Below are 144,179 nucleotides of genomic sequence, written 5' to 3'. Positions count from 1 at the left end.
GGTATCAGCTGTAAAATTCTCCAATGTTTGATTGAATGGCAAATGTTATTATCCTCCCAAAAGGTTTTAATTAAGATGTTTGGAGGCCAAACAGCTGTGCATGGAAATGCTTACTTCAGCTGAAAAAATCAAACTTTGGAACCCATAGTTTCAAATACTTAATTTATATGCCTTATCTTCTGCTTATTATAGAAATCTAAATTAATGGAACTAGTGGAAATTGCAGACACACTTCTGCTGGTACAAACTGGGGAGCTGGGAATGAAAATGAGCACAGGATTCATCTCTTTGTATTTGCAGAACATCTGATTGCTACACCTTGGCACAAGCATCTCTACCAGAGAGGACTGAGCCTGGGGTGGGGGGGGATAAGGCTGAAAAATCAGGAAGATTTGAACTAGTGCATGACTCTGAGAGTTTCTCTAAATTAAAGATAGAAAATTCCTAGAAAATCAGTCTTAAATCCACATTTTCAAAGTGTAGGGCATCTAGTGATCTCTTATGCTAAAATTTTGGAATGTGGATAGTTTTTTTGTAAGGGTTGTGTCTGTCCCTCACTCAGTTTTTGTTTATGACTGAAGTTGATGGGGGTATGGGTATCATGCTTCAAGAACTTATTTGTTTCTGGAGGGGCAGGAGTGAACATTGTTTCTGTGGGATTTTTTTCTGTGGTGTTTGTTGTTTGTTTGGTTATTTTAAAATCTCAGCAAATTCTACTGCCTTCCTCAAAAATGCACTGCACAATGTGCATGTTATGGGGCTCTATTTTGTTTAGAATTCAAGTTTTCTGGGGGGTTTATGGATTTTTTTTTTTTTTTTTTTGCAAAAACTCCCTAGTATATAATTCTTGCAGCATAAAAAAACTGGACTATAAAAATTTTCAAAGCAAAACAATCTTCTGCCTGCACTATAAATCAAAGCAGATGGGGGGGCTCCTAGAAGCATAGCAACTGGGCTTCTATTTCAATTGGACAAAATTACTTTAACTTTTTCTACTTTGGTGATTGGATGGGTTTGAAAATTGGAAGTAACCTTGAAGACCAAGCAGAGAAATTCAGTATTCTGTGCCCACTAAAGGAGACAGTGATGTTCAAGGGCCAGGGATTGAGCTGCCTTTTAGCAGATGCCTTGTTATACAGGCAGACCCTTGTCGTAGATCCTGCTAGGGTGTGACAGTGAAAGTAGATACTGAAACAGTCATGAGCACCCTTTCCCTGTGCTTTCATCCTCTCTGTTCCTGTCTCACCTCTTTCCAGAAACGAATTAACAGAAGAACTGTGTATGCTACCTCTGTAAATTAAAAAAATAATAGCTGGGCCATTTTAAGAGCCTCTTTCCTGGCAGGCACATCTCGCCTGCCACAGGAACCAATTCAGAGGCACAGTAGGTTTCCAGCTATTAGCAGATGTTGTAGGTTACATTCCATTCACCACCCTTGGAAAAAGTACCCAGCACGTATTCTAACAAAGGAGAACTGTGCCTCTTGGGAAGAGGCTTGCCATGCTATAGAACTCCTGCTTTAAAATGTTTTCCAAAAAGGAAGAGATGCAAGAAACCTTCGTATAGTGGGAGGGCAAGAAAGCAAATGTTCACACCATGTTCACTTTCCAATATGCAAGAGCAACTTCCCAAAGTAAAAGGAAAATGAAATCAGGGCAGAACTACAGTGTCAATAAAATACTGTCTTTTTTGTGCCAGTGTCTTTCAACTGAATTTCAGGGTATGCTTGCTTTCTTCCCTGCTGTGCTCCCCTGCAACTCATACAGCACTGGCTCTTATCTTGGAGATAGAACAGAAATCAAATTCATGGGGATATTCTCTCCTCATCTTTCTCTCTCCTGTCTCCTGTAGTGCTGATGTGATCCCTAGGAGATGGAGGAAAGGATCTCCCCTTCAGTTTCTGTGAGTTCAGGCAGTAGTGATGGCACTTAGTGCCATGTTCAAAAGCCAGCTAAATGGCAATACCCAGGAGTGTGAGGGCACACTGGCAGGCAAGAGAAGTGTCAGTCCTGCTCTTGTGCAGCGTGTAGCTGAGGGCAGAAGTGACCAGGTATCCCAGTCACTGGTGACACCAGGGAGGGGACTGCACTGTGGCAAGAGAGCAGCTCTGCTCTCCCTCCCCAAGTGTGAGCAAGCCCCAAGTAAAGCTGCTCTCCCTTGCAGCATAGGGCTGAGGGTACAGTTGTTGTTTAGTACCAAGAAAAGAAGGCTCAGGGGAGACCTTATTCCTCTCTACAACTACCTGAAAGCTTGTGGCAAGGTGGGGGTTGGTCTTTTCTCTCAGGAAACCAGTGGCAGGACAAGAGGAAATGGCCTCAAGTTGTACCAGGGGATGTTCAGCTTAGATATTAGGAAAAAATTATTCAGTAAGAGAGTGAAGAATTGGAATGGGCTGCCCAGGAAAGTGGAGTACACATCCCTGGAAGTGTTTAAAGAAACCAGCAGCAGTGGCACTTGACAATATGGTTTAGTGGGCATGGTGGCATTTAGTTGAAGGCTGATGATCTTGGAGGTCTTTTCCAACCTCAATGATTCTGTTTTTCTGTAACTCCTTTCAATTGGAGCTGCCAGGTCCCTCTGCACCACTGGACCGATTTCAGGCACACAGAGGTGAGGTGAGAATAAAACCCTGCAGTCTGTAGGATCTGTAGCTCTGGGAAGCTGCTGGGAATTGCTGGAGGGCACGCTGTACTGTTGGGGATCCCAGAGGAGCCTCACTAAGGTATCAGACCCCATTATATGGCAGCTATATTTCCAAACACTTGCAGTAGAAATCTCAATGTGGCAATCACTGGGAATTATGACCCTCGGGGTGGGAAGCAAACTGTTCTGTTGTTATGGGAGGAGGTAATGGATGTTGTCGCAGTTTCTGTGCTCGGTGGTGCAGCTCTTCTGCCTGGATCACCACAGTGCAGAGGAGCAGGGAGCCCCTGTGCTGATGGTGCTCCCACTGAAAGGGACAGCAGGGTCTGGCCCTGCTGCCCTTGGCAGCTCAGGCATGAGGTTTGTGGAGCACCTGGCAGCAGAGCGCTGGGGTGCCCGATGGTCATTCTCTGTCTCTGCCCTGTCTTGTGCTCTTTTGGTAGCTCTGCAGATTTAACAGTCTGGGCTTGATCTTAAGACTTCACAGTGATGTGAAGAGTGATTAGAAAATTGTGTTTGTGCAAAGTTATATGATCTGCTTTGGTAGTGTTATAGTTACCACACAATATTCAGCTAAAGATTATGCAATAAGGCACTTAACAGAAGAGATTGAATGATCAGATATCCAGGTTTATAAAGGCTTATTGATCAGCCAAGATAATGCAGCTAAAGTACTTGAAATTAAAAATCAAGCTCATATTTTCTTACATTAGCAAAAGTCAAAGTGTAAATCAAAAATACACTTACAAAAAAGTAGCATTTTTAAACCCAGAGAAAGCCATTTCAATAAGACTCATTCTCATCTTGATTGTCTGGCAGAGTGAATAGGAACTGCAAATTATTCTTTTCTGAAAGAGGTGGGACAAAGCTATTGGAATAAACTTTTCATTGTCCTCAAGTTTGTATGTGTGACTGCACTGAACTACTCTTCCAACAAAGATAAAGGCTGTTCATTTCTCCAAGGTGGTCATTTGATTAAAAAAAAAACAAAAAAAACAATTAACCAAAATACCATAATTTACAATGAATGTGACTGTGTAGTGTCCAGTGAGCAGATCATGGCAGAGCAATTTAAGCCACAGATAGCAGGTTAATTAATACGTGTGGTATTCAGCTTTCTTTCCAATTCCCAAATTTGAAACCAATGTATGTAGATGAAAATCATAGGAGACCAAAATGTCTTTTTTTGCTCCCTTTTTCAATGAAAATCAATTTACAATATCCAAAATCAGCTGCACATATTACGTATGGATGATTTCAGTTTTCCTACAGAATTAATGGGTTTTGTTTTATGAATGTTTGTTTTCTGAGGTTATTCAGAAGCAAAGACCTATTTTTGGGTGGGTAAAAACTTCTGCTAAACATGGGAAATATCTTTCCTGCTCTCCATTTTATCTACAGGAGAGTACTATGTTACTATGGCAGTGGCCCAATTTAAGCAATAAGACATTTTGAGGCAGTCTGTATTTGGGATCATATAAAGTTTAAAATTAGAGCTTAGACAGTATCCAAGGGTTTTTTTAAGGTACATTTTTAAGAAGAAATCTCAAATATAGAATATCTTAAGGGCTAATTTTGTACAATGGCCTTTGTTACCTAGTTAGGGTTATGTCCCCAGTAAGATGAAGTGGGCAAATATCCTGTATCTTACAGGAATGTGTCCCTTCTAGTTATACAGTTTCAGTCTCACCTCTAGTTATTCACTGCTTCCCCTAAGGCCTATTCACTGATAGCCCTACCCTTTGTGGTTTCATCTGCAGTGCTCTTAGAAAGAAAGAATCTTCATAATGTGAGAGAAACTTGAACTGGTGACAGGCAGGAGGTAGTGGGGGCAGGGGGTGAGTGCTGGGGTCCCTGCAGAGCCTCAGGGCACAGAGGGGTTGGGAATGCTGGGCACAGCCAGGAGGTCCCTTCCGAGTGAGCCCCTTTCACTTGTGCCTCTGTGAAAGGGCTAAAACCTGCACTTGCAACACCTTCGTGCTTCAGTACCAGCACGTGGACCTCTTTGGGTATAGCAGAGGGGACACTTGCTGGTTTTGTGGTGTGGTTCCTGTTCAAGCCCTTGCAATAAGAGATCTAAAGGAAATTGGCATGGAAGCAGCAGGAACTGAGATTTAGCTTAGCCTGCCCAACCTGTAATAATCATCATCCTATGTCTGTTAAGAAATGTTATGCACAATTCTTCTTAAAAAGCAATAATGTCTGTTCCTGATAATGTCCACTTTTATTAGAAAATGTGAAGACATGCAACATGCTTGATTTGCTGAATAGCATCTTACTAATTTATTGCAATTTAAGATATAGCATATTCAGAGGGTATGCTCCTATTATTAGTTGCAGTATGAGATATATTCTTGATGCAGTTAGTATAAGGATGACCATTCCTTACTGTTGTGAGTATTTGCCCTCAGAATGTAACTGCTGCTGTTCCTCCTTGATGTGACATTCCTCTCGATGGGCAGGATGCTGCTGTGGATACTAAAATAGCTCATAGCCAGACAAGAGCCTACAGGTTTAATAAGGAAAACACACTTTGAAAGCTGAAGCACTGGGACAAGTGCTGCCAGGTGCAAGTGCTTCCATGCTCATGTATTCTTAAGGCTAAACAAACCCATATTGTGTGCTTTGGATCCCTGATCATCTTGACTGTGCTGCACTCATTCCATTGTGTCAATGTCTGACAAGCTCAGCTCTGGACAAAATATTCCAGCTGAAGTCTCACAAGTGCCAAACAGGAGGTAAAACCCCTCAATGTATCAGCCACTACTCCCATTTCTGTATCATCTGCAAGCTGGTGTTCCCTTGCTCACCGTGCAGGTTGTTAATAAAATAATTGAGAAATATTAGAACTGGTATTGAAGTGCCAGTCCCTGAGAGGTCCCACCAGTAACTGGCCACCAGATGGACTTTGGCTTTTCACCATCACTTTTCTTGTTTCTCTTCTTGTGATTAGAAATGCCTTTGAGGAAGATTTGCTGCATAATTTTTCCACAGATTTATGTTTCCTATAATTTCCTCCTTGCTCTTAAAAATGGGTTTTATGCCTTTCTCCAGTCATAGGGAAGTCCCTGAGCACCACATCCTAGGAAAGTCTTCTTCCTTGGGACCTTCAGCTGCACCCCCTCTGTTTGCATGGATTTGTGTACTGTTCAGCCCTGCCAATGGCCTTCTTCTTCACAGGAAACACAGGATTTACAGTGTGATGGAAATGCAGTGATCCAAAACATTGTTAAAGCTTCTGATGCTGCAAATAGGATTTTTTTAAATCACTTTTGTTGCATCAGCTTGTGCTTCGACAGATGGTTAAGCATCCAATAAGACTAAAATAGAATATTGGGAATATGTCTTTATCGATACCAAAGTCTAGTAAACAACCTTCTGTTCCCCACATCCTCTGGAAAATGTCAGGCTTAGTTTACTTATATCTTGTAATGCTGTTGCTGATAGAAATGTGTGAATGACTGCTCCTGTTAATGGATAAGATAAATAAGAATTACTGTGTGGCTAACTGACAGACATGAGAAAACTAGCTCTGATGAATCCTTGCTCAATGCTTTTTCATAGGAAATATTTTCTGCTTGTTTTGAACAAAAGTTTGGCTGGCCCAGGGAGCTGGTAATGTTATTTCACATCTTTTCCTTAAATCACTACTAACAGGCCAAGCTGGCAAAGCAGTAACCGTGAGGTTTTGCTCTCTAAAGAGTGATTGATGGCCTGTGTGAAATAAGTTTGTTCTCTCAGTATAGTTACAATGGAAGAGATTCATGTCATAAAAACCAGCACCACAGTGTATTGTCTCTGTGTAAATTTGACAAGAAAGTGAGGACTGATAGAGCTTGGAAAATAATTCCCTTTCTGCTCTAGAGGGTCTTCTCTCAAAACATGAAATGGCAAAAAGGCACCAGTGAGATACAGGACAGAAGCACAGAAAGGAAATCAAAGAAAACCACACCAGTGATCATCTTTGTATTTATATCAGAGTAAGTATCAGAATATTTTTTACTATTTCTTCTGTTCCTTAAAACTATGCTAGCAATGATAAATTCATCCGCATTTCAATATCAAAGGGAGAAGATTGTGCCAGATGAAAAGGAAGTTAATGAACAAATGCCTCTATTCATTGCATGTGTTATTTTTAGAGCTGAGTGGAATGGATGGTTGGGGGGTATTTGTTTGTTTCAGGGGATTTTTTTCCCCATTATTCCTATTGTCATCAGTAGACAGAAAATTAGATAAAGACAAGAGATGCATTATCCCTGTAGCACTGCCCAATGCCCAAACTGTGTCCCAAACAGCTGCACCAGGGCAGACAGACTCCCAGCCCTTCCATGACTCCTGCAGCTGGTTCCAGATGGAATGTCTGCATTCAAGTCCATTGTCCTGCACTGATGACAGGTCCATGTTGCACTGCTGTTCAAAGAGTGTGTGATTCATTGCTGTGCCTTCAGATATTACAAATGTGCTGCTATTATCTCACCTATAAAGTTGAGATAATCCTGAATTTTCCCTCTCTGCTGCAAGCCCTAGTGCACCATATGCTGAAGGATACTGCATTTTAAGTTAATATGAGATGCAGCATAATAAGGTCAAAGCAGCGATGATCAAACTGAACATATGCTGTGACATATTCCTACGAAATGAAGACCTCCAACTTTTGATGTTACCAAGGCAGAATATTTTTTTCCAGGACATATTCCTGATATACTCTAAGAAAATCTGACATACGGGCTCCAAAAAGTGGGTATCAAATGATCTGTAGATGCCTTCAGTATTAGTTAATATTTTCATCAATAAATTGGAAAAGAGGTATAACAGCAGCCTAATGGAGTTCAATGACCTGTTGAGACATTTATAAATATTTCTGGGAAACAATGCAACTTAATGGGGAAATGGGTAACATAAAAAGAAATCCAGGAGAAAAAAAAGAGAGAAGTATGCCAAGAACTTACTGGTGGAGAGACCAGATTTCCCCCCTATTTTAATTAGGACAGAATACAGCATTTCTTCTTTGACCAGTGGCATCCATGCATTCAGGGGGTAAGTGCAAGAAGAAGCAAAATGGAAATTTTACCCAACAGCATGATGTCAACTGTATTTAGTTGTTTGAAGGCCCATCATATTACAGCAAAGCCCTGCTATTAAAAAGCCACCACGAACATTTCAGAACAGTTTGGCTCCATCAGTGCTATTTGATAGGGATACAGCGTGGAGAGAAGCCCTCTTCACAGAGCAGATTCAGGCAAGACTTCCCTCTTGCTGCATGTGTTCAGTCAGGTGTTCTTTCACCAGATGTTTCTAATTTTATTCACGCTAGTGCATTAAATACAAAGCTTTCCCTGTAACCTCTTCAGTGAGAGCACAGACTATCACAGAGGACTACATAAAAGCAAGAAAAGATAATGTTGACTTATAGCTAAATTAATTATATTTCCTATATAAGTAAAACTTGCTCCTCATCTGGGATTCTCTAATTAAAGTGTTGAAAGACCGGGCAGTTACATTCCCTTTTAAATGCAATGGAACATTCCCTTTTAAATGCATTTTATTTTCACTAGAAGTGATATTAATACATGTCAGTTGGCACTATTTTTTAATATATATATATATATATATATACTTATTTCCTTTAAGTCAGAGTCAACATTTGCAGTCAGGTTCCTTTTAGTTATCCAAAGTATCTGTCACTAAATACATTGCTTTAAATTTGAGGTTATTATATGGTGGTAGGTAGGTGTAAAAGATAAACTTAACTGCAAATTTCTGAAGTCCAGCACATGGCCTGGAACTGGTTCTTCTCACATGTGCTCACGTACATTTGCATTCTCCCAAAATGCCAAGTGAGATTCCACAGTTTGTAGTCTCAGACACCTCAGGATAAGAAGTGCCTTTTGGGCAGAGCTGCTTTCTCACACTGTTTGCCCAAACACAGTTTTGTGAATTGCCATGTTTGGCTGTGCTGTGCTGCTCTGTGTCAGGGCTGTGGGGCAGCAGAGCTGGTGGATGATGAACAGCCCTGCTGTCCTGGGAGTGCCATTAGTGTGCTGAGTGATTAGCCAGTACCTGCACAAAAGAGGTTCCCACAGAGGGGTTTTCTTTGATTTCCTTGCTGTGTTTCTGTCCTGTATCTCAGTCTGGGATTTAAGAGATAATTCCCATTCTGTCTGCATATACTGCTTTAGACATTGTCTTATTCAAGCAATTTTAGAGCAGTGCATAAAGTGGTGCAACCAAAAACATGAATGTGCGCATGGACAAGTGATTGTATTGGAAAATTAATATTCATTAGCTTGAGCCACAGCTGTTTCACTGTTTTCATCTCTTGCCAATTTCAAAATAAAACATCAAGATGGAAAATATATGTTTCTGCCAGTTTTAAAGGCCCAGATGCTTAAAAAGTGAACTAAGACATGAGTACTCAATGGCTTTTAGTTGTCTCTGTATCACACTCAACATATATCTGCTGTTTTTCTCACATCATCCAGGGCAAGGGGGAATTCATGCACCTGCCTATTCCTGCTGTTAAAAACAAAATGTTTCTAGGAAGTTTTCTAATGTTTGCTACACTTGATTTTCCCCATGATGGGGGGAAAAGCAACTTTTGTCTTATCTCTGTCTAATCTTGTTGCAACATGAATATCAGACATTCTTGGAAAATATGTCCTACAACCATTAGCTGGTAGTTTCATTTTTAAATTCTCCACACGTGTTTGAATGCAGCAGATGGTTTGAACTGTGGCACACACTATGCAACAAGAACCTAATTGCAAGTCTGTTTTCATTTCAGTGCATTGATTGATATAGTTTCATCAGGTTAATAGGGCAACACAATACCTTGTCTCTGCCTGATGTAAATAGGAATGTTACAGGCAGATTTCCTAACTTTTCTGAAACCATAGGCAGAGCAAGAGCCAAAGTGATGGTATCTTTCACTTTGAGCTGTCTACTGGTTTTGTCTGCAAATATAAATAGAAGTTTACTGCTTCCTCCCCTCTGGGAAAATGGTCTCCAAAGCCAGCAGATGCTGATGCTCTTTGTTGATGAACTTTCCATGCAATTAGGGCAGAAGCAGGAGGACTTGCTGACTCAGCTTTCATAGCTCATCTCAGGGCACCTATCAGAGATCATTGCCCCTGAGAGACCTCATGTTCCATTTGTATTGAGCGGATGGGTCCGTGAAGATAAGACTGAACTTTGTAATTTCTTCATATATGCTTGCCTTTCAAAAACTGGAAAGGAAAAAAAAAATCAAATCATACACCCCAAAAAGTATTAATGGGCAAATTTAAAAAAAAAAAATAAATCTAAGATTCAAAGCACTTATGTGCAAAATAGAAATAGGCTACAAAACTCTGAATTCAATTATAAATCATATTTGGCTACTCCTAGATATTTTAATGAAGAATGACAATAAGCTTTACCCATCACAGCTGAGACTAAACTGTTACTGATGCATTGAAGGTGGACTGTACTAATCTTTTCAATGTTTACCCTCATATGTGGGAAACTAGGTGTGGGAGCTGTTGACTCCTGTAATCATATTAGGGCAGCCCTTTGTGAGTTTGATCATATTCCTTCCCAAACATGTCTGAGCTGCCACCACTTGCAGCATAGAACAGGAAGATATCTGAAATAAATTCTGATTTTACTTGATGTCCTCAGCTATAAATTCTGCCATTCAGCAGCTGCTTTACAGCAAGGATGGGGAGGGAATCTGAAAGAAAAGAAGAGTTCAAAAGGTACTAAAGGCAGAAGCTGCCACAGGTATTCAAAGGTATTTCCATGAAACAGAGCCTGTGCTACAGCAGTGCTGAGACAGCATTCAACACCACTGGGAATCCTGTCCTCCCAATTCCCTGCAACAACCTGAATGCTCTGTCTGACCTGCAGCAACTGCTGCGTGCCTCGGATTCTTTGAAAGCATTATCTTTGACAACACCTGTGTCACACTTGCAGAATACATCGTGGTTCTTGAGGAATCCATTCAGTGGAGATGGCTGGGGAGCCACTGGGAGGGGCTGAGGAAGGAGGCTGTGAACTGCCACCCTTTGCTGAGCAAGGGGCACCTGTGGCTCAGCCAGGTGAGGGACACCCAGAGACACGCCAGGTGCTGAGCACCACAGATTTCCTGGAGTTAGGAGTGAGGGGATAAAAACCCAGGAACTCCAAGTCCCTCCTCAGAGGCACCAGATCAAGCTTATTGCGCCAGAATTAAATTAATTGAAAAACCTGGACATCTCAGACTCTGTTACAGGAAACCTGATCTGGCTGTGAGTGTGGGGTGTGCGGGGAGCCAAGTGGGGACTTGTCAGGTCACTGGAGGTGCCTCTGTGGAGGGGCTTTGGTCCCAGCAGTGACAGGCTGGGGTGATGTGAGTGTGGCTGCCAGAGTGGCTCCTGGGTGGTTGCACAGGGTGCCCTGAACAGTGATACTGCACTGTGTCCAAGAACCCATGAAATGTGAGGTAAGGAGTGCTTCATATGACATACTTTGCCATAACTGAGACAAATTATGACCTTTTGTATAAATGTAGAGAATGTTCTTACTCATTATCTGTGTCTGAATGCAAAATTAAAGCCATTGCCTTTTTTATACAAGTCAATCACATTTGAGACTTGCTCAATGGTTCCAGATGTTGAGGGGTTTTTGTTTGTTTCCTTCTCCTCCTCCTTCCCTCTCTCATTAATGAAAAATAACTTCTGTTGCTTAACACTTTGTACATTACAGTTGAAAATAACAGCCTTGAATTTTATATATTTGTATATGTATGTATATATATATATACACACATCTTTTTTTATGAAGAAACAAGACTTTGAAAGCAAAGGTCAACAATGTAGAAGTATATCCCTGAAACATAGCATCAGCAGCAATTTGAGAGATAAGTGACCTTCAATTTAACTTCTATTGACATCAAATTCTTCTTCTAGAGAACAAGGACAGTACATGGCTTTGTAAATATTAGTCTCAAATAAATTCACCTTTGCTGCACGTTTTTATATACTAACACTCAGAGTAAATAAGTGCTATTGCTTTGAGGCTTACAAGACTTTAGAAAGGTGTATTTGATAAAGTGTGCAGGGAAAAAATAAAAAATACTGGATTTCTTTTTCCTTTTTGCTTTCTTGTTTTCTTGGTGACAAATTATGAAAGAAGGATTTCATATAGTTGTATTTCAATAATTGTATTTGATCTTGATATATTTACTTTATTCCAGAAAAAATTACTGGTGCCTCGCTTTGTTCTAGGTACACATTTAAAATAGTTCCATGTGAATTGTTGCCTGTTTATATGTTTAAATATAATTACATTTTCTCTTTGCTTCCTCAGTGGAAGTAATAAAATTCTAGCTTTGCTTTTCAATATAAGGATACAAAATTGCTGCTTTCAAGTATAGGAGAGATTATGAAGTAGGAAGCTGTGTTATTACTGAACACTGGTTTTGATAATTTGATGAGATGGAGTTCTAACAGACTCTTGAACTTTTTAATCCATGTGTTTCTGAAGTTGCAGTGATGGTCAGAGATGGGGGGATGCAGTCCTTCACCCGCTGTAGAAAAACACATATAGCTGGGGAAAAACTCCTGTCTGAATCACTGTTTTTTCCTTTACTAGGCTTACTACTTTTTATAGGACTAAAGCACAAATACCAGATGGAGCCCATCTTGATTTTGAAGTGCCCAAGAAAGAATTTACAGCTTTTACTAGAAGACAGTTTCAAATTTGAAGGCACAGCCCATTAGAACTTTTTCTACTAATCCAACTTCAATTTATGGAGATTCAACTTCCAAATCTCACTTCTGGATTTACTGTTTTCCAAATTCAATCTACATTGCATGGATTGCCTTCCTTTTTTTCCACTTGTATACCATTCCATCTAGCCAAATTAAAATGGTCACAGCCTAACCACTGATCCAAGCTGATTTTTGCAACTCGTTTGTTCTTATTCTTTATCACTCTGCTACCTTCAAAGACCTTAAATAGCACAAAAGAGATGTGGGTCACTCCCAGAACCCTAATGTACCCATCCTCAATCCCTGCTGCTTTTAGGTAACTTATTCTGCTCTTTCAGTTCATTAAGTGAATTTGAAATTCAATAGACACTATGCACCAACACCAAAACAAAAAAAATTGTGTAAATATTCAATCTGTGGGAACAACAAGCACCTGGGATAAAATCTGCTATTTTATTTTTTATCAGAGGCACAGGATTTAGCGCTTTTCTTGCTGAGCATCCATTGCTTGAGATTCAAGAGGCTAAGACAACCTTGAAAAAGCATCCAGGTTTGTTTTTTGGAAAGCTGTAAAACAGACACCTACACCTGAGCCACATGGATAGCTCTTTAGGGGATTTTTACTCCTCTGTGCACAGTACTTTCAGTCCTTTATGCAGCTCTGCAATGGGCCACTCTGCTCCCTTGTGGTTTTCAGAGAACAGACTGGAACTAGAGAAGTTCTTGGCCCAGCTCAGGTATTTCCATCCTTTGGAGACTCTACCAAACTACTTCAGCTTAGGTTAAGGAGTCAAGCACATCCATCAGAGAGAGGACATGGCCTCAGATTGTGGCAGGACGTGATTAGGCTGCATATTAGGGAAAACATCTTCATTGCAACAACTCTCAAACCTTGCATATGCTGGCCAGGGAAGCGGTTGAGTCACCATCTCTGGAAATACTGAAATAACAAGTGGATGTGGCATCTGGGGACGTGGTTTAGTAGTAGCACTTGGTTAATGGTTGAACTCAATGTTCTTGAAGGGACTATTCAAACAGAAATTATTCTATTTCTAAATTTATTCTGATTTCTACCTGGTCTGGAAAAGTATTTCATTTGAATATGCTGAAGGAGATGTTCCTTCCTGGGCTATCAGCAGAGATTTCTGTGATTCTTAATTAACTTCAGCATTTAAGTGGTAGGTTTTAATTTAAATGAAGTGTTTTAATACTTCCAAAACTTATATTTATTACTAACCTTACTTCTAAATGTAATTCATATAAACTTAGTAAAATCTTCATGAGAGACTGAAGCTATTTCAGGGTTCATAGACAGGACAACATTTAGCAGAATTTTCTTGCCTCAGCATTTGCTATATGAATACCAATGAGAAAAGGACAATATTTTGCTTTCTCCTTGAACTCTGACTGCTGTCTAGATGTTGATTATTTTGATACCAGGATCTTCCTTTTTTAATGCATACATATGTATGGGGAGTGTGTGAAAATAATAATAAAAAAATGACTATGTTATCCTGATCCATGGTCATGTCTCCTGGCATTTCATCATTCAGTAGTTGCGGAATAAATTATCTGCAGTGAACTGACTTACTTGCTGAAAAATGTGACTTACTTGCTTAAGAATGTGTAGGAGGGGGGAGAAATTAGCATGTATTGTTACTTTATACAGTGCTACGCCTGAATTTCAAATAGATGATAATGTATTAATTTTTTTTTCTAAATTGATATTCATGCTAGACAGCAATGCCATTGTTTGTAAATGATGCCTGAATTTCAAATAGATGATAGTGCATTAATTTTTTTTTTCTAAATTGATATTCATGCTAGACAGCAATGCCATTGTTTGTAAATGATGTCACCTAACAAATCATGTGGGTGCTTCATTCAGTAAAAGAGCAGTCTAGGAACCATGGACACATTATTAGGATGGGTTTAAATGCTTAGCATATAGTTATTGCCAGGAGAATATACAGAGATGAGCATGGTGCTGATGAGATGATTAGTCATGTTTTTCAGACCAGATATTTTTATAGCTAAATCACTGCCTGTTCAAAGAAGTTGATTTTTGTTTTCTTTTTAATACCAGAAGCAGCACCAGTAAAAGTTGGTGTTTAGAATAAATGTTGTCTTTCCTACATGAATTCATTTATCTGTCCTTCTTTATTTCTTTCCTCAGCCACTGTTTTACAGTTTAATTTGTCTTGTTCTGTTATTTGCACCTCATTGAGGCAGAGATGCAATGAAAACATGATTTATTGCTGAAGATAAACATGAGCTAAGAAAAGCTTTTAGGCCATCATGAAAGAGAAAACTTGGAGATAAAAAGGTTGAGGTGCCACTGCCATTATTCATGTTTGGGCAGTAGCTCAGCATAGATGGGCCTTTTGCAATATCGTGGGGTTTTTAAAGCAAAGTAAGAGATAATCCCCTTTCTGAAGAACTTTTTCTTTAATTGAAATAAGAATGGGTGAGAAAATGGCATAGCCCCCTTTCACTGATAAGGAACTGAGAACAAAGAGAAATCAGTGCTTGATTCAACGTCTACATGTGTATGTGTTTGCTTTCAGACTGACTAGCTCCATTTCAATTCACCAGTGTATTCACAGTGGTTTTTTACCAGCTGGCGATCCAGCCCAAGTTCTCCTTGTATCAGTTTGTCTAGTCCATGAAGAATAGCATCCTCCTTCAGCTGCTTTTTTGCTATGCTAATGAAATACTGTAGATTTTAAACATAGAACTGGGTTTTTATCAGTCTGCCATATGTTTTCCATAGATAACTACATGGTCTAATTGGTTTGATTCAAACTACTGACATCAATATGCAAATCTGGTTGAATGGAATGTGTTTATACTGCAGCTTCCTTCTGAACCATTGATTGAAATATGAGTGCTTAAAATAGATCTGTGGGGAATATTTAAGTAGTTTGCAACTGTACACATTCTGTCTTGCCCGTGCTGAGTCCTGTGAAACAAACAAGGAAAAAGTCCTGGTCAATTGCTCTTCCCTAACCTAGCCCAATATGTTTTAGAGCATCTTCATGCTTGCAAGATTTTTAAAATTGCGTTAGAGCAGAAGTGGCATATTTAGAAAGGTATGTATATATGCTTATGTGAGGCTAACACTACATTGTGCTGGCTCTGCAGAGATATTACTGGAACACAGACCTTTCTGACACTTTCAAAGTGTTGGTTACTTTTCCTTTTAATATTGCATGGTTATGGGCTGTAATGGATGTCTCTGTCTGGTTTCCTCTCTGTACTCTTTGGCTCTTCCAGTCCTTCCCCAGTCTGCTAAGGCCAGATACCAGGTGGGCCATGCCATCATGCCAATTCTTTCCATTGGAAGCACTGCCAGTACGATCTTTTACTGTTCATTTTTCATTACCACAAAGCATCATATTTCTGTGCAGGAGTCAAAAAATGTTTATGCTTGCATCTCTGAATTGCTACAGAAATATGCAGTATGTAATCATAAGTGACTACAGAATTTCCAGTCTTACTGGAAGGTGAATTTAAACAAAATCATTTTTAGGGAAGCAAAAATACTCACATGCTAAGCAAAATTTGGAATACGTTAACTCAATTTTTAGAAGTTGCCCTGGCAGGTTTGTGTGATTTGGAAACAAAACAGCTGCTCACTGATTTCTGACTGGTCTTTATTCAACCAACAGCCATTATAAACAAGTACAAGAATTTCTTGCATGCAATAAAATATAGATTTTATTTATCACCTTTAGTATTTCACATCATATAGCCATGTTTTCTGATAGCAATTCAGTATCATTATTTTAAATGGATTTTTACTAGTATGAATCATGTATTGATTTCTTGACTTGGTTCTTTTTATTAAGTGATGAAGCCCATGCCTTCAAGAGCCCCATTATGGCAATAATAAGTATCTTTCATATCCTGACCAGGTTACACATTGACAATGCACAAAGTAGTGAGTACAATTTTAGCTATTTCAAGCCCCTTAAAAGCTGCTGGTATTTTTAAGGACAATTTTTAAAAATAAGCTTTTGAAGGAGAATTTCAGCTGCTCTTTCAAGAAAAGGAAAGGGTCTTGAACAGTGAAAAAGACTTGCAAAACAAAATTCCTAAAGTCAAATCATAGATAATACAGTCAAGTAAATGGCCAGCAAATAGGATTTTATTACCCCGCCTAAATACTCTTTTATGGGGATGTCTTCTGCTTGGAGCCTTGATTAAGCATTCTTTTTCACAACTGCCAGAGACAGGAGGATAGATAATCTTCCTAAATTGTAAAAAATCATTTGATATCGAGTTATGTCTTTTTTTTTTGCAGGTTTGCAATGTTTGTTTTGTTATGCTAATCATGAAAATAGGAAAAAAATAAAAGGCCATGGCCTCATGGCATTCCCTGAGAATACAACCAGTCCTTTCCAAGGGGACAGGATTTTATTCCTGCAACTTTCACTCTTTCTTCATGTTCCTTTTATTCAGACTGAGTGCCTGGTGAAGAGCAGGTCCCATGAGAAGGGGCACTGAGGCACTGGGACTTGGTCTGGATAAACTCACCAGCATGGGTGCTCTAGAGGGCAGAAGTCTCTGACGAAAACAGCAAACTCCTTCTTCCATCTGGCTTTCACTGCCAGCTTCAGGGTGAATTCCAGGAGCTGAGTTGCTTTCCCAGTGGGAATACTCAGTTATCTTCATTCAGCAAGACCCACATGCTCTTAACTTTTAAACTGCAACTAGTACTGTGCATCTGGTTTACTCCTTCACTTCCTCTGAATGCACCAATGGAAAAAGAAAATTAGCTTGAAAATTCCATGCAACTATGCCAGAAATTATGTTAAGAAGTGATAGAAAATAAAAATTAATGGCAAATACCTTATCAGACCTTGCTGTGCTTCAGACAAGGCAAAGCTACTTCCTGAATTTGCTAGAAAGTCGGAATTATTTGCTTATGCAGCTGCTTCTCTCTGGGTGGATCCATTGCTGAGTCACTTAACTGGGGTCAGCTTCTAAGATTATTGTTCAGAGAAAGTTCTCTGAAATCTGAGGGGAAATGAGGATGATTTTACAGGAAATAGCGTAGCAAAATATTGAATTTTAGAAAAACTTCATAGGCCTACTACAAAACACTTTTTGGCTGAAAGACTTCATAATAAGATTAACATTTACAATTCTCCTCCAGACTCTTTCTGAATGATAATGTGCAGCTGTGGTTCAAGATGTTTACAGAAATAAGCACCATTTTCATGGGTACAAATATGTAGTAATATTATTCACGTAGGGAAAAAATTAGACTTAAACATACAAATATGCAGAAAGTTGTATCAATACCAAATTTCTATGGAATTTTTGGCCCCCAGTGCAAAAATTAGTAGAACTTAATCTTGTGAGCATGTATTCAGTTGCTTAGATTTGTTCCTTTGAGTGACTGTATTGGATTTGCATGTGTTGTCTTAAACTGCAGCTTTCTCTGATGACAACATCCTGGCTTTAAAAGGATAAAAACCCTATTGACCACTTATAGCAATCAGTGGAAAAGAGCAATATTATGAGACCTATGATAAGGATTTCAGCACCAAAAGTAGCTGTTTGTAAATTTTTTTAAATTGAAATTAGGAGGAATAAATTGACCTGTGTGATAGTGGACAAAAATCTTCAAGATTAATTCTCTGGAGGAAAGTTCATACAGCTTTATATCTGTGCTTTGAACTCCTAATTTCAGGATGCTGTAAGCTGCTGATTACTGTCCTACTCCTGCAGTTAGATCTATTTTCACTGGGAAATGGTAAATGTGCAGGCTTGTTGGAGGATCTCAGTGTGGATATAAGACAAAATACAAACATCTATAAGAAAAATTGGCCTCCTCATGTTATTTTCCAGAGCTCTGTAGAACACCCAGAAATCTCCTTTAAAGTTAGATTTGTTTTTATGAAGTTTGGAATCTGGCTCTCAGCAATAATTGTGCATTAATTAGTAACCTTACTGAGGAAATGTGCTCCAACTCATGCAATGAGAAAGTTTTTAAATTGAAATCACAGCATATTTGCAGGTAGATTATAAATTTGAGAATGGTTCTTGGATTGAGAATTAACATTGTAAGGTTACATGCAAAGTAATTCTTCAGATAACATCTAAAATTGCTACATAACTAGCATATCAAAGCTAATGTGTTTTCTTCATCGCTGTATATCCCTTGTCATAAGTTTCTGCATGTTAAGAATTCAGTTCTGAAGAGAAATATTGGTTTGCTTTAATTTGCACTTATAAAAATATCTGTATGTGTATACGGATATATGTAAAATCACTTCCTGCATTGCCTCTTTGTAAATATCCATGCTCACGCTTCCACATAAGGACCAGTGCTCTGAGCTGGCTCACAAGGCTGATTAAGCAGTGAAAGCAGCTAACTTTGCAAAACTGTTCTCACAAACCTAGATTTGCAGGCTGAGCTGCTGTGTTACAGTTGATTGCAACACGTCCTTATAAATGTTTGTATAAAATTCTGACAGTGTATGTTTTCTGGATAAAAATAGTTGTCTGTGTTCTCTAACTGATCCATGAGGGTCAGCAGTGAGATAGAAAGTTGAAAAAAAAAAGATGATATGAGGGACTGAAAATGAAATTGGAATAATGTTGTCTTTGGTGGGGAGACCCTGCTGGGAGGCTGTGCAGATTTCTGGAGTAGATTTTAAGAGCCTGCTTGGGGAAACACTTGCAGTCAGTTTTGTTTCTGAGTGCATGTGTCTCTCATATACTGCACTCAGAATTGGGAACAAGCATCTGGGTGAAATCTGGTTATTCATCTACCCCAGCATTTCTGAGCACAATATTTATTAAAAAAGGCAAAACAAAATACATAAATTAGGGTCTTGAGAAGCAGTATAAATAGAGATACAAAGAGACTTTTGAGCATACTCAAATTCCTGGCATGACTCCGATAAGAAGCAAACCATTAGGGACCAGAATTGTAATTTAACGAGTTTTTGTAGCACGGCCAAAACACTGCATAACCATCCTTACAGATTTTACAACAAAGTCCTGTTCAATGAGCTAATGGTGCTCTAAAAACTAAAACAAAGTAAATTAATAACTGTATTTTGCCTGTCTAGTACAGATGGACACAGAGCATCAGTATAATGATATTAAGTGGGCCCAAAGATGGGAAATTTTGTTAAAAGTTCTTGATATGCTTTGACCAGATTGACCACTGGAAGAAGCACTGAGAGGGTACGCTAAGTCTCACATGATAAACCAAATAAAGGAAGACTTATTTGTGTTGTCAGGATATTTTTTCATCTGAGAAAAAATTTTTATTTCACTTCTGCATAACATAAATATTTATTTAGAAATAAATAATATATATAACATGTATGTAATATTATACATAATATATATTATGTTTTATTATATTATTCATATTCTAGAAAAATATTAAAATAATGTTTATATTTATTTATTTATAAACAAATAAATATTTATTTTATATATTTTTAAAAAATATTGTGGGAGAACTTATACCAGTTGCATTTCACATAAAAATATTTCATTAGTGTCATTTACCACAGGTGCTGGCATATTATCAAAATTTTTCATATCAAGCTATCAAATGGATTGAATTACTCTGTATGCACTCAGGTGATTTTTAACCTACTGTTGACTCAAAACATTGCTGGACCTGGCCTATGTACTTTTTTTTTGCTTTTTTTGTGGGAGTTAATATAACTTTAGCACTTCAGATTACCTAAACATAGTTCATACTTTTTTCCAAAAAGTCCTCTTTATATTTTTCCATGCTTTTAGACTACTGCTTCATACATGGGAAGAGGAATGGAAATGACACTGCAGCTGTTCTTAGAGGCATTATTAGAGAAAACTCTTGTCTGATGGGTAAGTGCTGTGTGTGCCTTGGCTCTCTGATACAATCATAGGCAGAACTGTTCACTTGAGTAGAAAGAGGAGGAGGAAACAGTGATTTGGATCTTTTTGTGACCCAGAGTTTTGGTTCTGTGCTAAACTGTAATGTATTCCCCCTACATTCGCTGTTGTGGAGATCAGATTCAGCTGCAGCTGTTACAGCTGACAAACACTTCACTTGGACTTCCATGGTGCTGCTTTTGAGTTTTTCTGCCTGCATCGGAACATGATAAACAAGCAGTTCTTAGGGTGCCACGTAGCTATGTCTAGGAACAGAGTAACATTTTAAAACCAAAGTTAATCTGAACATGAAAATGTGAAATTTAATGTAATTTAATTTGTAAACGTAACTGGCTTCCAAACATTTAATTAAAGAGATCCGATGTTCATTACCAGATCACGGATAAATAAAGGTGAAAACACTGCCACCTGTTAGCCACACTGTCAGTAAAAATGCCTCTTCAAAGCAGTGCTTTGTGTGCTGCTGTGTCCCTGACAAACACATTTTTGTGAGCCTGATCACATTCACAAAAAAATGAACTGGTTTTCAGGTAAAATGTCTATATTTACCATTGTACGTTCAGTTTTTCAATATTTTGCTAGTAACAATAAGAATTAATTTCTTGAACTGCTCTGTAATTATCATGATTCCTGACCTGGGAAGAATGCTGAAAAATATTGACATCAGTTATTCAGTGAACAGTAAGTGGTTTTAATTTATGATGATATTCTTACCACCTCTGAAGCTAAGTAAGGAGAAAAAATTAGTCCTTTAGCATGAGGCTTCCTTCAGAATTGTCAATATACCTCTTTATGTAGTACTATCAGTTCAAAATAATTATTTGAAGTAAATTTGTTTCACACCTTTTGTGAAAGCACAAAAGAAAAAAAAAATACCAAGAAATTGACAAAGCCATGATACATTTTCTCCCTGCTATCCACAGGCCTGCAAACTTCAGAGGAAATATTATTCATTTAAATTTCTTTTTCCTGGTATAATTACACTGAATTCTGTGATCCTGCACTGATTTTTCTGAGTGATTTTTTCTGTCATTTCTTTACTTTTTTTGAAATTTGTAATAATGATACACTGTTCTCCCTGCCAACAAATTATAATTTCCATTTGGAAAGGCAATTTTTCATTTCCTTAGCACCAATTTTCTGGACACAGAGTTATGGCTTTCTAGGAACTGGAAATGTCTTCATAAAATCTTATGTTTTCCTGGCCCTTCTTCCAAAACCGAAACACTGAATTTCCTGGCTGATCTGACTTCAGAATTAGTGTTCTTAAGCAGAATTTCACAAGGGTTATAAAAGTGAGATTAAACGGGGAATAAACTAAAAACTCTTTTGTGCCAATAATGAAAGCAGAATGGGGTTTTTTTGTTAGTTTGCTCATTCTCATCACTGCTGCATAAACATGAATCTTGAGTCAAAAAGTTTTAGGGCTGTGTATTTCTTTGTGTGTGTGTGTTAGAAAATGAGAATTTAATAAGATTGTCTGTGGAAGCGTTCTAGGGTTCTCTTTGGAAGAAACAGGATGGGATGGATGAGGAAGGAGACATTGACCACCATGCACAGGAAGGAGACATTGACCACCAACACACAAAACCAAAAACCCCAAACAGCTTTTATGATAATAGTAAATTTCCAATGAACTGCAAATCCTTTCATATCAATACATGGCATTGTGCAAATCAGCTTCCTCTTCTTTGAGCAGCTAACGTAGTCTGCTCTGCTGGGAAAGGCTGAAAAGAATCCCAAGGCAGTGGTAAACATCACTGGAATTATATTACGAATGATCTAGGACTTAAAATTGTGTCTTCTGTGCTGCTGTGAAATGTTAGCTCTGACTGTGCTTCAAGCCAGAGCTGCATTAAAGATGCAACAGGGAGATGCAGCAGGCTCCAATGAATTCTGCAAGGAAAGAGAATGGGGAACAGGGTTGTCACATACTGTAATTTAACCGGTTGCCTCTAAAATTTTCAGACAGGAGATACTTCTTTACATAACTCTTAACTTTCATATGGAAAGCATTGCCATGGGAAGCCTTAGAAGCCAAAATTACAATTTCAAAGCAAGAGATGAGACGGATGAGAGGAGAAACTACAAATTAAGTTAGTCCAGGTACAACCTCCAGTAGCAGATGTCCCTAAAATTTGTCAGCTGAGACATCATCTGAAATTAAGGACAACTTTACTCATGCATCTTTTGAGTTTCCCTGAACTGACATTGTTAGCCACAAAACTGAAGTAAAATTTTCGTCTTCCAGCACAGTTGTGCTCATAAGTGTATATATTTCCATGCTGTTTCTATACTATTTATAGACTCATAGACTTGAAAAAGTTTAAGTTGAAAAAGGCCTTTGAGTTCATCAAGTCCAGCCTCTAACCCAGCACTGCCAGGTCCACCACTAGACCATGTCACCAAGCATCATTTTTTTAAATGCTGAGAAAGTCAAATTATTGGGGTGCTATAATACATTTCATTCAAAAATATGTAGTTAAATTAAGGCAAGTAATTGAATATTTGTGTTGGATATCAAAGTGAGGCAGCACTTTAGAAGTATAGTTATATCACAAATCAAAATATAAATCAATCTTTATTGCAGTGCCTAGAAGTTTTTCCAAATATTGCCTTATGTACTTCAGATGTAAGTTTTCAAGCCTGGCATGACCTGTTGTGTACATTATGCAGTTCACTTTACTGTTTCAGAGCAAATTCTGTACTGGCTGCAGTTGCTATTAGGTATGTAATCACCTTTCTCTGTTATTTCATTGCTTTGACTGAGATACTCAGTCAAAAATACTCAGACAGGGGTTTCCTGTCTCCCCAGATGTTTTGAAGACTAATTAGTGTTTGCAAAGCTATTTAAAAATAAGAAGTGCCATTTGCACAGTAGTATATGGTCATGTAATGTTTGTGTTGCATTTATTTTGCAATTTTTGAATTAGGGGTAAGACGTATCATTGGTCAGTATCACAATGAGTTGTGGCTTTCAGTTTTGAGAATCTATCCTGACTTCTTGCACTTTACTATTCCAGCCTTTGTGCTTTTTAATTTCTTCATTATTTTAATGTCAAATAACTTCATACAAATTTTAATTTTGACCAAGAATGAAATAGTAATTAACTTGGAAAGGAAATATTAACTGAGTCAGAGCTGAAATTAGCATTTTTCTTTAGGGCCACTAACCCTCTGAACCTTTGTCTAGTGATACAGCAAGTAAGAACACTAACTGCAATCACACTGTAATCATCATAGGAGATACTAACAGATTCTGCCTGCTAATGTCAATAGAGATTGTGATTTTCTGTTAGGAAGCACAAATCCAGAGTTTGAATCCCTAGGGTGGGAAGGTGCAGGAGAAGGAGGAGTAAGAAAAGGAAGCCTTTTTCCTGATTCTGCACATGCCCAAATAGCGAAGGCACAGCCTAGTTGCAATAAAGAGAAATAGGTATGTTTTAATTTCAACACTTGGTTACAATGCTGCAGCTGTAATTGCATCAGTAGTATGAAAAGAGCATTAATTGACATGCGCTTTTCCAAAATCATCTAAAGTACAAAGAACCTGGTCTGTCATCTGCCAGTCTCAGTGTGAATCTAGTTTGTAATGATAGACCATACCCATCCCCACTCACTATGTCATTTTTTAAATTGCTGTCTTTGTTCAGTCTCAGCATTTGGCTGTCACATCTTTAAGAAAAATGGTCCAACTGTTTTGCCACTTGCTCTAAGAAATAAGTTACTCTCAGCATATGGAGGCTTTCACAAACAATATGCTTTCAGTTTTCTGAGCTTTGGATTTCTCCACAAAAAATTGGTAAAGCTAGTGTGAGATTAACTAAAAATGCTGCTGTCCATACCAGCAGAGCCCACAAAAGCTCCTTCTGCACAGGAGCTTGCTAAGGAGGTGGATTTAATGTGCATCCTGCTTCAGCTGAATTTCCTGTAGTGAAACAGCACAGAAAAAACTGCACTGAAAGGCAGCACTGGCTAATGAAGAGATGCCACCCCCAGGCCTGCCCAGTCCCTCTGGGTGTCACCCCTTCCCTGCCCTGTGGCACTGCCCCACACAGCTTGGTGGTGTTGGCAGACGAGCCCTGGATCCCACTGCCCACAGCGCCAGCAAAGGTGGCAAACACTGCCAAAGTCATGGTCACTGCTGCCAAGGCTGTATCCAAAATATTCTGAAGAGTTTCTAAGAGTCTGTAAATTAATCTCTTCCTGTTACACAAAGCTCCACACTGACTTCACCCAATGCACTTTAGCACTTGTGTTAGCAGTGCCAGTAAATTTTTTATCTCTGTAAACTTGTACTTGAACATTTTTCAAGTTGTTCCTCCTGCAGGGGAAAAAAAATTGAAGAAGGGAAAACAAGAACAATTAATTTTTAGATGTTTAGGTTCATGTTGCAATCTAATCACTGACCTATTTCCATCAAAGTAATTCAAAATATTATTTAGTAGTAATTGCTTTGATTTTAACTGGTCTTTCTTGATATATGACATTCTTCAGTGTGATGTGCTGCTTTGCTTGAAAAACATTGGTAGCACTATTGATTCTCCAAGATGGCAGGTTTTCTTCATAAATATCAGCTCTGCTGTTTTCATGTTATGTAATTTATCATTCTTTAATTTCCTTTGGTTTGGCAAATTTTTTTTGTAACTTTTTGCTGTATAATTCTATATATAATTATGTTCAAATACTATTTTCTGGCAAAAATGATAGTATAAAATAAGTCTGTGTATGCTTCACACAGTCCAATTTTTTTATAACCTAAATTTAACATTTTGCAATTCTAAGCAAACATTAATTTTTATATAGCAGGGTTTAGAAGTTTATTTTACACAGCCATCAGAAATTTCATTTTCATTTCTAACAAGCCAGAAAAAGAATAGCCTGGAAAACAGATATAGTTCTTATACAGCATTCCTCTTACAGAGTTTTATCTTAAGCAATAAGTCTGACATTTCAAGGCATAGTATGACAGTTTTCATATAAGTTTAGGAGTAAATGGCCATGATTTGCTACCCTTCTGTTGCTTTTTCATTCAACCTTATTAATTTCAAAGGGACATTTCTTGACTATGTTTCAACCAAAAAATGGCTAATACGGAAGGCTGAAAATGATGACAAAATGGAGATATAGGCAAATATATTATTTGAAGAAGGTTCATTTCTTGTCAATTCAATATTCAGTGAATATATTCTTGTTCCTCCAGAAATTCATAAAAGCTGAATCAAAGTGGATCCCATCTGAGAGGAACTCATCAGTAAATTAGATAAAAATAATAACCAGAGTTCACACCAAATCTCATGTTTCTATGTTTAAATCAGTCCATATGTGGCAGGGAACAGAACTTTCTGAGAATGGATGTTTCCCATGTTTTCCTGTGCTGTGGTTCTGGTACCTTCTTTTGACATATTTATTTCCAATCCATATGAAATAAAATATCTCATCAGAGATTTCATGTGAATGTGAAAACATGAGAGTGTTCTTTGACTAAAGTAAAGAGTCCTTAGACATTCAATTCATCAGTTGTGGAACTGAATTTAACAAGAACGACCCGAGGAAAAAACGTGGCAAGAAGTTAACTGGAAAGCAGTTAGTGGCAGAAGTGAAAGGGGTTTTTCTAATAGCAGGGTGTGCCAGGATGACTGGCAGTGTTATGAAGTGCCTTGCCACCTTCAGGGTATCACTGGGTGGACAGCCCTTTCCATCAAAAGCTGCAAAGAACATAATCGATGGGGAGGAAGGGAAGTATTTTTGTGTTTGAGCTGAATCACTGTATAAAATGGCTGTAGGGAACAAAGAATGTAATGACATGTCTGGGTAATAGAAGAGCATCTAGTAAAGCAAGAGTACAACAACCCTCACCCAAAAGCTTTTAAAGCACAAAACCAATCAAGTTAAAAGAATAATGTTTCAGCCCTAGTACCCTGGGCCTGCTCTCACTCTTGTTCCAGAAAAGATTTACAACTGATTTCAGCCTCCTTGCTTAGTCATTCTCATGAAATATATTGTAAGCCTCGTCTCTCACTCCATAAGTCAGAGAAAACTCTTCTAGTCAGCAGGGCTTAGGTAAGAGAAAAGTTGAGTGCACCAGGAATTTCTAATTCAAACTTGATGTTGCTCTTCTTCCTCCATCTTTGGCTGAGCAATAGTATTTGCTCCCTGGTTCTGAAAAAGGTTTTAAAGGAGAGCAGTGGTAACACTGGTCCTGCTTACTTCAGACTTGTGAGAGTTGAGAACAAAAGTAGGCAGAGAAATCAAGTTTGGGGAGGAAGAGTTCTGCAGAGTCACACCAGAGTGTCAGTAGACATCCTTAGCATGCTTCAGAAGAGGCAAAATCCCCTTGGAGTGGAAGGCAAAAGGGTAGCTGAGTATGAAAAACAAAATCCAAACCTCTTAGGATGCATGCTGAATGTCTGTTCTAACAGGAAATTTGAGAGTCAATTGTTATTTCAACAACCAGTTCAATTGAATGAGGTCTCTCATAGCTCTGATCAGGGGCAGAGTGGAATTCCTGCTCTGATGTGTAAAATACATTTTTATTTTACTCTTAGGTGCATTCTATTCTTAACTCTTTTGAATTTCCCACTGGAATTGCTCTCTGATGGGAAACAGGCTAAATCCCTGTGCTCTTTACATTGCATTTCTGCAGCCATAGCCTGAGTTTCTCAAGAATAGGGGAGGGATGGGGATGATGTGTGGGGTGTTTTCAGGTGCTTAATTATGGAAGGAACTCCCAGCAGCCAGAGAACGATAGAGAAGACTTATTCTTCAGTGTTAGGTTCTATTTTGGCCATGCCAAGGCCAAATTTGAAGCCCTATTCCAGCTCTTGCCAGGAATTCAACATGGTCCGACTGAATTTAACCTCACATATAATTTGATCTACATTTGTCTGAATTCAAACTTTATCACATGTCTGATTTCTTTACTTTTGCTGATCAAAGCAGGGTATTTGATCTGTGAATTTAATGTTGCTGTTTGCTGTGTTGTAAAGTGATTTCATGCTTCTACGTTTTAGGGAGATTGACTTTGTTATGGGAACTGTTGGAAAAGCTACAGGAAAACGAGCGGTCATTTCAATAGAAATGGACAGAATGATGTATTTCCCTTTTGAAAGAGAACTCTCATAGAAGCCATTGAGGTCATATACCTTACCAGTGGTATCCACAGTTAGATATCAAACACTGATTTATTAAAATCTGGAGATTACTAAAATGATAGTGAAAGGAAGCTCTGCCACCAGAGCTGCTCAGTATTGCTGTGGTAGGGTTTCAAAGTTGCATGACATCCTCTATCAATCTGTCAGCACTAATAGTGATGTGTGTTTGTTTTCCCAAATATGCATGTATATATTATAACCCACAAAACTGCATAGCAAAACCAGATAATTTCATACTCTGATCTGGTCTTTAAAATCTGTGAGGGGCTCACTGCACAGATCTGGTGCTTCATCTAGCCCCAAAGTATCTTTTAAGTGGGAAAAGTTTTATGGAGCATTGGCAAATGCCTTAGTTCAGACATTGGACTGTGATATCTCTTAAAATAGAATGCTATTATATACCATTTATATGTTTTGTAACACATATTACTAATGTTCCTCCTGGATTCACAAAATTATCTCTACCTTCTAAATCTGTCAATAACAGAACTGTAAATGGTAAATCCTATTTGGTAATATAATTAGTAAGTTTTAAGGGTTTGACATTTTCCATCTTCTGCTATTTAAATTGATTTTTATATAAAGCAATTAAGGACATCCTTTTTCCATTAAGGAAATTATATTTAACTTCTGTTGTGAAAATGTATGTTATATATAGAAGAGAAAAGGTAGTTGAGTTTCACTTTTTTCCCTGCAAGGTCATTTGCATTGCTGCTGGTGGTGTAATTTTTCAGAATAAATATATTAATAGTTGGTGCTCTTAGCACAAAATCAATCAAGAGTTCAAATATAAATATTTCTTCTGACATAATTACTGTCATGAATGAGAAATTATTTTAATTCACTAAACAACTTTAGGCTTTTGACGGATTAATAAGCAGTATGGAAAGTGTCACCTGAAAGCTATAACATGAGCACTTCACTTTCTTGTCTGAGATTATTGCTTATTGCTGGAGTTTTCCATGACACTTCATTAGGATGGTGGCAGACATAAATAAATATACACAGTTATGATTAAAAGCTTTTGGATGTGCTTTAGACATTGAGCTGTTTGGAACAGAGCAGTGTGAGAGTAGCAGAGATACCCTGGGCAAAAAGATGAAAATAGCCCTGCTTGAGATTATTTTGTTTCTGGAAAAAATTCTGTAGGAACAAGAATTTCTTATTTTGTCATTGCTAATCTCAGTATTTCATTTTACAAAACAGAGTTTAGTTTGTCTGTCTGTGTGCATCACTCTAAGGCAAAGCACTGACATTGATTCCATAATGATTGCAATTAATTGCATAAGTTGCTGTCAGTGTAACCTTCAACTAGGTTTTGTGCAAAAGTCCAAGGGAGATATTTTTGTCCTACAGCTTAGTCAGAAATGTGAGAACATAATTTTTTTAATATTTCTGCTTTATGATTTGCTTCAGGAGAACAATGGTGAGGAGCAGATTAAAATTATACTTTTATGAGTTTGCTAAATTTTAGATAACTCCACAGGCACTAACAGTGTCGAACTGACTCTGTCTGACACATACACAGAAATGTTTTTCCCTGCCTCATTCTGGATTAAAACATTCCAGAGAATTCCTTAACACACATGGGAGAAAGTCCTAAACTTTATCATCTGAATTAGGCATAAAGCCCTAGGAGGGGTTGGCTAGGTGATCTCCAGAGATACCTTTAAACTTGAATTGTTCCAGAATTCTGCAATAAAAGATTAGTTTTGAGAGAAAAATATCTGTATTTCTAACAGAGATTGCCCAATTCTTTCCCAACATGTTCTTATAGAGTAGTCAGCAAAGATATAGTGAACATAACTATTGTAGAGCTGAGGTCAGTGTGAATATTTTACTCCTTCCCTAGACCTGAAGTGATCTGTGCATTGCCCTAGTGAGCATCCAAGAGCATTAGAAACTCTGTTAAGGGAGTGGGAGTGTTCTTGGATTTTTTTTTTCCTGTCTTCTAGGTTTTTTAAAATTTTCTTTCCTCTTTAATTTTCTGTTTTGTTCTTGTTATCTCAGAATTCACAAAATAACAGCTTCTATCACACTGGGGTAGCTTTAGAGCTACCATTGCTCTCAATGAAATTGTGTCTTTTCTAGAGTAAAAATGGTTTGCAAGGGAGTTTCTTCTTGATTTTATTATTATAATTTACATTCTGATACAGGGGGAGGTTTCATATCCTGGGAAGTAGCTTACAAAGCTTGTGACATGTCATATCCTGCTTGACCAATTGTTATGATGCATGTTTAATAAGAACTTCCATAGGAATATATGTTCATCAGTAGATGAAGCTGCATGCACAGGTATAGTTCTTTTGCTGGTAATATGTAAAAAAATCTTTCAGTGGTGTTCAGTTCATCAGACTTCTGTACAGGGTATGCCAATCTTCACTCCATTAAGGTGCACTGCATAACTTTCCCGAGGAAAAAATATTATGAGCATAACTTAAAATGCTCTGCCACTGCCATAGAATCCCAAATGGCTTATTCAGCATTTTTTAAATGGTTTTGTGGCTTGATAGTGCCCTTAGTTATTTTAAAATATCTGTGGACAAGAGCACCCTCTTTGAAGACAGTCAGGAGGTAATATTTGATTATCTTCTTGATAATAGTGCCACTTCTCAGTAATGCTGGTACATGTTTTCCTTTATTCCTCTTAATTGATCCATCTTTCTACTTTCCTCTTAATTTTTTCATCTTTCTACTCAACCACAGAGAGAGATGGAAGGCTGTTTTCTTTTTATGTGATTATTCCACACTTGAGACTCAACTTTTTGGAGAGGGCTGGAATACCATGAACAGTCTTTAGTTTTAACAGGTTAATAAGAATGTGTCAACATCTATGCTTGTATCTTATTTGAAGTAAAAATAATAATTTATTTAGGTCCCAGACCTCATCTCATGTACTAATGGCATTGTGGCCTCAACTAGAAGGTAGGCATTAACTTGTTGCCATTTTGATTTTTTTTAGATTTTTTTTTTTTAATATCAGGAATCAATGTAATATATGGAATTCCTTTTCTCCTTTAAAAAATAATAAGATGTTGCTTATTTGTAGTTGACTTCAATATTAGACTTTAAACTTCAAAGCATTTCATAGAAGCCTGCATTTCAGTTTGGTGAATTCAGTGAAGTGAAACTCGGCTTTCCAGTGCATTATGTCTGTGAATCCCTATAAGGATAATTAATTATGAAAATATCTTTGTGAACTAGACAAGCCATTCTGATTTAGTATTGCAAATGTTGTTTTTTACATGCCTGTGTTTCTGTTTTCACACTTGTCCACCCTAGGTGATCAAGAAGACATGAAAAAAATTAAATTTTATACTGGGCAAAAAGGAGATAAAACTGGAAAAAGGAAACGAGTTTTCTCTTTAACCACACTTGCACACAGTGTGCAATTAGTGTTGAACTCTGGAATTAGAAGCTGTTAAGGACAAAAAAAATAGAGGCAAAAATGTAAATGAGAAATATGTGTGAACAGAGCACTAAGAAAAATATAAAAATATTGTTAAAAGTAGAGCCATCAACCTTTAGAGACTTTAGAAAATGGATAAATGAAGGACCATGATTGTTTCAGGTCTGGTTGCTTCCTTTCTTTTCTCTTGTGGTGGGTGCTGATGGAGGGGATGAGGCAGGAAGACCTTGCCTCAGTCAAGTGTGACAGTATTTCTGTTCCCAGCCAAAATCTTAGCAAATAAATAGGTGGCCTAGTTTCAGAGGAATGAAATAACCACAGTAAAGATTGAGGATAAGCACAGACAAGGATGTAATGTTCTTAGGACAGAACCTGAGCTTGCATTTGCCCTGAAACACCTAAATAGGACTCTCTGCCTCTTTATATCCTTCCAGGCTGGGAAATGATCAGGTGCTTTGCAGAACTGGTCTGAAAATACCTCAGCAGAATTGTTATTGGACATGTGAAATTAGGTAGATAATTTAGTCAGGTAGGTCTGTTTATTTTTTTACTGCTGCAGTTATATCAGAGTTAAAACCTGGCTTCCTTCTATTTTCCATACTAAATCAGTAGATTACATCCTTGCCTTGTGCATCCTTGCCTTGTGCCTTCTGCACAATGTTTGGAAACTGCATTAATGAACAAACATAATACAGGAGCAAAACATATTGGGAAGAAGTGAAAACAAGATCTTGCATCTTGAAAGATGCAAAATAATTCAACTTAATATCTCATCATTCTCCATGAAGTTTGTTTTCTATTTTGAATTAACAGAGCTCCTGTTCTGATTCTACAGATGAAGAATGATAATTATAGATGGGTTTAATTTCACTGAGAGAGAAAGAGGTGCTGGCTTCTTGCATTTTATTAGCATGTGGAACACTGGGGAAAAGGCGTTTGTTAATTCACTTCAGCAGGAGAAACTGGAAAAATATCATGTGCTTTGGGGTTTACCATTTCTACTATTGCCATTTTTTGCAAGAAGCTACTACAGATTTTTCCACAGTTGCCTGCAGAAAAATAATGAAAACCAGAATTTACTTTCAATCCAATATAATTTCAAAATATGTGAGTTAAACATCTTTGCAGTTTTACCATTTAGCTTTAATATTTTCAGTTCTCCAGAAAACTGTTTCTATTTTTCCCCATTATTGAAAGAGAAAGTCTCTAAGAATTAAAATTATTTTCATTATTAGTTTTTGTCTCCAAAATAACTAGATGAAATCTTGTTTCTTATCCATAGACGAAGCTGAATATCATTCTTTTTCCATTTAATCTCCCTATAAAAGTTTAATAATTCATTGATCTTTTAAATAAGTTTGGTTTCATGTCGTCAACTTCCAATATAAAAAGGTAAAATAAACAACTTGCGACTATTGGACTATCCAAAAAAACAATTTTAAAGTCTATGCAAGATATCGAATAAAGATTTTCAGACTATTGAAAAATCAAAGTAGGAATTAGGATCACCGAACTGGTAGAGGGGGGGTTTTGCTGTGTATAGTTGTAGAGGTTTTTATTCATCTTAGTTCAGTGTCATGAAAATAGGAAAACAATTAACATTCTGTTTCTTGAATAAGACAAGTGAAGGAAACATCCATTACATGGAGATCAGCTGAGATACTTCCCTTTCAATAGGAAAGAGAGTGAAACAGGAGATTTACTGAGGGATTAAAATGCTCCTCTGTTTTCCTTGCTGTTTAGTTTAGAAAATTCCTCTTTTCAGTGGAACTGGACTTCTCTATGGCATTCTCAGTTACCTTAAAGAGCTTCAAGTACTTTAAAAGTACTTAAAAGAAGAAAAAAAAAACCAACAAAAAAAAAGGCCCCACATCCCGAGGTCAGATTTAACTTTTGGTTCTGGAGACAGAGATAAATATAGGCCTTTTGTTTTCTGAGCTCTCATTGTAAATATGATATAAATAAACTCTTCAGTGACCCAGCTGGCCTGCAACTAATCACCATTTTCATTAGTCAGTATTAGTAAATTAACAGGTTCATTAGGCACTGCTGGTGTCAGCTGCTATAAGGACAGAAAGGTTTTGGATTTTTTTTCCTTTTTAAATTGCAGGATGAAATTAACTTTTCTGTAGTCCATGATGTTGTCCTATAACATTTATAAAAATGTCATACCTGACTAAGTGATCTCAAGGTCTAAATACTGTTGGGAATTGCACAGCTTGTAGTGTCAGTGGGTGTGGGAAATTACTGACTGAAACTGAAGTCTGCATAGATGTCAGTGCTTGTTGTAAATTCCTCTGTTGGGTGCAGTGCTAGGAGCCATTGGGTTTTTCCTCCTAGATTTTAATTAGTATTGAACTAATTAAACCAGCATTTTTCTTCACTTCTATTTCTGACAAATGTGTAGAAGTAACCCCAGTTAAGACAAGGGAATCCTACTTTTGACAAGATCTAAGATAAAGCTCTGCACTGGAAAAGCACTTCATCACTTTTTTGACGTTTTCTTCCTTTACTCACCTCTCACAGTCTCAAAAGAAATTATTTAGTGGACACTGATAAGGTAGCCTAGTATGTCACTGATAACAGAAGGAAGAAGATAACAGTTTCCAAAATGTATTATCAGAAATCCAGGAGGCTATTAACATATTGAATAAAGATAAGCAGATAAATAACTTGTGGCAGCCTCACAGACTGCTGGAATGATCTTCAAGTATTGATTCTGATGAAAGAGTCATTAATCCCTGAAAAATGCATCTTAAATTGTCTAATCTTTTAAGGAAGCAAAATCCTGGCCTTGTGATCAATACCATTCCTCCTGTTGATTTCTCTGGCCCAGAATGTCACACCAAATTCTCATGAAATGCACAGTCTGAGAAATCAAAATATCCAGGCTTGCAGGAGAGGCTGGTAGTAAAGAAGGACTTTGCAAGTAGCATCCATGGTTAATTTATTGTGGCAATCAAAATTAAACTGTGAAGTGTTTTCATAATGTATTAAATAGTATCTATTTTAAATAAGAATTTAAGAATTTAATAATTTAATTAACCTTCACATACTCCTATCTAAATTTATTTATGTAATGCTGGATGTTTGATGCTGTGATTTAATATTTCTCCCACAATAAAGAAAATACTTCAATAATTAATACTGATGCCTCAAGTTTTAGTTTTTATGTTTTTCAGATTCTCTGCTGCTTTAGTGTGTCCTTCTAGGCTTCATATTAGGGGATGGTGAGCTCTCTTCACAGAATAGGGAGACAAAACAATTTCTTCTCTAGCTGGGAACCAAGGACAAATGATCCAAATCTCAGGCCCAAGAACATAAACAACTGAAGAGAGAAAAACAAGAAGGATGGGACTTCATGGGCTAAAGCTGTAACTGGACAATACCTCCAATATGCAAATGGAGCAGAACTTATAAAAGTGAGAGACCCCGTGACCATTGTGCATTTTGTGACTATTTTGGGTTGTGCTGCCCAAGGTGGATCTATTGAGGCCTCTTAACAAATCCCTACTTTATTCTTTATCTCCATCTAATCTCTGTTCTAGGTCAGCCTTCACAAGGCATCAATACCTTGTCTCATTAGTCAAGACCTAACTCATAAGATATTTCATATAATTCAAGAAATGTAATCTGATAAATTCAAATGCACTTCCTCTTTTTAAAAGAATGCAGCTGTGGGATTGGAGAGACGTGGATTGGGCAGATGGACGGATGGGTGGGTAAGGAGTTGGCTGGATGGTCACACCCAAAGCTGCTGTTCATGGCTTGATGTCCCTGTGGAGAGCAGAGAGGCTCCTCAGGGCTCCTTATCGGGGCACCGGTGCTGTGCAACCTTCAGCTGGCAGGGGCATCCAGGGCAGCCCTGAGGGTTTGCTGATGGTGCCAAGCTGTGGCAGTCAGTCACATGCTGGAGGGAAGGGATGCCATCCAGAGGGACCTGGGCAGGCTGCAGAGCTGGGTGTGTGTGAGCCCCACGGAGGTCAGCAGGGCCAGGGGCAGCCCCGAGCACAAACATGGGCTGGGAACTGGGAGTGAATTGAGAGCAGCTCTGGGGAGAAGGGCCTGGAGGTGTTTGCTGATGAGAAGCTCAGCCTGACCTGAAAATGTGCACTTGCAGCCCAGAAAGCCAAATGTGCCTTTCTCTCATCTTTGAAAAGTCATGTATCGCACAGATTTTTAAGGCATAATTCTTAAATAAGAGCAACAATTCTGTTTCTCGTTTAAAATGTATAATTAATGCAATCATAAGGAAACGAATCTTTAAATTCTGTCCCTAATTGTATTAAAGTATTCCCAACTGTTATCTGTGTGTAGAAGCAGCAGTTATCTAGCAACAGTAGGCTTCAAATTAATTTAAGAATTTATTTATATGTGTGCTTGTGTACACACATACCTGTGTGAAACTTGCACTGGTTTGCTTACCCAGGGTAACCTGATTTTACTTTCTTTTACTTTGTGTTTTTGTTTTTCTGAGTAATTAGATGCAATTTCAGATTTTGTCAAAATCTATTATTGAAATTTTCCCTAATGTCTATTTTTTTCTTCTCTTACTGCAAGAACAATGGCAGACAGTGGTGGTTTAGGTTATTCACAGCTGTCTTTTTTGCTCATGGCTTATTAATTTTTCTTACATCAAAACATAGAAAAATGTAACTGTCAGTGAGCAGTAATAGGGAAAAGGCAGTCAATTAAATTTTGGAAAGCTTCCTAGTTCCACACTCCAGATAATGCTTAGGTTTAAGACAAAAGGTCGGGGCTAAAATCCTTTGGTTTGTTAAGGATTCTTTGCAGATATTGTTATCCAAGCTAGACATACATGTGTTAGAAAAATCAAACTGCCCATTATGAAGTTTTAACTTTTCGACAGTTCTTTCCTGAAATAAATGTATTCCCAAGAATTCATCATCTTCAATTTGTAAATTACAAGACTAATATGATTTATTTTATATTTGATTTTTTAAATCATCAAGTATTCTGTTTAGGACAGTTATCTGTCTCCCAAAGAGAGAGCCTGTTGGATATTTGAATTCTCCACTCTTTGCTAGATGACTAATCACCGTCATCACCTACTGGTTTGGACTAAAAAAATATGCAAAGCATTTTATAGGAACAAGTTAACTCTACTTTTCTAAGCAGTTACTCACCAGAGCAGTCTCAAGAAATTCAGATATGATAATTTTTGCAAGATTGGAGTCATGGGCAGGGAGAGTAGACTTTGTATCAAACCTTTAAGTAAACTTTCTGTCTGAAGGCAGTACATTTCTAGAATCTTTTACAAAAAAGATGTGTGTGGTGGGACAGACAGTGTGTTATCTATTTCCAGTTTATTAAAGACACAAATTCACAACTCTGGTGACTGAATAGTAAGTTCAAGTTACAGTGCATGTGATAGCCACCTTCTTGGCTGTCATGCAAAGAACTGAAACATGCTGAGGCGTTTTACTGCCAAATTTCTCAGTTGTCTGCTGGGGTCTCAGGAGTCGAGCAGTTGTCAACCTTAGGACTTCTTTGAGCGAATTTCTGGCTGATTTATGCTCTGATTCATAGTGTAGCAGTTCACTCCTGTGAGGAACAGGTGATATTTGATTTAATGCAAAGGAGTTTGTCTGTTTTGTTTATAACGGAGCAGCATCTTCAGAGGATGATGGGGACAAGCTCATGAGAAAAAGGTGCTCATGTGTGAGACTCAGCAGCTTGTGAGTTCTCGCCAAGGGCATCCTAGATGAAGTCAAAGATCTAGATATCCTCTAAAGAGAAGAGTGCTCAGGAAAGTGAACTCCATGGATCAGCTTGTCAGGATCTGTGTTTCTCCCTCCCTTCTGACTGTGAGTGCGCGCTCACCCGTTTGTAGAAAGGCTTGGGGTGGGAGCCAGGGCTGTAATTACCATTCTGTTCAGAGCTCTGCTGCTTGCTTTCCCAGTGTACAGCAGTGGCTGTGGGCCTGGTGATGTAATAAATGGGTGCAAAAGGTTAAATCTTGTTCAGCATATGGGGGAAAATTTCAGATAAAAGGAGAGTGCAGCCCATTTGCCAAAAATCTGATTCATGCAAGAAAACCAGGGAGGGGGGATAGAAAAGAGAAAGGCTGCTGTTATTTTTTAACAAAAGACACTAGAAGCACAATCAGTAGATTCTGTCTTGACTGAAATTACATCGTTTTGAGCATATAATTGTTGGAAAAAAATTGACTGGAAGCAGCTAAAGCTTGATTTTGCTTTCCCAGAGCATCTGTATCTAGTTGTATTTCATGCTAGCAATCTTAACCATTTAAAAATCAGATAAATTCTCCCTATGATTATAAAATAGAATGATTTTAAAAATGAGTCAGAATACATGAGAATTTGCCTTTTCCAACCAATTAACTTTTGGTGTATTTTTTTTGATCAAACTGAGGCTTTGACAGGTTGTATTATGTGGCTTCCCCTGGGGTTTTAGCAAGTTCAGTGATATTTGAGTTTAGCTCATAATTAAACCCCAGAACTTTTTATAGTCTTTGCTGACTGATTTAGATCCTTCAATGCCAAGGATGGAAAGGCACAAGATCCCTGACACAGATCATCTCAGGGATATTGCTTAAATTGACAGAATGAAAGACAGAGGTTAAGACAAGTTTCAGGAAAATTTCCATTAAGGTTCTGCAATGGATCTTTGGAAATGGTTCTTTGTCTTCCTGGATTCTTCTTTTCACATGAAGATACAATATAGTAAACAGAAAATCAATAGATTTACCCCTGATTACATGGATTCAGATATTAAACCAGAAAGGGGAGCCAGGCTGCCCTCCCAGTAAAGAAGCAAGAGCAGAGCTGCACTGAGAGGCAGAAAAGAAAGCTGCTGCTCCACAGCATTGCTCAGCAAGCACCATCTTACCCCAAAAAAAAAAAAAACAAAAAAAAAAAAAAAAAAAAAAAAAACCCACAGGAGTGAAATTTGACAATAAAATAATAGATCTGGCAAATAGCATGAAGGTCAGAGATAAATATAACCATCACAGAAAGGAGAAGGAAAGTGTAGAAGAAATAAGAGGGAACTTCAGCAGAAGTGCAGCTGCAGATTGAAGTGACGAGGGAACATGAAAGAGGAGGTGGGGTAATTGGATCTCTCAGTGGTAGCTGCCTTGGCAATTGCATGAGTGAAAACAGCCAGCTCTATAGGACACAGCATTTGGTTGTCATTCAGGGGGAACTGCTATTAAATCCAAAGTGAGAAGAACAACAGAAAGAGACAGTTCGGGAAAGTTACTCTGGGAAGATTAAAACAGGAATTTCAGTCCAAGTCACTGTGGTGTTGGCTATGTTAGCTCCTGACAGGGCTCTTTCCATTTTCATCTGGGTTTTAGGTTTGACAGGAAGAAAATTATTTTCACTGAAGATATAAAGGGCAGTACTTTCAAAAGTGCCTAAGTGCTTTTTCAGAAATCACTTAGACTTAATTTCATGGAATCACAGAATGGTTTGTGTTGGTAAGGATGTTAAGGATTATTTAGATTTATTCCCCTGACATGGGCAGGCGCAGCTTCCATTAGACCAGGTTGCTCAAAGTTCCATCCAGCTTCACTTTGAACACATCCAGAGATGGGGCATCCACAAGCTCTCTGGGCAACCTGTGCCAGGACCTCGCCAAGCTCTTTGTAAAGAATTTCTTCCATATATCTAATTATATCTAAACCTACTTCCTTTCAGTTTAAAGCCATTTCCCTTTGTAACCCCATGCCTTGTAAAATGTCCCTCAGCAGCTCTCTTGTAGCCCCTTCAGGAACTAGAAGTTTGGCCTAAGGTGTCCCCAGAGCCTCTTCTTCTCTTTCCCAGGTTGAAGAATCCCAATTCTCTCAGCTTGTCCTTATAGAGGACATACTCCAGCCCTCTGATCATCTTTGTGGTCCTCCTCAGGAATCTCTTGAGGAATTCTTTTTATTGTTGGGGGTCCCAGAGCTGGATACAGGACTCTGGGTGGGGTCTCTCAACTGGAGTGAAGGGACCTAGACCTTGACCTACTGGTCACAGTCCCACTGCTTTAGATGCAGCTCAGGACGTGCCAAAAATATCAATTACTTTGCAGAGTGGCCCCAGAGATGCTCTCTTATGGTGGAAAGGGAGAGAAGGAGAGAGAAAAAGAAAGAATCATCCAGAAGAATGATACTGCCACTTCTCCTTTCATTAACAAAGAGGGACTCCAGACAGTTCCATAGGTACTTTAATGCTGGCAACTTCAGGTAGAAAATGTTTTACAAAATTATCCCCGGCTACTTTGACAGGGCAAAGAAGGGATGTAGGATTATTCATATCAGGAGAGTTAACACAACAAAATGCATTTGATTTTGTTAAATCTGACCAAAGTGAGGTGCTTTGAGGTAGTGAGGTCATCAAAACACCTGAGTCAAGTAGACTCCCAGTAAAATACTACACTTGTATTAATTTCTGGCAGACACTTAGCATCTTCTAAGAGAATTTTTTTTTCCTTCAGAAATGGAATTTTTTGTCAGAAAATCATTATGATTTTTCTCCCAACTCATGGTACTTAGGTGCTGGTATGTTCTGCCAGCTGTTTCTAGAACTGCTCCATAACTCTCTTAAAATTTATGGCCTCTGTTCTTCTTTAGGAAACAGAATATGTTGAATGCTTCTCCTATTCTGGTAACGACAGCATGGCCAAAAGAAAAGTATATTATCCATCCTATTACCAGCAAAAGATTTAATTAACCTCATGTTTATTTTCACCTTTTAGTCATCTGTCAGTTGTTCTGTGAAAATAATTCATTTTGGTTGGCTTAACACAAGTGTAAATTTGCACAAAGTGAATTTGGCTGAACCTCAGCTGTGTATGCCAGATGACAGGTAAATGTATTTTACTGTGGGGTGGATTCCATGGAATCTCTTTGCTGCACATTCAGGCATCCTTAACACTGAACAAGAGGGTGTTGGCTGAAATGCTGGGCATTAGAGAAAACAGATCTTCAGAAAATATTTAAATCAGAAACTGAAGGATAGTATGGTGATTGCCTCAGAATAAAGGTGGATAAATTGTTCCAGAAGAGGATAAAATTCTTTGGAACCCAAAGAACATTTTTAAGGAAGCTGTTATCATAATCTTTGGCACTAATTGGTATCCAAATATCTAAGTTTTATGAGTCAGTTTTCATGGAGTGTACCTATTACATGGAGCAGACAAATCAGTGATAAGAAGGAGTTACCTTGCAAAACTGTGAACCACAAAGCTCTTGCTGTTCTGGTAGTGATAATTTATTTTTCCTGCCATTCATTTTTTTTGATTTATATAGGATATTTGACTAGGGTAAGACAGGGGAGTTAAAAATTTCATGTTGTTTACATGTGATGTGATAATATGAGGAATTAGAATTTGGGAACTTGTTAGAAAATATCTGTTATTTTCTTATGTGGTCTCTCATACTCTGTGCTGGTGTCTGTGGGAGCAATCAGGACTGTGGTGCTTGGTGGGAGATTTGTTCTGCTGAAGTTCTTCACTCACAAAAGAGGATAGGATGCCAAAAGGAGCACACTATAGCTTCTGTGAGGACCTAGAAATCCTTTTTACTTTTCTCACTCCTGGTAAACTTTCATATTTTCAGTCTATCATTTCACCAAAGCAATATATTGGGATTTATTTTTTTCAACAAGAGGTTTTATTTTCAAATTAAATTATTAAAAATAAACTGCCCCTTTTACTAAATCACAATATGTGTGTTCCTTCAAGCATGCTGTGTTTCATGTACACTCTGCTATTACAACTGAAGATCACATGTGAAAGACCTTTTCTGTTTGTGCAATGAAAACAAAGAATAGTTTTATCAGATATTTATGAGGTTCTGAAGAGGCATTTAATTTTTATTTATATCTCTCATTAAATATCATAAAAAATCCACTCAGAGCTGTTCTCTTAGTTCTGAGTTTATGCTGAAGAACTTAGAAATAATTTTCAGTGCTTCTTGGTCCACTGAAGTGCCACCTGAACTTTCAGGTATAAGGGAATAAACCTAGAAATAATCTTTTTAACAACAGACCATATTTTTGGTGTTCACTAATTCTATCTTCCCTTCCTTTCTCCTTGCTAGCCCAGCCAATATTCACATTAGCTGAGATATATTTGCTTTGTAATTGAATTTCAGTTTAATGTATTACTGGAAATTACTTTTGAAAAAAATCTAAGGGAAGAGGCCTCTACCACTTTCCCAAACTGAAAAATAACTTCCCCTGCATACACACCAACCAGATTTATTAAATCTGTCTTCCTAACTCAGAACACAGGCTGCTGGCTAAGAGAGAATAACTGATAGTTAACCTCTTGGGCTGGAGAGAAGATTCTGCTTTTACTGTCTTTTGAGTTTGTTTCTTTTCTGCTGGTGGCAAAAAGCTGAAAATGAGAGAATGCAAGGGCTGTGCTTTCTCCACGCACTGGGGCACAGCAGTTGGTGTGGTGGGGCAGGGCTGGGGCAGCAACAAAAGGTGGCTGGGCCATCCCCCTGTCCAGTGCCCCCCGTTCCTGCTGTCCTGGCTGCAGAGCTCTCTTGTTCCTGGGTGCTCTCACCTTCCAGCTGGCCCTGAAATATAATCTGATTTTCATCCTGGAGCCACTGCAGTGTCATTTGTGAAAGGGGGGTTAAAATCTGCAGGCACAGCATTGACAGCAGTACCTGTTAAGCACTGTCATGTTCATTTAATGGTACATCTATGCATTTAATATTGGGCTGAAAAGCTGGTTCTATGTAGGCAAATTTGCCTTTTTTCGCTTCTTTTTAATTGAAGCAAATCATATTCCTCTGATATCTTGTTTCCATGCCAAGTTTTCTCCAATTAAGAAAAAGAAAAAACAAGGATCCCCAGGCAAGCCTGTTACTCTTATTCATAATTAAACCATCACACCTGAAACATCCAGCAGGCTGCTTGTGAGATTTCTGAAGTACAGGGAGAAGCCACATTAATATCTTTGGGCCTTGTGCCAGCACACAGAGATGTCTAAGCTCAGAAGTGAACCAATACTTTATAGGAAAGAAAAAGGTATTTCCTGATTAAGCAATAATTGAATATAAAGCTTGGGGAAAAAATGAATAGTAGGACATAAAGTTGCTTTTGTTCCTTTGCAAAATGATTCTGTCATTTAGACATGAGTTCTATTTTGTAAAAAATATGCATTTTAATATTTTTTTAATATGCAGCTTCTGCACAATACATTACTGTGCTGCATTTCAATGGGAAGATCTGAGGGAAGACATTGAAGCTTTCATAGTCTTGTTTTTTTCATTAGTGATAGTTCCAAGACACACCTGGTACAACTCAGAGCACAGGCAAATAAACCTGTGGCACTTTGTAGCTTCATAAATGTATTTCTCCAAAAAGTTGCTTTTCTTTTCTAGAGCTGTTTCAGGGAACTGTAGAATCTGGGAGAGTCAATCAACTGCCCTGGGGAAGAATTGAAGCTGCCTCAACAATAGTTGGCAGGAAGACAACTGACTGAAGTGAGGTTTATGTTTTTCCTTATAGTATTCCTTTAAATAAAAATCTATTTCCAAGTAGACTATCTCACTGGAGAAGAATATGTTTTAAACTCCTTTTTCTTCTTCCATGTGTTGCTAAGAACCTAGAGGCTTTATAATTACCTTGTAGCTGAAAAATCAATGGGTCAGTGGATGTAACTGGCCTCTACTGGTCAGAAAATACATGTGATTTTTCTCAGTACCGCTGCTCTTTCAGCAAAGCAAAGAACTTTTTTTTTTTTTTTTTAGTGTTCTTAGAAAAAGTTTTGAGAGAGAAATATTCAACAAATATAAAAAATAAAATAAAGAGGTGGGGGGCAGGGAGGGAACCTTAACCCTCCTACCAATGCTTGATGCTTGAGACTGGAAAGTGTATTTGAAAGATATTTTTAATTGTTTTGTTGAAGACATAATTTTATTTCCTCCTTTTCTGTCTTCAGATGAGGATTTTTTAATAGTGAAGTCATACTTCTCCAAGTAACAAATGCCTCTTAGAGGCGCTTCATCAATGGTTTGTTTTTGGCTTTTTTCCCAGTGTCTTGTATTTTCAGCAACTCTTCTTGTATTTCCCCTCACTTGTTTCCTAAAGGTAATTATAAAAGATGGAAATCTTCTGTGACCCTGCTTAATTCCTATGAAATAGATTATCCTTGTAGCCTGAAGTAATTGGCTCTTGCAGGAAAACACCCTTCACTTGGCATGGCATTGTCTCTTACAGGCCATACTCAGGGTCATTAAATTGTGTTCTTGTTAAGAGTGAAAATTCTAACCTCTGCTGCATGTGCCCCAGCACAACAGCTCCAAGTCCCCCAAAAAAGTTTACATAAAATGAAGAAATGGAGTAGAAGCATCCTTTTTTATGAGTGCATCACAGACCAGTGTAAATGTACGTCAGTGTGAATGTCAGTGCTTGAAAAGATGCACCTGCAGTATGGGTAAGACTGGGCTGTAAAACCACCTTTACCCTGGAGCTTTCATGGGGTGTTACACAGAGTTCTGGGGGTGCTTGTAAGACATTGTTAGTGCAAGAGCTTACATTTGTGCTGTTATAAATGAAGCCTGAGTTTTGCAGATTAAAAGTTGGATGGTTCCCAATTATGTTGGGGTACCTACCATAATTTTTGGATTTTTCACCTGAATTCTTCCTTAAGAAGAATTTTTATCTGTTGTTTCCAGCTGCAGCACCTGAAGTGCTCACCTCAGGCTGTGTGTGGAGAGGAGGCAGCTGCAGAGGGTGGTTTGCACCAGGCAGGATCTGGAATGCACTCTGGAGCATCACTCCCACCCCAAAAGCTGCCGAGGGAGCAGAGAATGATGAGGTCTCTGATTTAGGCTGGTCAGTGAGATGCCTGAAGCTAGAGGAAGTGCAAGTAGGCTGAAGTTCTTTCTTGGATTTTAGCATTAATTACCTTTGTCAGAACAATTCAGAAAAATGTTTGATCTCTTCTTTATGATTAATGTTCTTCATGATTAATGATGCCTCCCCTAGCCCAGCACTGTGCAAATGGCTGTAACTGCCTGCAAAGCAGGGATGTGTGCAGGGTTTAAATTCTTCCAACCACTGCAACTGCTGCTGTCCTATTTTATATGTGGGGAAATTGCACTGCAGAAAAAAATTAACCAACTTGCCTACAAGGTACCCTATGGCTCAACAGATTAAATATTAATGCAGGATTTCATTGAGTATAATTCTGCTCTGGGATTTCTGTTTGTTCATTTGCTTTGTTTGGCAGAGTTTTGAAGTTTTGATGCTCTTTTTCCTCAGTTTTGCTGAGAGCAGTTTTTATGTTACCTTTGATTCAGAATGCTTGAGGGTGGCTTTAAAATTCTGGTTGAATTGGAATAGGAAAATCTTCTGTATATTGGATCAGTTCATTTCAAAGCCAGAAAAGCTGCTTTAGTCAGTGAAGGAGTGCTTATAACACCTCTTCCATCATCCCCAGCAGCCTGTCTGATTTAACTCATTCAGGGTCCTGAGTTATTGGGAAAGCCCAGGGGAAGATGCATCTCACTTGAGGAGTCACAGCTCCACTACTTCTGGCATGTTGGCCACAGGCATTGAAACACTTTATTCTTAATCCAATCTATGATTTCAATGCAGATACCAAAATTTAGTGGTGTAGTTGACACATTTTTTCATTAAATTATTTTACTATGCCTACATTAGGGCAATGTAATCAAGCCAAATAATGTGCTCATTTTGCCAGTTTCTGAACCTCTTATACATTTTTTTTGCAGAAAATTTGGGTGGCATAGTAGGATTGAACCACTGAATTTCTGAGCCAAAGATTATTAATTGTTCATGATAACATGCTCCAGGTGGGTTTATAAGAGGAATTTTTTAGTTAGAGGATTTTTTCAGTCAGATAAGCATTCGTACTCTTATTTTGGGTACACTTACTTGAGTAGTTGTATATTTTTCTCATTAAAGTAATTTTCTTCTTAATTTTTGTGGAATGAAGGTTTCCAGCCCTGAGCCATTGTTATTTAATAGTTTTTAATTTTTTAATATTTCATAACTCTGAAAAGTTGCAATGCATTTTCTCTGGATTTCCTCTATTATTCTGCATCATTTATTCTGAATTGAAAGAGCACAACATTAAATTGTACTAGTTCTCTCCATAATGAATAGCTCTTGAGACAGGTTTTTTTCTGAAACTCTCATTATTGACTTCTTATGTCTGCTTCTATCAATATAAAGGAACATTTTACAGGTGTTTAAAACAAACAAGCCCCAGTACAAGTTTTGTAGTATTTGAATTAACAAGGATAGGACACAATTCAATAAAAATAGCCAAAATAATCAAAAATAATTAATCTGAAATGAGAAACTATAGCAATTTTGATACAAATATAGACAGGGACCCTATTTATTCTTTCTCGTTTATATTACTTGTGTACATACAGAAAAAAAAAAAAAAAGATGGTTCTTTACCTGCCCTCTGGGCAAAACCAGTGAGCTATACAAGGCATTTTCCCCCCTCTTTTCAGACTACTTTAATTGGGTAGTTTGATAAAAATCTCTGTTTAGATAGAGAAACAGAAGATATTGCATCTGTATGAGTGAATAGGCACAAGGGGAAATATCCTAAGGATATTGCAGCTGTTTACAGGGATAAAGAATATATAGATTTTTTTCCTCCCAAAATTGTGGCGTTTTTCTTGTCATTATCTTATTGCCTATTGTAATTTTACTTCTTTCTTTTGTCTGTTTTCATAAGAGTCTGCTTGACTGAGGTCTCCCTCTTCACCTCGAGAAAAAAGAACAATGTAGCAATGGATGAAAGATGCTCAGAAAGGACAAATTAAATCTGAACAATTGGAGTGGAAGAGAGACACGTGTAAAGAGAAAATGCAATAGAAATGCTCCCAGAGAACATATTACACTGAGGTTCTGAAAACATTTATAGGTTGATTCATCCTTGTAGGCCAGGTCATGGTCCTTTCACTGGACAGAGGATCACGGGCAGGTGGGACTCACCTGAAGTCTGTGGTGTTTGCTTTTTATTCTCAGTTTATTTCATCTGTATTTTCATGCCCAGCAAATAATAAATCTGGCCAGGGCAACACTATTTAGGAAAATAGGTTTCTGTATAAGGGAGTTTTACGGTTCTGTAAATGGCACTAGAAAGTTTGGAGTAGGAAATTTGATTTATATTTTTGGGACTTTAGGAAGTTAATGTTGCTATTAGGTATCTAATGGTTCTAAAATGCACTTTCAGCTGTCCGCATGTCTTCCTGCTGGCTGCTGCAAATGTGAAAACCCAGAGGAAGTCCTGTCTTATCAGAAACACCTGATCAAAGGGGAGATTTAACAAAGAAAAACTTGATTGAAAAGGTAATAGAAAAGGCAGTGGTTAAAGACGGGTAATATTTCACTTAATCTTAGAATTATAGAAACAGTTGAAAATAAAATACCATTCATCTATTTTATCTAGTGAAAAAATTATGCCCCAAAGGATGCTTAAAATTAGTTTTCCCACTCAATTATAAAATGTCACCCCATAAGGCTGCTTTCATGAGTGTACGTGCCCTTGTTGTTTACAGGACAAATAAATTTTAAAAAATTCAATATGCAGAAATAATTTTTCTTTTCATAGCTTTAATTCAGAACTAATGATAACCTTTTGGTCTTCCAGTTAGCCATTAAATTATTTTAATTTGTTTTAGTTTGCATAGATCAATAAATCTTATACATAGGCGCAGATTGACTTGCAGAAGTTGAGAATTCTCAGCTTTTTTTTCACGTGAAGATGGATACAAATATTGTCACTGAAATTTTCTTTTTCAGGTCTGGAATGTTATATTTATTTCACTACTATGTGAAAAACATAGAACTAGAAAAACTAGACAGAAAATGCCAGCTGAAGTCTGGAAGCGGACTGGTCCTCTGCCTGAGAATCTCACGTGGAGGAAGTATGGAAACCTATTTTTCCTTATGTGTAGTGATTTATTTTCTTAAAGGCTTTATCTTCTTTAGTAACTGCAGTAAAATCTGATTCTAAGCCCATGTCTGATTAACATTAGAATATTTTTGTCTGGTATTTGTATTCATCACCTGTTTCAGTAAGACGAATTGATTCATTTTGTTCTGCAATGTAATGGTGTTTTAGATAGCTTATATGGATTCCTCTCCCATACATTATCCTTAGTTCATGTTCATGTGACAACTAAAATTTTGCTGAAAGGTATCAATAGATACACTAAACACTCATGATATTTTTAGATTGAAAGAACACGTGTCCAAGAAGCAACAGTTGAAGTTTCAATTAGCTGGTGAGACATTGTCTATTTAAGTAACAAACACCTCTCTTTAAAATCTGGTTTTATCTATATGGGACTAATGCTCTTCAAATCCAGCTTCTTTGTGGTCTGCATGCAATGTTCTCTGATCACTCAAGTCTATGATTCATTATCTTTTGGTATTGACCTGCTTCAGGAATTCTTCATGATGTAAACAGCTTCAAGAATCACAGAGAAGCTTAAAAACAATTAAGGTGGGGTTTTTTAAACTGTGAGATTTCATATCTACCATTGCAAAAAGAACATTGTTTTATTTATTTTCCCAGAAGTAATATCTATATATCATTAGGAGCTCACAGTAGCTCTTTTCTCTGGTGGGTCTGTGTCTGATTTCCAACACAAGCGAGCACATTAGGGGATTTTTTTGTTTGTCGATTGTTTGTTTACATCTGTCGCTCTAAATACAGTCTGGTGTTCTCATGAATAGAAACTCTTGATCTTTTACAGCTCAGAAAGTTGTCAGAAGTTCCTTATTTTCACTTTGATGCCCCTGCCCAGCGAGAGAGCAGCAGGCGTGGGACGGATCCAGCCGAGGATGCGCTCGGGGGTGTCAGTCCAGGAGCCCCGAGGTGGGAGCTGCTCCCTGGGGAAGGGCACGGGCACCGCTGGTGCCAGAGGCTCTGGGACGGCGCTGGGAGCCCAGCAGAGAGCCCAGCAGGGTGTGGGAGGCAGGTGTGAGGAGCTGAGGCACAGCCAAAATCACTGAGAGGGAGGAGCAGGAAGGAAAAGCGAAGTGGAGGTGGGGACAAGTGGAGTTGTAAAGATATCTGATCATGGAAACAACAGCAGAGGTCTGGAATGAAGAAATGGGGTGCAGATATGTAGAAGAGAATGAGCTGGCTCAGGAGTGGGAGAGGGGGAGCAGCAGCAAGTGTCCCAGGGCTGGGGAGCCAGGGGGAAGCCCAGAGGGGCTGGAGAAGGCAGCAAATCAAGATGCCAGGAAAGGAAAGCAAGCATTAGAAAATCTGGAAACCGTAAACCTCAGTGATAGCATGTATGTATGTATGATATAGGTACACCTGAAAAGGATAGATTGGTCAAAGTCTAGTATTTTTTAATCTTTGAAAACTCAAATGTGAGTATAATGATTTCTATCAAATAATTCACTTTATTTTTTTATTGTTTGAAAAACCTGGCAAAATTATTTCCTCACCTGCTCCTCTGACTTCTCCCTATGTTTAGATGAATGAGTGTTTTAATGAACTCATTTCTCTTTTAAATCATTAAATATATTCATGCTTGATAATATGCATCAGTTCTTTCTGTGGGGGAGATTATTACTAGAAGTAATGTGGTGCATTAGAATTGCATTAGAATGTAGATTTAGGCCATATTTAACTTCCTCCTGAGCTCCGTGTTGTGCAAGCAGTGTACAAAACAGATGTAGTGCAAGGGAAAATCTGACAGGATGAGCTGATGCCTGCAGGGGTCAGCAAAGAAGCTGCTCGAGTTCTGCCCCTCCCAATCTGCTGAGATTTCCTTTGCTCTGCAGAGCACAGGACACTCAGCACACACGCTCTGAATCCATCAGTCAGCTCAGCATTAATAATTCAGTGCAAATTACAATGAGCTGATCTGCAAACGTACTTCTGAAAGTCAACGGCAGAGCTCTCTTTCACTTTCAAGCTGTAAAAATCAAAATCTCACAAGAAAAAGATTGGAAATCCCAGAAACCTTGTATGGTGTTGTACTGGGAGTCAGACTCCAAGTGTGACCTGTGTTTTAGTGAGTCAGCAGCTGATGGAGAGAGGATGTGCAACCGGATCTTTCTCCACAAAGGGCTGTTGAGCAATTTTGGGTTATCTGAGTTTCCTGAGGAATGCTCTGCATCCAAAAGGATTTAAAGTTAGACCTCTAGCTCTGGCAGATAAGTAACTTTAGTCATGATGTAAGAATAATATTTATTTTCTCAAAGGTAAAAATCTGAAGATCTTTGGTTGCATTCCAAATCCATTCTCACAACTAAATGGGTTTTCCTTTAACTCCAGCCTTTCTGCAAAGGAAAAGCCTATGTCAGTAAAACTCTCTGTCAGAAAACCATTTGCTTCTGAGCAACCCAAGTTCTTGTATGCTTGAGCCAACAGCAAGGAAGGGGAACTGAAACCTGGCCAAAGAGGGACATGGTTTTGCTGTTCCCACTGGGCAGCAAAGGGACTGAGATTGGCCAACTCAGCTAATGGCCAGCTGAAATTAAACATTTTATTTCAGGTCAGAAAAAAAAAATCAGAATTTTAACATGCATTTTTAATTAATTTATTTATTTTTTTAATGCATAGATTGGGTCCTGCAATAACAGCTGTTTATGTACTATTAAAAACACAAATTCCTGGCTGATGTGACAGATTTTTTTTTTTTTTATCACCTCTGCATTAAATGTGAAACAATAGCTCAGAAGGTGAATTATTTCTTATATTCTCAAATACAAGTAGTAATGGTATTTTGTAGAAAAATGTGCACATTCTGGACTTTTTTTTAAAGATAATGTCTCTTCTGAGAAATCAGAAAGCTGCACTGGGGACCATTATTCTCATCTTTGTTGAAGTGTAGCTCTCAATATGAACCACAGCTGATGCTCTGGTCTGTGAGAGGAGGAGGCCATTGTCCTGTATCCAATAGAGAATGGCTCCACTTATGAATTCTCCTTTAACCTTTTCCTTTTTTTTTTTTTGTGGTACCTTGGGGTTGGAAAGCTATTCCAGTTCCTAGTTTCCTTTTAACATCACTGTTGCCTAGTGAATTGCTCCCTATCCAGTATTTTTGCAATTTATTCTTCCTGCCCAAGTGTTAAACTTTACAGCTGTCTTTACCGAATGGCATCTTATTTTTTGTCAGGAATATTTTCTCAGTCTGCCAAAATCATTTTGAATTGTAGCCCTGTCCTCCAACATTCTTGAGACCTTTCTGTGCTTAGAGTCAATTGTGATTTTAAGAGCTGTGTTTTCTATGTCACCATGCACTTTGGTAATGCTTTTTATAATTAAGGTATATGTCAAAGTAATTTATTGTAGTCATTAAAAAGAAAAAAATCCAAAAAGATAGGGGAAATCACTATTATTTTAGCAGTAACCCATTCAGATAGTCAGCAACACCTATTCTAAACTGAGAAATAATCTTGCATTCAGGACCCTCAAATCCCCCTAAGATTTTCAGTTGCAGTGTAGCTGGAGCAATGGAGAGCAGAGAGCTCCCAGGTTCATTTGCTGTGCTCTGCAGCATATGCTGCATATGCAAAGGCCCAGTCTTCTTGTCCCACAGGAATATTTGATAATAGACTCAATTTGTGACTAATAGCAAACAAACTGTCCAAAAGAAAGTGAAATTTCGTTGCCTTCAATTCCAGGAATATAGGGAGGTTTGTTTACCCAAGTCACACGATTTCTGGTCCCTAAGAATGAATGTAATAATTCAAAGCCTTTGGACCTGGCCTCTGTCGTACTGAATTTTACCAAAGGCTCTGTGCCTGGTGTGACTTACATTCAGCATCTTGGCCAAGGGGAATTAGAGTGACTTAATCTACCCAAACCCAATATACAATCAATGCCAGAGGACATTTCTTGCTCTCAGAGGAGAGACTCACTGGCTAAAGAAGGAGAAGGAGAGCTGCTAAAAAAGAGTGTGTTGTCACAGCAGGCTGGAATAAACCTCACCCCACACCTCTTTGCACAGCCACTTGTCTTAATGTATTTCTATATCCATGGATACTTAGATGAATTTAAAGCCTCAGTTCTTTGGGTAATAATGGAGAAGTGGATTGAGAGCATAGCAAATAAATTAAATTACTTATGTAGGAGGCAGTGAAATATGACTAAATGCATTGGGATCTTGTTGTTCCTGATGATGCATCTGAATCATTCACCTCTTCTGAGCCATTCAGTTTCCTGGTGGACACACTCCTAGGAGAGAGGTTTAGCTGAAAACTACCTACAAGGAAGTGTATGCCTGAATAAATCAAATTTAGAAAGCATTAGCAATCATTATGGAAGCCTTGTTTATATTTAGGTTGTTATCATTCACTGAACTTAAAATGCCTCTGGACAGGGACTGGATTTGTTTCATGGAGATTCTGGTACTGTAAATAATATAATCAGAGTTTATAACCTTTGGTTTTGTACCACATGTATGCAACAGCAGTGAAAGGAAAATCTTTAGTGGGAAAACAGTAAAAGAAAGTTTCTCATCCTCAAAGTAAGCTTTTAAAGTTAAAAAAAAAAAAAAAAAACAAACAAAAAAAAAACAAACCACAAAACCAACCCATCCTAAAATAGCCACTCCCAAAAGAAAAAAAAGTGAAAAAAAGTGCAGGGGAAAAGGATGTATGAATTTTAAGAATTGATCACTAAATAACACATATTTAGAATTTAAATGTCTCACAAAGTTTAAAAAATGCTCTGTTCAATAGTTGCCCCTAATTTCTTCACTTTCTGTGATACCTGAAGAGTTTGTCACACTGGGTTTGGTCTGCAGGAGCAGTAAAACCTCTGAGTTCAGGAGGAGCTCCTCTCCTTCCTGCAAGAGTGCCCTGTGAAGGACACAAACAGCTGACCCCAGTGTGACCTCCAGATTTCCCTGTGGAGAGTGAGGTTCCCCTGCTCAGTGACACCTGATGTAAACCAAGGCCACTCTGCTCACTTCCCCCAGAAACACCTGGCTTTAGTGTTGGCATGCTCAGATTGTGTCCTCATCACTGGTATTGCAACAAAATGCAGAATGGAAGCTGCACGCCTAGGAATGTGCAGGTTTTAGGGCCCAGACTACTCAACTTCTTTTATTTCAGGTTTTTTTCCTGTGTGAGGAGCCATTTCTCATGGCTCCTCGTTCACACTTTTGCATAGAATTCTGACTTGGAGGACTTTCAGTCCCACAGTCTCCATATTTCCATGGGTGCTAATAATTCATCTCTTACAGGCCATCTAGAAAATGCAATAACATAGATGAGAGGATAAAATGAAACAAAACAAAAAAAAAAAAAAAAAAAAAAAAAAACGGACTGTTCTTTGTATTAATTAGCTAAAGAGAAATAGGGAGATGGATGAAACACTTTAAACAGACATGCATACAATTTTTAAAATTAGTTTTCTCATCATTAAAATGTACTTTGGACAGAATATTCCTGTCCTGGCTGTGACTGTTCTGGATTAGGGACATCCACCTACGTCTGTGCCATGTCTGCTCTTTTCTGAAGCCATTTCCATCTTCTGTTGTCATTCTCTGAGATCATATCAATATTTCGCCCTCTGTCTGCTTTAAAAGAAAGGGGTCTTTTTATATATATATATACTTCACCCCCAACCTTCTTTTTTTTTTTTCTTTTCTTGTGTTTTCAGACAATCTGACCTCTTCAAATTCCATCTATCTCATCATAATATTGTGTTTTCAGTCAAACAGGCACTTAAGGGTTTTTTTCTGTCTTCTGCTGCTCCTGCTCTGGTAAATAACCAACTTGACCCTGCTGACAGAGTTTTTTACATGTGCACATTGATGTATTGAAAACACAGCCAATAATTCTTGAATTTTGCACAGATATTTTCTGCAGTCACTTACTGGAAAGACCCAGGGAGCAGGTGAAGGAACTGTGAACCTATGACAGACTGGCAAAAAATAATTTAGTAATCTGCTTCTGCAAAACTGCTTTCAGGTAGGTTTTTCCAGAAAGAATTTTCTCAGCTGCTAAGTTACATTTTGGTTGTCAAAGCATTGTTGGAAGGTTCAGGTACCATAAAGCTTCTAAACATTTCTCTGGTTTCTAAAAGCCATCATAATTACTTATAATGTGACAAATTATTATTTTCTTTAATATTTAAATGAATGCTATTTTAAACAGTATCTGAACAAAAAAGCAATTTCAATTCTCTGTTGTTATTTCTCATCCATTGGTGTGCTTGTTCTAAATTCAAAGCAATTTATGGATCTCAGATAATTTTTCTGTAATGTTTTCAATCCATTGTTCAATTTTTGAACCTATAGTATTTTCTGCTAGCTATGCACATTCATAGTCCTTTCTTTGCTGATATCCATCTAATTCTGAAGTGCAATTATATTTTATTTCCTGTTTGCAAGTATAAAAAGTCTATATTGACCCTGGTGGGATAGAAAGCTATTGCTGGTACAGTAGCCAATAAATCCTGGAGTTGGAATATGTCTGCTTTAATCTTCCCTGTAATCAATTAAGTTTTGAGTTTAGGGCTTCTAAGGTTTGAATCAGCTGGCTGTTGGCAGAAGTCTATGAGCTGTCTTTTCTGAGGGATTTGTTGTGATATTAGGATGCACTAGCAGAAGCATAAATCTATACGCAAGATCTAAATTTGGGTGCAAGCTATAAAATGATGGTTGAATTACATAGATGGGTAATTTATTGTCTGCTTTTTGATCAAAAGTTAGTTTATAAGGCTTAAGAATCACGGAATTTTTAGTTTGTAGAAAACTTGTACACATGTATTACTAAAATTTCACATGACATTTTTGTTTTGTTTTGTTTTAAGCAATTATTTTAAATATGAATAATGACTCATGCATTAGTCAGACAGTTGATTTGAAGATTCACATCCAAATGTCCTGTGATAACACAGTTCCTGCTACTACTTCCACTTGTATTATTTTTTTTTTTCCCCTGCAACTAAGCCTCAGAAATTCACCTGTGTGTTTCCTCCCTGTCTGACACTCCTTCAGAAATGGCAGTCAGCCTGCAGGTGCTGTTTAGATATCAAGATCCTCAATCTCAGATCCTCAGGAAAGCATGAAGCACTTTCCCAGAACAATAAATGTGATATCCCTGTTGCTTTAGCCATGCAAAAAATGGTAAATGTGATATCCCTGTTGCTTTAGCCCTCCAGGGAAAGCACCCCTAAGCTGGTTTGCACCATGGAGTTACATGAAGCCCAGGGCCCACAGAAGTTCTCTCCCAAGGTTTTTGGGAAGCTCTGCTGGGGGAGGCATTAGCCAAAGTGGCTCCCAGCATCATGGCACAGGTCAGCAGTGGCCAGACCCAAATCCCCCAGGCTGGCTGTGACTGCAGGAGCCTCTGTCTGCAGGGAGCACCCCAAGTGTCACCCAGCTGCCCCACACACTGAGCAGCTCCTCTGCAGTGCCTCCTTCCTTCCCCAGCACTATCCCTGTGCCATTTTCCATCACGCACGCCGTGCTGTGCACTCCCTGGGCTGACCTGTGTGCAGCACTGTGGGTGGAAATCTTTCTGATGAGCTGGTCCCTCACAAGTTTCCTGGACCTCTGACAGAACCAGAATAATAAGAGTTCTTTCTTGTCTCTCTGCTCCATTTGCCTTTTCCCCCCGCCCCTTAACTGCAGCCTAAATCGAGTAGAAGATGCTGCTGCTGTGGGGAATAAACTTCTCTTTCCCTGTGAAATATGGAAACAGTAAAATGCTCCAGGTGTTCATTTTTCCAGCCCGCATATAAGTCAGGCATTGTAAAGCCTGAGCAATAGACAGCATCTCCTGTTTTTTTAGAACAACATGGTATCCCTTTTTTTTTTTTTTTTTTTTTCTTTTTAACTTGTGTGGCTTTTCATCTAAGAGCAAAGATCCATTTAAACTGAAAAGCTCTTTTGGCAGTATATTAGTTTTATCAGAAGTTGCACAGTGAGGAACAGTGAAAAGGACAGCAGAGCCCATGGGGGACATGGGGGTCAGGGCTCTGACCTGACATGGGAAGCACAGCACAGCTTCCTGCTTTCCCTAATTTAGAGGAAAGTCTGGAGCTGAAGCCTTCCAGGATGCTGGATGCACGACCTTAGTGTCAGACACCTCAGAACGTTCCTTGGTGCAGGATTCTTTCAAGGTCTTTTCATGGCCCTACTCCAAGCTTCAACACTTTTGCAAGAAGCAAAAATGATTTTGCTACAAGCTCTAGTGTTGTGTCTCATCAGGAAGAGATTAAAAAGAATAATACTCTAAACCCTGTTTTTTCCATTTGTGCCTCTTTTTCCCCTGAAAAAAAACATCACACGAGATCAAGTTTGAACCTTTATATAGAACCTGGATTATTATTCTGATTTTAAGAGGCAATGAATCAGAGCACTGGTTGACATTAGCCATCATCTGACTGGACATTAGCCTGACTGACTGGACATTAGCCATCATCTCTGGTCCTCAGGGGTGTGTGTCTCTAGATCCCATTTTCCATCAGCCACCAGTAGCTGGCTTATCTTATTTCAATGCATGATTATAAAAACACAAAACTAGCACATTTCTTAGCTGGATTGACATATTGCTATTTATGGCTTTTTAAGTCATGTATATTTATGAGCTTCTAAAATGGTGTGTCCAATTTCAGAACTTCTTCAATGTCCAAATCTCATTAATTATAAAGTATATGTTTAAACATACATGATTATTAACATGCACAAGAAAAATGCAACTAATAGTATGACTAATTTCCTGTGGGGACTGATAAATTGCCTGTCTATATATTTTTTTCTGTAAAACTCTGACTTCTTTGTTTCATAATTCCCAGGCAGAATATTTATTCCCTTGACAAATAAGGCAAAATATATTTGACACTTTTAAAACCCATTTAGTTGCCATTTTGAGAACATGGTCTTCATTAACAGAAAAATGCCTTTTTTTTTTTTTTTTTTTTTTTTGCAAACAAGGTAACTGACCTGGCACTTAAAAAAGGAAAAAAAAATCTCTTGCTATTATTAAATCTATTTTTTATATATGTATTAAGGCTGATTTTTATGCCTCACTTTCGTACAACTTTGCTCAAATACATTTTGAACTCAAGCCTTCAATGGAGTTATTTAATTAGGAGAAATGGACAAGTATTTTCCAATGCCTCACTGTTCTCTGTGTTTAGACTTTACTGGACTTATTTGTCATGCACTTGAAAATATATGTGATATATAAACATTTTAAATGCTGTATATTAATTAAGGTATTGCAGTGTGTGCTGGCTATATTTTATTCTAAAAGAGCAAAACCATGTCCTTTCTATTTGTCTAAATACCACTCAGGTGGTATTTCTCTCTGGGTGGCGTTTCTAGTGCCTCATGAGGGGTACACTTACACTTCAGCCATAGTGAATTCAGTTTAAAATTCATTCAGCCATGAGAGACAAACCCCTTGGGAATCATGTGTTGCTACTTCCAGGACTACTTGTTGGAAAATTGTTTGAGTTTTTTGGGGATGGACTGGGAGAAGAGCCACAGCACAGGAGAGGAAGGCACAGGAGCTGTGGGAGGTGAGGTAGGGGCAGGAGACACAGCCACCATGGGGAAAAGGGGTCTGGGAAAGAAGAGAGTGTGCAGCTGTGCTTAGGGAATCCAACTGGGAATGAGAGCATGGAAAATGGATGGAAAATTTCAGTGTCTGAAGAAAATAGAATATAATCAGGGTGAGCTTTTTTAGAGAGCATTAAAGTGGTAAGAGCCTCGTATGACTGGCAGGTGAAGAAGCTTTGAGGTTTTTTTTTCTTCTAAAGATGTAGTTGGATGGTTTAAAGGAAAAGTTTAAAAAGTCAGTGCTGCTTATTTTGCAGACTGAGGGTTAAAGTGTTTTAAGCAAGAACATTCTCAAATACTTGTGGTAATTGTCATGGTGCAGAGACTGCTCCTGTGAGCCTCCAACCCCACCTCTAGATTATCAGCCAAAATGCCTGAAGAACATTAATAATCCTATTTTTTTTAAGATGTTGGGGTAAGAACAGAATTCTGGTAAATACCGATTTTGATAAACTGCTAAGATCAATTCTCATTCCAATTCCAATAGGAAAGATGTACCTAATTTTCTGCTTAAATGGAGGTGTTAAGGCATTTTTACATGCTATGATATAGCATATAGTTTCAGGCAATATTCCTTAAAAACTTCCAGGTAAGAGAAATCTGTAAAGCGTTTCCTTGTCAAAACTTTGACTAGTTGTGGTATGGGAAGGAAGCCAGGTAAACACAGATTAACCATCATTAAACTGGCAACAAAGAGTGTCTGAGTTTATGTTTACCATTCCCTGCTGCACTGACACATAAACTGGGCTCTTCTAATTAATAGCAGTGTAATGGTTAGGGATCCACATAGTAATAAAGCTGCTTATAGGATGGCTACTATAAAAAAAATAAAAATAAACAAACCCTGGAGTGAGTTGTAAAGTTATTTAATTGTCTCTAAATTAGATGTGAGGAAAAAAACATTTAAAGCAGGCATTTTTTGTAACATTGTGGATTGCCTGTCTGAAAAGGGTTTTAACAGCCTAGGTTTAAAAGGAAGTAAATTATAGTAAAAGCAGTGACTCCTGTAAATGTGAATACTTAGGATACCTTTAATGAAGAGCAATAATTTAAAGACATCTGGCTACAAACCTGAGTTGCAGCAAGCAACACTCTTATTGAACCACTCTACAGTAAAATGTATGTTGAATTAATTGTAGAAAAATAGATATAATCATGATAGTAGAAGTCATAGTTTTCCAAGGTGAAAAGCCTAACTACGCAATCAAATTTATCTTTTTATTTTAAATTTATTCAGTTATATAACTAAATCATTCAGATAATTTCTGGTTCAGTCTAGCAGAATTTGGCTGTTTAAATATACAGAATAAGGAAAATAACATAAAATATAAATTCAAATCAGCCACATTTCTTTGGTTCTGGTAGCCTTTGCTGAGTACCAGCCCTGTTACATCACCTGGTTGAACAGTGTAACTCTCCTGTCCTCCTTAGCGACGTTTCTCTGTGTAGACTGTGAATCTCTACTTTTTTACTTCTTTTTTCTATAAGTACAATCACTTTTCAGTGTCAGCTAGAAGAAAATAAGTGGTTATTAAGGCATTCATGATTGAGTCTGACACAGGGGCAAAAAAGAACAAGTAAAAGCCTTTAATTAGGCATATCCTTGACTTTGTGTGACTGATTCTCTGCAGGTTTGTGATATAATTGGGTTGATTTTCAATCTTGTTTTGGGAGTGGTTGTGATGTGGAAAAATACCTTTCCTAAATCTAGTGCACAAGTCAAAATGTACAGAATCTCTTTCTCCATGATCCCTTGTCACAGATACATGCTAAATACTGTAAATATCAGGGAAATTTCTGAGTTTGGCAAGTGTAAAGGACCTTAACACTCTCTTAGATTCCCTGAAAGGTGGGACCCAGGTGTGGGGCAGTCTCTTCTCCTGAGTAATGAGTGACAGGACTGGAGGAAACAGCCTCAAGGTGCACCAGGGAGGGTTTACACTGGATGTTAAGGAAAATTCCTTCACTGAAAGTGTGGTCTGGTGTTGGAACAAGCTGCCCAGGGTGGTGGTAGGGTCACCATCCTGGAAATGTCCAAAAGCAGTGCAGATGTGGCATTTGAAGGCAGGTTGAGTGGTGAACAAGGTAGTGCTGGTTAATGGCTGGACTCAATGACCCCTAACATTTTTCCCCCTAATGATTCTGTGTGAGTGAAATGGGTTTTTGGGATGGCTGCAGGCAAAGGGTGAACCCACACTCAAAAGTACAGAAATGGCTTTTGCTGCTCTGTCTGAACACAAGGCTGAGTCTCACAGTGCGATTTGGTCACTGTCAGGTTTGAGAAGGAGCAAGATTTTAATGCAGCAACTGCAATTGAATTTTGGTGGAAAGGATATTTCTAAGTGTTGGATCTGGCTATGAAGATCTGTAGAATTAAAGCTGCCATAGCAGAATAGTAGTAGGTTTATGATATTGAAATTACTGGAGAGTAAAAATCTTCTCTCGTCAACAGTGCCCATAAAAAATAACAAGGCAGCATGTAATGGCATCATTTAGTTTGGTTAGGGGAAAGCAGTAAAAAAACCCTTGAAACAAGCTGCTGTTCACACCCCAGGAGACAGATCTCCTGGCAGAAGACACAAAACCGGGTGTGGTAGATGCTGGAATATTTTGGGAGGCAGCAGAGGTGATTACATCCCTGAGGTGCAAGGAAAGGTCAGAGCTGCATTCCTTAAGAGCAGAGACCCAGTCTGGAGGCTGGGGAGGAGTTGTGGACTGGGTCACTTCAGCCCTTGCTTCATCCCATAGGTGAGAGACAGATACCTGGGGGGAAGGATGGGTTTAGTGATCTGAAAAATCAAACTCCTTTACTGGAAGAGTAGGATACCATTACCAGAGGAATAAAACTCTTCCTGTTCTGATGCTTCTGGCCAAGCTGAAATCTGGGATGCCTCACTCCTTTGTAAATATTTCTATTTGACCTTTTGCTTTTTTGCCGTCAGGGGCTTAAAACTGAAAAAATATATTGCAGGGTTATTATAGGTACCAAGTAGGCAGAACTTTGGAAAACCAATGGCAAAGCCACACTTTGAGGAGAACCTTCCACCCAGTCTGCAACCAGAGGGAATTTGGTTGTCACACCTAGAGAAGCTGTGTGGTCCCATGGATGTAACTGGGAATATTTGGTATTTTACTGCAGAGCTCTCCAGATCCTGCCCCAGAGAACACGAGCTGTTGCTGCTATGTTCACTGGAAGCTGTGTGAGGATCAAGTGCAGCCACTCTTCAAGGGAGAGCAGAAAATGCTCTGGATCTTACAACTGATATGTTACAGTCAATTTTTACAAATACATATTTGTCCTACCTCTGGCATTTACCAGAAATCTCTTCAAAGGAGGAAACTCTTTTGCCTGATGTGGCATGCCTCAAAGAAAACAAAAACTATTTCTACTTTTTTCTTCTAGTTTGATGCAAGTTATAATTTGCAAAACAGTCACATGGCATACTGCTATGTCAATCAACATTTGTAAAAGGAGATTTGATTTAAAAACTGCTCCCTTAAATCATGTGTCTACACAGGCCTACACATCCATGCTTTCAATGAAATTAATAGTTGTCAAAAGAACAAAACACGTATTATCTGTTCCTCACACTGACTTGAGCAATAATGAATACTGTTACAAAGAAAGACTCCAGAAGATATGACAAACATGAAATCTTTTGGTTTGTTTTTTTTTGGGGTTTTTTTTGTTTGTTTGTTTGGTTTTTTTTTAATCACATCATGAGCACTGAATATGAATTAAAACTTGTTATTGTGTATGGAGAGAATGAAAAGTCTTGCAGAATTAAAATCACTTATTTTAATTTATATTTATTTCCATAATTTTGGGAGAACAGAAGGGTATAGGGGAGAATTTTCCTGTCATGAAATGAAGTTTTATATGAAAACAAAATATATTTGAAACTGTCAGAAAGATCCAGCCATTCAAGATGATTTTAAATATGTGGCTAAAGAATTTTGTTATTTTCAATACAATTTCTCCAATATCTATTGCAGAAAATATTTTTTTCCCAGGATATCAAGGGATAGTGTGCCATGATCTTTGCTGATCCACAGAACCATGGACTCAGCTGGAGCTTTCCTTTGTGAGGTTCTCACTGATATTTCAAATTCCTACCTGACTTCTGTCTGCACTTATTGCTGAAGAGTCCTGTCCTGAGTTATGGGAAAACTAAGCAAGACTGTGTTGCAGTTTAGATATTTTCTGTCAGCTTTGAGTTCAGCTTCAATAGTGCCATCTTCTTTCTATTCTAATATTCTTTACTCCTCAGAGCTTTAATTCAGCTTCTACAGGTGTTTCCCTTTTTTCCTCTTATCAGATCAGTTTCAAATATAAATGCTGCTTCCATATTTGATGCTATCACAAATTTCTTTATGGATTTCTTTTTAGTAGTTTATCTTTTTTTTTTTTTTTTTTTTTTTTTTTTTTTTAAATTCTGGAGAGTTTGGAGCCAGTACAAAGAGAAATTATTTGGGGCACCCAGGCTTGAGTTGCATTGAACAGATATAAAAGTCTGTTCCATTCTGGGGGAAAAAATTACATTTACTGCTAACCAGGATACTTGTTCATAATTCTGAAACCAGACAAGAGCAAAATTAAGCCACTTATATCTCATAATCTGTCTTTCATTGCTGTGTGTCATGGTTTATTTTTAAAGTGGTAATTCACTTTAACTGAGAGCACCAATGCCTGAATACCTGAAGCTCTGTACAAAAGTAGAGCCAGGACAGTATTTTTACCCAAAAGCAAATACTCTGTACTAAATCAAGGACTCAAGTTCAGAACAGCCCCTTTTCTTTTTTTCTCTACGATGACTTTTGAGCTAAATATTGTGCAGCTTCTGAATGGTGTCTTGAGATTGACCCAAGGACTCCACACGTTCCCAGTGGATGTTCTTGAGTCCCTTAGAGCAGCTCTGGTCCCTGCCTGACTTCATCCACTCCAGCAGGTGAAGCTCATATTTCCCTGTAAAATTGCCCCTGTGAGCATGCTGACTGCACTGCCAGCTGGGAGTGAATTCCTAATGAAGGGGATCAAGGTAAACTTCTGTAATTTTCTCACTGCAGAAGAGTGAGATTTAGAAATATGATTCTTTTTAACCTCTCCAACAGGCTCCAGACTACTGCAGTTTGTGCCATTTGAAATTACTGATAGATGTCTTTGGGCTCAGAGGGGCTGCCAGTGACATTTGTGATCATAAGGTGCCAGGTTCTGGCTTCCATACATCTAAATTTGTTGGAGCCAATGTGTTTTTCATGGACTCCAGAGAATTATATATAAAACCAAAGAAGCACCAAGAAAAAGGAAAAATCTTAACACTCATTCTGTAAACAATTACAGATAAGTCTGTTCATACAGTGATGTCCTCCTTTTACCCAAATCTGAATATTCAACACTAATCTTCTTACTGCTTATACCTGCCTTAAAACTATGTTGGAATATGTGAATTTTGAATTATGAATGCATGAATATTATGCTAAAAATTAACTTTGGATAAGTTGTCTGTGAAGATGTGTCAAGAATAAGAGCTGATGACAAGATTAATTAGTGTCACTGCAAGTTGTGAAAGATTAAAAAAATAGGTCAGGAAAGAAAGTAAAATAAAAAAATATAAATAAATAGAAAGATCCCATTGTACCATTTCACAGAAAGTTACCTTAGGTGAACCACTGAATCTGTTAATCTTGAATAGGTGAAAATTGTTGGTACCAGCTGAAAACTAAGCAGGGTTCCAGCTGGATTCTTGTCCTGCTTGGACATTCACAATGCAATCTCTGCAGCCAATCTCATTTCTTCAGCATGTACCGTAAACATTTTTTTCCTCCTTTTTCTCCTAAGAGGCAAACATAGATATCCTTTATTGCACTGCACTTCAAATTCAGTTCAGAATTTGGCTGAGGTTGCTTTTGGCTGAGCCTGTCAGAGGGGGATTTCTTTGGTCAGGCATTCAGTTTTGCTTTAACTTTTCTCTCTATGGTGATCACCAGTGACAAGAGGTCACACAGTACCTGCATGTTTTCCTTTCTAGAAGAAATCCTTTCTATAGGGGAGTGGTAGATCTTTCTTTCTGAAGTTAGAATCTAAGTTCTTTAGGTTTTTTTTGCCATATTCTGTCCTTAGAATATTCCTTATCAGCTTACATGGTCATTTCTTTTTCATGTTATCCTCCAAATCAATTTCAATAGCACACATTTGATTGATCGTCACCCCACTCCTTGTAGTGATCTGAGATTCCATATTTATAAAGGGTCTCTGGAGTATAAATTCAGAGAGGAAGACCTATTTTCTCTGATTGTGCTGTTATTACAGGATTGCTAGTACTGAACATGTTCTCCATACATTGTACTCTATACAAAATATCTTCAGTGTTCCATGCCCCGTCAGTACAAAATGTAGTAAAACAGAGTAAACACAATAATAAATAAATAGTAGGCCTGAAAAGCTGGTTCAGTTGTAATTTGCCAAGTTAGAAAACCCTCTGTCTTACTAAAGAGCTCTGCATTCTGGAATATTATAACAAATCTAAATCTGCCGAGAAAAAAACCTCCCCCTACTTACTGCAGAAAGTTGCTTTGATGCTAATTCCTCTTTTACTTCTCATGAGAGGATTAGCTCAGGGTCTTGAAAGTGAAAAGAAATCCAATCTGTCGACTTAGGGGTTCTTCAATGTGCAAATTAAAAGAAATTTTCAATGTATAAATAAATAGATGGACTTCCTTATAAATTTCTTTACAAATTTCCAGTATGAGTGGTAGGTGTCTTTTCTGACATTTTGTTTTGCAGCCAAAATTCTATACTTGGGTAATAAGGGCCTGTGTATACATTTTTTTGTTACATTCTGTAATGAATTCTGGAGGATTAACTGGGATAAAGCCACATATTTTAGCAGCTGAGAACAATGTAAAACATATGGCAGTACTGATGAAAATTATGCATGTGCGTTTCTTTACACTTGTTGCTCCAAGGGCAGCTCTCCTTCCATCTCCATCCAGTTAAAGTGACTTCATTCCGTAGAGTGGAATTAGAACATTATATTTTCTTTCCAAATTTCTTTACGTGTCACAATATTTTTCTCTCTCCATTGATTACTGATAAATAAAGTGAAGATACAAAAAAAAAAAAAAAAAAAAAAAAAAAAAAAAGGGGAAAAAAAAATTTCCCCTTTTAAAAAATTTTTTNTTTTTTTCTCCCCCATTAATATAAAAAAAAAAAAAAAAAAAAAAAAAAAAAAAAAAAAAAAAAAAAAAAAAAAAAAAAAAAGAGGGAAAAGAATAGTTCCACTTTATAAAATATCTGTTTTCAGGCTGGTAAAAGTTTTATTTGTCCATCATTCATCTCTGGGTATTAATCATTCCTTAAAAGTTATTTTCATTCTTAATGCTGGGTGTAGAAATTATGTTAATGCCTTCTGTATCTTTTTTTTTTTTTTGTGATTTGGGAACATTTACACTCATTTAATATTTCTAGAGGGAATGTGTGAAAAGAAGTTAGAACCATATTGCCAATTAAATAAATAAAAACTTCCAAAAATCTTGAAAACATAGTTTGCCATTTCCTTTTGTGTTATTCTACTCTAAGATCTTTTTTCTTTAAGGTAGTATACCCTCGAAGCTGCATGGCAGATCATTGCCTGCCACTGAAAATATCCACAGAGCAAGCATTTGTTTCAGCCAATCTCTGGAATTGTCTCGTGTTTCCATCAAAGCTGGTGAGTGGAGTACAAATCACGGGGATGCAGAGAGCAGCATCAAAATTCAACAAGAAAGGGGCTCGGGAAGGACACTCCTGCCTTCCACTGAAATGCCCTTCTGATTTATTTGCAGATACAGGAGAAATATTTTAAACATGTCTAAGTCCTAGAAAGACCTTGTCAGTTCTGTACTCTGTCAGTGTCCTCAGTGCAGCAATGAAGATCATCATGTGCACAGCTCCTGTATTTACATGCAAGAAGCCCCCTAAAAGATGACAGATATAACTTTATTGCAGTAAGACATTTTCCTTATATGATGAACTGAGTTCCCTTTTTCTTCCAATTCTCATTTTTTGTCCATCAATACCCCAAGCTGTCAGTGGTTTCCCAGAACATATTTCTCATCTTTCTGCTTAAATCTTCTCCTTTTTTTTTTTTTTTTTTTTTTTTTTTTTTTGAGATGAGCTGATATAACTGGATGCTGTGGACTTGCATTTCTAGTGTGTTGTTTCTGATGATGATAGCATTGGCTAGGATTGGGCAGGCATAGTAAAACACAAGAGAGATGCATGGAGGGGAGTTCATACCTGATGGACACCCTGAGAGAAACCACTGAATATCTCTGAGTGTGGTAAATTTGGCTCTATTTTTCTGCCAAATCTCAAATCACTGACTAAATGTCTGTGAGAAAGATATTTGTACAGCTATATGTCTGCTCCTGGAAATGTAACTCTTTAAAACAAGATGAACTCATCTGTTCTGTTCTGATTTTCTCAGCCTAATATTTTTATTTGTGATGCAAATATATACTTTTTTTTGAATTTTATTTTCTTCTACTGATAAGTTTTTTCTCAAAAGTAAGAAAAAAATGTACCATCACTTCTTTGTCACTTTTTTTGGTAACCTCTGTAGTATGTAATAGCAGTTTAATGAAGAAAACTTATTTTCTCATTTTCTCCTTATTTGATTTGTATTTTGCCTAGGTATATTGTCAAGTCAGTTCAGTATTCAGCAGTTAATGTAAATGAATGTGACAAATGTGATTTATGACAATTTGAGCAAAGTTTTGAAGGGATTGTATGCAATATTTTGTCTCTTTTTTAGCACAGCAGGGTTGAAATATTCTCTGGAGTGCCTTGCAGTTGTTTATTGTTTGCTTGTTTTTTGAACAAGACCAAGGAAGCAACAAAAAGGAAAAAAATTGATCTTAGTTCAGAAGTTTGTGCATCTTGAACTGATCCTGTGTGTTGGAGACCCGTTATTAAATTTCTATTACCACACTTAAGGAAAAGATAGCACATACTTTTAGATGCTCTTGGAGCATCCAAATCCACAGGAGGGTGAATTTTCCCCCTGGCTGCTTCTCCATATCACTGTGGTTAGTGCAGATGTGAGTTCAGCATCAGCATCAGGGGAAAGTTTCTCTGCAGCTGCTGAGGGCAGTGAGTGTGGGGGGTGAGGAGAGAATAAACCTGGGGTGTCCTGGGGGAAAACCTTTCCCAAGGGAGTGGGGAAGGCTGATGAGTAATCTGTCTGGAGAAAGAAACACTGCTGTACACTGCTCTGCTGTATTCAGAATCACAGAACAGGCTCTGAGCCCAACAGCACACAGCATCAGAAGGCTGTTGAAGGGCCATTGCTGCCTTTATCTGCTCTAAGATATATAGATTTTTTATTTTTTGTAGGTAGAAGAATTATGCAGACTTTAAAATGCAAAGCGAGTATGCACTATAGAAAAGCAAGTAAAATAACTGCAGCAGACACCGAAATTGAGGAGAAACAAGAGAAACTACTTTGGTCAGAGAGGTGAGCAAATGGGAGTTGAAAATGTACTGCAGAAATATTAGGAAGCATGTGTTTTTACTAGCTGTCAGGAAGAATTATTGGAAATTCTTACTTTTTTCCCACTTGTTCTTTTTTCCTGCACTCTTTTGAACTTTCTGGAAACATGAAATGGTTGTGCAAACTTTTCATGAGTGACTACAATAATTTCCTTCTTCAATAATCTAAACCATCCCTCTTTTTAATTAAAACTATTACCCCTTGTCCTATTTCAAGTCCTTCTCAGCAGGGCTGTTCCCAGCCTGTGTCAACCCACAGCTGGTCACAGCCAAGGTTTGGACTTCTTTATCCACCTGGCACCTGAAGGCTGAAATCACCAGTGAACAGAATGTTTTCTGCTGCTCATCTTCCAGCATCACAAATTCTGGCACAGTGGCCAGGAATTGGGATTGGTAAGGAAGAAGAAGTTTGAATCTAGAAGGATTTTACCTCGCTTTAGGCTATAGCTGTGGGAGCCCCTGGAGGCACACAAAGAGACACAGAGGTGTCCCTGAACCCAACTCTTCCCTGGAGGGAGCTTTGGGAAACCCTGCAAGAAAGAACAAAGTCATAATTCAAGGCATAGATTTTAATCTGAGTATTTAGCAGTACAATCAGACCTTTCCTAAAACAGACAACTGGCATATACCTTTTGTCATTATTAGCAGGTTCTTAATGTCCAATCCTGAGGCAATATTTTGATAGAAAAACAGAAAATAAAATTATTGTTCCTTTCACCATTAAACAGCATTTTGCACATCTCAATCCCTTTAAAGAAAAGAGGGCAAAAATCAACATTGTCATTTTCAAATGGGAAAGCCATGGCACAAAGAAATGAAATATCTTGTCCTAGTTTGTAGAGAAATCTGAGTGTTCCCTAGTGATCATTAAGAAGGATCCAGCCTATTGTTGGGTAATGAGGACAAAATATGTTGTTCTGGATGTGGCTGACAAAGATCAGACACACTTTTCAAAAAGGAAAAGCTCACTAGATATCATACCATGTTCCTGAATCAGTGGTGTGACAGAATAAAGTAAAGAAATCCTTGATTGGAGGATATTAGTTAAATTAGGAGGACGCATTGCTTTCAATAAGTAACAACTGAGATCTATTAGGGAAAAAATTGCAGTCAGTTTATAATTGTCCTAATCTAACCTTTCAAACTTAAGGTTATGAACCAGTCTAGACAGATTTATTGTAAGTTTGTTTAATTAATGTGGAGGGGTTTTTTTAAGTATTTCAGTGTTCTCCATATCTTAACTTGGTGGAATTAGTGGAGGATTCTATTAAGCCATGACTTTGCTAATGTAATTTGATGGTTCAACGTCTCAGTGTGCCTAGTTTTCACTATTTGTTCTTCTTCAAATTTTGACATGATCAGTCAGATCTTAGAATTCTAATTATGCAATGAAGAAAAAGACTTCAATATTTCAAGTCCCCACAGAAAAAGCCAGTGGGTATGTAATTAAGAATAAGAAAATGGTCGACCTACTTTTTCCGTTTAGCCTAAACATCTAATTGATCTGTATTTATTTCTTTCTATTGATCTATTTATCTGCTTATTCAGTCTGTCACTAATAATCTTGACCTTATTTTGTGTTGATTGATTATTTAAACTAATTTCTAGCCTGAATGATGGTAATTTAATAATGTGAGCCAATTAGAAGTTAAATAGAATCAATAAACCATTCTGTGACATCAGCGGGAGAAATGTTGAAGTACCACTGTCTCATTAGACCTTTCAGCATTTTATATTAATATTTTCAGGGCTGAAGTAAAATGAAGGTACTACTGAAACTGGAAAATACTTTATGACATGTCATTATTTTCTAGCTATCAACTTTTTCCAGCTTCAGAAAATAAAAGCCAGGAATGGCTGTTATTTGTTCAACCTCAGCAGGCACTCTCCATCTAATCAACATCTAGAATGGGGAAAGACATGTTTGAATCCTCACTCCTGCTTTCATCCTATCTCTAATGTTTGTTTTCCAGCTGTTTTGCCTTTGACATCTATTTTAACTAGTAAAAGAAGGAGCCTGATCTCTTCTGAGCTAACAATGTCCTAACTCAGATCCGTGTAATCCATGGGAAAACCGCCATTTGCTGAGTGGCTGAAATATTGTTCCCAGGAAAAAAAAAAGTTGTGAAAAATCAGTGTTTCTGATGCTGAAAATATCAGAGCAAGAGTCACTTGGAAGAGAGTAAGAAGGCTGATGATCACTGCAGATAGACAAATGTTTCCTCCACTGCAGGTGGCATCATGATTTCATCTCACAGGTACATCCAAATATTGGATCCACAAAACCAAATGGAGATGATCCCATGCCTTCAGCTTGCTCACTTGCCTTCATAGGACTTTGGCTTTCAAATGGCTTGATAGTTCTTTTGTACAACATCCTTTGCCAATCTCTGGTTCCTCCAGTGAGTCTAAAAGAAAATTAAATACTCAGAAAGCAGTTTTGTGTCCTGAAAGAAGCAAGATTTTGAGGCATTTTTGCAGATATTTTTAAGAATATTCTCCTAAGCATGGTATCATGGGGAAAGGGGTGCTGCCAGGTGCTTGCAAAGAGATCCATCCCTCTTCCTTACTGAACACCTTTGTGGAAAAGCTATTTTCTTGTCAACTCCATGTGCATTCCTGGCAGAACCTGAGTTCTTTTGGTTATCTCTTACAATTTTACACCCTTTAAGTCCTAGATTAAAAGTTCCTTTGGTCTAACCACTGCTTGTGTTGGATGAATTCTAACTATGGTTTCCCACAAGCTTAAGTATAATTTTTTATTCCTGCCTCTGGATGTTTACAGACAATTCCTGCAAGAGCTGGCCCTAATGTAAGTGTTAATAGAGGGTGTTGGCAGTGTTCTAAGCTTCTTGTTTGCTTTCCTGTCAGCCCTGTCAGATGTTGCTCTTCTGTTTTGGAGTTTATATTGATTGATTTAGTTTCCTTCCTGATAAATCAGTCCTAGGAACACAACACACATCATTATGGATTTAGAAAATAAGCTTCAGTGAAGGTGCTAGGTATACTGTCCATGTGACATTGGGCAGACAAAATAATTCTTCTCCTAAAATCTTTGTAATTCTTTGTAATCCTCTTCCTAGATTCTCCTTTTCCAGCTGGATGGACAGGGTCGTGGTGCTGGCCTGCCCCTTACCAGGTTCTGATTTAGGGTTGTTGGCTCTATTCTTCACATGTCCTTTCTCTGTGCAGAGCAGATTAGCTCTGCAGGCTCCCATGTAAATCCAGACGTTTGCCACATGAATAATTCTTAGTCTAAGGCCCATGACACAGAAGGGGATGGATACAGCATGTCAAACCCGTCCTGCTGGAATCCTGCTTGCAATGGCTTCATTTTAGGGGAGCAGGTAATGTGCAGCATCAGGACCACAGACATTTGCTCAGCAGTGCTCACATCAGTGTCTGCACAACACAGATGCCTCCTGACTTCAGTTCTTTTATGCTGGATCTTTTTTGAGCTAAAGCTGCCTGAATTGTGGATGGGATGAACAGAAAAAATGAGAGGCACAGCACCAGGCTAGCAGCCTGAGCCAAAGTAACTCATGCCTTTCCCCCCTTTCAAAAAACCTAAACCACCAACCCCTTCACCTGCAAGCAGCTGGGGCAACAATTTAACAGCCAGCTGTGGTCAAAGACAGCACTGGAGTGCATGAAGGGATGAGAGAGAAGAGAGGAATATTGTATGGTACAGAACCACATGATATTTCCTCACTTTGGATTATTGCACAAAGTGTTTTTTCAAATCTGTCATGAAAGCAAACCCTTAAGTTGTGTCAAGAGGCAATTAACAGTTCATTGATATTGTTAATGGGAGACTGGGAAGAATGTCCATAAAAGTAGTGCAGGATGGCAAGGAGGGTTTGATCTGGTAAAAAAAAAAAAAAAAAAAAGAAAAAGTTATGTGAAGATATCATTAACACAGTCCTGTCCTCCTTCTCTAGTCCAATGGAAAAGGAGAGGGCTTTTTAAACAAAAGCAGTAAATTTTCTTCTTTCTCTCTCACCTTATCTGTGCAGTTTAGCAGCTGAAAAAAAATCCTAATTTTTTCATGAGTTGTCATTCATGTGGCAGAACCTCATGTACTGTTGGTGCACTATGACCAAACTAGAATCTTCTGTCCCTCAGGTTTGGTCTAAAGGAAATTAGACAGTACCCAGCAGTACTCTTTTCTAAAGCTCCTAGATTGATAGTTGTACAGTGTTTATCCATTGTGAAAATCAGTTTTCGTTGTGTCCTAAGGTATTCCCACACAGACTTTGGAGGAAAAGAAAATATTAAAAAGCAACAACAACCATCCAGACTGTTAACAAAGTCATTGCTGAGAAACAGTGACATCAAGAGATTTGGTATTGAAGAGACAAATTTTAATGACTAAAGCTTCCAAATTCACTACATCTCTAAATAATTTTAGGAAGGCTTTTGCCTTCTTAAGATCTCATGAACCCTGGGATAGTCCACATGTACCATTTGAGGGAAGAGCCCCAGTAAGATGCAATTTTCTGAGACTTCCATGGTCAGCTGAGTTTACATAGGCACATGCAAAAATTGTTCCACAATTCTTCTCATACTACGTAACAATCACCCGTGCTGCAAAGCATCCCAGATTCAAAGAAATAAAAAAGGTTAGAGAGGAGAAAAGATGGACAGAAATGAAGGCTGAGGAGGGAATTCAAATTCTTAAAATGGAAAAGTGGAGAAATGCAGAAAGAAGAGTAACAGTAAGCAGATGATAGTTCCCTTGCATTGGAAAGACGAAAGGGAAAGAGGAACCTTTGCCTGTGTTCCAAAGATATTCCACTTTTTCCTGTGTTGCTTTCTTTGGGGTTTTTTTTGGGAGAGGGATTGTTTGGTCTTTTGGTTTTATTCACAACCTATTCCAAAAATTGAAAGTGAATGCAGCTCAAAATGAAACCTCCATTTGCAGTTCTATAATCCATATATTTTCAATCTTTTTGCCAAGCTCAAAAAGCTAAATCAATGGGACAGATTTCCTTCAAGAGCAAATGAGAGTTGTCCATTTCCCTTCCTCCAAAATCTGTTACTATTTTAATTTTATTTTCATGTAGGCTTCTCTTTGCATTATTTCTAAACATGCTTGTGAGTAGATTTGCAAAAAGTGAAATAAAATGTCTGGAGATTCATTTAATGAAGTCCATTCATGAATGATAAAAAGCATTGGATGCAAGTCTCCTAATCAGTAGAATTTATTAATAATATTCAAGATTTCTTCCAAACATTCCATTTTAAACAGTTGTTCTGACCAGATTGTGTTTATATTAAAAAAACAAACTTTGATTTAATTTCATGTTGTTACTGTTCCATAATTCTCTTTTTGTCTTTCATGATGAATTTTCATTTTCTCTACCTTGTGCTTAAAAGAAAATACTTATTTAACTGGCAGCTCTTCAGGGCTTAGAGACTAAATTGCCTTGGAAACTAGAAGTTTATGTAAGGATAATGGATTTCAGTTATTTGACAACTCAGCAATCTAATGAAATAATGACGGATATAGTTTCTGATTATATCTAAATTTATGATTTGTTAAAATTTTATGTCACAAGACTAGATTAATGATTAAATATCAAATTATCTGTAGATTTTAGTATTTTGATTTGTTCATCATTCCATAGATACAGATAATAAAATAAAAAATCGTTGTGAGAACTTCTTTAAAAATTAAAAGAAAATTACATATTGAAATCCAATCCTGAATTTTGCATGGGACATGTTTAAACTGGGTTATAAAATATTGCATATTTAATCTCTCAGAGGAGAAGCTCCCAGTGATTATGTGCAGGTTGTTCAAGCTCAGCATTCACAGATGATATAAAAGCACCTGGAGACCCCCTGACAGCTACAAGGGTAATAGAACACCTCCACACAGCACGGGCACCACCGCTGCTTCTGGGCTTGTGTGGAAATTCAGCTGCTGCTCCATCCTGGGAATCAGAGCTCTGTGAAGCATCTGCCTGTCCTGCTGGGCTGCAGCACTGAGGGATGGCAGAGAGGCATCAAAGAAAGTCATTTTCTCTCCTGTGAAGTCCGAGCACTCTTTTTGGTGAGCGCTGTGAGGAGGAACACACTGGGCTGCTTTCAGGCTGCAAGATGCAATTCCTTCACGGTAACCGGAGAAAGGAGCAAGAGGACTGAGAAATTAGCAGGAGAAGCTGAGAATCTTAGGAGTCGGGGGAAAAAACAAAAATAGTACTTTCTAATAGTTCTTTCTAAACAAATAGGCAGTTCCTAGACCATTTGGGGGATTTTTGTATTATCAGTCTGCCATTTGATCTTTTTTTCATTTGGCCAAGCCAGGAGTTCCTTTCAAAGGAATACCTGTGATGAAAGGTACAGCTGGTGCCCAGGAGTGATGACAGCTTTTCATTTTAAAATTTTCCACCACACTTACACAATTTTAAAATTTATTGGCCCTGCCATGGTTCACTTCCTCCAAGATGGAATTATTACCAAAAATATTTGAGCGGTGAAAAGACTTCTAGACTTGTGCTTTCAACTTGAGCTTCATCACTTCAGGATTATACAGGGATTAAAACAAATTTCAGGTGAAATTATAATGTTAAACTATGTTTTCTGATTTGGATATTGTTTCCTTGTTACTGTTTATTCCTTGAGACTCTTTCCCCTACTACAAATTTAAGCCTATGTGGCATTTTATTTTTGTTTTCTATAGTACAATGTGTTACTAATAATGTTGTAAGTTTTGATTAAAAGGTGAGTAGTTTGGGCAATATAAAATGTCTTGAAAAGTACCACGTTAATTCACACAGCATACACACAACTGGACTACTCTCTAATATCAATTCTATGTAGTTTTCCTCATATATATTCATAGACATCACTCCTTCTTAGCTTTAAAACCTGACCCCAGGATCTGTCAGCCTTTGTATCTCACTAATGCCATTGGGCAGAGGTTTTTATCTTTGTAATCATAAAGAGCACTGTCATGGTGATGCTGATTGCTAAACAGGAAGAGACCTCACATATTGAAATGGAGACCAGAATATGTGTTTTTTATATTCTCTTATAAATCAAAGACCTAGGGGTGCTTTGTTCAAGCTTTGCCAAAATTGTTGCCTTTCCACAGAAATATACCTTTTTATTTAAAAATAATGGAGCTGATATTTTGAAAAACTTGAGCAGAGGTTTGCAAGCTTTGTTCACAAAAGGCTGCTTAAACATGAGAAATCAGGTTAGGAATGCTATATAACAAAACTCATCTTCAACACAATGCCTAAATGAAATGCAGCCTCTCAAACAAGGACTTTCTTTGCAAACCTTTTGCAGGCTGTGTGGGACCTTTGGGAATATCTGGGAAGCCCTGGCTCAAAGCACGTGGAAATAAAGGTAAATTATATTATTCAGGTTTGCTATACTGCCTATCATTTTCAATGAAGTTGAAGATGTGGCAATAGCACAGACAAGATAAAGAAAAGTTCTTAACAAATTCCCTTGTCAATACACTTTCCTTGGTTAACATTCAGAATGGCAAATTATGTGGAGGAACATAGCTCAGATGCCCTGTCAGCTAAACCCCACCTGAGCTGTCTGCACACCAGCTGGAATGAAAATTAAACTTTTATTTATCACTGTCTGCAAAGGAAACCTCTGGTTTTCCATTACACAGATTATGTCTTGTTTGGGTTATTCTGTGCACTTATCACTTGGAGGTTACAAACAGAGCAGTAATGAAAAAATACATCAGATCTCAAGGTAACATGCCAAAAATAGAAGTCAGAACTCAGATCAGCCTTCTGTCTGTCTTATTTGCTGGACCCCTGAAAGCAAGAAACTCTCTGGGAGGTGGGGTTAAATCAGAAAAGGAGCAATGATAAAATTAACTGGGTACAGACTCTCCATACCTCTGCTCAAGATTCATACCTGACTCTGTAGCTGATGAATTCTTTAAGGCCAGGACTGTCAAATGAACCTTGATTTCCATGTGAAAATAATGCATTATAATGAAGATTATCACTCTGTTATTACAACCCAGTAAGCTTCCTCCCTTCCACTGAGGTCAGACTGATTCTGAGGAGAGAGCTCCTCCTGTTTGTTGTTCCATTGCTGCTGTGGAAACCAAAACCATTCAGAGGAAGATTGTATTAAAGAACAAACAGCATCATTAGGTAAAATTAAAGGGCTATTAAAAACTAGGAAGGCAAGCTGGACTTCCTCTTTGCAGTTGACTTAGGCAGTTGTGTTGGGCTTCATGTTTGCTGCTGAAAACTGCATCATCTCCTGTACTTCAGCAGAGAAGCTTAGCTGGGTGAATGCACTGAATGCAAATGTCTCTGGGCTTTTGGGTTTAAATCAGCCATTAGCATTGCCTTTTATTTTATCCAATTAACATTTATACACTCAGGAAGGGAATATTTTCTTAGCTTAACAAAAGGGGTTTATATTTTCCTTTTTACATCCTCAAGTACAGACAATAACCCCCTAATGAGAGTTGAGGGATTTTTTTCATTTGACACATTCTGAGGGAAGAGATTTCGGTGGGAAAAATGATTGGTGATGGGTGATTATTGTTTCTTTCCTGAAATTTTTCTGCAAGACTGGAAAGGCAAATAACTGCTCAAGGCTGCCACATTCCTTACACAATTATCTCCTGTGCTAAGGGGACAACTGCTACCCCACACAAATGAAGAGCACAATGCAATTTAAAATATAAATGTATGCAAGTTATGTCCTTTAGTTTCAACTGTGTGCTGAAATGAGTCAGCTAGTGCAGAAAAAGGTTTAAAGGAAGTTAAAGCACCGGAGCTTGGGGCAGAACCTAATTCAGCTCGATGAACTAGGGTGCTACATTCAATGTGAAATATGGACTGTCTTGGGAGCACTGCTGTATCCCTTATGGACCACAGGCTTGAACCAGAGCCTGGGAAATGGAAACATCAGCCCTCTCTTCTATAAAAAGTCGCTGGAGGTGCTTTATATTGTCCCAGGTGTCTGCCTGGATATGGTTATACCCCCATGTGAATTTTAGAAGGAAGCAGAACAGGCAAACCCCACTCTTTGCCATAGACTGTTCTTTTAGCTCTCAAGACATCAAGCCTCTGAGCAGTTGCTATGAAACACAGGCAATTCCAACAGTGTCTCAGTGGCCTTTTTGCCACAGAGGGTTAAAACCATCTCTTTCACAGGAACATAGTCAGAGATGTTGTGAGGAGCATATTGCAGATCAGACAAACAAGGAAGAAATATCAGACAAGCAAAGATTTAAAAAACCCTGAAGCCCTACACTCCACTATATCACTGATAAAGATGCATAAGATTGCAGTTTCATAAACTTCTAATTCTCCTAGGAAGATTACTGGAACTTTCTCCTCTGGAGTTGTCTTTCTGGCAACATCTGTAACAAAACAAAAATAAAGCTTCGGTTCTCCCTGAAGTACTTGTAGGTTAAAGCTATAGCTCTCCCTGCCCATATCTGATGAATAGAGAATGCAGCAGTATTCTCAAATTTCTTAGGGTTTATAGACACAATGATTCACCCTTCGAGCTGCTGGTATTTGTGTGATAATTGAAGATAAATCTGAGATTCTGTGGAACAATGAAAAAGCAAATACTCTTGAGCATCTTTTGAAAGAGATTTTTTTCCCCCAGAGTATTTTGTTCTCGTCAAATGCAGATTTAGATGTTTGTGTCAGAGATCACAATCTGTATGCTGTTTATTTTAGGGGGAAGTCTTACAACAGTCTCTTCTTTGTAAAGACTCAGAAGCAGAAGATGAGAAAGTGCATGATTTTTATCCATGTTTGTACCTACCCACATTTTGTAAAGTGAGACTTCTCATTTTACTACAGGCCATACAACTCTTCCCCTGTGTTTTTCATGCCCATAAAGTGGTGACACCTCTAGCAATTCACCTCATGCTTCACAGCCTCAGTGAAAGGTGGGGAGGCTTGGTCATTGCGTGAGTGTGAAAATGAATGTGTGTTACATGAACGTGGCTTCTGTGGTGACAGCCCTTAGCTCATCCCTCCCCACTCCCAATCCCACTCCCAATTTTGTCTTCTGGAGTAGTCAGCACAGTGCTAATTATCTTGAGCCAAAGCCATATAAGTGTTAAGGTTCCTAAAAATTAGAATACTTGTATTTACAAAAGTGAAAGTAATTAGGCAAATCCTCTAAAGATTTTTACTCAAATTTCCTAATTATTTCTGCTGATGTCTCTTTTATTAAGTTTTCTTTGGGGATTTTGTGGATATTACACTTCTAAATAACTAACTGTGTCCATCCTGCATGTTAGGGAGTGGGCTGTGCTGCTCTTACGGATATGCAATGTAATGTGTGTGCATCTGTTGACAAGCAACATGCTCTACCATGGATTACCCATTAATAACCATTCAGTGCCCAAGACTGAGTAAATCTGTTTTCCTATTTGTCTTGTTACATGGCTGGGTCTCCAGGCGTAGTGCAATCTCCATTGACAGCGTAGGTCTGACACTTGCAGAATAAAACAGCTTGAACTTTTCACAATTCCAAATCAGTTTTCTCTATCAAAGGTGTGATTTTTAAAAGGGAATAGATTCCTTTTTGCCTAATCCTAATGCTCTCTGTGTAATGGATAGAAGCAATTGAAATATCCTGCTTTATCCTTGCATTTTCAGCTGAGAAGGAAACAGACACCCAAGAGCTGTTATGTGAAAATGGTTCCCTGGGGAAATAGAGTCACACACACATTTTTTTTTTCCCTGTACTGAGAAAAATTCCCAAGCAGTTTGTCCAGGTCATTTTCCACAGCAGCACAGCTCCTGACATGTGTTCCTGCCCCCCTAGGCAGGGGACACAATAACTCATTACTACTGCAGGACTCTTCCTCAGTGATTTAGCAAGCTGCTGTCTGACTCCCTGATTAATTCACACAGCTTCCTCACAAACTCTTCCTTAATAAGGTGACAGAGTTCTGGCTCGGCAGGTTCCCTCTCTCTAGCAGAATAATCCCGTGGCTTTTTGCAGCATGCAGGCTGCTGGAAAAGCTCCTGGGTCTGGACAAGCTGTTTGGAAAGTGACTTGGCTGCATGACAAAGCCATGGTGGCTGAGCCTCCGTGCTATCTTCCAAGGAGATTGCCATGGTAGTGCAGATAGCCTATTTCAAACCCTCTCTCTTTGCTTCTCTCTCCCTGAGGAGCAAAAACACTTTTTCAAAGGCAGACATAAAAGCTGTCAAACAGAAAGAGAAAACAGACCACAGAGGTGTGAGAGAGAGCACCTCCCAAGCCGTGGATCAGTAGACAAGTGCATGTGTGTAAATCAACATGGGTTTAGGAGCAATTTGTACACAAATGCCCACAAATGCCACCTTCTAGGAGCAGCCACTGGTCCTGGTCTGCCCACTCTGCACCTCGGTTTCATCAGCACAGCAGTCCTCACGGCACTGCATCACTTCATGCATGACCGCTAGCACGGGCTGCTCTTTGTCCTTCCCTGCATTCCTCTCCAGTCTGTTTTCACCTTTTGCCTGGTTGTCAGTCAGTATCTCAGCACATCTCTTTGAATTTTCTGTTCTTTATCAGCAGCCTTTTCCCTCATGGCCAATTTCTATTTCATGGTAATATGCAGAAAGTGGATATATAGGTAAAAGAGCTAATTAGGAACTTTGAATGGAGTCTCTGAAGACATAAGTTCTATGGTTAGGTTTAAAAGGGGTTTTTGTCTCCTGAATATAAATCTGACAAGATATAAACTTTCATAGCATCTTAAATTAGAGCACAGAAAGAATCTGTTTCCTTTAAAACAACAGACTTATTTTTAGCTATTGTAAATAGGGGATTGGGCAAAATGACCCTAATTTCCAACCTCAATCACTCTGTAATATTTATACATCTGGGAAAGAAAATTCCCTTCTGAGGATCTCTTATCTTGTTACTGTAATAATCCTGACAAATTCATCTCTTCTGCTTCATGCATGTTGTAATTCTGTCTGAGAGAAGACAAATTAAAAAGTTCCCATGTTTCACAAAACAAACAAACTGTGAGGTGGGACTGGGAATGCTGTAACACCAACAGAGTGCAGAGAGTGGGTCTTACACCAATTAATTACTTAATTTGGAAGGAGCAATTCTGACATGTTCTATCAGGCGTGAACATGCTGTGGTGCAGACTCTCAGTATTATTTTTTTAACTCCTCTTTTATATAAAATGTGCAAGAGGACATTTGCACATTGTGGTTTGTTGTTTGGAAATGGCCATTCGACAGGTAAATATTTCCTCCTATAGTTCAACAGTATGTCTGAGAGAACCTTTTCAAAAACATTTCAACTGCAGCTAGGAACTCAAGACTTATATTCCTATTAAATTAATTAATTCTGTAATGTGATCATTCAAGTTATGGGCAGGGGTCAGGTATGCAGACTTCTGAAAACACACAAGTGAGAATCATTGTCTGAAATAAATGCTAGTTACATAAAGCATGAGAAATAGACTTAGAAACAGCTTCAGTGTTACAATACAGTGATTATAGTTAGAGACCAACATTGTGTTATTTATGAATTTTTCACTTCAGTGTATGATCCAAAAAACTATGGGAACAATCCTTTGGAAGGGTTTCCTCCATAAATATTTTTTCTCAAAAACAAATTTGAAGCTTCCATTTATTGTTTTTGAATTTTGTTTTTTTTTTACTCAGTTTGTAATTGAAATATTTTCATAGTCTAATTTAAATTATTCTAAAATTGAAGGTTGAAACACTCTATTTATAACATGCTAACAGAAATGATTGCAATTATCCAATGGCACCTCTCCATGGCTATCATTTCTTTCACCATAATTGTCAACAAATATTTTGTATGCAGCATGGAGCAGGATATTTAACACTTTTCTAAATTGTGCCTTCTCTTCCATGTATCTATTGCAGGAAAAATATCAGACTACAGTGACTAATATGAGCCAGCCAAAAGATTGGGGGTTTGCTCCTTCCTACATTCACCCTGTTCTGTCACTTCCCACATTCAAACAACATCTCTGATGATAAGTAAGAAAACAAAATCTCTGCAATTTCAGAATAAAAATAGAAGTAAATGTAAAACAATAGAGACTTTTGTGGAAGATTAACTTGTGTGATTTATACTTTAACTGTAATAAAAGTAGATTAGAGAGGGAGGGGGTGACATTGGGATTGCTTTCTCTTCAGACTTCTCCTATCTGGAACCTACAGAGAGTCACTTTGAAATACTGTGGGGAAAAAAAAAAGAAAAATACAGCTGACTATAAAAGATTATCCATATAGTCTCTTTATAGTTATCCTCAGCATTTTCTTGAGCTCTGATTCTGAAAATAAACCCATTTGTGATGAGCAATTGCACTGTGCATCACTTGTTGGGTTTAATTTCCCTGCCTTTAAAAAAAATTATTTTTATTTGCAATTTTTATTTTTACTATTAATTCTTATAATATTTTACTTCAAGTATTAAAATATTCTCATCTCATCCCACAAATTTTCTCATTTTACCCTTCTGATTCTTTCCTTCATCCCGCTGGGAGGAGAATCAGTGGGCAGCTTTGTGGTGCTTATTTGGGGTTAAACCACATGGTCAGAATTTTCCTGTAGCTGAATTAGGGCAGCCACGTTTGTTCCTGGCTGTGGCTCAGTGCAGTGGCTGAGCGGACAGAGGGTGGTGGAAAATATTGTTCTGTTTCATTTCTGACCTCTGGTCCCAGTATTATTCTGCTTTCTTGCAGTGTAATAGCTGTTGTAACTGGGACTTTTTCAATTAATCCTTGCACTAATGCAGCAAAAACTAAAGTATTTTCATTTCTTGCAGCAGTATTTCTTGAACTTCTGTGAGCAGGGCACCAGTCTCTTATCACAATTCCCTTTTCCTCTCCCTTCTTCCCACTCTCACAACCCCTGCAGCACCTGCACTTTTTATTCCTGGCAGCAGTTCTGCTCAGCTGGGGCAGAGGGAGGAGAACTGGTTAAAATTACTGAGGCCAGTGCTGAAGGACAGAGCTTTTCCCAGAAAGTCTAAGGCAGTGTGGTTTTTGTGACTCATTTACGTCCACTAAAGAGCTGTAAAACGCAGTCTGAGAAACACTGAATAGGAACTCATCTCTGATGATTTATTCTAGAAACTAAGGTGAGATATACTTGGCTAAATCCACTATAAACAGTCCCAGACTCAGTCCCAATTCTGCAAAATCTTTGTTCAACATATTCTTAAGTTAAAATTTTCATAAACGTCACTAAAATGCTGTCCTGAAATGTCAGCCTGAAATGTCACCTGGTCTTTCATTATCATCATCATTTTGTATCAGGTTGTGTTGACTTTCATATCTCAGTAACAACATGGATGTTATCCTCATTTGTCTGCAAAGCAAGAGAAAAATGAGAGTTAGGAGTGAGACTGACAAAAACATTTGCCCTTGCAAAGAACATGGCAAAGAGACAATCAGAAAATAAGCATTTTAAAAATTAATATTTATATTTGATTGGAAAAGGCTGACCTTTATTACATTGGCATGTATTTTTCCCTATCTGCAAGAAAGCAGAACAGTGACTGGTGAGAGAAAGATCTAATGTATCAGACAATTTACATTTAATTTGTACATAGTGTTTTTTTCTATTTTTTTAATTTATTTTTATCACTTCTCTTTTTCAACCTGCAGTTCAATTCACATCATCTTTCTGTATTATATCTGATGAGACACAATTTGAGTTACTGAGTAATTTCTGTGTAATCTACTGCTTTGGCATAATGCAGATATTTCAGGGAAGAAATTCTCTGGGCTTGGCTGCTCACAGTACAATGTTTTGCTAAAACAGAAGGCAAAAAACATTTATCCACTACTGCCCAGTCACCAGTAGTCTACTCTCCAAATCTATGGAGCATTTCTGGACTAGCTTTCCCTGCTCAAGTGAAGATCAAAAGGCAGATAAAGAGTAACAATACTCCTGAGGGAGAGACCAAAAAGTGCACCCAGCTGAATGAAGAGATCTCAAAACTTAAGGTAATGACTTAGAAGGAAAGACATCCTCCCTCAAGCTATCCATATGCAAAAGTATAAGTAAAGAAAGTTCCCTGGGGATTGTGCAATTTTCAGGGTATCAGGACTCCTGCAAACCCAGGAGAAAACAATTGAATTTCAATGATAGAATTAAATATAAAGACATTAAAATAGAGAACAGACATGACCAGCTAATCAAAGTATTTATTCTGAAAGAAGTCTACAGGCCCATATGGGCATTAAATCTCAAGAGGCTTATTAATGAATTCTTTTCCTTCAATATTTTTTACCTAATTGATTGCATAGCTTTCAGTCCACCATTATGCTTAATGGGATTCATGTTCTAAGACTGTCAACTTAGAAAAGTAAAAGACAACATCTTCATGTGATCAAATATACCATGAACAATCACTCTAAGAGAGCAACTCAGTCACATTTAATAACCCCAAAATATTACAAAGGTGCAGTCTAAATTTGATTGATGTTAAAGGGAGTGAAACCTCCTTCCTCCATCATTTTTTAGGCAGTGGCAGAAGGGACAGCCTTTATTAACTCTTGTATATTCTTGTGCTTAATGCAGATTCCAATGAATATTAACCTAAGTAATTATGTCTAAACTCTTACTAAGATAAGCTGTAAATTTTTATTTGTGAAGGACCTTAGAAATAGGAACAAGTGCTCATTTTTCTAATTCATCAGAGAGAGGAAACAGCTACTCTTGTTGCTGCAGAACTTTTCAGTTTTCCTTTGCTCTTTTCTTCGCTAGCCTGACCTCCACATACTTCCTGGGTTTTTTCTGCAACATTTCTTTGCCTGCCTGTGTATTGCATGAATAAAATCTGTCCTCAGGACAATGGGAGGTCACCTTACCCCTACTATCTTAGAAAAATCCATACAAACTGGCTGAAGACAAAAATAGTCCTCCCAAGTGTGTGTCATTCATTCTTGCCCAGACATGCAGACTCTACAGGAAAATGGGACATTTTGAAGCAGACTGTGAGCTTGGATTGCTCTAATATTTCAGTATGATCAGCATATGTGCACAACTGCCACATGTAATCTAGAGTAAAAAGCATAGTTTATCTTGATTGTTACCTGAGGGGATGGGTGAGGAGAGAAAAAGAAAAGAGGAAAGGGTAAGAAAAGTTCAGTTAAAATAGAGTTAATATATGAAATAGGTTATGTAGAATGGGTGGAGAAATAAAAAAAATTACATATTTAACAATGGCAGTATATAAGTTTTGCTTAATAAACTGTCCTTATTTTAATAGCAGGTTTTTGGGTTTTTTTTTCTGGATTCAGCATTGTTTACCTTCAATAATCTATTCAGACATCCACAGCACATGTTAAAGTACATACTAAAAACTGGCCATTTGACACTTGTATGGCTTATTTGACTTCTACAGATGTACAAGAAATCACAGCAACCTGGGGTGAAATCCAGCCTTATTGATCAGCCCTCTTTAAGTCCTTTTTAAATTTGACTGGCTGACATTTCTTTCAGGCTCCCTGGAGATGGATTAATTTTGCTCACAGTGATTAAAAATCTGGTAAGGCTATGAAATTTCTGTGTGTACTTTGCCAATGCAAGGCAAGCATTACACTGATATTATCTTTGGGATTTTCAATCCTGTTAGCAGAATTTAATAGGGATTCTTGATCAATTGTACTCTACTATATAACAATGAAAGCAGCAACATTCTCATCAATTTGATAGAGAACTAAATTATGCCACCTACAATCTGACACATCCTGGGTACCACCAAAAATTAAATACTATCTGTGTGTGGGAGTCAATACTTAAATCACTGCCATTGGCATTAAGTGCTAACTAATGTGAATTAGAAAACTGATGGCCCAGGGTAGCTGAGCACTTGAGGCAGGAGCACATGTGCTGTTCAGTCTCTGAAATGTTCAGCAGACTCCAATCAGACTCAGCTGCCCTGAGGGACAGCAGCACTGAGCTCATTAGCACGAGCTGCCCATTTCCAGGGGGCTTCCAGCAGCAGGCATCCCGTGTCAGCTTCAGCCCAAGGTGCTTGCAGAGGCAATACCCAGGGAGGTGCCAGGGTGAGCTCTGCAGAGCTCCATGAACCACTCCTGATGGCACAGGATGCTGGTGAGAAGGGCACAAATGGAGAAGCAGGAGTCCAGGTGCTTTCTCCTCCTTCCATGGTTGTGATAGAGTCCAGGGGCTCTTGTTATTTATATTTGTTGGCAGGAAATTTTTATGTTGGAAAAGAAAATTGTACTTGGAGATTTTAAAATGCCAAGAAGGAAGCAAACTGAGCAGCTTGGAGAGCAGAATTAATGTCTGGGCACTATTATTTCATCCTCTAAAAGGTGCATGCTTGGCTGACATCTACAGGATTTAAACAGTGCAGGTTTCAGTCTTGGGAAAAAGTTAAAATGGATGGATTTGTGCCCTGGCACAAGCACATATGTTCTCCCTTTGATTTGCTGTCCTCCACCAAGATTATGATGGACATGAATCCTAATGACACACAGGAAATAAGATTAATGCTACTAAGTGACTGCAAGTTGATTTTGGGCAGAAGGTATTGTTTGAACTTCTAGGTGACAGCAGCCTTGATACTAAAGCTAAGTTAGCAAAAACTATGAAAGGTCCTTGAGCCTTGTAGGCATGAGGACCTGATTTTCTTTTTATTTGCAAAATAATGACTAACTTTTGGCTCTCAAAGCATATATGTGTCACAAATAGATGAACTCAGGTCCCTTTCCAACCCCATAGTCTATGATTCTATGAATTGTGCCTCTCAGGCTTTGCCTGTGAATGTTCCTGTTTGTTCATCCTGTTGGTGTGTCATATATACACAGTGAGGTTTAGCTATATCAAGCATGCAGGATAAAGATTATTTGACATCTATGCATTTACTAACTACTTTGATCCTGTAATTTTTTTTGTGATATAGTCTCCCATGTAGTAGCCATGTAACCTAAGTCCAAAGAATTTTAAAATATGTCATCCTCCCTAAAGATTATATTCAATCACAGCTCTCTGGCTGATAACAGGTTTTACATCTGTTTGTGATAGTTTCCTATGGCCTGGAATTTCTAGGTGGTAGGGCCAGTTTACAGAGATTCCACTTGAATACACTTGAAATGAGAGAAGAGTGTTTTTAGTCATGCTGAAGCTTTCAGACCAGAATCTCTGACTACTTGTAAATGATTTATCCAATGAAAATGTAATTTAGCTTTGATTGCTGATCTCTCTGTAGGAAATAGAGGCTAATATCTGGAATCAGAGCAGTAAACAGAGGTGAGCTGAACCCTGAAGCTGATTGTTATGTTTCTTGCTTTTAATAACTTTTATTTTCCAGCAAAACAGATTTGATAGAAAAGGATTGGACAGGCCCCCCACTGGTTGCTCAGAGGGTCTCAGAGTAAGAGAAGGTTTTGCATTAAAATGCTCTTTTCTTCAAGAGCCAATCTGCCAGTGGGTCTCAGTGTGACAGATGATATGTGCACAGGCAAGGATGGTCCAGTACCAAGCTTTTGACTGTATTACCATGTTTAGTTCACAGGATGAATACATTTCTATTAGGAACAGGGGCTGTGGATTATGCCTAGTGGTAGTGTTCATCACGGAGATGTGTCTTGTGCTGCATTCCAATGTGGCCACAGATATGTCCCTCATGATTTCAGAGTCTCTGAAAACCACTCCTTATTTTTTATCAGATATAACCTGCTTGGGGTTTGTTCTTGCTATTTTTTACTGAAAACCCTGAGCTGAAAAATCTCAATTCTTCTGTCTTGCAGAGCTATATAAAATATTTGCATTTTACGTGTAGATGTTTTTACTAGCTTCTCCTCTACCTTTCTTGTTAAAAGATTATTAAAAAAAAAAAAAACTGATTTGGAGATTCAGGAAGCAGGGAATAAAGTTTTGCTTTAATTTGTGGTTGCCTGCTCCCTGATTACCCCAAGGAACAACCTTGTGAAAGAGCTTTCGTTTTTTATCTGATCCAGTTGCCTTAGTGCAACTTCCAGTTTAATGATGAGAATAACATTTTGCTCATTTGGACAAGATGTAAAACATTGCTATGGATGTATTTCAGACTGGGTGAATTTCAGACAGAAAAAGAGGAAGGCTTCTGTTTGTTTTTCTACCCTTTACCAAGATCTCAGGTCAAGAAAACACCTCTACAGGACAGGGTATAAGGGTATGCTCAACATTGACTTTATTCTTGAAATCATAATAGAACCAAAGCCTTCCAAGGGAAGGGCATAATGGTTTCATTTTTAGAAGTTACAGAGAGTGGAAGTGTCTGCACTTTCATCAGTTTTTAATTCTTTTTTTTTATTCAAACTGTCATTAGCCCTACGAGTTCAAATATTTGGCTTTCATCCTTTAACCAAAACATGCCCATTATGCCTAAAAAGCCCTGAAAAGGCTTTTTAGCATCTGTGCACTCCAATATGATGTCAGGGGTTTTATATTGCCTATTATATCAGAGCAAGTAACCTCATCATTGATCCAGGACAAATATATTTTTTTTCTTTAATTTACAAAAAAAAAAAAAAAAAAAAAAAAAAAAAAAATTTTTTTTTTTTTTTTAAATTAAAAAAAAAAAAAAAAAAAAAAAAAAAAAGAAAAAAATATTATGTTTGATAATGACTATACCTGGAAGATCTTGTAGAAGGTGGCATAATTCCATCGGTCATTACTGCAGCTAAGCTATAATGAAACACTGGAAATTGAAATTGCCAATTTTAGTTACATGTAACTTAATTATAATTGATTTAGTGCTAATGCTGTATATCTCATGCAAAAGTCTGACTGGGTAAAGAATTTCTTATAATTCACCAAAGCTCTTTTTCTCCTTTGGTTTTATTTTGCATATAGTATCTTTTTAAACACAGATACTTTGATTATTATAGCTGAACCATGAGTATTGTCCAAGCACCACAGGAAATGTTGTCTTATGCCTACAGATCTCTCTTCATCAGATCTGGCTGTCAAAACTGGCCGAGTAATTGGGACAATTAAGGTGCCCCTGAGATATAATTATCCTTTATAATTTCTCTATATGTTTAAGAAAAATGATGATTGGCTCACAAAAACAGGTTCCCCACGGTACAATGAGAAAGAGGATACTGGAAAAGAACAGATCAGCTTTAATCTCCACCACTTAAATAGTCCCTAAAATAATTATAGCCCAAACTCTTCCTTCTGTGCCAGTAACTTACACCACAAAGCAACATTTTAGGTATGAGTAGACAAATAAATGAGGATGATCTCTGTTCAGAGCATCCTTTGGTGTATTAGATCCTGGTAATGACTCTCAGTTGCTAGTGTGAGGAAGATAAATGTGACAGCTGTTTTCCCATGCCCCACTGACTCACTATTCATCTAGTTAAGTACATAGACATTCCTCTGAGATCCTCTCCTGCCTCACAGCTCCTCTGGGGCTGAGCAGCCTTATTCCCACTGCCACAGAGCAAGAACTGATTTAGACAAACAGAACATCTTGCCCTCGTTATCTGGGCAGTTAAAGGGGAGAGGCTGGATGCTTCCCCCACATGTGGCTGCTGGACCAGGACCACTCATGAGGCACAGGGCAGGAGTGTGGCTGCCATGAAATCTCCAGTATTCACAACAGGGCACAAAAATGGCCCTTGGCCACAAATGTCCAGGGCTCCTCAGACATTTCATTGTCCAGACCAGAAATTTTATTCTTCCTCCCCTGCATGTCCATCTGGTTATGAATTATAAAATTAAAATTTAAAACTTTTACTTGGTTTTTTTACTGTTTCTTGTTTAGGTTGAATGACAAGCTGCTTGTAAAACAGCTTTTAAATACCAGTGTACTAACACAGCACTTCCTTATCTCCAGATTTCAAAATACAAATGGAATACTAAGAAGTTAATATTTCCCTCAGGCAACTGAAGTTTGTAAAGAATGCATACATTTAAGGATAAACATGACAGGAAGAGGTGTATTCATGAGGAAAGTGTTTACACCACATTTTTTTCCCCTAGGCAAGAACATTGTTTTTCCCACCTCCCAACTCAGTTGTGTATCTACAAATCCACATTCATACAATTACATTACTGAGGAAAAAGGTGCAGTGATTATTTTAAATCCATGTCCATTCAGCCCAAAACCAATTTTTACACTTTTTTTTGCTGTGGCTATCAAATAATGAAATTTCCTGACATGAAATAAATTCTCATTTAAAACACACAGCCCTGCTGAAAAAATCAGGCTTTAAAGTCATAATAAGGTGCTATCCTCTCACAGGAGCTAGATTAGAAGGAGTCAGCCATAGCGAAATCAGAATTTGGTGGGATGGTTAATTTCAGTCTCCATCCAAATATTATTTGCCTTCTGTATACCCTATATACCGTAAATGTGCAGATTAAAGATTTCAGGAAGAATTTACTGTAGCTTAGCACCTTGCATATTCACATGCCTTCAGCAAAGTGTGTGAATATACAGTTTACATTGTCCCAGCTGAGTGAGATGGCATTTTACATCTGCTTTGCCTGACTGCAGCACGTTTCATGAGGCAGTTGATGATCCAGCTCCCCAGCACATCTGATATGTTCTAATGAGCAAGCAGAGCAAGTTTCTTTCACCCTTTTCTCACCTGGAAAGTGTGCAGGCTTGGGTGTGCTGAGTGAGGTTGAAGGGCAATTTACCAGCAGCAGAGACAAAAGCTGTCTCTGGACAGCAGAAGAAAACAATTTTTGATACTGAAGAAGAGCTATGTCCAGATTCAGCTAGCCTGAGTTATATCAAGTTTTGCTCCACTTGGTTATTTGGGTCTGGAATCACCACATTAAAACCACAAGGCCAAAAGAGGCTGATCTGAGCCTTTCTCATAACTTCCAGTCATTAAGCACCCAAAGAGGTCACCCCCATTTTCCGTGGCAGTTATGGCCCCAAAACTCCTTGTCACCACCTATCTACTCACTCCAGAAAGCCTCATGGGTTTTTTTTTTGTTTTTTTTTTGTTCTGGAAGACAGATAATATTTTGTGCTGGTCCTTTGTATTTTCACTTCCTCTGTGAGTTTTCTTAGTGTCTCATTCACTTGCTGTTCCTGGACTGAAATGCAAATATAGAAGGTACAGAAATGCAGCTGTCTACATTGGCAGGCCAGGACCACAGAGAGAAAGAGAGCTACTTGTGTAATCAGCCAGGCTCAGATGCTGCAAATTTTGCTTTTCCTTGTCCCCACACTAAATGTGTGTCATACAATTCATATCTGACTTCACCACTTGCTCACCTTGATGACACATTAAAATGTTAAAGGAGGCTCTGGCTGTGTTCTGTTCCTCTGGAGAAGGCATTCCCAAAGTAAATATGTTCAGCATATTTGCCTTGTTCTGAGCCTGTCGTAGCTCTCCTATCACTTTGTCAACATAAATACCCTTGGGCAAATTTGACCCATTGTGCTGGCAATGCAATGACATTTAAATTGTAAAAAATATATTAAGCTGCATCAGAGGACTGTGCTCATCTTCATATAAAATATTAACTTTCCATTTGCCTGTGGGAAAGGAAACACCTCAGAGCAATTTCTTGGGTCTTGTAGTAAAATAGCAGCTAAAAAGCTGCAATGATATGTCCCCTGAGAAATGCTTCAAATGGCTGAAAGAAATGTCCCCCAATGGCCAGCTCCAGTCACATGAAAAAAATATACTGGTGATACGTGCCCTGTTCACCTGAACTCTGTTCCAGTTTATTTTGTACCATCTTACTGGAGTGTTGTGAGAATTATTATTCAGAGGGGTTTCTAAAGCCTTTCTTAGTAGTTGGCTTTTGTCAGATGTGATGTCAGTTGGTACAAGGTGTGAGAATATGTTGACAGAGCAAGATTTTTGATATGTTAACAGTTCAGTTTTCATTATATATGTTATATATTTTATATTAGAATGGAAAGGATTTGTTCTATTCCTGTTTCCCCTTGGCAGAGGCTGAAGTTGAGCTGAAACAGAAATTACAGTTGGTTCTCCTGGTTTAAAAAAAAAAAAATAATGGCAGCCTGAAGATTCATGGAGATGTGGATAGAGAAAAGGGAAAGGCAAGAGCTTGTGCTGCACCCAGCAGCAGCACTCATGGAAACCCACAGCATCCCTTCCTCTACAATTCCTCTGTTCTTTTACTCTCCACTTAGAACTACAAAAAAGCATTAGAACCTGCTATAAGAAAGTTTATTCCTTGCTTACATTTTCATATGAACTCCATTTCTTAGCCTTTATAAGTTACTTGCAAAATGTATAAGTAATTTTGGTGAAGAGAAAATAGAAATTGATGCTTTTAATTTATTTTAAGTTATATCACCTTTCCCCATATATACCATAATTTCAGAATTGAGGAGCAAATACATTGTCTAACATGTATGAAAATAACAATAGTAATTCAACAGAAACTGTTAGAAACCACCACTATTGGGTCTTAGCCTGGCTGAGCTGAGGGTGATTCCAAAGAACCCTTAAGACCAGACTTTTCATGCTTTCCTATTTAATAGTCCACATAACATGACTGGGCCACTCGAGCCCATTTTCTGAGGTATGTAAAGGTAGCAGCTGTATCTTCACTTGACTGCATGAGCTGATTTGAAAACTAATAATGGAAGGGTCTGTGAGGCAGAAATGCCTTCAGGAGTGTGGGAGTTCTTCGGCAGATTACTGGGAAGAATGGGATGCCATCATAGTCACTGGAAAGGCCTACACAGCCTTAAATGTTCTGTGTAGAAACCTGATTTCCTTGGAAGGTTACTTTAGATAAACATAGTCCCCTTCTTCTCTCACTTGTTCAATAAGTGAGTAAACCCTTGAAAAGCCTGTACATGACAAAAGTATTCTTTGAAATCATCTCAAACAGAATGTAGCCACAAGGTAAAATTCTAACAAGAGCAAAAATTGGTCATGCACGATTACTTTCTGACACATGAAATAGCCAGCTTAGATTTTATGTTATCATTAAATAAATAGGAACTAACAAAAAGCCCTTTTTTCTTTCTCTGTCCTTATTAACGCAGAATATATTTTGACAATGCTTTCATTGTTAATTTGGACCCAACTCAACCTTGCTTTTATTCTGTATAATGATTTCCAGTAAGGTAAAGAGGTTATATAGTGCTGCATTTTGGATATCTCAGCTGTTACTCCCACTTTGGTGGCCATGTGCAGGCAAAGGGGAAGGGATGGGAGGTGGTCTCAGTGGGTGACCAGAACAGCTCCTCTGCAGTAACTTGGGAGGAATGCTGTACTGAGGCTGGGCTCACCTCACTCCAGCTAAACTGGACACAACTTCTAGACATGTGTTTACCCATTATTATTAATAAGGATAGACTGCTTTCTGATTTACTCTGGGCAACATTCTGCTAACACTATCCCTAGAATTACACCTTCCTCTGGCATAAGGTCAGCAAAGATCTTGCAGAATGTTATCTGATCTGACTGAGGATTTCTGAATTGTCTCCTATTCTGGAAGCCAAGCCTGATGGCAGGCAGCTCACTCTGCTCCTTACCAGAAAATACACAAAGCCTTTGGAAACAATGCAGCTAAAGAAAGCCTGTAAGGCTACTGCTTTTCCTTTTAGTCCTGGCACTTCTGCTCCACTTTACTGGTGTGTGAATAACAGCAAACGAGGTGCATGGTAGGAAAAAAAAAGTGTTGATAAAGAGGGTGTTCCATCTTACTCAGGCCATCAGCACAGTAGTGAGTGTTTTAGTGAGCATCTGTTCCTCCCTCCTGTTATCAGCAGCCAGTTCATCTCTCCTGCCTGCATCAGAGTCCCATGGCTCCACTGTTCTCCCTGTTCCCACAGGAGCTGCATCCTCCCCTTCCTGAAGAGTCAGCCACTGCCTTCCAGAGTCATTCCCTTTTCAGTTAATTACCCCACTCCTGGGGGGCAGAGGAAAATAAAAAAGAGATTCTACTGAAAATGAGGGAAAAAAAAAGGTTTGAAAAATATCATCTGTATGATTCAGTGGTCAAAGGGAGTGGGGATCAATGCTGACCTGTGAATGTTAAATGATTGGGGTACTAATCAAAAGACGAAAGTTTGTCATTCGCTTCTGAGATTGACCACAGAGCAATAAACGCACAGAAGAATGCAACATCTTCCACTCTTAAAATTACAAAATAAGTCTGAAATCTGGGTTCTGATCTGACTCTGACCCTTTTGATCTGAGATTAGTAGTTCAACACTTCACTAAAGTCTCTGAAAATGCCAGATGAGGTCTCAAATGGAAGTAAAGCACTTTAGGGCTGGCACAGTTATCAATCATGCACTTCTCTGCATTGAGTATTTGCAAAGTGCATCTTCACCATCAAATTAGAACAGAGAGATTCAAATAATGATTATTTCAGCCACTTGATGTTAATTTTGTGTTGTTATCACATATTTGGTGAACAAACAAGTATTTATGGGAGACAAAATGTCTTTCCCTAGGCTGCTGCTCAGGTGTTGTGTCACTGAGCCCATCATGAGTTCAGCGAGCAAGCAGGTCAAAGAAGCAAAGAGCTGGATAATTCCTTCTTTGCACCCATGAGAGGGAGTGAGCTACTCAATGAGCAGGTGTGAATTTCACTTTATGCAAGCAAGGAGAAGGAAAAACACTGACTGAGTCACAATTTGTCCAGCAGCTTTAACTGCACTTTAAGGTAGGGACGTGCTGGACTGCATCCCACCCACCTCTCCTTCCCACTGCAGGGCAACCCCGATCCTGAGAGTGAGACCTGCTACAAGGCTCTGGTGCAAAGTCAAGTTGCAAAACCCAGAAACACATTCCATTCCCAGCATGAAACTAATGGAATATCTCAGTGGTGAGTGGTTGTTTGAGAGCTGGTATATGAAAAACCAGAGATATGAATGATATTTAAGTGCTGCAAGCTCCAAGAAAAATGACAAATGCAGTGTAGCTCCTGTTATGATGATTAGCTATGAGTGGAACACACAGGTTTGGATGCTTTTTTGTTAGAAACAAGCTCTGAGGGTTTAGGGAGTGGCAAAAGGAGTGTGTCCAATATTTTGTTCTTTTTGTTTTTATGCAAAGCTGAAAATTCCACAATATGAGATGCCATTGGGCATCTCAAACAGCAAATAAGCTGTTTGGGTGAGACCCCATGGCTGGCTTGATGGCACAGAAATTGAAGGGACCTTGGCACTGGTCACTGGGATGTGAAGAACATGTAAGTTCTTTCCAGGGGGCTGCCAGGCCAGGCTTGGGGATGTTTTACCCTTGGTTAAAGAACTCTGTTTAAGGCAACAATCTCCAGTCAAGACAAAGCCCCTAGTGGCTCACTAACCTCTTTGAAATGGAAGTCACAGTTGTGCCAAGCCTTTTGTCTGACTCGGCTTGTTTTCAGTCTCCTGTCTGTGATTATATTTTGTACTCTTGCTTTACAGCCACAGGAATCCCTGTGCAGGATGCAGTGTTCTAATGCACTTTTTTTCATAAGGCCATTGGCAGTCTTTGAATGCAGACTGTGAAAAAATGTATTGGTAGATCTTACCAGGTTTCAAGGTGATCTAAGGTATTCCAGGCTATAAAATGAGAGTGTCTGTGCTTCAGTTTTGGTAAGTAAATTGTCAATGAGATAAAGGCAATATTCTTTTTTATAGTGAATTACTATAAATGTGATTTTTTCACTTCTTAGAGAATCAGCATAGCAGGTCAAATAATAGATGATCTAGTAAACCTAATTTATCCTCTCTCTCTTTTTCTCTCTTCCTTTCCTCCTTTCATCACTAGGAGTTAAAATTCCACTAGATGATTATATATACAATTGCATTCTGCCATAATTTGCTATATTTTAGTTCACCTTTGGGTAAAGATAGATTTTTTTGCCCCCCAAGGAGGAACTCAGTCACTTCATAGACATAACTTCTATTATCTTCTTGCCCGGAGAGCTTAGACCTATTCAACTGTGAAATAGCTTGTCCTTGTATTATGCAACCCTGGTAATTCTGTGTTTGGCATTACTCATAGATGCCCAGGGTGGAAGCATCAGCTCCAGGAAAAGAGGGTGGGAAGTTGAACGTAGCACCAGAACTTCACAATCAGAGGCAGAAGGAAAAAAACAAAGATGTTCATATATCTTAGAAAAATAGGGGATAAAAGAACTGAAAAGCTATCTTTGAAAACGGACTAAGTGTCTTTCAATAGAGTGTGGGATATTTCTGGAGAGTAAATCCCAGCTCTTTGTGGAATTTTCCATTATGCAACTGAGAATTTCATGGCAGAGATTTTTTATCCTAGACTGTCTAGACTCAATAAGAAGCCTAGTTTGTATTTACACTTATGCACACGCTCACACATTATGGAGATGTCAAAAGAGATGCCACAGTTAAAGATGGTTGGTTAAAATATACAGATAAAACAGTACTAAAATCAATTTTCTTCACACTCCAATGAATTCAGACTGAATTTGGTATCCAACTGACAATGTTACTTTTTAGAAGAAAATGTAATTATGGCTTTGTTTTTGGCAAATAACTTTGTGGTTTCCGTACGAAATTTCCTCCTCCTCCTCTTGGTCATGTCGACAGGTTGGATTAAAGCTTTCCAAAGGTTTGGGTTTAATTTTCATTTAAGGTCCTTTCTACAGCCAAAGACAACTGTAGGTTATCACAAAAAATCCAGTATTCTGTGTTTCAGGATTTTTTGGGGGCACTGCAGTGTTTTGGGGCAGGCTGTGCATCAATGTGTCTGCGTGGATGGCAGAGTGAGGCAGCAGCTCTTTTGTACTGCCTGGGCAGCACCTGGGTTTCACCTTGGCAACACATTAAAGAGGTAGGTAGCTTTTTGAGTTAATGTGACAGCTGCTTAAAGTTCGGAGCTGTAAACAGAAAAATCAACCCCTCTGGATTCTCTGCTCAAAAGGATGGAATTTTGTACATTTTTAATAAATAAGCAGAAATGCAACAGTTCTACTGCTTTTTCACCCCCTGCTGAATCAGAATATCCCAAAACCATTAAATATTGATTCTGCTATTGGGTCAAAAGAGATCCTACAGTCCATATCCTCCCAGGCATTCTCCAGCTAAATATTATCTTCTCCTCCTGCTCTGCTGTTGATACAATACCCCCAGTCTAATACTATTTTGAACATAGTCAAATTTTGACATTTTAAATGTAAACAGATTTACATTTTGATTTTCAGAACAGTTTATTGTGAACCATACAAAGATTAACCAGTAAGTCTGCTCCAATCTCCATCTACTTTTATTTTACCTTATTCCAAAACAAATTTTTAGGTAAGAACAGAAGATAAACAGAAAAGAAAATGTATGTTAGTTTTTTGAGTGACTAGAAGATGAAAAATGGGCATGGTTTTCTATTAATTGATGAAAATTTTAGAAGAAAATGTAAATAGCAGAGACTTTAAGAGGTATGTGAAACAAAGGCAGATGGGTATTTGTGTGGAGCCTGCAGCTAAGGTAAATTCCACTTTTTTAAGGGGAAATTTCTCTGTGATTCCTTACATACTTCCTTTCCAGGCATCAACTGGGCTTTCACAACTGCAAAAATTCTAACGGGCCTATCCAGAACTCAAAGTCCCTCCTGATTTTTATCCAGTTCTTTTTGCAAGGACAATAATACATTCTTTAAAATTGTTTGAATGTCAGATGGTGTTGTCTCGGGTGGCTCTGTAGAAAATGTTATTATTTACAATATTTTTCCATTCCCAAAATAATTCAGTTACAGATTGTTTTGACTGTCTTTTTTTCTAAAACACAGAGAGCATTGTAGCAGGTAAAACAAATTTGACAGGTAAAAACAGTTTAAAAGCATATGGTTTGCCTATGCTGCACCACACAATGTCATTCTCAATTATAGACAGCAAATCCAAACACTTTGAAAGATTTGAAGGTGTTTGACAGTTTAGAAACATTCATCCACATAAAAGTAGCATAATATTTTAAAATTACTGTAGAGATTGATGTGGAAATGCCTGTTCCTGATTATTTTTGTCAGTGAACTTTGGGAATGTGATGGATGAAATTGACTCCTTCCCCACAGTATTATAGTTTGGTAGAGGCTCCAAAGGAGGCAAGTGCCTGTGCTGAAGCTGGATCAAGAAATTTGCTCTAGGATAGAATACACCACAAATACATGTGCTAAATATCACTAGTGAAACCATAATTGATTGTGTTGGTGATTATTTAAGTGGGAATTAAAACAAGCTACCTCCCGGGAGAAGATTTCCACTTCACACAGAAAATGAATATTTCTACATGGATCTTCCCCATCACCAGAAAGAAGGTTGTGCCACAGCACCTGAACACAAACATCCTCCTCTTAGTTATATTTTAGACCTGAAATACTGGGAAACAAAATAACTGGTGTGGTAGGAATGGTGGAAGAACTGGGACATCTCTCCTCATTGCAAATCAGGTAGTGAGGTACTTCAACTTGGAAAATCGACTTTTTGCCATCTGCAAGTCATAATCTTACTCTTAAATGCTCTGGTAGTCTAATTAATGAAAATGCACAAGTCTGAATAATTGCTTTGGGGTCATCTTAATTAGAACTTCCATCTTTTAATTGGCAAAGAGATTAATTAAGATATACCCTCCACTGTCCACTAAATCCCATCCCTTATATTTTGTGAAGAATTTTTCCATCTCTACACTAGTGCAGGTCAAGAATACTAATCCTACCTTTCTCTTCCACTCTGCCAGCTACAGAGGGAAATATTCCTCTGACATGCACACTAAATCACATGGAAACACTGGCACCTGGCTCCCTGCCTTTCCTGTGAATGGATGAGCTATGGAAGGAACAGCTGTCACACTAAAACCCCACCTCTGGAAATCCAGAGGCACAGAAAGGGCAGGGCAGAGGGAGCAGAGCTCCAAGCTGAGAGGACCCAGACAGAGACCAGCCAACCAAGAGGAGCACTGGACACAGCCAAGCCTGGACAGTGGCTGGGTAGCCTGAGGAAGAGGAGCCATGGTAGGAAATTCCTGGGAAGGAAAAGGGTGGAGAAAGACCTTAAAATCTTGACAGTGTGAGAGTTAATGCCCAACTTTCTTGTATCCAGAATGCACAATTTCCCATTAATTTCACAATCTCAACACTAGAAACGAGTTGAAGTACAACTACACTGAGTTTTCAGGGGAAATTAAGTGAGAACTGGAAAAAAATTGGAAAGTGGCATTTCCAGCCAAGTGCCTCTGGCAGGTGTAAAGATTTCTGAGCTATTTACAGCTACCCCCTGGTTCTGCTGTTCACTTTGTTTCATCAGATGGGGTCCAATAGACCTCTTAGTTCAAAGTGAATTTCATCAGCTTTTGAGTTTGCCCAGAACTTTTCCAGTCTGGGAAGAGGCAGACCTCTGCTAAAATTGAATTTTCTTGATGAAAAAAAAAAAAAAAATTAAAAAGAAAAGAAAAAGGAAAAAAATTTTCTTAACTACCAACCTATGCCAAATCAATTCCCTCTACACTACCAGTCATGCAAAGACTGTTCAGGATAGTCTGGGGTCAGAGTGATTAACAGTTAAAGTGCTTGTGATTAAAACTAGTTAGCAGATTTATTGCCAAATCAGGTACTTCTTACTTAAAGAGGTGAAGAAAAATTCAACATTTCCCCTTCAAATTGGGATTCTGTCTTGTCCATTCAATGTCAGATGCCTGGGGGTGCTGAGTTATGCTGTAACAAATGGTGTCTGTCCAAATCCCAGATACATGGGGGGGGGGGACATGGAGCTGTATCCCCACCAGAACTCCACTGCCTTAGAGAAAGCAGGTCAGCTGAGATTTCCACAGGAAGTTATAGCTTCTTTAAGTATTTTCCTCAGAGGAAAACATATAAATACGTGTCCCATAGACTGCTACAATCTGTTGGGAGGGCAGCAGTGATATAAACATGTTCATCTTCTTTCTCTTTTATCTAAAAGAACACATTTCTACCACAGCTGCATATAAAAAATTAGATAAATTAGAAGATGGGGTTGAGGGGATTTTTATAATAGATACAAACTTCAAACAGCTCAGGAAGTGTAAAGAGGCTTTTGTTCCTAACAAAACTGTTTGTGCCTTGCCATGAATTGATGCACCTCTTCAGAGGTTTCCTTCAAAGATAAATTTAGAAATAGAAAACATTCTACACCACCACCACCACCATGGAAAGTGTGCTTCTTCAACCTGTGAAGCTGGGCACAGAGTAATAATAACCCTGTATAGCCTAGAAATACTGCACAAACCAGCACCTGTATATTAATAGAAATATGTTTGCCTCCAAAATTATTTCAGCAATCCAGCAAAGCCTCAAGTTGTGATGATTATTATTATACCAAAGTCAGATCAGAATGTGAATAACCTCAGTTTTTCACTAAAAAAAACCACGAAAACATACATTTTCTCATACTCTGAAAATCAAGAGATAAGGTAGTTCAACAGGAGGGATATGACCCAGATGGCTTTTCCTTTTTTTTTCATGATGAAATGTTGCTAAATGTCTGGGTGTCAACAAATGAAAACAACTGTGTGGAGAAACTGAATGTCCTTGAAGAAAATCCTGACACTTGAAGGAAATTGTTAGTCTGTAAAACGGGCATGGTCAGAATGCAGGACCCCCTCAATTTCACAGTTTGGGGATTTATTTTCAACAGGTTTGTAACTGGTGGTCCAGTGCAGTTCTTGTAATAACTCTTACAACAGCTTTGAGTTGAAACTGGAGGGCAAAACCACTGTCAGTGATGAAAGGTGATGGAATAACATGTCAGCACATTTCCTGACTAAACAAAGCCTCATGGGGGTCACACCTGACCTCTGTTAACAGAGACAAAGGATAATGTGATTGTGTAGGTAATGTGCTTGCAAACCTACAGGCAAATGAGACAGAGAAGCCACAGCTTAACCTCTCTGAAATGCAGACAAAAAAAAAAAAGCCACAAGAGAGCACTTTGCAGCCTGGCAGGCCAGCATAAAGAGGCAGAATCTGAGAGCAAAGACAATACTTCTTGTTTGATTCTTTCAGCATTCAGGGAAATGTAAATTCAGATCTATGTTCTCTGAAAATAACAACAGGTCTGCTTCAAAGAGCTGCTGGTGTTGCACACATAGTTCTTCCAAGCAGAAAACCCTGCAAAGTCCTGAACACTCAGGTCAAAGGAGCAATTGCTACTTTCAAGTTGCCTTGAAAGTGCCATCTAAGTGACATTATTGAGACCAGGGCCTCTGAAGGATGCTGGCATCGGGGAGGTCCCACAGGTCCTGGGAAGAAATCAAAGCACTTGTCCAAGGAGGAGTTTAATAATATTTCCCTTTCTGAAGTGGAAGAGCTCCCTCCTGACCTCCTAGCTGCTCATATGAACTCCAGCACTAACACACACGTCTGCCCTCGGGGAAAGAAGGTGCCTTCACTGGAACATTTCCACACAGAGACTCTAAATGCAAATGGTTTGGGGTTGGGAATGAAAGCCATGCACTAGAAACCTGCTCATCTACAACCCTTCCTCTCCTCGGGGCATAAATACCCCTTCTCTGACAGGGTCCTGGAAGCCCTAAATCCTGTGGGGCTGTGTCAGAGCGTCAGAGCTATGAGCTACAGCCAAGTGTGTGCCACACAGCAGCCTGATCCAGCACGGTGCTGAGGAATTGCACTGCTGCGCCCAGCTGTCCTGGAGTGATGTAGCACATCATAAAACCAAGACAGGTACTGAAGAAAAATGGCTCTTAAGAAACATGTCACGACTTCTTTTGGAAATTCTTTAGTTCCTTACCAAATGGAAAATGTGTCAAAACTAGAAAGGATATAAGCAGCAATTAAATTAATTAATTTAATTAATTAATTTTTAATTAAGCAATTAAAAATTATAATTTTTCTCTTTAATGAAGGCTACTGACTATTTCTCTATGGATATGCACTTATATGTAGGCTCTTGTCTGGCTCTGGATAAATAGGTGACAGGTTTGTGACAATTTAAGATATAAAATCAACATCTTCATATAGATTACTTTCCTTGATATCACATAATTCATAGTCTTTATGATAGATCAATCATCCCCCACCTAATCTTCATCAAAAATAATACCAAATATTATTCTACCATCTTGCCTACAAAAAAGAAGAAGAGCAAGGCTGAAACTAATTTGGGACCCAGAGTGCAAGACATGCCTTTAGGATCAGGCAGGACTTACTAGAACTGGCACTTCTGTGCTGCTAGGGATGACTTCTGAGCGACTTGCCAAGGAATGTGGGAAAGCAGAGTGAAATATATCTCAGTGTCTGCCAGTCAGGGCAGGAGAGAGGTTGGGATGGCTGCTTCCCTGCCCCCAGGGGCTCCAGCATCGAGGCCCCCCCAGTACAGGACCTGCAGGAGCTACTCAGCCCCTGCCAGCAGGCACAGCTGAGCCCTGGCATCCTGTTTAGACCCTCTGCCCAATAAACTGCAAGGAAACAACCTCAAAAATGCACCATTTGAGGAGGTGATCTCAAGAACTGACTCCATCCACATCTCCTTTTTGTAAAGTTTTTACTAAGTATATAATGGTGTTTGGAAGCAGAAGTTCAGATTCTCCTTCTGCCAGGACTTCTTTTCTTTATTTTGGTCAGAACTGAAAGCTAATTATTTCCTGCTTCAGGAGCAATAGAATGTTTATTGGAATGTTCCCTACAAACCTATCAGAAGTGTTATAGCTCAGTAATAAATGAGTTTCCAATTAATTAAATTTAGCTCTCCATGTAGACAGACCACTCCAGAAATTGTTTCTTTTTTCCTCCTTCTGTATCAACATGAGTTCCTGTAAAGCAGGAAGGAGGCATTCACTGGAGTTTAATATAAAATACCATGACTGCAGAATGTTGTACTCATGATGAAATTCATCCTTAGTGAATTAATGTTTAAAACTAAATAGATATATTATTAGTTTCACTCTTAAAATGTAATTTCTTTTGGTACAGACTTTGCACTCACTTTTTTTTTTTTTTTTAATTTAAGTATTCTAAAATTGGCAGTGTAAAATTGGAGCTTCTATCATTTTTAATAGAATTTTTGATAGCATTTATCTCTAATTGCCTTAAAATTATATTTTAGAGAAGAAACTTTCATTCTTGATCAAGACAATGTGAAATACAACAACAATATCAGAAGGAAAAGAGAATGATTATGATTTTTGCAGGTGTTACCAGTGGGAAGGGCTGGTTTTGAACCATCCAGCTGTTTTGACAGAGTTTTTACTACAGGGGAGTTGCTGTGAAAAAAATTGAAGTGAACACTTTTCTGCTTTACTTGGCTAAACTTCCATGCATTGGCAAGGAATAAAAATTAGGCTGCAAGGCACTTTAAAGAAAACTCTTCTAAGTGCACTCATTCCACTACAGAGCTAAGGAACAAGCTTTAAACTCCCTGAGTGCTCCAGGAAATGCCCTTTGGTGTCTCTGTGGTACCAAGTGCCTGGGGAAGGTGAAAGAGGAGGGAACTCTCTGGCTTTGCTCCAGGTGTGAGCTGCAGCTTGGCCAACGTGCTGGCCGTGCCAGCTGCCCTGGGAAAGGCACTTTGTTACAACACCCGTGTGTGGGTGCTCACAGGTAAAGAGTGGGCTCAGGCAGACGTTCCTGAATCACCCACACTTCAGGGCTTTTGGTTTCTAGGAAACTGCTGGCCTAAGTCTTGATATGTGGCGTAAGAATCTTGTGTAAGAGCTAAGATTCTCCTGAGCTCCTGATGGATAGAGGCTCAGACACCTTGCAAATGGTGAAGGAAAGAAAGAGAAAAATATTCCCTTTCTACCTAAGAACAATGTGTGGTACAGAACAAAGACAAAATGAAGGACAGATGTAAGGGTGTGGGTGTGGGTTGTGGGGGAGTGTTATCCTGAGATTCAGGATTCTGGCAATGCTGATTGGTGCAACATCCCTGCATCAGGCCACAAAAACAACTTGGGGCATAAGTTTGGATTCATAAGCTAGGGAAAAGTTTAAATGGTCATTGACAGAACTCTTGATGAAAATAAGGAATCAAATGTATGTATGAGAAAAGTTTAGAGGGACTTAGAAAATTAATTAAGGAGGGGGGAAAACATTCCTTTCACTCACACTAAAAATGTGTCTCCTCACATAGTGACTCTAGTGAAACAGTTGTCATGACTGATTCCTGAAGTCCCACCAGTGCACACCCAGACAGCAAATGTGCCTTTTAGGATAACACCACTTCCAAGTTCCTCAAGGAATCAACACCGAATGAGCAGGCCAACAAAACTCCATCCCTTTTGTCTTGGCATTCCTGGGCCAGTGAAGCACCGACAGAACTGCAGCCCGTGATCTTTGAGTGAGGAAGAGGGAGGAGGCTGGACAGAAAGGCTGATCCATGGCAGGAGAAGCAAACACTCCCTCGGGCTGCTGGAGCAGAGCCCTGCAGAGCAGGCACTTGCCCTGCTTGTCCACAGGAGCTGTGATGATGAACACACCCAGCATTCTGCACACAAAGCCAAAGTCACGCAGCAGCACCTGCATTTCACCCCCAGAGTTTGTGTGACTCTTAAGCTGAAGTTCTTGAATGGAAAGTCATTTTTAAAGTACTTTTGTCCTGGGCCTGTGTCAGCACCTGCTTTGACATGGAAAGTTACAAAGGATGAGGGGGTCTGCCTAAAACTTTGGTGCATTTATCTTTATCTTCATTCATAGCAAACCCACACAGAGCTCAGGTCTCAGCAGCTGGCAGAGCTTTCCAAAAAGCATTGGTTTCTCCACCTGAAAGAGTGTGCACAGCCCTTCCTTTGAAGATCAGCCCTAGCAAGAAATCACTGCTATTGAAATCTCTCAATAGGGTACCAACTTGCCCCATCAAATAGTATAGTAATATTTATGATTTTCTTCCCCTATAATTTATGCTTGCCCTATAATTCAGAGCAAAAATTAATAACAGCAGCCCCTGTAAGTAGTTTGATCTAACTGATCCCTGTGGATAGTTTGGTCAAACTGATCACACAAAATGGTAATCAGATCTCATCTGATTTACCATTGTGTGTGATCCTGTCATTCTCATGTGCAGCCTCTGCTGCCTGTCCAGCTGGGAAATTCCAGATTTGTTCAGAGTGGCAGAGTTGGAAGGACAAATTACCTGGTCAAATTCAATAAGAACACAACAGCAGCAAAATTAAGAACTGGATGTAAAATTTAATCCAGGGTTTTAAGCACGTGTTCTAAGCATGTTTGGTGAAGATAATAGTTGTTGACTACTTGAAGTTTTACTAATGTTGGAGTAACATGGGAAAAATTACTGGATTGCTTTCTGAGATGCAAACTGAGTCATTTGTGGGCATGCTCATATACTTACTGTACTTGCTTTCCATGATCATGCCAGGTAAAAACAGGAATGCATAAATATTTATGCAGAATATTGCTTAAGGAGGCACAACCAGAGCATTACACAAGCATTTGTATTGGCACAAGTTCAGGCCATACTCATCCCATGAAATGCTGCTGCTCATGAGACAAAAGGAGATTTAGTCTCTGCAGTTCTTCAGGTCTCCATTATCCAGGTGTTCCTTCAGTCCAAAACCCACAGTTAGCAGGAGTGATTATACTGCTGTCACAGAATTTATTAGGCATATAGAGACATTATTCATGCACATAAGATATAGAGCCCTTTATTAAAAGCTGCTTGTGGGCAAGTAAGTTTTGTGGAATTTTAATTTTTTTTTTTTTTAATCAAGGTGAATTTGAAGTGTCAGGTACTTTTAGAAGTTATGGCTTAGTTGTGATGCAGTCATACCAGCCAGGCCATAATACAGAATGACATTTGGGTTAGAGAAGAGCTGGTACTGCACTAATTGTCCATATAGATTTTCATTGAATAAGCCCCATTTCAGTGTCTATATATATTGACACCAACTATTTCAACTTCAAATGTTCTGTCCAGAATATTACAAATGCTGATGACATTTAATATGACATTTTAAAGACAAAAGGCAGCCATGCTGGGCAGAAGTGATGGGTTAGGAGAAGGATACCAGAGCAACACAATTAGTTAAAGGTTAAAAAATAGGAGATACTTTGAAACACATGCATGCAGAATAACAGAGATGCTGAATTACTAGGTTCATAGATTCTACAAATGATAAGGCTTAATCTAAGGTATAAATCAGATGATTTTGCTGAATTGATTTTTGTTTGCAGTACAACATGACTCTAAGAAAAAAAAACCAAAAAAACAAAAAACCAAATCTTTATTTTTACTTTGTTCCGAAGTCCTTAAGAACTCCAGAAAAGGCTGCCAGTAATCTGAAATGTGGAAGATATTACCTCTTTTCCTCTGTGCCTCCCTCCCCCTCCCCAGCTCAGATATGTGGAAGATACAAGAGTCTGCAGTTCTCTGCCAGGTATCAAAGGGGAGTTCCCCCATCTGAGGACGGGGAGTGCTGAGCATGATTCAGCTGGGACGGGAACATCCTCTGTGCCATCATCAAATGATGAAAGCTGTGGCTCTGGATTCTACTAGCCTTTGAATCTCCTGCTTTCAACCCTTTTGAGGGAAAGGCTTTGTGTATTTGTGAGCCCACAGGCATGTCCTTTTGAGCTGTAAAGGTTGTAGATGATTTTCATGCTGCACAAGTTTTGCGTGACTTAAATTCACTACCATGAATGTCTGGGAAGTGAATGCTCAGGACTAGAAATAAAACTGATGCAAAGAGTCCAGCTAGATAATAACTGTGTAGGGCTTCAAACCTCCAGAGTGTGCTTAGAGGCTTCTTACAATGGACCACAATTTTTTTTTAATCATTTTCACTTTGTCCCTTGTGCAGCCCTACAATTAAAAAGTAGGTTATTATCCCTCCCCAAAACATATCAGGGGTAGCAGGAAGGGATACTCTTATTTAGCAGAGTGAATGGATAGAGTAAGATAAAAGAGAAACCCATCTCAATGCTGCTCTTCAGGTCTCAATGAATGTGAATGGAGATTTTGGGGACTTGGCAGTGTTTTGTTCTGAAGGTCAGCATGCAAGCTACAGGGTGATCTTTCCGTTTAATTCACTTGGATATTTTGCAGATCTGATGTGGTATTGAGGTTAGAAGAAGCTGAAATATGTAAAAACAAATGGCATATAATCTAAATATAATATATATTCATGTAACGTAGAATATAATAATATATTAATGCAACAAGCAGCTGTTTTCAAGGTCCACCCAATTTTGTTAGCTCTAGACTGCATTCCTTGCTCCTAGAACATTTCAATGCCACTGTGAAGACCAACAGAAAGGTCTGACTTGCATTGCAGTAAGACTGCGTCAATCAAAGTTGTGTTTCATTAAACTAAACCTAGGCATGACTAGAAATAACTACAGCATTTCACTTTGTGGTGTGGAATTCACTGCAGGTATTTGAAAAAAAGTATTCTTGGTAACAAATATGAAAGAGAGATTACTAAGAAAGATGTAAATGCTGCTTCATTGCTTTCTTAAGCCTTGGTAGTGAAAAGTCAACAACTAATACAAGTGCAATTAAGACTTGGGAGTCATGCTTATCAAAAGAGTGAAGCCTCCAAAACTGGCATCAAAGCAGTCCCTGCTCAGTGGGTGCCCAATGTCAAGGACTCAGCCTTTGAACATAAAACACAGGGTAAATGGGGTTGTAAACAACTGGCACACAAAGAACACAACAGGCAAAGGCCAGGGTGTCCCTGACCCAGATGGAGATGTACGTGCACAGCAACGTGGCCCATAGCATTCCAGCACAGTTCTATATGTTTCATTGATTAGAATAAAAAGACAAAAAATCCTAAGGGTTGTGAGCCTGAGTTTTGTAATGTTTCAGAGGAGAAACACTCTTATTTGTAGGGGAACTCTGCTGCAACACTTCCATTTTTGTGGTACATCACACAGTGTTACTTGGACATCTTAAAATCATTTTGTTTTCTCAAAATATTTTTCAGAGGTTCAGCTTGAAATGCAAGCTGATGTTCAGACATTTTTTTTTTCCTCTAGAATGTGGCAGTTATGAAGAAGCAGAGTTTATTCTGTGTTCTGTTGATCACCATAGTAACCTGTGCTCTCTGTATTTAATAGGGAACAAAAAGTTATTTATTTGACAGGGATGGAGTTCTGGGAAGCAATGGTTTATGAACACTGGCAAAATATTTTAATGGGACTATTTGCTTCTCAAGTTGTTAATGTGTACCAGTAATTTGCTCTTTATCTGTCATGAAGACCTCAGAAGACGAAATTGATTGTAGTTAAAAGGTGTCCATTAGAGTTACAGCTATTTTCTACTCTTAGCAGTTGTTAAATAAAGCTAGCCAGTGCCCTGTTCAGTCCAGACTGTTTACTTATATGAAAAGCACAGTAAAGGTATCTTGCTTGCTTTTGGGCTTCTTTTGTTTTCTCAGGAACCAAAGGGATTCCTAAACAGCAAACAAAAGAACAACTGACAGTTGTTATGTGTTGAAACCATGCTGTTTCACATCAGCACAGGTCTATTTTTTTCAAGCCCAAAGGGTGAGATTGCCCACCAGTTTTTAATTGTTCCTTTATTGGTGCAAATTGATTTATTTTATGAAATTACTTTCAGTGTGTTAATGGATCTTTTTGCCTGTTTCCTCTTTACAGAGATCAATCCATTGATCTGACTCATAGAAGTGGCCCCACAAAATGCAGAGGTGGCACAGATGTGGCAATAACTGGCATCCAGTGAGGGGCAGAGGAAGCTGAAGTGGTTTTTTTTACTCATCCCCTTGTTATGTGGGACTGGCATCAAATCTGCCTTCTTATTGAAACTTTCCTTGAGCAAATTTTGTCCCAGGGGCAAGCTGTAGGAAACCAGGGTGGCTGCCCATGCAGGTTTTCCTTTGTGAGGAAAGTTTCTGCACTTTCAGTACCCTGTGGAAACACACCATGATGTGATATATTCCCCAAAAGGTCTATAAAGGAATCCATCAGGAAAAGGTGTGCTCATTACACTTCGCATCTCTACCTGCAATGAATGCTTCTTTGTCAAACATCATTATTATATAGCTATAAACCACTTAATTTTTCCAACCTCTACAATTTACCTAAACCACAATTACAAACACATATTTTTAGGCAATGTCCAGTCCCTCATATACTCTTATATTCTACCTATCTTTTCTTAAGCATTTTATCTTTCTGCAGTGAACCATATTTTACAGTGCAGACAATTTTAAAGCTTGAATTTCACCAGTTCTATGGGGATTGTTTTACCCAGAAGACTGAATTTATTTCTTCTAACTCAGGAAGAATTTTGATGTTAACTCTGAGATATTAAACGTATCAAAAAAAGAAAAGGAAAATATAGCTATTAATTCAGAATTTTCATTTTATTGGAAGCACAGGTCCAGTAATTAATATAATTATTTTATACAGTTAAATATACATTATACCCTGTAGAAGCAGATGCAATCAATACCAAGCAGCAAGCAGAATGTGAGTATTGATTGTACAAAAACCCTTTTCACACTCATGTTATCAAGGAGCTTTTCAAACCTCTATTCTTAGGAACGCCATTTGGAGGATTGTGCATATGCATGTGTAAAATGAACTGCTATTATGACTTCATCTGTGTGTGTGTGTTGGCACTGCAGACAGTTTTGCTGAAGTAATAATTTGGTGGCATCAAGAGGCAGAAAATTGGATCACAGAAGCACAATTCAGATGGAATTGCTGAGTAAGTGCATTGTGTTTTTTCTCTCTTGTAAAGAGATTAAATGCCAGACCTGGATAATATTTCATAAATACCACACACAGAGTACTTATGATACAGATAAGGCAAGGCTGGTAGCACAAGCAAAAATGAGAGGAAATGGTACCTGTGATAGATGCATTTTTCTACCACAAGGAGCTCACTGGGAATGCAGAGGTTTTGCCTCAAAAACCAGTTAAGTAAGATTTTAGCAATGCTTTTTAATTCCAAAACCTGCAAAATGCAGGGGGCCTGGGTATGGTGTGATTGATGGTTTAACTTCAGAGACCAGGTTAGGAATTTTCAGTGGCTTTATAGCAACCTAATACTGCATCAACTCCACTCTAAATGTTCAAAGATACATAAGTCTCATTTTCAGATTTACTCAGGACAAGTCTATATAGGCAGGTGCACAAAGATACAGGCTTTCTCTGGGTCCACTTTGACATGGCCAGCACAAACTAGTTCTGAACAATGGCCCAGAAGAACCATTCAAGATCACAAATCATTCATGAACAATATAACTTTTCGTAAATTATTAAGCCCGGCTGAGCTTACTGAACGTTCAAGATCAGTCCAAACACTTCAGCCAAGTGCACAAGCACAAGATTCTCGCCTAACTTAAAGCACAGACAGGTAAAATTTCAGTTGTCCTTGCAGCTTTATCTAGCAAAACAGGACTACAAAATCTACCTTTCACAAAGCTGGGACGCATTTAAATAATGTGATATTGGATGCAATAAGATCTTGGATGGGAAACGGCATAAATGCAAAGCATTAGATCATTAAAGCCCACTGTTAAAGCCCACTGCTTATGCTCTCACATTCTGAAGATCATGTATGCTTATATCCTTTTTCCAGAAAATAAAATAGTTATTCCTGAGGTAATGGTGAGCAGCTTGTAGAGAACTCACATATAGGAGTTGTGCACAAATTATGCAGAAAAGAATTTACAGAGATATTTCATTTCCTTTACAAATGTCATCATTGAAGAACAGTGGTGACAGCTATCACACACAATCCACCTTTTGTTAATTTACACAGAGCCACAGTACACAGGTCACACATACCAAAGAGAAGACTTTAGCTCAAGAGAAGAAATACAACTGTAAAATGGATTTTCTTGCACAAAGGCATAGAAGTTATCAAATAAAGCAGGAAGGCAATATTGATTTTCATATAGGCACCCCTAAAAATACAGGCTTTGCAGAGTCAATAGTGTCTTGATTTAGGTTCTAACCCAACCCCAAAGTCTCAGACTCGGCCCCATCCACTTATTGATTTGTCTGGCATGCTGGGTGGTTTTTTTGTTTCTTTTTTTCCAGAAATGCTTTTCTGCTCTCAAATTTTAGCTAGCTCTCCCAGAAGAATGTTTAATACAGTCACAAAGAGCAATTCTGCTCCTTACAACTAAGCTATTGACTATCGTAATAAAAAGGAAAGACAGAAGTCATGTCAGCTTAGCTTCTCACAGGACCTCACAGTGCTCCTTCATTCAATAATAATTATGTAATCAACAAGCAATGGGTAATGAATTGCAAAATATCAGCAGCCCTTAATTTTCTATCAGGTATGATAAAAGCTGTATAAAGTTGGGCAATTCTTGAGAAATAAAACACCTTATAACTACCACCAATGCATCAGTTCTTTGATATTTTGCTACAATACCTATTGTATTTTTTTTCTCTCCTGCTACCTGACATCTAAATGCCTATAATTTTAGACATAAAGACCACATGTCAGAAAAAAAAATCCACAGGAAGAGAGCTTCAAGATGTTATTTTTGCCATTTGTAGGCAGTAGTTTACCTGATGTGCATCTTCAACACCTTTGTCTTTTTATGGGGAGGACAGGATTTAGATGAAGGAGCACAAAGAGACAGTACAGTTCTTTAACAAGCCTTAACAAATCTGTTTTTATTAAATTTCTACACTAAAATTGAAAACCTCTAGGTAGGGGCAAAAAAGCCCTGATGATGAATTATCAAGGAAACCAATAGAGGAAATAAAGCCATGCTTAGAAGAGATTAAACAAGTCATAAAGTTTTTCATAAAAGTAGGATGCAGGAAATAGAAGGAGACATAAGTGATTGATTGAGGTGCAAATGTATGTGTGGGCAGGAGGAAAGCAAAGGGTAAATTTGTCTGGGGAGTAAATCCATTTAGGTCATTATAGTTCACTATGGCCATGATCCAGCAAAACACTTGAGCATATGCTTGGCTTTAACATGACTCACTCCCAAAAGCTGAGCTCTGCTGTCTTGTTCAGACCCAGGTTTGAGTGTGATTTCATCAGTATCCTCTCTTGAATTGTATCACCCCACTTGAGAGCCTGTGAAACAACAAACTGAAAGACGGAATGGCTTTGGATGGGTTATCTACCTGAAAAATCCATTCTGGACACAGCAAGCTGCACACTCTGCTTTCCATAATGGAATGAGCTTAGAAATGGAAACCTATTTTTGCAAAGACAGAGGCTGAAAAAGAGGAATTTCAATGGCAGCCAGAGGGGATAGGACACTGGGATGTTGCAAGCTTTTATTTAATGGAAAGCCATGCTGAAATTGTGAGACATGGCACGTGATAAGCCGATATAACTGGGCCAAAATTACCCTGCCTTTAATACTTGTTTGTGTGGCTCCATCAGTGGTGCCTGTGCTTGCAGGCTGCAGGGTCCCAGTGGAAAAGGATCAGCTCAGGACCACCAGCTGTGCCACAGGAGTTCCTGAGGACAGGGCAGAGCAGCTCCCCCTCTCCAAAGTGCCTCTCTGAAGACACTTTATGTTGCAGTCACTAACTGCTGATAACAATAAATTAATTCTTTGATTGTTCTTTCTACCCAAGTTTTGGTGAGATTTCTGGCCAGGGCAGAGGAAAGATTTTGGAAGCAGTCTGACTAAATCTGTGGTTCTGAACCATTAATTTGAGCTGATTATCTTGTGAAAAGACCACAAGTTTAAATTTTTAATCCATCTTCTCATCTGTAGGAGTCCATCCTTTTTCCTCTCTAAGCTCCAATCTTACATTTACATTTTCTAGGGCAGAAAGAAATACCATCCTGACTTTTCAGAAGTGAACAAAGTAGAAAAGATTAGATACACAACACAAGTCAGCATCACCAGGTACCATATTTATTTTTCTTAACTCTCTTTCCTGGGAAATGGGAATAGAAGGATCACAGCTTTCATTAAGCAATAAAGTTAATTTCTAGTTCTCAAGATTTCACAGAAAAGCATTAAAACATAATTCTTGCAATATCTCCACAAATATCACTTTGACTTCTTGAATTTTCCTCACTTTTGAGCAGCGTCTCTGAGGATGCAACAATTGACTTGTATAAGCAATTTGCAGAATAGAGGGATCTTTTCTTCTAATATGTCACAGAGTTCTTTTTCCTCTAGGAAGCTTTGCTGATGCACAAGAGCAAACATCTACATATTAATAAAACCAATATGTTCGCAAGGTAATTTTTTTTCAATTGCTTACTTTTATTAATAAGCTACTAAGTAAAAGGTTTCTTTGAAACAATTCAGAAGTTGAAATTAAAAACGGTGTGTCATTTTCAGCATTTTTATGTTTCGTTTATTTGTCAGACTCTCAGTCAGCAAGATGAGGTGGGTGATAATTATTCAGGGTTGCCAATTAACCTACTTAGCAGGTCACACAGGTAACTGGCATAGATTGTGTCAAATCTCATTACTAGAATAATAATTTAATCACTCAGTGCATTGACTGAAGGCCAGAGAATCTGGAGAATAAATTAAACAGGAAAATAAAATTAGTAGCTAGAGAGACATTATATTTAAATACATGAAAACATTAAAATTATAAAGCATACTACTCACTAGTAGAAACTCAGTAAAGTCTGGGAGAGGGGTATTTCAATCACAACTTCCAGCCTGAGTAAAAGAAAGGGTTATATGTCACCTTGTTCCTATGAATGAAAGACAGTTTAACCCATGAGGAGGGTGTGAGCACATGTGTTATTCTTTAGCATTTAAATAGATATGCAATGCAATTACCTTAGCTGCAGTGTTAGAGCCCAGACCTGCCCAGGCTCTCCTGCTTTGGGAGCTCTGGGTAACAATCCTGGCCGCTCCCTTCCTCCACATCCCAAACTTCTTCAGCTCTTTGTGCCTGGATTCAGAGCAATGACAAAGCAATGTCAAGTAAGAAGGTCACATAATGGATAAAATAATCTTGCAGGATCTGTCAAGAAGGACAGGAGAGATGAAAAAATTACAATAAGTGTAATTGTCAAAGTCATGGAGTCTGTGAAAAAGCTTCTTCTGTACAATAATGCTCTGCATTTACAAGGTGACTGAGTATATAAGAGGTAGGAACAGAAGAGTCTGCCTGGAAGTGGAAAAACATTTTCTGTGCAGATGGAGAAAAAACTACTGGAAGGAACAATAACATCTTTCAAAGTGGTTTTTATACATATAGGTTACATATGAGTTTGAAGCTTGTATCTGCTTCAAAGAGAGTTTTATAATTCGAAATATAGATGGAGGAAAAAAAAAACAACCACTATTAATGCCAAGACTACTTAGTCCTGAATGTGTGAGGTGTAAGGTGTCCCACAGCACAGACTAAAGTACATGCAACTTCAGGAAAGATGAGAATATGGTGAGCTTGCCCTTGTCTTCATGGTCTATTTCAGTGGTTGACTGTCTGCAGGAACAAGAGGGCTATAAAAGAAGCCATCACTCCTCTGAGCAGTGGATCATTCAGTTTAAACATATCTCATAGATGTTATAGCCAAGAATTACAGCACAATGAGCACTGCTGCAGGACTTGTAATTTATTCACTCAGTAGGGAAAAAAAAGTGACTTCCATAGCAGCACTTTATAGGCCAGTAAAATAAAAAACAACCAGCATGAAAAAATAGCCAGTGGGCCAGGAATGAGTGTTGGTTTGGCTAGGAATGGAAATTTGGTTTGGTTTGTTTTTTATAACAATGAGCAAAACCACATGCTTAAGTTGGTGGATGTGACCAGATCACTCACTTAAGCTGTCAAAAATATTATTTTGAGTCATAAATTGTCTTGTTACTGAAAGAGTATACACTACAGCAGAAAGGCTGAGCATATCTATTCCAGTTCTGGAATTACAGAAACAACATGCAGCTCTTAAATGTCGTTTTACTTGTTCCCAAAGAAGGTAAATGCTATAGTAGTCAATAACTTCTTAGACCTTCTTTTTTTTGTTTTTTGGAAAGACTAGAGCAGGACAGCACTATTTATGGATGCTACCCACTAGCTCAAGAGAGCCAGATAACAGAAACTGCATGGAGAAGAAAAATCACTTTCACCTAATTAATAGAAAACTTAACACTGATGAGCTAAACTTTCTCATTAAAATTTTCCCTGATAAAAAAGCAAGAAGCAGAAAGATAATAAATTTATTTATTTATTTATTTGAACATAAAGCACGAGCTCAAAAGTCCTGGATAAATTCAGTGTAAGGGCCTCCCAGGAGGTATCAGCAGTTACAGAAGACTCACAGCTACCAGTCTGCTTTTCTGGTTCTTGTGAATATTTTCAGTGTTTCCAGCTCATTGCTAATTTTTATATATTAGGTACAAAAGTAATAAATGGCTAATCAGTTTATACAGGCTACAGTCACGCACAAGAGTGACAGTGCGTTAAAAAACTCCATCAGAATACTGAATATTTCATTACCTAGCTATCTAGAAAAATCAGATTTTACAACTGCTTTGATAAGGCAAAAGCATTGTTGATTCATCCATTTCCATGATGGTCTAGGAACTCTTCCTTTCAGAGGTTAGCTAAGGGCACTAATACAGCCTCAGCAGCATAATTCCCATTTTGGGAAGACAGGATATATCCTGAGCAGGGTTTTCAAGCCCAAGAGTGAGCACCAGTGTGGGTCTAGAGGTGCCTGCTCTGCTGTAGCTGTCAGAGACTGGACACACAGGAACTGCATCTTCTTCAAAGATGGATTTTTCAGCATGAGAATACTTCTGAGTGATCTCTGGGGAAAGGATCAATTAAAGACTTTTGGCTTATTTTCATTTATTACATTTTCCATTGAAATAATGTTTCCCATTTTTCTCTCATTTATAACTCACAGTCAGTAATTGTCATGAGCAGTAACCCCATTAGACTGTTGTCTTAGCACCATGTTACAACATTTTATTTTAAAATAGTGCTTTCCAAAGACACCATTATCTTTCAGTTGCAACAATCACCTGTGTATTTGTTAACTAAAAATATAATGAGGAGTACCAGCCCATATTAAAATACAATAACACAGCGTCAGAGCATTTTGGACAGATCTGGACTGGTTAAAATGTTACACAACACCTCCTCCCAGCAGTGTGCAGGCTTGAATATCCCTGCTCAGTGCTACCCTCCTTCATTCCCCTCCTTACTCAGACTAACCCTGACTTTCACTCACCTGTAGAGGTGACACTAATTCCTGGATGCCTGCAGAAACTGAACCATATACCCACGGGACACTTCGGGGCAGGGAATGGCTGCTTCTCCCTCTGGTGAAAATGACAACTGCTCACAGCTGCTAATTTCCACTGCAAGGAAAAAGGCAGGCTTTAATCAGAATAGGAGCAGACAAGGGAAGAAATGAGGGTCTGAGCCACCCCAGGGTTACAACAACACCTCCCCAAGGAAGGTAATGCAATGGTTACCCCACCCCAAAACAGAACTAAACTGCAGGGCAGCCCCTTTGCCCTGCTCCCCTGCCAGCTCTCAGCCTCAGCCCCTCCTTAGGGAGCCCTTTCTCACTGCTCTCATCAGCTACAACCTTGGCAGAGCAGCCACCCAAATGCCAGGGCTGGGAGGGCAGGGCACACTGCTTTTTTCTCCCCCTGTCATGATTGCCTGTTTCTCTGGACAGCAAAAATGGGTTTGGATCGCTGCAAGCTGCAAAGAGCCTGGACCACTCTATCCCACTCCCTGGGCAAGCATTTTATCACCAGGTTGTATTTTCTGCAAATAGATACCATATATTATACTCAACACAGAGCACAGCAATCCCTCCTCAAGCCCTGGTGAGAAAAGCAGTGCTGGAACCTTGGTCTAGGACACAAATTAGTCCCATATAACCCCTTGGTCTAGGACACAAATTAGTCCCATATAACTTTCCATGCTGAAGGTGTCACTGGCTGCCTGCATCTGTGCTGGGCAGTTCTGGCTCAGGAAGTGACAAGTCTTTTGGTTCAGGGCTGCAGAACATGGCTGGTTTGTTGTTTGCCTCTGTGGCTTTCCCACTGCTCACAGAAGAAAGCTTTTATCCCTCAGTAAATGCAGAGCTGAACTAATACATTGTCAAGGATTCATTGCAAAAGCGCAGTTTACTTCTCAAGATAATGCTAAAGATTCCCAAGTGTAAGAGCCTGCAACAAAATGTAAAACATTTTAAATACAATGAAGTAAATAACCATCCATAATAATCCTAATTTAGTGAATGTATAAATAGAATAAAAGCAATACTGAAGCAAATAAATGACCTCTGACACCAAGAACAGATTGCATTTCATATTACTTTACTTAACTGCCCCTCCTTCCCCCACCAAACAGAAGCTTTATTGACAAAATGTGCTCTGGTGATTTAGTCTGTAGACTTAAAGAATGTGCAACTCTGGGAAAAACGGAATTATGGATTATATTTTTCAGATGAGAAATGGCATGTAATAACTTAATGAACTAGAAGCTTATTAGCTGTAAAAGAGAGAAGGTGTTGTCTATAAATCTCTTTTATTTTTTTTTAACTCAGAAATGTTCAGGTGGGTAAGCATCAAATCCATTTCACATTTATTATCTTATGAATACCAGGATGTGCTAGAATATCAACAAGCTACAAAAATGTATCTCAGCCTCTAGATTAATGTGCATTTTATTAGTCAGTTTTGGAGGCTCTATTTGAAACCCAAGTCATTAGAATACGTGCTCACATATTTGGCACTTGCACACAAGAGCTACCCTGATTTCATCAAAACTGTGGAGTGAAAGAAATGCAAACACAGCGACAGTGACACTAAAAACTGTGTTTCAATAGCTATTTATGGCTCTATGGACACACAAGTACAAAAGGACAGCAAGATAACAATTTTAACAAGAAACTTGTAGAGAAACCAACCAGCCTAATATAAAATGGAAGAATCAAATCCTTGGTTGTTAAAGAAGTTTCTCCACTTTGTAAAGTACATGAATTTATCTTACCTACACTTTCCTGTGGACCTATTTATTCTGCACAATGGAGTGACATTTGAATCATGATATGTGTGAATATGCACAAAAATTACAACAATAAGGTACTTTAAAATCCATTAGATGCTTCTCCCACTCTTAGCTGCTATTATGTCTTAAAAATACACTGTAACAAAGAGGAAATAGCCCTAAATAAATACACAAAACACATGTGCAAGTAAAAAAAATGGCAGAAAGCAGGAAATTTAAAGTTCAAGCCAATGCATACAGAGATATATGTAGAACAAAGCATCAGGTTCTAATCTCTCAGCCCCCATATTTCATGTACTGCATAGATCCCTGGGTAATTGTAATTTTAACCCTGCACAAGATCGATCTGCTTGCTTTGATTTTCTTTTCCAGAAATAAAAATAAGCAAAGAAAGAAAATCTGCATTAATTTATGCCTTAGTAGGTTCCTGTGGGTGCCTTTTTTGGTTTATTGGTTTGTTGTTTTTTTGGGTTTTTTTTCATGTGGCCAGTCTAGCAGCAGATGTCTTACACAGATCAGGCTGTTTAGAAGAGCAGTCATAGCCATTTCACTTAATCAGGTAATAGCACACTATTGACATATTAGACCAATTTAATACATTTGTTTTCTTTATCCATTTACATTTCATCTCAAAGGCCTCCAGTACAATGGGCTTTTGAACTATTGGCGCTGAGCACAATCGAAGGGCCAGTAATCCAATAATTTGATTTTCTTGCTGCAGAGACCAGCAGAGAGAGAAAATCATCTTTCTCTTGCTCCAGCAAGTGAGCTGCAGGCCTGCATTAGGTTTTAAGCTTCCTGTGTAAAACATACCCCAAGGGCAACAAAAGGCCACTAAAAGACAGCTTGGAGGGCATCACTGGAACATGGCTGTGGCACACTGGCTTTGTGCCCAGGAGTAAATTCCAACCATTAGCATCAAACACTCATCCTGAAGCTCTCAAACTGAAATTAAATGCCATCTATCAAATGAATAAACAATAATAAAATAGCACAAGTAAATTAAAAAAATAAATTGCAGTAATTTATACTGTGGATCATCTGTTCTGGGTTGCTGCTCCAGACTGTTCGCCTCAGATTATCTTTCAGCCTATTTTTTCACTATTGGATTTTAGTAGCCCTTGATACACAAATTTAATTTATTCATGGTCTCTGCTACTCGTACTAAAAAAACAGTTTTAAATAATGCTTGTTTTTCCTATGCAAATAACTATGTTTACTTCTGCTAGTCATAGGTTGAGTCTACATGAGTTGTGTCTAAACAAGAATACAAACAACAACAATTAAACATGCAAAAATGTACCTTTAGATATCTTAGCTGGAACTGCACATTCTGGTTTAGGCTGTCCAGAAAAATTTCAGCAGGCTTCAGAATTTGGAAAGCTGTGAATTTAAAGTGAATTAACCCTTTAAAATTGCTCAAAGGAAAAGGAACCAGTGGTTTGGGATCGATTTTAAAAGGGAAATTTTTAATAAGTAGAATTAATTACCCAACTGAAATATTTGCTATAGTGTCCTAGCTAAAACTTCACTTTTTGTGAAAAACAAGAAAAAAACTAAAAACCAACTCTGGGAAAAGATTATGCTTTGTCTGAATCACAGCTATTACAGCAATAAATTCAGCCTTGTGCTGAGATGGGACACTACTGCAAAAGAGAGCAAAGGGAAATATCTCACTTACTGAATATTAGTCTCATTTCCCAAAACAAGCTGACTCTTCCCAGGAACTTCTTTGCCAAAATTTCCTTAGGGTATGAAATAATTGGCTATTAACCAGTGTGTTCTTGACCCAAAGAATGGAGCAGAAAACATGCAAGTCTTGTCTGGATTACTAGAAGAAAGAAAAGAGAAATTAGAGTAGATACGCACTGCCTGAGCCTGTGGCTCTCTTCATTTTGTTCATTGTGACTGGAGGCTTTTACCTGCATTTATAGCAGGGCAAAAGACCTGAGGAAAAGAGCAGGCAGAAAAGAGGGGAAGGAAAACTAGAATGGCACAACCTCCTCCCTTTTCAGATTTATTTTCCCCTGCCTGCTTGCCCTGCATTTAGTGTGGGGCTGTGAAAAAGGAAGGCTGCCAGCTCCATAGCATCATATTGCCAGCATAAAGGGCATCCTGTCTCAACCCGAGGCAGCAGAGAACTTGTGAAAAAGGGCCTGCACACTAAGAGATAAAAACAGCAAAATCTTACCTATCATAAATCCTGTCCACAGTCTTCTGAACAAGTGAGTTTCCATTTTTCCCCTTGTACATGGGATCACCTGTAACGCACCAAAACCTCTGACGTGCCCTGGGTGCTGCCCAGTGCCCTGGGCACCCCACAGGAGGAGTGGCTGAGGATGCAGCATGTGGGGACAGTTCCCATGGCCTGGAAGGATGAAAACAAGTCGTTAGTATGCACCAGGGAGAGCCCAGGGCTGAGCCTGCTGCTAATGAGTGCTGCACTGAGGGCTCAGGTCATGGTTTTGCTAAATCCTGTGCTCTTGGTACACCTGGAAACACCACACCAACAGGCAGCAGGGCTCACACATCTGCCCAAGTGCAGGGCAGCACAACCAAAGTGCTGGGGCAGGTGTCTGAGCCACTGAGAAAGTGTCTGTCCCTCGATGTCAACTGCTTCAGTGGAGCTGTGCAAGTCAAGAAGTCCTTCTGGGGCTGGTTGGCCTCTGTTGCACCTGCCCTGCTGCTGGACACGTGTGTCTGGGCAGGGTGTAAGCCTGGTGCTGGTTCATCATGGTTCACAATGATCCCCAGTAAGTGCCTGTACACTACAGGGGACAAACAGGAGCCACAAAGGTTCTGGGATGAGCTATGATCTCGCTGGCACCACAGCAATGTGGTGCAAGAGGCTGTAAGAAAGGGAGGGGAGTGGTCAGCTGCCATGGAGGGCTGCCAGGGATGGATCTTCAGGAAGCACAGGACAGGACATTAAAGCTGAAGAGATCCCTTGATGTGAGAGAGCAACTGCAGCACAAGGAGCTGTCTGTGCCTTGGGGCAGATGATGAACCAGCTGACAGCAGGTCAGGACCAGAGGGCAGCCCATGGTGGGTGACCTTGTGGTCAGTGTCTGCTACAGGCCACCTGACCAGGAAGAAGTAGATGAGGCAAAAACCTGAAAGCATCTCATGCTCACAGGACATCAAGGTTCAGAGCACTGGAGGCACAATGAGAGCTGTTAATGAAGCAGCAGAACACACAAACCACAATGAGCTCCTGCTGGACCCTAGCTTGGCTCTAGCTACCTTGAACAGTGGCTCTCATCCTCTGCATAACCATTCTTCTGCCCTTCAGAGGATGGTGAGCACTACCTGTACAGACCTCCTCAGCAGTCTGTGTCTCTTTGTAGTCTTACACCCCACGAGAATGCTCTGCAGCACAAAAAAAGTTTCAGTCCCCTCCAGCCTTAGCCAGCTGATCACTGTTTGATGCCCTGAAAGTGTAACACATACAAATAGGGTGTATTGGCTGCAAATTTAGAGAAAACTTTTCTTTTCCTATGGGCAAAAAGTAGGTTGTTGGCATAGGAAGTGTGCGTGTACATACATCTGGTTTAAATAAAGCTCCCCCATGATTCCAAGCTAGATTTCACTCTATTTCAAAAGCCTTCACCTACCATATATCCCAAAGTGTCTGAATAGCAAGAAAAGGGGTTTGAGAAAACTTTTCTGACTACTGTAAGAGGAGGGATAGTATCCCAAACACTGTCCTTCCTCATTCCTATACCTGTGTGGCAGGAATTCCTCTGATTTTGTTGCAGTCAGAATTCCCTGTATCACAGAATATGGCCTGCAGAACCAGATTTGTCTCAGTTTATAAACAGTTTCACAATATCTTTTGGTGGTGGAAAAATTCCACAGCAATCAGAAAGTCCTATGATATGTTCTAGGTATGTGGGATCATTTCTAGAGAATTTGAGGGAGGAATTTTAATGTATTGGGAAGAGCTTATAACTTCAAACACAAATTAGGACACTTAATTTTCTTTAAAACCTATGTCCAACTGTTCAGATTCCATGAGTGCCTCAGGATCTTACCTCACAACACTCTTACACACACCTACATAATACCAGTGCCCTGCTTATTCTGTATTTCAGTAACTTAAATACATGACAAATTCTCTCATGCTGCAAATTTGTCTTCATTGAGCTATCTTTTGATCTTGGGCATTAACTCTGATCTGCACTAAGGCAGAGACAGTCTGTCCAATTAGCAGGTGAAGCCTCAGAAACGCAAGACACAGCACCTCTGTTCCACTGCCTTCCAGGAGATTTGACCTCAACAAACACATTAGATGAACCAAGCCACAGTATTTATCTGCCTGCCTCAGCTGGCCTGCTCAGATGGCATTTTGCCAGTTAGCAAGGTAAAATACTGCTTTTGAGAGGTTCCAGAAAAGTATGGCTTTAGGTCCATAACTTGCTAAGGTCTGTTAATACAGCGTTCTTCTGACTCTAAGCAATCACATAAAACATCTTGAATTTCTTAGCATAAAAGCAACTCCTTATCAGACATTCCCTTGTATGGAATCCAAACAACAAACAACCAACTTGTTTTCCAACACCTGCAAAAAGAAATTATCTTTCAAAGGAGATTGGGTTTGTGCTCTTGTGTTCTGCTACCAATGTCATCAAGGAAACTTTCACTCGATAGTTACACCTGGAGCAATGACCACACTATTCTGTGTTTGCCCCTGCTCAGAGCAAGGGGCTTCTGCCAAGGTTCCTGCACACAGATACCAAATGTAGTTCTGCACTGAATGTCAAAACAAACCCACTTTGTTTTGCTGGCAATTTCAAAGCCACAGGGGGAATCCATGACTCAGCTGCCATTAAAATTCACTAAATAATTGTGAACAATCATACCTCAGTGCTTTGTACCTCCAGTTAATCAGTTTGTGGTTGTTTGTGTCAAGTGATTTCTGCAGCACCCCAAAGCTATGAGAGCAGGAATGCCAGGATTTGAGGATGTTCTGAAGGCTGGCTGAAATCAGTGACTCTCCAGATGCTCTTGGATGCCTGAAGCAGCATCAAATGAGGCTGTATTGGAGAACTCTAAGGTGGCAGCAGGTGTGAAATGCCTCAGTGTATTTCATAAGAGTGAAATACAGCTGGGATGGACAAGTAAAACTCCAAGATCTAGTAATGGTCCAACTAATTTCTGAAGCTAAGCTTGACTGACTCTATGGCTTCATTCATTCAGCACCTCCAGTGGGTCATTGGTGCTGAACCCAGTGGGTGCTCATGCAAATAGAGCACTGAAACACCAAGAAAAATGCAAGGACCCGTGTTCTTACAGTAGCTTCTGCTTGCCTGCCTCTGCCCTGTTGGAAATCACCACACTGTGGCTTTGAGGGAGAGTTTGTGGGTATCAGACATGACAGAAGAGCAGGATCTCCAAGCCACGCTCTAAAACTGGAGTTTGCCCCACTTTTCTTCAGCATTCTCACAGCAGTCCCTCCTCTGTGCCTCTTCCAGTCTGACTACTATTTTTATTAATATTTTTTGGTGTGACATGATTAATCAGAATTCTACCTTGTCAGTCTCTGTTCATTCTTGCTCTTTCCAAGCATTTTACATTCAGCACAACAGATATCAAACCAAGAGCCAGAGCTAAGATGAGAAAAAAGAGATCATAAGAACAGAAGAAAAGAATCAAGAAGAAAATCCGGCAGTCCATGGAGAACATTGCCATTTTGGGACTGAACTGTGTTGTAGTGCAACAGGAAAAAAAGTCACAGAAAACTTCTTTAATGTAACAAGGAGCAAGGAATACCATTAGAATGAGAAGAGCCATGTTACTATGCTGACATTGTAGGGCCTTTCTTGAACTTGCTCAAACGCTCTCCTGCCTGGATTATTGCTAAGAGTTAACAGAATTGAATTTTACTGAAAATAACTGAGAACCCAGTTATTTCTGAAGAGGTGTGGGAGAAAGGGCTGGAAGTGAATGCAATACAAGGAAAGCTGGAATGGGAAGGAGGACTACAAATACAAATTTACTCCCCTGCAAAATCAATTCATCTAAAATTGAGTAAAAGAACAAGTTGATATCTCCCTCCTCCCTCCTACAACACATTCTATTCTTCATGTATATTGACATTGAAGGGTAAGCATGATAAATAGCTCTATTTTCAGTAACAAAAAGAAGAAAGTTATGAGTTTGACTCCAGCCAACAATTTTCTTCTGCCTCAAACCTTGCATGGTCTTCTACAAGGAGACTGTCTCTGCTGGCAGTGTTAGGCAGGCTTTGGGAACCCTCCTTAGGGACACAGAGGGGATGTTTTTGCTGGCCCACAGGCCAGGCACTTAACTATTGTTATCATATCAATACAGACATGTTTCCATGCAGCCAAAAGCCAAAGGAGAGTATTTACCTTTCTGAATCAGCAGTAGGGTCCACAGCAGATTCATTATGGGAACCTGAAAATTAAAAAAAAAAAAAAAAAAAAAAAAAATTGGTTTCTGAAACTGCCACCTCTACCAAAGAATTTTTGAATGGTCATGCCCTAAACTATTTGTTCCTTTATTTTCCAAACACAGTGTAGCCAACTGAAAATCAAATTCCCATTTAGTGCTTAAGCAGTGAATAATGTTAGCCATCAGTTAAACAAAAATAAAGATTAACTGTACAACTCACATGAATATATAGTAATATCTGATGCCTAAATTTTAACACAATGTCAAGAACTATGATAATTTTTGTTTAAAATGAGAATTAGAATCTGTCTATCAAGATGTCTTTTAATAAACTCGAAAGTATGTAAAATTTTTCCTATAAAGGGAAAAGTGTATCTGAATACACCAACAAAGATGAAGGTAATTAAAAAGTTTCTTAAAAATAAGAGAAAAAATATAGAGAAAACAAATCCAGTTAATTCTTTTCAGGACCTAATTAATCTTAAAAACGATGCCTCCAGCCTTTCCCATGGATTTCAATGCAAGGGAGAATGTCCCAGGGAGAATGCCACAAACTATAGGTCTCATTTAATGGAGTTTTGATTGAGGATAAAGGCAGAAGAGTCAGTCTGTGGTACCCTCTCTTTGCACTGAAAAGTGTCCAATTCCAAAGGCAAATGCACTGAGCTCAGCCATCCCAATTAAAGCGTCAGCTGCTATTCAGCATAAGCAAGGACAGCACAAAGAATGCAAAAGAATCAGCCATTACAGCATATTTATAAAGGCAGCACAGCAATTGATGTTGGTTAGGGGACAGCAAAGCACAACTCCTGTTATTTAAACAAACAGATGTACATACTTACATGTAAATATTTGCACATACAGAGCTCACACACATACACATATCACAAAACAAAATTGTGTAAAAAAGAGTAAAACCACTTTGCTCTCTCTAGGATATTCTCTTGAATCTTTGTATGAACATAAGTGGAACTCCAGCTGAAGCTGCAGTATCTTGATGTTGAAACAGTGTCTTCTTGCTGCAAGTAAAAAGTGTTAAAAACAAACATTCAAAGACCAATTTTTTTTTTTTTTTCACAGGCTTCTACAACAACTCATCAGGTATGCACAGCACACATACACCCTGATCTTACACTGCTGTCAGCCTGCCAAAACCCCTCATGGCTCTGGAGGAATTTCTGTGCTGAGATCAGGATCCCACAGGGTCATTCCCTGCAGTGGTGCCTGGCACAGATCTCCCGCTGCCATCTCTGGAGGTTCTGCCTCAGTGCTCGTGGCACTCTGCTACATTCAGGTTAAATCACCTGAAAGGCTCAAGCTTCCTCGTTTCCCAAATGCCTACCAGTTACTGTATTTTTATCAGAGAGGACGAGAGTGACAGAGAGAATTCCCTGCCAAAGGTTATCTCCGAGTTCATGGAGTGTGTCCTTCTGCTGCCACATCCAATCAATCGTTAACACTGCTCCAGGCAGGCTTCCCTGGGACTGCTCCTGTGGGGCCAGCATGAGTATCTGCTGCAACAGGGACGACAAGCTGGGCTGGCACCACAGCTCCATGTGGACATGGTCAGCCTTCAAACGCTTGTGAAATGATCTTCCAGCTTCAGCTTTCCAGTGCTAGTGTTGTTTCCAAGAACTAAAGAGACACAGCCCGTGGGGCTCTGCTCAGCAAGAACAAAGCTCAGCCAGAGCAGTGAGAATCCCCCAAAGTCCTCTCTGCTGGTTTGAATGTCCCAAAGAAAGGCCAGGGATGCTCTCTGCTCCTCTCAGCCTCCCTGGGTAGCACCAGTGCTGGTGCTGGGGCTCACTGAAGGAGCCACTCTGGGGGGTTTGGACTCCTGTGCTCACACAGAAGGAGCTTCAGCCACTCCCGTGACCCAAGTGGATCAAAAGTACAGGGGAGGCTGCAGAGAAATGTGGGGGTCATTTCTGCCTCCTCTTATCTGACAGGAAATTCATTCCCAAAAGCTAACACAAGACATTCATAAAGTCCTTCTTAAGCTCTTGAAGATCCACCTCAAGTTCCTCTACAACAGCTGGTGTGGGTTTACAATAAATGAGAATAAACTGGTACACAGCCCATGCTCTTGTAATTGGCACAGTGATGGACTTTGAGCCTTTTTCAACATTTGTGAAGCCAGATGACCCAGGCTAGCAGCAAGAGGATGCCACCATGAAGCATAATTATTTTATAGCCCCTATTTAATTTTTGAAATCTCAAAATTTATGACAATCACTAAAGCAGATTGATTAAACCCTAAGCGTAAACACACCATGAAACAGAAGTTGTTTTGTTGTCATCTCAAGGAAGCATCTATTTGCAAAGTACATGGCAATATCAAAGAGCTCTCTATTGATTAAACTTTGAAAATAAAATTGCACCACTTATCATATGCTGTTTGCAAAAATGCCAATCATTATAATACTCACATAAGCATACTGCGTTTTCCCCGTGAACTCGTTAAATTTATTACTGAGACTCTATCCTGAGCTGCCTACATGTGGAAAAAATATCATTCAGATAACGCATTAACATTTATAACCAGTATTTAAAGCTGTGCATGGTGCCATCTCAAATGATAAGGGTCTTGTCAGCATTTCCAGTATAAGCCTCATTTCAGGGAATGGAAGAAGGGAGGGAGTGGCAACACGGCGTCTCAGCAATTTTAAATGACACCAACAAGATGCCTGACATACAAGTCGTCAATCTAATTGTACCTATCTTTCAGAGATAGGTGCATCTTTTATGTCCACATTCAGTTTAAAAAATAGCGAAATTCTCACTACATCATTGTAAGCTACCTGGCAAGCGCTGTCATTCTGCTTGTGCATACAGCATCCCACACAATTATAATTCTAGATCTAAGCCTTCATATTACAAAAGCTCTTAAGGTATGGAACAAAAATGATATGACCCCCTCCTCACAGTTATACTTGCACTCTAAAGGAGAAAGAAAGAGATAAGCAAAACAGCTAACAATAAAACAATGAGGGCTGGTTCATGACTCATGTTATCAGATGTTCCTGCGGTATCAAAATACTAATGCTGAATACAAATTTTAATGCCAGAAAGGATAAAAAATAACGACTAGAATTTTTGGGGTGAGAAACTCGTAGGTGCAATGCATCTGCCATGAGCCCAATTCTGCTACAGGTACCATGTAAGCTGTGATTTGCCAAATGACACCTGTTAGCTGTTGATGTTTAAGTATTCTGCCAAAATAAAAGATATTTAAGATATTTGTATTAGTACCAAAAAAATGTCAAAAGACAAAGTTAGTTGTCATAAGGCAAGAGAGGTTTCTGAAAGACACATCTCTAAAAAGGAAGGTACTGATGTGCTTATACTTGAGATGATCTGAACCACTGGACAGGTCATAAGTAAATATATACAAAGGAGGGACCTCAGCTCTATAGAATTCTAAGTGCATCAGTAACACCAGCTAGAAATAACAAAGTCAAACACTTCTGTATGCCAAAGCAACAATATTTCTAATCAGAAAGCTCAAATGCTACCCAGTGTAGTGGTTGTAAAGCAAAAACACTCTGAGCAAATATGTGTGCAAATGGATTTTCCAGATTCCAAGGCGCAGTTGATTACCAAGGCTAACTGAGCTATCCTCTTCCCCTCCCAGCTTTACTTGCTACTCAGGAACACAGTGGACATAAAAATCTCCTGCTGTGCAAAGGATTTTATTACTTTACAGGAAAAAGACTAATAGATGATAAAAAGAGGCCATATAAAGGATGGGCAGTTGTTCAAAAATTATATGCTTTGGAATGGAAAGAAATGCCACAAGAGCTAGGGAATGCGTACACGCTCTTCATATTGAAGCCAAAGCTGTTCCACTTCACATGGAATCTCAGGGGCTGGAAAGGCACCACACAAAGAACAAGGTCCATGCTGTGCAGCATTTAGACACACTCATCCATGGACTATTCCACAGATTCAGGTGTCCCCCACCATCCCCTGGCATTTAGGCTGGAAAGCAGATGACTAAATATCTTCAGCATCCAGACCCCAATGACTTCAATAAAGCAGAGGTATTATTCTAACTGACTCCTTCCCTTCCTATTGTCCTTTCTGTTAATGTACACGTTTGGCGTATTTCTGATTTGCTTTGGAATGACTCCATCAAGCTAGAGATGGTTCTGAGGACAGCCAGGAGAGCAACTCCAAGGCCAGGTAAACAGCAATGCTAGAAGTTCTGACATCAAGCAGTTTTAAGCACCATCAGAGTTTGACCGCCATCAGTAGCAGAGGAGATTCTGAGTATGCCTATTTTCTGCCCAAGCACCTACTTCTCACCATAAAACATCATTGTAGATACACAAGATTTGTGTGTCTGTGTGTAAGTCCCCAGGGTAGAAGCCAGCTGGAATCCTGGCCCCATGAAGCCAAAGGGAGATTTGTCTGTGGCTGAAGTCTAGGTCAGAATTTTATGTATGTTTATTTTGCGCTTTGTGAAATAACAACTCAGGGAGCTACTTCAGATGGCAAATAAATTTTAAGGTTTCTGTGGAATTTGAAATACTTTATAAGTGATTCTCCCTGACAAATTAATGCAGCCACCATTCTCACAAGTTCTAATTGTCTCATCAATTTCTTTTCATGCCACTTGCAGTTATACATCATGCTTCAAAGTCAGCATGTGTACAACCAGCCTCCACAAGACAAATATTATAGGGTATTTTTCAGGTAAATGATTACTGCTCAGAGACAGTGAAGTTTCTGGCTAGAGGGATGTTGAAAAGGGAATGTTTTTGTTTACTCAAAACTTGAAGTATTTAATTCTCAAAGAGTTAAATTTTTGATCATTGGAAAAACTTGTGGGTCAAGATAAAAGCAAAAGCAGTTTACTATAGCAAAGTGACAGGCTGCACATGGGAGCAAAGGAAAATAAAAGATTTATTCTCAGCAGGTGCTGTCCAGCCACTTCCTAGGATGCAGGCTTTCATTAGTGGTTGCTCCAGAAAAAAAACACCCTTGTATCAAATGTCATTCTCCTCCTTCTCTTAACTTTTAGTGCGGAGCAGACATCACATGGTGTGGAATATGCCTTTGGCCAGTTGGGGCCAGCTGCCCTGGCTGAGTGCTCTCCCCAGGACCCTCCTCCTCCCCAGCCCACCGGTGAGGGCAGAATGCTGGAGTGACAGCCCCGAGGCTGTGGGAACTCTGCTCAGCAGCAGCCAAACCTCCGGTGAATTATCCACCCGCTGTGGCTGCCAGTGCCCAGCCCAGCACTGCAGGGCTGCAGGGGAAATGAGCTCCAGCTCAGCCAGACCCGGCTCAGCAAGGCCAGGCTGAAATCTCCCACCCTCCTGGGGCAATCCTCAGTCACTTCTCCACTGGAGGAGTGGGAAACTAAAACTGCTCAGAGCAGCACCTTTCAGCAGATTTGGTTCAAAACTTCTTTGAAGGGAGGGGCAAACCTTGACAGACAGCCAGGCTTGCACACACCCCATGCACATGCAGAATTACATTCTTGTCAGAAACCAGGTGAAAAACAAAAGCCAGTGATTACCCAATTATTTCTTCAGTGGGCAACTATTCACAAACATCTCATGGAATGAACTTAATGGAAGGAACTTTTGGGAGCACATGGAGTCTGAAAAAATGCTGTTTCTTTTCTACTCATCTCATTTTTTTCTGAAGCAAAACCAGAACTATGTGACCTCTGTGCATAATGACAACTCAATGACACAGCTCTCATTCTGAATGTGGAATATGAAATGCTCACCATGAACTGCTCAAAAATAATCCTCAGGCCATGATTATTCATAGAAATTATTTGGTGAGTAATTTCAATTAAATAAATTCAAGGAATCAAGAAAAATAGGCTAAACTAATAGAATGCATTATTTATGATGAATAATTCATTTGGAGGAACTTTCTCCCACTATTGCAGAAAGCCAGCTCATGGCATAGGGCGCTGAAGTCTCACTTAAGCCCTGTTTTGAGGTCTTAACTGGGGGCTTTCATGATGAATCACTCTAGGCTGGCCCTCTGCCCAGGACTGAATTTCACCCATTGCTCCTGCTCCTCACATATTTCTAGATATGTCATTAGCACAGTGGAATCTGTATTCTTTCAACTTCATTGCCATAAAAACGATGATATGGAGAGATTTCTTTATGTTCCTTTTACTACTAAAAACTAAAGGAAAAAAACTTCTCACATCAGCTCACCAGACTTTCAACAGTGAATGTTCATCATACCCATACATCAACTGCATTATGCAAATATGAGCCTCCTGTCCACTGAAGTAAGGCAAGAAGACACAATAATTTAAACATGACTCTCCAAATCACTAAAACCACTTGTGTGCACTTGTGCTTGCATGATGGGACATTTCCAGTTAAAAACATTCATAGTATGTAACACATAAATTATGACTCTGAGGAAAGCTAAAAAAATGCACTTGTAAATGGTAGTTGTAGAAATTACTGTAGACACACATTTGAAACACAATAAATAATAGATCCATTGTTGTTTTAAGGATGTTGTTTTAAGGGAAAATAAAACCCCACACTTTTTTTTTTTTTCTTTTGTTCTTGTTACTCAGCAATGCCAGCACAGAACATCTATCATCAGGAAGATTCATCTCGTTGTTCCTATCAGAGAAAAAGACCCATTGACATGATGAAACAAAGCACTTCCAAAAATATTTAAAGCACTCAATAAAACCTAAGTGCCGGCTTTGAAGCTGAGCATTTGTTCAAAGATCTGATCCAAATCCCACTGAAATCAGTCGGAGTCCTTCCACTGACACCAAAGGGCTTTGGATCAGACATACTACTTTCCTGAATAGAATGAAGACATCCATAAATATTAATTGTCTCACAGTGCTTTGCTGGGTCCTATGATAAAAGGTGTGAGTGTAGTAGGGGAGTGGATATTTGTTTTTCTTGTCAAGAAGGAAAAAAACTGGGCTAAATCTAAACTAATGATCAATTCTTAATTGCACAGTGGTGAGTCTTCCAGTATCCCCAAAGCACAGGCTACCTTCTGAAAGATGCCTTCTGAAAGACAGCTTCTCTACCACATTTCCTGCTGAAACCAATATTACTGCCATTATAACACACTAAATTCTCTTAAGACAGTCAGGATTAATGATACAAAAAATCAGAAACTGGTAGTTCTGCTGCTGCAGTTTATACCACCAGGGTAGAATCACACTGTGCTGTTATAAAACAGATTACCCCAGATATATTGAGACCAATCATGATGTAGTCTCCTTGCAATAAAAATCATGTTGCAGTTAGATAACGGGTCTCAAAAATGTGCAACCTTGGCCAGGGTCTGAGTCCTTGCAGGAAGCAAAAACTGAGGGAAGAGTTAGAAAGCGCACTAATTTTAAGTCATAGTTAATTAAATCCTTTCATTTATACAATAGGTAGTCATGAAATGTCAGTGAGCAGTACTCTGAAGTAGGCCAGCTCTCCATATGTTTGCATGGTTGAGAGAAATGGAGCTAAAAAGCACATCTGGAAACCAGAGAAATTCCTTACAGTTGATGGCACAGGCAATCACTGATTGCCAGCAAAAGGCAACTCAGCAGACACCACCCAGTCTGGAGTGCCCCTCTGCCCTCACACTGGCTCATCCAGCAGCTCTCCTTCCACTGAGGCTTCATCCCAAAGCTTTCCCTCCTCTGCCTCTCTCAGGCTCCAGCTGGCTGTTGTTGGGCAGCCCAGGATGGACACAGGGCCATGGAGGGCACAGGTGCCCTCCCTGCCTCTCCTTCCTCCCTGCCTCTCATGCTCACCCTCCTTCACCATCCCCTGCTCATTCCTTGCCAAAAGAAAGTGGAAGCCAGAGATTCCTCTTTCATCCTGTCCTTTACAGTGCTTCCCAGTGCTGCTGGATGAGATAAAACTGTGGATTACAAGTAACAAGTATTTTGCATACTGTTCACTGCTAAATCTGGAAACTGTTTACTTCCTTAAGAATTCCTTTTAAGTGAGGCTCAAAAATCCACTTTACAGTATTGGAAAGACCCCAGAAATGTACATAGCTATGGAAGCAGACTTTCTCCAGCTACAAAGAGACACACATGTACACAGGAAAAGCAAGAATACAAGGTACTTGTTGGAGAGCAGTGATGATTATCTCAGAACCCTAAAAGCTTACATGGAGTAGGCATCTCATATGCAGTTCAAGATTACAGGATGAGGAACATAGGAGATCAGCAAATACCTACATTTACAAATTCCCCTTGTTTTACTGCATACCCATCATGATGTGTTCACAGAAATCAATGCTGGCTTCTACTTATACTATTTGAATAAACACTTCTTTACTTGCCAACAGTATCCAGACTGCCTTAATAGATTCTAATGATCAGTAAAACTTATATCCTGCCCTCCATCCAACTCACAGAGTTTTTGCTGCCTTCATTTTTTTATTCCATAAGACTTGGTGAATATGTTTGTTCCTTCACAAAACACAGAAAAACTGATAGGTAAAGATGTGTAAGTAGTGTTTAGTATCCACCTGCAGATACAATGTGAAGAAAGAAAATTATCTCCACATTTTTCCAGACTTTTTCTTCTCCTTGCTATTTACTCTCCCAGAAGGACAACAGCATGATGTGCACTAGGCAGGAAGGGTAATGATCTGTGCCAAATTTTATGTGCTTATGCTTCATGCTGTGCTCTGGCTTTTTTTTCTCCTGCCAGCAGACAGATAAAGTGGTGGCTTCAGGACTGTGCAGAAGCCAAGAGCTGCACTGGTGTATGGAAGAGCACAGGACTAACAGACTGTTTGAAGCAGGTTAAGGCTGGCACCAGGCAAGTATTCAGTTCATTCTTGCTCTGCAGCTGTCTGGGAGTGTCCCCATGGGAAACAGGTAGGGGATAATTAAGGGCTCTTAAGCCAGCAGACAAGGATATTAAAGGATAAACATTTCAAACTGAAGACAGTTAGATGCAGAGTTGTAGAGAAAGCCCAGTCTTTTACCTGTGGGGGATGAAACCTATTGGAACAATTTACCGAACACGATGGCAGATTTTCACCATAGGCAATTGCTAAAATATGCTTGGCTATGTTATTGGGTTTCATTTTCTTTCTTTTTCCTATGAAGTATGATCTAGTTTGAACAGGAATTAATTCAAATTTAGCTGATGGCTTGGGTTATGCAAGATTCAAAAGCCACAATGGTTCTATTAAGTCTCATAATCTATGCATCTGTACTGAGTCTTCATGACTCTGCACAAAAAGGAGCATTGAGGGAACACAGCTAAATATTTGGGACCTCCACAATGCTTACAAATCAGGCATAACCTTGAGTTTCCCCAAGCCCCCACAGGCTGCTGTGTCAACCTGCCTCCTGGCCTTTCATCCCTGGAGGCTCCCAGATAGTCACAAACTGGAAATGTTCCTCCATTCAACATATAAAATAAAAAGGCCTCAAAACAGGTGGAGGAAAAAAGCTGTTCTTTTATACTCTGTTTTTAATTGAAGGGATTATAAAACACTTCAGGCATGCTGAGAAATCAGGACTTTGTTCCTAAATAAAAAGCTGAAGCTATTATTTTTTTTTTTAATCCTTGTTCCTCCTCCTACAACCATGGTTATTATATGCATGCATTTGCAGTGTAATAGAATCAGTATCATCTCTGTGTCTTATTACTGTTGCAATCCCCTAACATGCTGTTCCTTCCATCCCACATGAATCTGGTAATTACTGCTGAGGCATGCCATGCGTACGCTCTCCCTTCCAAGGCAGCATCAGCAGTGCCACAAACACATTTCCCACGAATTAGTAAACACAAGCAAGTGGGACAGAGCATGTTGCCTCATAAGCCAATTCCAGGACATGGTCCTTGCTCACCAGAAAGATGCACCTGGCTGAAACGCATGGGCATAAAACAAATGCACACTCTGAGACAAGGGAAAATTCACTGGAGTTACTTGTGCCTTCATTTTTGCAGTGTTGGAGGGAGCCCTGTGAGGAGAGCAGGCAGTGCTGTGTTGGGCTGCTCAGGTGAGATGTGATGTAGGGAGGTTACAGGAGCCTCTATGTGCCCCTGTGTGGGCCAGGTGTGTATGAAAATGCTCCCTTCTGAAAATAGTAAAACAAAAAAAAAAATCAACCTGGGTTTCCTTTTACCTTCTCTTTTTAGGCTGATGCCCCCAGACTATGTTAGAAAGAGCTGAAAACAGGATTTGCTACAGCCTGTAACTAGTCCAATTTTGCTCCCCAAACACCATATCCTCATGTTTAGAGCAGAAAACAAGCTAAAAATCTCACAGAATAATAATCTGGCTGCTGGTGTATTAGTGTTGTAAAACAGCAGATCTGCCACACAGATCCTTCCTGATCTTAGCAATTTTTGCTCCTGAATTCAGCTGGATAGCGTCAGAATGGAGCAGCTCTGAGTGCATTTCAGAATCCCAATCTTGTTGAAATTCACACAGCACCACACCAAAAGCATGCTCCAGTGTGGGATGCTCCTGCTCTTGTCACAACCTCTCCAAATTTTAGATAGGGAAGCTGCAACTGCTTCAATCCCAAACGCAAACTCCAGCACTATTCCTGTCCAGGAGCACTGCAAAGGCATCTGTGCTGGCTGCTGCAGGATGTTACCTTTTCCAGCCTCAAGAAGAGAGATAAAAATAGACAGTACATTTCTGCTGCTCCTAAAATGTGGGCTCTGATACATAATGGCTAAAGAATACCACAAGATGACAGTACCACTTTTGCCAATTCCAGAACTCTTTTGGCAGCAAACCTTTACATTCTAGAGACTAAGTGCATATAATACCCTATAAGAATCTGGCAATAATGTACCCTGCCCTGCTAGCACTTTAAAAACTCCAAGTGACTTTTTGTTCCCTCCCCCCGGTGTGAACCCAAAGTTTTACCTTTAGATAGAGACCAAGAGCAGCCATCCTTTCCCATCACACAGATCTGTGCCCAGGGCATGGAGCTTAAGCAAAGTCACAATAACCCAGATCCAACATCTTGCTCTTTTTAAAGGCAGCCAAACGCTACACCACAACATTTCAGTGGGGCAGTGGGACAAATCCAGCCAGTGGGAATGATAGTGCTAGATGTGGTCAAATCTGGCTGCTCGGTACTTGGGGGAGCATTCCAGAGGGTGCAGGGATTCAGGCTTGGGACTGCCGCTGCCTGGCAGCAGGTTTGGTGGAAGGTGTTGAACTTCCCTGAACGTGTAGAACACCAGTGTGCTGGGCAGAGCTCGGCACAGCAGTTTGGGAAGGCGGCTGGCTGCTCCAGCCGGAGCGGGGGATCGATGCTGATGCCAGATCAGGATTTGCAGCACCGCTGCTCGGAGAGCCAGATTGTGCATGTGTGTGATGTGTGATGTGTGATGTGTGCGTCTTTGCGGCGTGTGCGGAGGATGTGTGCGGGCTGTGCGTGTGTCCCTGTGCGGTGTGCGTGTGTGTGCGGTGCGTGCGCGCCTGCCGGCTGGCTTTTGCCAAAGGAGCTGCTTGACTTGCTCTCTATTTTGAGGGCGCGGATTCAGGGACTCGGGGCCAAAAATTCTCCGGACCCAGGTAAATCCGCTTGTTACCTTATTCCCCTTCCCGGCTCCGAGTGCCCGCGCTGTCCTGCAGGTGCTGTCAGAGCGCTCCCGCGAAGAGCAGCCGAGCCGGGAGCGGAGCCGGCTGCGAGAGCCACGAAGGGAAGGGGGGACGGGGACTGGGACAGGGGGGCTGGGAAAAACGTGTCCCCCCCGCCCCCGGCTGACGTCAGCGCGGCTCCGCGCGGGGCACCCGGCAAAAGCGCCGCGCCGCGCCGCGCCCCGCGCACTGCCCGCGCTCAGCGCCGCGCTCCCGCAGCGCCGCCGCTCTCGGCCCCCGCCCGGCCCAACTTCCCGCACAGCCGCGGCCGGGACGGGCCCGGCCGGGACGGGACGGGACGGCGGCGCCCCGCTGGGCTCCTGCTGAGGCGTGAGCGGGCGATGCCGCTCGCCGCCGGGCGCCTGGCTCCCGGGGCGCGGCGGCTCTCGGCGGCGGCCACTGCCCCCAGTGCCCCCTCGGGCGCCCCGAGAGCAGGTACGAGCGCGGGGGATGCGCGGGGAGCGCGGGCTGGGGGCGCCGCTGCGGCGGGGAGGGTGTGCTGTCAGTCCGTGCGTCCCCCGGTTTAAGGCGCTGGCAGGCACCGGGAGCCGGGCAGCCGGCTGCGCCGCGGCCGTGGGACGGGCAGCGGGGACGGGATCGTGCTGCCGCCGGCAGCGCCGGGGCGGAGGCGGCGGCCGCGACGGGCGGAGGATCGGGCAGAGAGCCCAGCGCTAGGGACCCGGTTTTCGGGGAGCTCCCCGACGGGGCTTCCCCCACAGCAGCTCCGCAGGCGCTTTCCGAGAGGAAAAGAAGGGAGGAGGAGGAGGGATTCCAGAGGAGTTTGGAAGTCGCTGCCTTGCAGCTCCCCTTCCCCCCCAGCCTTCCGACCTGCTTTCGCTCTCCCCGTGCAGCCTCTGCTCCCGGCCGTGTTCACTGGGGATTTCTTCTTTCTCTCCTTACCTGTCTCAAAAGGTTTGACTGTAGGTACCAAAGCGGGGATCGACGGCGCATAAAGATGCTGAAGGGTGTTTGGTTGCTCAGTTTGTTAACAGTGGCTGGGATCTCGTGGACAGAGAGTCGCAAACCTGCCAAAGACATTTGCAGCAAGAGCCGCTGCCCTTGCGAGGAGAAGGAGAACGTGCTGAACATTAATTGTGAAAACAAGGGATTTACAACCGTCAGCCTCCTCCTGCCGCCCCCGTCCAAGATCTACCAGCTGTTTCTCAATGGGAACGCACTGACTCGCCTGTTCCCCAATGAGTTCGTCAACTATTCCAACGCCGTGACCCTGCACCTGGGCAACAACGACATGCAGGAGATCCGCACGGGGGCCTTCAGCGGCCTCCGCACCCTCAAGAGGCTGCACCTCAACAACAACAAGCTGGAAGTGCTGAAGGAAGACACCTTCCTGGGCTTGGAGAGTCTGGAGTACCTGCAGGCTGATTACAATTACATCAGTGCCATTGAAGCGGGGGCATTCAGCAAGCTGAACAAGCTCAAGGTGCTGATCCTCAATGACAACCTCCTGCTGTCCCTGCCCAGCAATGTCTTCCGCTTTGTGCTCCTCACTCACCTGGACCTGCGGGGGAACCGGCTGAAGATGATGCCTTTTGCTGGTGTGCTGGAGCACATTGGAGGCATCATGGAAATCCAGCTGGAGGAAAACCCTTGGAACTGCACCTGCGACTTGCTGCCACTCAAGGCCTGGCTAGATACCATCACCGTGTTTGTGGGTGAGATCGTCTGCGAAACCCCCTTCAGGCTTCATGGGAAAGATGTGACCCAGCTCACCAGGCAAGATCTCTGCCCTAGGAAAAGCTCCAGTGATTCAAACCAGAGAGAAAAACACCCTGTCCTCTCAGACCCACACATCTCGAGGCTATCGCCCACAGCCAACTCTGCCATCAATCCCACCAGGGCCCCAAAAGCCAGCCGTCCACCCAAAACTAGGAACCGCCCCACCCCCCGTGTCTCTGTGTCAAAAGACAGACAAATATTTGGACCTATCATGGTTTACCAGACAAAGTCTCCTGTGCCCATCACCTGCCCAGCTGGCTGCATCTGTACGTCCCAGAGCTCCGACAATGGCCTAAATGTCAATTGCCAAGAGAAAAAGATAAGTAACATCTCTGATCTCCACCCCAGGCCAACCAGTCCAAAGAAACTTTACCTTACCAGTAACTATCTGCAAGTCATTTATAGAACCGATCTCACAGAGTACAGCTCGCTGGATTTGCTGCATCTAGGAAATAACAGAATTGCAGTGATACAAGAAGGTGCCTTTACAAACCTCACAAGTTTACGCAGACTTTACCTTAATGGCAACTACCTTGAGGTTCTGTACCAATCCATGTTTGAAGGGCTGCACAGCCTGCAATATCTCTACCTAGAGTACAATGTCATTAAGGAGATCCTGCCACGCACATTTGATGCTCTGAGTAATCTTCATCTGTTGTTTCTCAATAACAACCTGCTCAGATCCTTGCCTGATAATGTCTTTGGAGGCACTTCCCTCACCAGGCTCAACCTTAGGAACAACCATTTCTCGCACTTGCCTGTGAGAGGAGTCTTGGACCAGCTCTCGGCTCTGATTCAGATAGACCTCCAAGAGAACCCTTGGGACTGCACGTGTGACATCCTGGGGCTGAGGAACTGGATAGAGAAAGTCACTGACCAGAACAACCAGCAGTCAAATCCCCCTGTAGTTATCAATGAAGTAATCTGCGAGTCTCCCACCAAGCACTCTGGAGAACATCTGAAATTCCTGAGCAAAGAAGCCATCTGCCCAGAGAACCCCAACTTGTCAGATTCTTCTGTCCTCTCCATGAACCAGAACACCGATACCCCCCATCTCGGTGTCTCACCCAGCTCCTACCCAGAATTACACACCGAAGTTCCGCTGTCTGTCCTAATTTTAGGCTTGCTGGTTGTGTTTATTTTGTCTGTTTGTTTTGGGGCAGGTCTGTTTGTCTTTGTCCTTAAGCGCCGGAAGGGGGTGCAGAGCATGCCCAGCAGTGCCAACAACGTAGACATAAGTTCATTTCAGCTCCAGTATGGGTCTTACAACACTGAGACCCACGATAAAACTGAAGGACATGTTTATAACTACATTCCCCCTCCTATTGGACAGATGTGCCAAAACCCAATCTACATGCAAAAGGAAGGGGATCCAGTTGCCTATTACAGGAATCTCCATGAGTTTAGCTATAGCAGTCTTGACCACAAAAAAGAAGACCCCACCAGTCTTGCATTTACCATCAGTGCAGCTGAATTGCTGGAAAAGCAGTCCTCACCAAGGGAACCAGAGCTCCTGTATCAAAATATTGCAGAAAGGGTCAAGGAACTCCCCACCGGAGGATTAGTTCATTATAACTTTTGTACCTTACCCAAAAGGCAGTTTGCCCCTTCATATGAATCCAGACGCCAAAACCAGGACAGGATAAATAAAACTGTTTTATATGGAACTCCCAGGAAATATTTTGCAGAACAGTCTAAACCTGAGCATCCTTTACTCCAAGGAAAGCTACAAACAGAACCAGACTACCTCGAAGTTCTGGAAAAACAAACTGCAATCAGTCAGCTGTGAGGGGGGAGGTGGGAGACAAAGGAAATTTTTTTAATCAGCTCAGCATCATATTTCATTGGGTCTGAACTCAGTACTGATGTCATCTGTCGCATTCCCAACATTTCCACTTTTTTAAATCAGAGAAGGAGTGAGAGAGAAAAGGAACCCTTGCAGCATAGCAGGGATGTGGTGTTGCTTTTACAACGTTCCCTTTAAGTTATTTCTATATCTCTCTCCTTTTGACCCTTCTCTAGGAACTGTCATTGCAAATGTATCTTTCTGTAATAGATCTTGCATAATTCTTTTTGATTTTGAAGGAAATGAGGAAGGGGTTTTTGGGGTTTCTGTTGTTTTTTGTTTTTTTTTTTTTTTCCTTTTAATTTCAAAATGGAAACTTAATGTATTGTGTAGAAGATCTCCAAAGATCTTTTTTTTCCTGGACTATGACTTTCTTTTGTAAATAATAATATACAGTACTGCTGTTTCAATTACCAACTATAGCCACTGGGCGTCACTTTTTTGTGTTAAAGTGCCTTTGCACTTTAAGTACATTATTACTTAATTGTTGCTCTTAGCTTTGATAAATTGAACCTATTTTAATGTGTTGTATTTTTGAAATTAAAAAAAGTTGTAAAATAGATCTATATGTCAGCTGCATTAAATCAGAAGGTTTGATTTATAGGAAAGCTGCCCTTCTTTAAATGACTCTAGTTCTAGGACCTTACAGACTCAAATGTAAATTATTGGGGTGTTTTTTCCCTCTAGGTTTGTTTAGAGTGACTCACAGAAATCAACTGAGAGGATTTAGCAATGGACTAGAGGTTATCAAATGCCTCAGCCGGGAATAACAGCTCATTAATAAAAGATGTTTAACACAATGTCATAGTGAACTGAACAATTAATGTCCTTCTTAATACATTGCATTGCAGCTCTAACACAGTAATGTTCAATGGCTTAAGATTATTTTCATACTTAACAGAACATTACTCATAATATTTTATGCATTGGATTGGGTATTTTTATACATTTTGGGACAGAGTTTATATTTGTAACTTTTTGGACTGAAATTAACATGTCCTCTTCTTGCCAGATACATATTTTTTTCACAAGCAGGGACACCAGCAGGGGTCATCCCACACCTCATTAAATTTATTAACATACAGGCAAATGAACCAATGCCAAAGGTAAAATTTGAACCCAGGACTCCAGAGTCCTCCAACTGGAATCAGTATGTGCATCCCACTAACTTTTGGTAGTCTGAATTGTGTCTATGTCTGTGCTTTTTTGTCTCTAAAGCAGAAGTAATACTGCAATAATTCTAACCTGTTACAGAAACTACCTTTAAGTTCACTGTCTTAAATTCTATAAAATGTTTTAAGTTAACTGAATTCCATTCTCGACACTGGTTTTCTTAAGCCCATCAGTGAACAAATGCAGTGAGTCTTCTCCTTTCCCATTAACTCAGGCCTGTTTTGCTTCAAGCTTTATGTTATCACCTTCAATTTACTTTTCCTTCATGGGGAATATTGAAACCATTTTTATTAACAAGTATACAGTCAAACTTTATTAAACCTTATTAGCTTCTAAATAATTTTAGATGCAAACATTATTGTGCAATTTAAACAAACAGCCCTTATTTACAACAAAAACAGTTTTGTTTTGTCTGTTCTAAATCCTTATGCAACTGGGATGGTGATCTGCATATAAAGTAGGCCAGGCTTTTCAATTCCTTATTAAAGCAATTGATGGGGTCTGAAAGAAGCACACTGTTTCCTTTTCATAAATAGGTTACTGCACATAATAATCCTTTATTATCATGCAGAGATTGAAGTGGCCTCTGCTGACTGATTTTTAGAGCTTTACTATAGTTACTAATACAGTATCTACAACTTGGAGAAATTGTCAGCAATAGCATTTAAGCTATAAATAACTACAATCAATGTTGTTCTAATCAGGACTTTGCCAAAAGGAAGTTGCTTTATATTTAAGAGCTAAAGAGGCTTTGCATGTGTATTGCCAGATATCTGAGTCACAGTAAAATGCCTTCTAATGATTTATGTGACATCTGAGTACATTAATATGCTAACATGTCAATTCTTTATGTTTAGAATCCATAGCATCAATGGCTGTTCAATAGATCAGGTTTAAAATTGAAGTGCTACAATGAACTACTGAAGAATCAGTCTTCAAAATGGTCTCACATCAAGGAGGAGGTGAAATGGTATCACTTTAGGTGAACCTGGAACATTTGACTGGAATTACATCCATCTTTGAGCAAGGTACTTGCTTGAAAGCTTCCAGTACTGATTGTCTTATTATGGCTCCATCCCCTGGGTAATTAAAAGCATTTCTTACTGAAACACTGAGAAAAGTATAAGTATTATTTTAAAGTAAAGTTATTAACTCTTTCCAGGTATGAATTTAGTATTGCCTGCAGAGCAAGTAGCATGTTACATCTGGCAGCAGCTAGGATATTATTATTTATTATTCTCCAGTGAGCTAGAACTAATTACAAAAGTTTTTTTCCCTTAGGAAAAAAAAACCCATAATTTTTCCAACAGAAGTGTTTTCAGTGTTCTAGTGTTTGCAAACAACAGAGATAGGGAATTGATTCTTTTAGTAATATTACATTGTTTGGGTTTAGTGCTTCAGTCTCAGTACGTTGATGTTTGCTTTGGTGGCACAGCCGTACTTTACAGAGGTTGCTGTTGCTTTACATTTCCTTAGGTTTCCTAGTGGAATTTATTTAATGACTAGATTTTATTTTGCATCACCAGTACCAGCCTAAAAATTATTATTGCTGTAGATATTTTAGATTTGTTTTTATACCCTTCAGCTGACATCTTTTAGGCAATTCTTTTCATAGAGTGTCTAGGTGAAAGAGAATATTTTTTCAGTTACATTTAAAGAGATTTGTTTAGCAGGGAAAGTGTGTCGGCAGCTGCTGTATAGAAGGTCTCCACATTTCTTCAGCTGTGCTGCCCTGGAAGCTGCTGCTTGTTAGGGGAGAGCTGCTTGCCTGAGTCGTGGCTTGATAATGAGTCTGAAAAAAAATTTCTTTCATAGTTTGAAAAGTTGAACTGTGAAAATTATGTAACCAGGTTAGCAAAGTTGGTTTTATTCCCTCAGGAAAATGGGGTGCAAATAGTTTTCCTTCTTCATAAGTTTTCTGTTGTGAAAGTGAACTTAATGACCTTTACAGAAACAGTAACAGTGCAGACTGAAGCACTCTTGAAACTATGCAGTTATTTCTAGTGAAAATGAGGAGTGCTACACTTCCAAAGCAGGAATACCTTTTTTTTTTTTTTTTTTTTTTTTTTTTTTGAGACCTTTCTGGGTAAGTATTAGATAAAGTTTATCAAATTAATTCACTTTCTCTCCCCAGTAACAGAAAAAATAGTCACTTTTTGGAAAAAGTGTTCCTTGTGTCCTCAAGCCTGCTGCAGAGCCACTCCACATGCCCAGTGGTGCTCCTCCTTTCTGCAGTCTCTGTCTTCCATCAGATTTCACCTTTTTGGACTCCAGCATTATCAGCTCCTATGTCACCTCTATCACCTGCTTGCAAAGCCCTCATCATGCCCCAATCTTTCCACTTGCCTCTGTCCCTATAGGCTCTCCATTCCTTCCCTAGCAAGCTCTGCAGGACCTGTTTCAGCTCTGAAGGGAGCTGGTGTCCCTGCTCCACCCTGAGCTCACTCCTCACCTCCTGCCCTGCCATTGCTGAGTAGCCCTGTGTCAAACGAGACACCTGATCACAGTGTTGTTCCTGGGACCTGTGCTGGCGGAAAGTCTGCTTACCTGTTCCTTCTTCCCCTCACTGAACAGAGAACAGAAGCCTAAAATCACAGAGCATTTCAGCTTTCATGCAGGATTCCCTGTGTGCTAGCCTGGGGCAGGTGGCAAAACCTTTGTCTAAGCAAGCAGCTCTTCTGAGCAAGAGCAGATAGATGAGCTTGCTGAAACCACTGCCATCACATCCCTCTTTGCTGTAATTTTGGTGAGTTTTCTTCAGCATGAGTTAATCTTGCCAAAATTAGCTACTAAAATTTTAAACTCAAACTGGTTGTGTGGTGTCTCTAGAGTAAATAGCAAAGATATTCGAAGGGAATTTATTCCTGCTCACAACACAAGGTGAGAATTGGGCTACAGATATGCCTGCTTTCTTCCAGGAAGTGTAGAGAGGATGAATAATGAGTGCTGATAACAGCTAATTCCCACATAGAGAATGGTCAGGCTGGGCTGACTGCAGCTAGCACACCCACATACAACATCCATGCTCTGCTGACTATCTGCCAGTCTCTACTCCAAGACATTTTTTTTTTCTGCCCATGAGACAAGCATTCCCTGTGGAGTTTAAACCCTTCTTTGGTCAAATGCACTGACTTTTTATACCACCTTGCGCTCTACAGTAGAGCTTAGTTTGGGTTTCTTTTTCCTCCCACCAACACTTGAGGTTGTAAAATGAAAGTCACACTTTTAAAAAGTTTGAAGCTGTAATTAGTAATGTCAAAATAAGGATACCAACAAGTTAAATTGCCTAAAAAAAAAGAAAAAAAAGTCTTGTAGAATACTCCTATTGTATAGGAATACAATAATCTTGAACTGCTCATGAATGAAATGAGATACTGGAAATGTTAATGAAACTTCTTAGGCTCTTACCGGCTAATTACTGATACAGTTTGTGATTTTTCATATTACTGATTTTGCAGACAATAAATGTCATTTAACAGAGAAGAAGAAAAAAAAAACCTATTTCCCACAGACCTCCTACAACAGTAGAACTTCAAAATAATATAAATTAACTTATGCAGATGATGTGACACTTCTTGTGTATTTCCCATCACTTTTTCAAAGCGTTCCGTAGAAGTACAAAAGTTATTCTTTTCTAAGAGGATCATTAAGTCTGTTTGGATTATTGATCTCATAGCTTTTCTGGGCACAAGGCCAATCATTTTGACTAAGGTTTTTAATCCTAGCTAATGAGGGAGGTGGATTAAGGAGAAGGTTTTTGTTGTTGCTCTTTTGTTCTTGAAGGGTTGGTTGGATTTTTTGAACCAGTAGATTGACATGTTTATGAATACAGATGAATAGATTGTCTTGAATGAAAGAAATGTTGGAGTGGCAGTCAGAGATGCAGTCATTCTCAAGACCAAATAGGCTCAAGAGTATGAGTGAAGTTTGAAAAACAGGACGTCATAAAAGTGGCTTTCTTCCTGAGATCATAAACACAGAGGACACCACTGTGAATACAGCAGCAGATTTTGTTACATGCTGTTAACCATTTGGAGGGATGAAATCAGAGGCCAGATGCACCTCCATTATCCTTGAGGATAGACTGAAGTGTTCAGGATTTGTTCTCATCCCTGGCTGCTACCCTGTGTGCACACACCTATATTAGCATGCTTATGTATTCAGTTTGAGAAAGTAACAAGGTGAAGTTTGGAGGAGCAGAGCTATTTGCAATATTTCTGAATGTTTCTTATTTCTGTCCCTTAAAATTAAATTAACCATTGGTGCATTTAATGCAGTAGACTTTTAAATTCTAAGGTCCTTTATACAAGCTAAATTCTCAGCAAACTCTTCAGACTAGTGAATGTAGCTACTTACAAAATGAGCAACACAAAACATTGCAGCTAATCTCAAGGAAGCAGTCAAGGTGATGTAAATAGATATTTACAGTGTAACAAATTACATCAGCATTACCAAGTTATGCAATCTAATGACATCAGGATTATTTGTGGTGACAGAGCAAGTGTATATTTATGTCTTGAAAACACAGGTTTCTTGTGTCTTCTTGCCCTGCTTGTGCATTGCTCTGCAGCGCCAGAACTGTTATCTTCTGAGAAGGAGGCAGAACTGCCTTTTTAAAAATGCACTCTGCATTGGAAAAAGCACAGCTAATGTATATAGACCTGCTGCAGTTATCTCCTCTTGAGATAAGACATATTTCCATACAAAAGCCTGGAAAAAAAATCCCCTTGAGATTGCTGATAATGTGACAGAGTCTATTTTAAAACATCTCGATTTTGGTTCTGAAAGCCTCTCATCTGAGAGGCAAAGGAGTTGGAGTTCAGGCATTTTTTTTCCCATGCTATAAAGTTTTGTCCTTTTCCCCAGGGATTTGTTACAGATTTGATGCATGCCAGCATCTCAGGCAGATAGCCGAAATGAACACAAATTTTTTTGAGAACTGTGAAAATGTAATGACTACAGAAATTTTCTTCTAATCACAGAAGAACATGCAACATGATGAGGAAGCAAAGCTGTCAGAGAGGCTTGTAAAGATTCCAGGGCACAGTCAGATCTGAGGAATTCAGGAGTAGGTACAGAGTGCCTTTGTTACCTTTACACCTGAGTGCCTTCTGTGGGATGCCCTGGGATTGGCACGAGTGGCAGGAACCTCACTGAATGAGAACAATCCCATTGAACTCCCTGCCTGTGAGTGGCAGAGGGGAGAGAAAAATGCTTATGTCCTTCTTACCATCACTTAAAATGCCATTTGGGAGTTTTCCAGACTCAGTACTCATTCCCATAAATCTGAAGCCAACATACTCCAAGTTTATACTTAAATATCAGATTTTCAGTAATGTTTGACTGATGCAACCTTTTGGCTATCACATTTCTTACTCCTGGGTGAGGTTTTGCTTGGAATCATCTAAATTTTAATTCTTAATTATTCCTGACCATGTTCTTGCTATGGAAGTCAAATGGGATGAGCTAAATATTTGGTTTTTCTTTATATTATTTCACAAGTAGCCAAGTTCTTCGTGTATCAGGCAGCTGAGACTTGAAGAAGTCAGAAGTTTCAGAAACTCAGTGATCCACTCAAGTGAGCAAGGCTTTATCCAAAGCCTTACTGCTCCCATCACATCTGCTGTGTTCTGCTAAGCTGCTGATTTTATTCAGATGAATTCCAATTTGAAACACATACACACTAATAAGTATCTGTGTAATACCTTATAATATTCAGCTTATAATAGAAAAAAGAGAAGGAGTTGGAGGTTGGGAAAAGCCTCTCAAATTTCTGGGGTTTTTTTTCTGAAGGTTTCAGAGGGATTTATTGTGATTTCTAGGGAATCAAAAGCAATTCCAACAAAGAGGTTGCGAAAAGCCTCTCAAATTTCTGGGTTTTTTTTTTCTGAAGGTTTCAGAGGGATTTATTGTGATTTCTAGGGAATCAAAAGCAATTCCAACAACAGTGTTGTGTAGGGTTTTGGGGTTTTTTTTGTTTTGTTTTTGTTTTTGGTTTTTTTTTTGTTTTTTTTTTTGTGTGTGTGTTTTTTGTGCAAGATAGTGGAGGTGGGGGAAAGAGGGAAAAAAAGGTAGATTATAGTTGTCTTAACTGTCAAGATGTTTAAAGGAGGCTACCAGAAAACTAAGGAATTCAGAGTTTATGACTCAAAGAGCTTACAAAAATGCCTACTTTTCTGTGGAACATCTAGAGGGAAATGGTACACAGGCTGCTTTCCTAAAGGCTGAGGGAACTGGACAGACTCCCTTGGAGAGCTGAGAAATCCCAGCCTTGAAGTTAGAGCAGATTTACTGTCATTCAGATATAAGCATGGCTCATGTGAAGAGATAATGGAAGTGGGGAAAATGCTTCAAGCTGCAGTTCACTCCTTAATTAGTGGTACAGTTTGTAGCCTGTATTTTCTGTAACCATTTTTGCCATCACATCCAACTCATAAGCTACTTACTAGAGCTGAGTAGATAATTCTTATATTTATTGATGTGGCCTTCCTTTCCATAGTGCAATGTTTACAAATTTGTTTGATGGTGGCTTAGGTTTGCCGTGGCTTCTTTTTGCTCTCCAAATAATGCATGAGCATAATTCCTAGCAGTAGAGTCCTAATGGATATTTCATAGTGAATGCCTAAAATTGAACGACCAAGGATTTGTTTATGTTAGCTTTTTTTGTTTTGTTTTGTTTGGTT

The 144,179-nt window shown here is 39.3% G+C and overlaps 1 protein-coding gene across 1 annotated transcript; it reads left to right on the top strand.

Annotated features, from left to right (window-relative positions):
• Positions 1-133,124: 133,124 nt before the first annotated feature.
• Positions 133,125-136,550, top strand: SLITRK2 (SLIT and NTRK like family member 2). Its single transcript, XM_041485189.1, has 2 exons — positions 133,125-133,175; positions 133,653-136,550. The coding sequence occupies exon 2, from the start codon at positions 133,696-133,698 to the stop codon at positions 136,264-136,266; it is 2,571 nt and encodes an 856-aa protein (XP_041341123.1). The 5' UTR covers positions 133,125-133,175; positions 133,653-133,695; the 3' UTR covers positions 136,267-136,550.
• The last annotated feature ends 7,629 nt before the right edge of the window (positions 136,551-144,179 follow it).

This window comes from Pyrgilauda ruficollis, unplaced genomic scaffold (genome assembly GCF_017590135.1).
Source record: "Pyrgilauda ruficollis isolate IOZ18807 unplaced genomic scaffold, ASM1759013v1 scaffold7, whole genome shotgun sequence".
NCBI classification, from domain to species: domain Eukaryota; kingdom Metazoa; phylum Chordata; class Aves; order Passeriformes; family Passeridae; genus Pyrgilauda; species Pyrgilauda ruficollis.
This window is presented reverse-complemented; position numbering and strand designations above follow the sequence as displayed.

Excerpts from the sequence above, each read along its gene's own strand:
- SLITRK2 (XM_041485189.1), top strand. The coding sequence starts at position 133,696 with ATGCTGAAGGGTGTTTGGTTGCTCAGTTTGTTAACAGTGGCTGGGATC.